We start from the raw sequence: 128,376 nt of genomic DNA on the forward strand, positions 1-128,376 counted from the left end.
TCTTTAGTAAGTTTGTTATTTTTTAAAAAAAAAATCTTCAGTTTGATTAGGGAAAGGAGTTTGATTTTTTTTCTGCTGTGCCATGGGGTCCTCCTCACGGGAGACACTTCTTTGTGAACTTTTCTAGTGTAGTTTCAACTTTCACAAGTAGCAGCCCTGCCCAACCTGCAGCAATGTGAGTTCCTCCCACAGGCAAATAGTTCTTCCAACTGTTTTTCGTGGGTCATTAATTCATGGGGCGTAGTTTTTTGAGGATGAGCTGCTCTACTTTGGAAGCAAAGGTCCTTTCTCTATCTCTGGAAGCAAGGGTCTTCTCTCTTTGCTCGAGTTTCCCACTAGATTACAGTCTTTCAGCATCTACTTGCTCCAGCATGAGCACCTTTTCCCATGGGCTGCAAATGGACCTCTACATCCCTCCCTGCACCTAATGAATTACAGGGAAATTTGTTGTATTATAGTCCTCACCACAGCTTGTAGAAAAATCTCAGCTCCGATGTCCGGAGCACCTCCTCCTCCCACTCCCTCCTTTCACAGCCCTTAGTGTCTCCATTGTGTTCTCTTCACACGTCTTCACCTATTCCTTTTCTCTGACTCAGGAGAGAATTGTCATTTGTAGGTTCGTTTGCTCTCAAGTTCTATCAATTGAAAAGTTCTTATAGGGTTTTGTAGCGCTGAAAGGTTGATCCCATCTGGGCTCTGCATCAGAGAATTGCTCATCGTGCCCCTCGCTGTCAGCCATGGCCCCTCCAGCACTGCACGGGCAGCACCGCCGCGGGCTCCATTCAGCGCCTCTTTTCATGGCGAAAGAGGCGCCAAAAAGGAGAAGCTGCTGCCACCGCCCCTGCCCTTCTGCCTGCGGCACAGCTGGTCAAAAGCTCTCCGCAGACCACGCTGAGATAGCCCCGGCTGCACAGGGGCTCACCCTGGCTGCGTGGCCACTGGTGGTGCCGGGATGGCCCCTGGCAGCAGGGCCCCAGCAGCTGCCCCGCATGGTTTTTCCTTTACTTAAATATATCATCACAGAGGTGTTACCAACTTCTCTAATTAGGCCAGCCAATATGTCCATCATCAGATCCTTCAGGGACTGGCTCTGCTGGACACAGTAGAGGTTTCAAGGAACTTCTCTCTCAGAAGCAGCCTCTGCGGCTTCCTTTGCCCCCACTAAAAGCCAGGCTGCATTAAACCAACAAGGTTGGTTGGGTTTTTTTTTTTGCAGCTCCCAACAGAGAAAAACTACTTGTTGGATGTGGTGTGGGGCACTTACAGATCATGTGCATTCAACCTTTGAGAGCCCTTCCAAGGCATCGCCCTCATCACGCCTTTGGTGCTCCACTAGAGCCAGATGCAGAGCTGACAAACCTTTCAAACAGAGCTGGAGAGAGCAGAGCTGCAGCTTCAGCGAACAGAAAGGTAGAGGGACACTCACCTTCCACCTAGAGCCCTCTCTTGGCTACTTCATGACCGTAGCTATGTTGCTACATGAGAGAATCAATTGGTTCAGGGTATCAAAATTAAGCAACTTTCTTGCAAATTGTGTCCCTATCCTCACCAGAGGGGTGAAAAGAGATTAAACAAGTAGGGAAGATACAATATCAGCGCACACACACCCTCTCCAACCAAGCTCACTGCTTTTCAGGGCAAGGCGGACTAGTACACACGATGTCAAGATGAAACAAAATGTGTCTACACTGCCGAAAAGTGAGGAACTACCCCTTGTTTTGAAGCGCTCGAAAGCACGTGCGCTTAGATATCTCTGGCACTGATGAGTACAGAGGATGCTTAACACTGCATCTCCAACCTGTAATTTAAAAAAAGGCAGAAAAACTGGACAATGTCAAGATTTATAAAATCTACTTTTCAGCATTAAAGGATTTGGCAGATTTACCATAACCATTTAAAAATTCCTTCAGAAAAATTGATAACAGTGTTTGACAGCACTGACTATTCAGTCAGTTTAGCCATCACGAGGAATTGTTCTGCATGTCTTTTATAGGTATTAATCGGAAAGACAATTTTTGTCCCTCGCCTTAGACTGTTGGCAAAGAAAATCTGAACACTGAACAGAAAGCCAGGCTTCAAGAATTTTGCTGTAGCTATGTCAAGTCATTCCTGCAAACTTACCAACCATGGTTTTTTCACCCCTATTAATATAAAATATGTTTAAATACATAATTATTTGAAAGACAAATTACCTTTTAATTACTATATAAAGCAAACTTAAGTAACTTAAAGTTTTTGCACAGGTTTTTTTAGTACTCAGGACAGTGGAAGACTGAGAAGTCTCTGCAAAGAAACCCTGTAACAGGATAAAACCAAAAACCAACAGACATATGTGAAGTGAGAAGAGCAATCATGTACAATGCACAGAACTGTCTGCAAGTTTTATAGAACCAGGGGCTAGAAGCCATGCAACAACTGCACCAAACTACAGCCAGTTGAGAGCACAGAGAAACTCTTTATCATCTAGATGTTTGCAAAGCAATAGCTGGCTAACTGGAGAATAAGATAAAACTTGCAACTGCCTGTTGGGTCAAACTCAACCATCTTCACACACGCAACAAACTCAACCTTCACATGTGATGGAGAGCCATAAAATCATGGCCAAAAGACTCACCATGCAACTTTGGGAAGGTGTTTCCAAAGACAACCCAAATAAGAAGTAAAAACTACTCAACCCAGGATTACTGCTATTCAGGAAGGTCAGAAAAAACATTCTCTTCCATGACCATTTGGAAGACAGAGATTTCCTCACACAGACACAGAGTCACCCACTCTGCTCATTCCAAAGCAGACTTTAAGGTCAGTGAAACATGAAAAAAAAGGACATATTTTATATTTGTGTAATTTGTCATTCTGAAAGTTGACACATCAGCAAATGTACACTGCTGAAAAGAAAGCTTAAAAAGATGTAATATTCTGACTAAAAGCCTAAACAGCCTCCCCACCTCCAATATGTCTCATCTTATCTCAGGAAATCACAAAATCAAACACTGTATTCCTAGAAATGTTAAAGGAAACACTTGATAAAGTACTTGGGATCATTTCCAAGTGTTTTCCATGCCACTGAAGAGAATGCTATCCATTTTCTTTTAATACTGTGAGTTCCTAAATACAGCTTTTCCAGTTAAAAAAGAAGAGACATGGATTATCACACATAATCAACCAAATAACAGCAAATCTTTTGTCCCTCTACCATTTCATTTAAGAAGCCTACTAGTAATTTCTGCTAAGAGCAAATGAAATCATGACAAAATGACTCTCTGATGTGTAAGAAGCTGAACACCTACATAGTAAAATTTAAGTCAGATTATACTTAAAACTATGAGCCACTGCAAAGAAAATCAAAAGCCCCCAACACATCAGCAATCTACAGACTTAACACTGGATACTCAGTTAGCTAAATTTCCCTTTAAGGTTACCGAAGCTATAAAATTCTAAACTTAAAATAGCTGTTCAATAATCACTGCCATTCCAATCCATCATATAATAATTACTTAGATGGGCACAGCCTTAACTGTCTCCTGACATTTTAAGCAAATGACTCTTTGCCAACAGCACCTAGTTACTGATACTAAACACATGGTAACTACCCGGCCTTTCTCTCTGTTATCTCGTTGTCCCTCAGAATTTAAAATTAATTAGTAGTCTAAGAGCAAAACATCGTGAGAGGGCGGGGACAAATTTTAGTCCTAACAATACTGCTTTGTTTTGAACTTACAAACGTGGACATAGACTGTCAAAGATGAGTTACCCGATTTTGGCCTCAGGCTAATAATATTCTTTAATACTCACCAAAGGGGGAAAAAAAAAGAAACTAGGACACCATGTACTATAAAACACAAGAACTGGAGATTATCTCACTGGCTCGGTAAATTGCTTCCAGGCTCCAGCGCTCCCCCTGCACAACTTTGCTGATGCCCGAGTCGCGATCCCAGAGCAGCACAAAAGCAGAGCGAGGCTTTCAGCTGAGCCTCTCCGTGCAACTTCCTCCACAACTCCAAGGTCCCAGGAGCCGCTCCTGCAGCAGAAGCCGCCGGTGTCCGCAGCTCCAGGCGCCCGCTCGTGCTCCCGCCCCGCCGGGAGAGGGGGACGGCGGAGCTCCGCGGGCCGTATCTTTGTTCAGCCCCGCTCACGGCTCAGCGGGCACGGCTGCTGCTGCTCCCGGTGCGGCTTCTCAAAGCTTTCGGCACGGAGGGGGCCGGCGGACGGCCCCGGCGGCCGCGCTTTGTTTCCCCTCTCGCCCGGGGGGTTCGGCGGGCACGGGAGCCGGACCCGCGTCTCGCCGCGGCGACCGAGCGTCAGCCCCGGCCCGGGCCGGCTCCCGCTCGGCGCCACGACGCGGGCGGCGAGGAGGGGAGGGAGGGGAGGGGAGGGGAGGGGAGGGAAGGGGGAAACGCGGCCGGAGCCGGCAGCAAACTCCGCCCCAGCCCGACGGAGCGGCGGGAGCGCCCCAGCCCGGCGGGCTCCGCGCGGGGGCGAAGGCCCCGGCCGGAGCGGGACTGCAACGCCTCCAGCCTGCCCTCCCCGCCCGGCCCGGCCCGCGGCCCTCAGCACTTCCCCCGGCCGCGCGGAAACTCCCGAGGGAGGCGGCGGGCACCGACCGCCGGAGCTCACCTGGCGCCGCGACGCTCCCTGGCGCGCTCTGTGCCCCGCAGGGAGCGGCGAGTCCGGGTGTCCGCGCCCTCTGCGCCGCCTCGGGGCCGCCGGGGCTCGCGGGGCTCAGCGCCCGCCGCGCCGCCACATGTCCGCGCGTGGCCGGGGCAGCCGGGGCAGCGGCGGCAGCGCCGGCGGGGCCCGGGCGGGGGCGCTGCTCCGCGCCGGCAGAGGCGGCGCCCTGGCGGCACAGAGAGACGCCTCCGGCCCGCCCCGCGCCGCCCCCGCGGAGCATTGTGGGATAGGTCCTCCAGCACCGCCCGGCGGGGAGGGCGGGAGCGGGAGGGCACGTGACCCGGCGGCCCCGCCCCGGCCGCGCTCCAATGAGGCGGGGGGCGGGGCCGAGGCGGGGGGCGGGGCCGAGGCGGGGCGGGGCCGCGCGCCGCGGGCGGGGCGCCCTCTGGTGGCGGCACGGCGGCCGGGCGCGGCAGAAGCATGGTGGGGGGGGGAGCGGGTGATGACGTCATCTATCCGCGACGCGGGGCGCCCCGAGCGCCGAGCCTTTTTTAACTGTATCTCTTTTATTCGTAGCAGTAATAGCAGCGCTCTAACTCGGATGGGCACGCTGGACGGAGCTCTGCGGCCACAAGGGGCAGCGGGGTCCGGCCCTGCGCGGAGAGGAGGCGGGGCCTGCGGGGCCATGGCCCGGCTGCGGGCACGGGCCGTGTGAGCCCGGGGCGCCGCCTCACGCAGCTGTTTTACGGGCGGCGTGCCGGGGCCGCTCGGCCGGTTCCGCAGGCAGGAGAGCCGTGCGGTGCGGCTGTCCTTCTGTGCGCTGGCCCCTCCAGGGCTGCCTCGCACAGCGGCGGGCTCTGCGTCTGCCCAGGCTCCGCGGCAGCGCCGCTCGGGCTCGCAGGCCCGGAGAGCCCTCGGCTGAACCGCCGGCCATAGCAACAAGCGGGAAGGGGAGGCGGCTCCCCAAGTCCGCAGGCTCGGGTTTGTGTCTCCTTGCCTTCACAATGAAGTCACGGCCTGAACAGAGAAAAATGTGTCAGCGTCTGTTTATCAAGAATTATGATACCTTGTTAGTTGTCATGATTACTGAGAGAGTATTAAGTAATTGTAATTACTTAAATTAAGTAAGAGCAGGCTGTGGGACAGAACGTAAAAAGTGACAGGAAGGAAGGAAAAAGCTATGTTCATTGGAAAGCTTCAGGGAAATGTAACGAGTAAGACTACTCCCATAGTTGGAAAATATTGGAAAACATAGATTTAGGAATGGAGATTAAATGTTTAAGGTAAATCTGACCTTAATGTGATTAAGGTTAATAAATTCCTCAAATTCTTCAATGGGATTATATAAACAAAGGAATAAGGTGTTAGTAAAATTTGCATTAAAGAAAGCTTTGTTATAAACACAAGTGTTTTGACTACACAGACCTTGAATGAACTAGACCTAGACACTGAAGCAATTAGGAAGGGGGACCTGCAGCAGCAAACCCACAGTGTGCTTGCCTAGCCAGTCACAGGGGTCAGGTTTTGTTGCAAGGAGGGCATACTATACACAGCTGGTGTATTAAGGAATGTAGATATGTGCAAATGGCATAAAAAAGGTGGACTCTGAGTTTGTCCAGAGCTCGCTCACCCTCTCTGCCCCATGCAGGGTCAGCCATGTATATGATGCTCCTTCGCTCAGTCTGTTCTTCAAGATCTCCTGTCATGGACTCTCTTTCCAAAGTCCCCTTCCTCAAGCAGGCCATTTCTCTAGTTTAAAATTTGTGCTTTTGAAAAGCTGTGCTGATTGATATCTATGATCCTTCCTACTGCATCAGAAGCCCATTCATTTGTCACTGTCCACCATAAGCCCTGGTATCAGATTGTTCCCTTTCTCTTTGCAACAGATTTTTACTTGCTTTTACAATTTTTAATTAATTTTCAATCTCTTTTGGGTTAAACAACATTGAAAGGTCTACCAAAATCAAATATATGGTAAGTTCTTTGTCTGCCCTACCCAAGGGGCTTCATATTTTCCTATAAAAGGAAACCAGAGTGATTTGGCAGCAGTTGTTCTTGAAAAATTAGTGTTGGACGTTGTCTTCTTCTTAACTTTGAAATAATTAAAAATTGTTAGCTTGATAATATTTTTCAGAGAGGTTTTTTTGGTCTCTGTCTGTCCCTCTTTCCAACAATAAATTTTTGTTACTGTTTGAAATTCAACTTTGTCTTGTGTTTATATAGTATGCAAAAACCCCAATTAACTGAAAATAAACTAAGTAGATTAGCTCATTGTTCCAGTAATGTGGTGTTCTGAAGTCTCTGTCTTTGGTACTGGCATTCTCATTTCTTTTTAGGGAATTCTTAATTTTGAAATTCTGCTATATATTTTTATATATATATATTTCCAAGTAAGTCAATTGTATGTTTTCTTTGTTAAGATGCCTCAAATACTTGGCTGCACAGAGAACATTATTTAAGTGATGGAGCTTTTAATTTTTTCTTGTTTTAAAAACTTGGATTGAGAGACTCGTTTACTCGTTTTTTATTTATATGCAGTATGTCTTTGCTTGCAAATTTCATTGTTTAGAAATACAGGCTGATAATCTATAAATAAAAGTAAGTTGGATAAGTTAACACAGACTGGTGAGGAATTTCAGAGTTCTTTTTAGCCAAAGGTAATATAAAAGTATGGTCTACCTGAAAAAAAATATTTTTTGAGAGTATAGTCAGTCACAGTATGGAGAACTGTTCTGTTTCCTTTTTTCTTCTATTTGTTTTAATAAATCACAGAATCACAGAATATTCTGAGTTGGAAGAGATCCACAAGTATCATGAAAGTCCAACTCCTGGCCTTAGGACAAACCCAAGAATCACAAATGCTAGCCACCATGTTGGAAACAAAGTTGTCAAGCCTCTCCTTTGATATTTTGGTTGGTTGGTTGTTTGATTGGTTTGGTTTTGGTTGGTTTTTTGGTCTTCTAATTCATTCAAAGATACTGGTCAGTTGCTACCAGTTCTGCTGTATACATTAGAACTGGCCACGTTTGCCATTTAGTAAAGTATATACAGTTGTCCCTGTTGGCCTAATCTTTGACAAAACTGAGTTTCAAAAGATGGACAGGATCAGATCACAGAAAATTTGACAGCACACATTTCAGATTCACAGTATTTCTATGTTCAATACCCACGTGTCAGTTCCCAGGAGTTTCCTGTTCAAATAAAGTATGTTCTAGCTCTGAAGCTGAAGATCTTGGACAAAACCTTGGCATGTCAGACTTTCTCAGTTCTTTGTGGGTAGCAGCAACCCTTTTGTATAGGTTCAGAGGAATTTTGTAATGGTCTTGGCTGGAATTTTTCTCTTGTTATGCCAGGTTGTTCGCCACACTTTGACTGTGCTCCATGGAGATAGACTGGAATTCTCTGGAATGCATCCCACTGTAGAAATGAAAGATGCTATTAACTGCAATATTGAATATCTGGAAGCAGAAAAGGCTTCCTGTGTTGGGCTCTGAGGAAACAGGATGTGAGATAATTAGCCATAATTTATAAAATATAGCCATATTGTTTCCTCAGCAAGAAATGGGATGGGTGTTATCCTGTCAACTTTAATTATTCCAAGAGCTCCCAAGAGCATTTTGCATCCTAGTACTGTGCTGTGGCCAACCACATTTATTCAGTTTTAAGACAAAAAATCCTCTGAGCTTTTAACACTACTATGTGCATACCTAACTATTTTTAACAAAAATCCAACAGAGCACTCCTTAGCAAAAATAGCCACCATTCTTTCCTTTTTCCAAATTATTTGTTCTAATTTGTGGGATGATGACCTGTCTAACCAATTTAGTCCATTGAACTTAAGCTGAGCTATATTATATAATGTTTCTCTTCACCATTCTGAACAGGCTTACTGGTTTCACTCAAATTTGGTGTAACAACAGGTTGACATAAATATCGTTTAAAGTGTTGTCTGTAAGTACCAGCCTTCATCATAGCAGAACTGTAGGAGATAGCTACATAAAAGCAAAGTTTAACTCAAATTAAAGCCACACATGAGCTTGAACTCATTGGATGAAAAGATTTTGCCCTGGGACTGTGTATGACAGAGTGAGAGGAGGATGAGAGGGAATGAAGTTAACTGGTGTCATGGTTTAACCCCAGCCAGCAGCCAAGCCCCAGGCAGCTGCACTCCACAGACAGAGGAACTGCTTTTTATTGTGTCCCAACACTCACAGACATCAACAAACTTAGAAAATAGTGTTCCTTCCCTATTTTTCCATTTGTTTGTTTACCTCAAGGGATGAAAACATTTTATTTATCTAGAGTTTACGCAATCTGAACCATACTGGAGAACATTATAATACTGCAATCTAATAGCCTTGTTTCATGCGAATCAATATTTTTGTACTCACATGAATATCTAAAAGATTTTTATTTTTTAAACAGATGGAAAAAGGTTCATTAGTTGATTTTTTTACATGACAGATATGGACAGATTAATTTTTCTGAAATCCCTTATTTAACCTTGAGAGATTAAGAACATTCTTTGGCCTTTGGTTGTTCTAATGTAGAAGAGCTCCTTATATTTAATTTAAAATGCTGAATCTTTAGCACAGATTTACTTTCTCCAAAGTATTGATTAACTACTACAGTTCAAAGGTGCTTTGAAATCTTCATCTTCCTTAGTTGTCCAGCATGTTGAATCCTGCAGTGTGCTTTGCCCTTCCTTGAGATTTTGCATACAGCAGCCTTCTCAAAGTTTCTTGCACTTGCCACTCCTCCTGTTTAGGAAATCTGTATCCATAACTTTTTGGTTTAGCAGTGGTAGTAGCAGGATGAACAGGACTCACTGAAATCCAACCTACCATGCCATCAAGTTGTGGTGTAAGAGAAGTTAACAAACATGGTGCAGAGCAGTGTCTCCAGAAAATGTGTGTCTTTTCATACCAAGAGACATTACTTTCCCCTCCTGCCTAATCTGTCCCTTTCCCAACAGTTTCCATTTTGGAAAAAATGACCACACACAATACAAATAAATCACAAACTGATGGTTCTTTACAATAATCTGTAATGCAGTTTGAAACATTGTTTCTGCTCTCTTTTGCGAGATGGTAACCATGAGCAAAATGGAACAGCAGATAACCAGAGATGGAAATATCCTCTTTGATTGCTCCACATCAGTCAATAAAGCTTGTCATGAAGTATCCAGAGAGGGCAGAATACAATTCACGTTCACTTTAGGTAATGTTTTGGGAGGCGGTGATGAGAAAAAATTATTTTACTTAATTTACTTGTTTTGATTTTGAGATAGTTAATTTCATCTTTTCAGCAAGTCTGAGTCAGCCAAGTTGATTCTCTGTGATGATTGCATGGCTCTTCTTCACAGAAGGCAAAAACCAGAAATGTAATTCAGTGTCTATCAGGTGGAAAAAGGAATTGCTCTGAGGCAGCAGATCTCAGGGGCTGGGAAGCTTCCTGGAGAACTTTCAGGCCATTTTTTCTACTAACTACTTTTAGAACTGTGTATGTTTCTTTAAATGCATTCAAAATGTCACGTCCTAAGCATAACAGGCAATAATCCAAGTGACTAAAATAAGAACAAAACTTCGCCATAACTTTTTAAATAATCATTTCAGGCTTCAGATTACTTGCTGTATAGCTCATATGAATTACATCAGTTGCCAACGCCACCACCATCAGCTTTTCCAAACAATCATTTAGTTTTGCATTATTATCAAATACTTTATCTTGACAGCATAATTAGTGATTTACTTCACCCAAACTGACTATTATTACAGTCCCTAGACAGTAATCCCCAGCTGATCACCCAGTGAAGTCAGCCGAGAGGTTGCTAGCTGATGGTCCAATGCAAACTGAAGTGCTATTTGCTATCAAATAAACACATTTGTTCATAGCACACTTGCTAGTAAGGGCACCACTAAAAAGAACATCTCTTAATCATGAATAATACCACTGGAGTATTTTTAGTACATACTAAACAATCTTTTTACTCAAAAGAACTAAGGATCCACTCTACTAAAAGTATACCCCACTTAATACACTCTGAGAACAGTATGTTCAAAACTGTGTTGAAATTAATTATTTCTGACATTTACCCCAAAATAACACTTTAACAAGCCTCTGCTTGTCTGCAGCTGCTCAGGATGACATTATGGAAGAAGGCAGCTAGGTGGAGGAGTTGTTAATGTTATGGTGCTCACATTCATGCAGCCACCATCAAGGCTGGACTAGAGGCGGTGTTAGTTTTATGCTCTAGGAAGAGTTTTGTTGAATTGCTGAGATTACCCACAGGTTATAAAATTAAAGAGAAATATGATTATTTCTTAGGTCCATCATCCCATGCTCTGGGTTTTTTTCTGGACTGTTTTGGTTTATTTTGTTCTATGGTTACATTAAAAATATTCTTGTCACTTCAGCCACAATTTTTTGCAGTGAAGCTTTTTCCATCTGAAGTTTGCTTGTCCTTTGTATTTAAAATGCTGAAAGAAAAATTTAGCCGAAACTCTAAGTACTTTCACACCTGTAAATATTAACTAAAAATAGGAAAGTAGCCTTCCCAATAATAATTCTGTGACTTGAGCACCTTCTGATACCCACTCTGCTGCAGTCTTTGGCATCAGAGCTGTGTGGCACACTGCATGCTGTGGGTCCCTGTCCCTGCTGCTCTCAGCTCTGCCTGGCAGAACAACGAGGTTGCCATGGTATGGACCCATCACCCAAGCAAGGCTTATGGGGCACAGAAATGGAAGAGAAAATTTGGAGCGGTGTATGAAAGGAAAAGCCATAATCTCTCCAATAGACCCAGCAGATAAAAAGAGGGACTGGGTTGTAACTATCATAAAATGTCAGAAATCAGAAGGGATTTCAGCCATCAAACCCAATTAGCCAGCTGTTGAAGGAAAGAACATCTTAATTATGTTCTTCCCCCCACACCTTGCTGCTACCATAGATCTGTTTCGGTGGAGTGACTGCAGGTAAATGGTCTCATTTCCCACAGCTCCTTAGTGGGATGTTGTCCTTCGTTGTCTGTGTCTTCTTTTTACATTAGCTATATCCTTGTGATATGTCTACATAGAATGGTTATGTATCCATTTGTTTATCAAACAAAATTCACAGAATCACAGCGTTCTTGTGGTTGGGAGGGACCTCTAGAGGTCATCTGGTTCAACCTCACCTTGCTCAGGAAGAGGCACTTAAAGCAGGTTGCCCAGGACCATGTCCAGATGGCTTTTGAGTATTCCAGAGATGGAGACCACAGCCTCCATGGGCAATCTGAGCCCTGATGTTCAGTTATATCTGAATATATATATATATATATATATATATATATATATACAAATATATCAGATATGCCCTGATGTATCTGTGCCCTAACATTCAGAGGGAACCAGCGGTGTTTCAGGTTGTGTCTGTTGTAATGGATTCTGTCTCTGAGCACCATTGAAATGAGCCTAGTTCCATCCTCATCTTCCCTGCAGGTGTTTTTACACACTGATGAGATCCCCTTGAGCTTTCTCTTCTCCAGGCTGGACAGTCCTAGATCCCTTGGCCTTGCCTCCTATGTGAGGTTCTCCAGTCCCTTCATTGTCTGGGTGGTCCTTTGCTAGACTCCCTCAAATAACTCAATATCACTCATGTAGTGGGGAGCCCAGAACTGGGCACAGTGCTCCAAGTGTAACCTCCCCATTGAAGGATCACATCCCTCAACCTGCTGGCAATATTTTGCCTAACACTTGCCTTCTTTGCAGCTCGGCCGCATTGCTGGCTCATGTTCAACTGGGTGTCCATCAGGACCCTCACGGGCTTTTCTATCAAACTGCTTTTCAGCAGGTGTGCAAAAACAAAAAAAAACCAAAAAAAAACAAAACAAAACAACAAAAACCCTATCAAATGAAATAGTTAGAATAGTTCTATAAACCTATAAAATTCCAAATTTCCAAAAGAGCTAAGTAGATCCTATTAAGGCCATTTTCCCAGGTTAGTCAAAAAGAAGCATTATGAAGCATGAATAAAATAGCCACATTTCTGCTGATGGAGCACATTATATATTTTGTAGCTATTAATAGCACTGAACTGTTAGGGGGTGTCAGTAATGACCTGCTCAATTCAGCATTAAAATTGTGGCTGAGCTGTGGCAAACTTTGTGTTTTCAAGTATTGAGGTACACTGCCCACTAACATTTTAAGTACATAGTATAAGAGTATTTCTTTGTGCCTAACAACTTCTTTCAAACTGCTTTAAAGTCTATAATACAAGTGGTAAAGATACTTCAAATAAAATTTTGTACTTTTTTAACAAAATTGAGATCCAGCACTGAGACTGCCCCTCTCCAGCAGAGTTCAGCCAGCCCCTCCAGAATGTTACATGTGTTGAACATTCTTTAGCCCTGTAAACTCAGTGTTCCCTTGATGCCATTTTCCCTATCACTGCATCGTGTGGGAGGCTGGTGTTGTGGTGGCCTGGACAGCACTGCTGGCCTTCCATGTGGTGACAAGAAAACTCCTGTCAGCCAGCTTGTACATACTCCCTCTCCCTTTCTTCCCCCCAGCTCTTGGGAACACTTTCTGTGGCAGTAGTTTGTGGGAATTTCTGTGCTAATTTTTGTAAAGCATATTTCTAATGTTTAGAGGGGAAATGTGAATTTTCATTTGATTCTGAACTAATAATTTGTGAAAATTTTAAATGGAAATAAAAACTGCATATGCTAGCTACAATTGTTTTCTCAAACTATAGTTACCTAGATAATCGTGGGAAATGATGCACAGTCCTTTCTGAAGAGGACCTCTTCCCCAGCTGAGCATCAGGATGAGCATTTGGAAATCCCCATCAGAGAAGTTTCGTGGGGCAGCTCCTGAAAAGCTATTGAAGCAAGCAGCTATTGTACGCCTGCGGATGCAGAAGATGCCCATTAACACAACCAGCCGCATGGTGGAGCTAGGTTTGAGGAGACGGAGGCCAAAGCATCCCAGGAGATGCTCCTTCTGGCTTGGGAGGAGAGGTGCTGCCTCCCAGAGTGCTGGCAGGTTTCCTGTTTGTTGTCTTCCAGACATATATGATCAGTAGGCTTTCAAAGAGAGAGCAAACACACAGAGAAAAAGGAATTGTCAACAGGGAAGAGGTTTAGCAAGCCTTTCAGCAAAACTAACTAGTGAGATGGAGTGCCAGCAAGCCCAGGACCCCAGCTACACACCTAACTGCTGCAATGGAAACATAAAATTAGGGGAAGAATTTAATTTTCTAGATGTTGAATATCATGATTAATTTCCCCCAAGAAGCCATATTTAATCAGGATCTAAACCACAGCCTATGACTCGGAATGAGGCTGCAGTTGTTTCTGTGGACACTGCTGCTATGACTGGGAGTTTCAACTGTGCAGTAGCATCCTGCATTTCCAGGAAAAAAAAAAAAAGAAAAAAAAATAAGAGGATTACTGCAGCAACTCCTTTCAGACAACGTTTCTGTTCACCGCAACGAAATCAGTTCAAAATTAATTGTCATGTTAAGTCTCAGTTAACCACACCATTTGAAGGAGATATGGAGTTGCTCTCTTCTGATGGATTTTCCCAGCAGCCAGGAGAAGAAGCTGTAGGGGGCACCATGGCACTCTGCAGGAGGGCAGCCTGGTGCTGGGCAGTTCTGACTCATAACTGTGCTGGTGAAAAGAAACCACAGACTCAGTGGAGACACCATTTTTATGTCACGTTGCAATCTCCCTCCCTACAGCAGCCCTCCTGGCCTCTATACATTACCCATCCCTGGCTTTCCCTGCTGGATAACCACTTATTCAGCCTCTTCCTTCCACCCATCACAAACAATTCATTGCACAGCACTCATACCACTGAGTTTTGCTGGAGTTTTATTCTGCTTATCCTTAGAGAGGGCTAAAATCTGTGATTGAGGACAATAACTCACTTAGGGAAAGGGATAACTAAAAATATTATTAGTTACTATTAAGTGGCAATGCCAAAACTTCACAGGATCAGGTTTTATATGACCGGATATATCTAGCAATTCAGCAGTACTGTAAGTGAGGATGTGCATCATTTCCTAGGATTGTCAAGCCTTTGATGGAACTCTTGGAATGCAATGAATAATATTATTACACTACTGTACTTTCTTAGACATAGTGGGCATAATTAAAGTACCACCCACAGAGGTCAGATCCATCTGACTCACTATTGTTAAGAGTTAAGAGACTTCCATTTATGTTAACAATGGTTTGTTTAGAATATGAAGTCAGTGGATTTCTTGCCTTTGTAGAAGGTGTCATTTTGATATGTGAGGGACAATGTGGAATTCTGGAGTAAACCTATAAATAGAGTACAGATACTATTGGATCTAGTTGTTACTTAACAAAAGTTAAATCTGGTTTGATTAAATCAATGAAATAATTATTTCCATCAGGGTATTATCTGGTCTAGTATATTTAGAATGGGTCTATACCTTTAAAGGTAGGATTGCTAAACCAATAACAGTGTATGAAACAATAACACCTTAAAAATTCAGGTTTCTCAGGTATTTTGCTTACTCCTTTCATTACAGTGAACTAGGTTAGAGAAAAAATTATATTTCTCATTTTTATGTCAGTTTTACCATCTGGAGCTTTTGCAGAAGCACAGAACTGATACACTGTGTTTGTATCAAGCATGGCATTGGGATTTTTAAGGGGATCCTATCAGTAGAAAAAGAGTTTAAACTATTATTACCAATAACAGCAGAATAATTATTAATGAAAGCCATTAGCAAAAAGCAATCTCTATATTTTAGCTGATTAGTCTATGGATTTGATAGCTGTCTGTGTAAAATTAGTTTCATAGGTTTGCTGATATGGCCACTTAAATTCAGATCTTCAGAGGTATTTCATTTGGGTAATCCAGGGCAAGCCTTGTGTTTGTGTTTATTATTAGGAGCCTAAATAACTTTGTGGAGTCAGAGGTCCTGCTAATGGAAATACATTAATGTGCACCTTGCTCTGTTGCTGTGAACGGTCTGGTTGTCAAGCTTAGAAAGAAAAACAGTGAAAACCAAAACTTCTTTTTTGCTCTTAAAATAAGGAAAGAGGGCGAAAATGTTCCATCCAGCTATACAGAAGATAACAGTAGGCAAATGGCTTTCCACTTAGAAGCTCATGCTCCTGCAGATGCTTTTGCAGGGTAACCTACCCACGGTGCAGGACAGTCAGCAGCTGCAGTGGGGATATGGGTGGGCAGCCCTCCCCACCCTCTCACTGCAAGAACCACAAACGGGCAAAAAAAGCAGCAATTCCAGGCAATGCATCTTCTAGCTTTCTTAAGGCAAAGAATTGAAGCACCACAGAGACCTGACATCTCTGAAGGAGGTGTTCTGTAACACTGCAAACCCAGTCTGCCCACCACATGCCATCCCCGTCGTTTCACCTGAGGAAGCTTAGGGCTGGCAGTTCTTGTCCCCATGGTCACCACGTTCTTGGTGGGCAAACCATCACCTTACTCCTGACCATATTTACTGACAACTGAATGAGCAGCAGATTTAATCAGCTGGGGCTGCAAGTATATGTTATATTACTTTTCTTTCACACTTGCTTGAGAGAAATAAATCAGCACATATTACTGCATGTGGTACTGGTGAATGTGCTGGGTAACCAAGGCAGAAGATGCTGGCAGCATCTGGCACTGTGAACAGCCAAGATGCAAAGGAGTAGAAGGGACAGTGCTTCAGAGCCACTTCTCAAATCATTGTACAGATCTCTGCAATTTTTCTCCTCAAGCTGAAGGCAAGAAGGCAGGGTTCAACAGAACGCTGGAATGAGTCTAGATTTCATTCATGATTGATTTTGTTGTCTTGCTTACATAACCCACCTAATCCTGCCTCATAGCTTGGTAAATCACAGCTTGCAGTGCTCTTCTTAGGCATCAGCCTCGAGGATCATGATGAAAAGCAAATCTCATTAGCCATCGCAGTGTAAGACATAGACAAAGGAAAGTAAAGAGAATTATAATGCTGCCACCTCAGTGGAATCTGTTTTATCTTCATTTTTATCAGATCTTAGTTCTCAGATACACAAATGCACTGTGCCAGGGGCGTGGTAAATGAGGTAGGAATCAGAGTACAGGATTTTCTATTTTAGAGGAGCCCAGATTTCAGGCTGAAGGTGTGGGATTAGTGGGTCAGGGGCCATGCTTATTCCAGTGTCCCCAGTTAAGCTTTCAAGTAAATAGGCAGGATTTACAGAGATATTGAGCCTTCCAGAATAGCACTCTCACTCACATATCTTGGCCAATAATATCAATGTGAGTCACTTAAAAATATGCTCTTATTTATTGATCTAAGCAGGAGATGAACTCTTCTTACAATTTTTTCCCAGTGGGAAGAAAAAATATCTGAGACATCTGACCTTGTACACCCTGCCTTGGTACTGGGGAGGTGCAGGTTTTTCTTTCGTTCTTTTGTGCAAAAACAAGGAGAGTGCTGAAAATATGGGGCAGGAGAGGAGGGTGAGGCAAGGCTGCCCCTAATTCAGTCACCTCAGTCACCAAGTTATATGGGTAACTTTGGTCTTGTTTCTTCAGACAGTTGGGCTTTTTTCTTAGAGTAATTTGCTGAGATTGAAGAAGGATATGGCCAAACAGGCCCACAGGGAGGAAGGGGAAGGGTGAACAGAAGAAGCACTAGGGTGGCAGTCATTCACAGGAGCCTCTAATCCTCAGTGGCTGAGGAAGTAGTGCTAGCTAAATATTGGCTGTCCAACAATCTGCATCTGGAATACTATCCTGCTGGGGAAGGGCTGAACCAGGTGTTCAAAGCAGCCCTGCAGGCCTCAAAGATGAAGTAAAGTAGGGTCTCCTAGAGACACAGCACCATATTTCCTAGGCCCTCTTTCACTGAAAGCTGAATCCAGCCCTTGACAAAGCAGGGACACAGGACCATCGCTCCAGCCTGCGAATGACGGACAGAAGCAATGCTGTCAGAGCGCACATGACCCATCTCTCTTCGACCAGTTCTGATTGGGAACCTTGTGTTTTGCAGCAGTAGCAGAACAAATGCAATCAGGAAGGCCATGTGAAATCAATTTTATTGAATTATTCATTGCATATTTCTATGCTGTACTGAGAAAATAATTCCAAACCTATAGTACCCAGCTACTTTCAGCTGCTTTTCTGAAGGCAAGCATGTGACTCTGGTTTCAATTGCTACTGTAAATATACAATTATTGAAACTACCTCAGAGGGACCATATGGTCCCCTTTTGAATAAAAATGCACAGACGGAGCTGAAAAAAAATCAGTGAAAGAGAGGCATAGTAAATTGATATGTAGGAAACCATCTGCTTCCATGTGCGAGTGATGTTATAACAAACTGCAGGAGGCCCAGTTAAGACAACTGTAGAGAGCCAACTCCTTCTTGATGTTTGCAAATCTGCTGGTCTTCTACCTAGCATCACTTTTGTGTTGTCATTTGCTCCAGTAATATACCAGGAAAGCTATATTGGTTATCTTCTACATGCTTGGGACTAACAACCCTCTGCGGTTTCTCTTGCATATGCCTACCCAGTGAACACACTCGATTTAAATTGCTCTGATTTTTGCTAAATCTGTGAAACACACTGGGTATCACTAATTGACTCTACTAAAATTAAAGTGTTTTGAACAAGGTTATTTCTGTAAAACCATAAGAAAACTGATGCAGACCTAATCTATTAAAATATTTTCCATAAAGGTCCAAAACTTACTGTGACTTTGCTTGGATGATGTCATAGTAATATTTGTGTTAGGTCTCAGTTATTACTGTGAAAGCTGCAGAGATCTGGTTTATGTCATTGCCATCATAATGTTGGGATACCATAAGTACAGGTGCCAAGTGGGAGCATTGTTGATGTCACTTGGGTTGTGGTGCAGCAATGTGAACCCTTGAATGGGTTGCTGGCTCCGCAGGGAGAGGGTGGCTCAGTACCTGCACAAGAGCGGCGTAGTTGGTTGTGGGGGTGAGCACGTTGTCCCATGCTTTGCCCCATTCAGTGTTACAGGAGCTAGGCTGCTGGCAGTCCCTTGAAAGCACAAGGGCAGTGACCAAAAGCTAAGGGTTGTTATGGCAAGAAAAGAATGACAGGCAGGACAGCAGTCCTAGCACCCACCCCATGAGTTGGGAACAGTTCAGTGAGCCGGTCTGGCACATGCAGTGAGTTACTTTTGCTCTCCCATGGTTTGTGAACTCATCTAGGGGCCAAGAAGCTGTCTCTGCCCTTCCTACCCAGCCTCTGAGAGCAGGCAGGCAGAGATCGAGGATCACCTCTGTGCAGGAGGAAAGGAAGTCTCAGGTCTCAACTGGCCCCATGAAAATCCAACTGTGGCTACGCTGCCTGGGCAAGGGGGAGAGGGAAGACACCTGAAAGTAGTCAGGATCTTTATAAAAATGCAAGAAAAATATAATTTTTTTAAAAAAGCAAATGGAATGAACATTTAAAAATATAAACAATGTGCACTTTCTGAATTATTATAGTTATCTTAATAATGTAACAATATTATGAATAATATACGGATCAATATTACTAAAATTCACTCAAATGGTTTGTGGTTTTTTGACATGGGAATTCCATCTATGGGGCAGAGACTGAGTCAGACAGAAAAGGACAGAAGCATTAAAAAGGGAATTATTTATAAAGTGTTTTGCCTTGTTCTCTTTCCCAGTCCTTCTCAAGGCTGTCAAACACAGGACCACAGTCAAAAAAATCTTCAGGCCAACATCTCCTTGCCTGGCCAACTCTGACGAGATGTTGAGTCTCTTGGAGGCACTTTCTTCCATTGCAGTGTGTTTTCTGCCTCTCTTCAGAGTACATTGAACCGAATTCTTTACAGAGTTAACCAAACTTCTTGTAAGTTTAGTTAACTCTGTAAACTGGCTGTAAGTCAGTTTTTCTAAAAAAGATAGTCCTTCTAAAATTGCTATCTTCTGACTTGAAACAGAAAAAGCAGTAGGCATACAGCATCTTGCAGAGAAGTTAAGGCTGTCACAAGCAATGTCAACTGGGCTGCTAAATGACATGCACATATTAATGCAGTGATATGGCTATTTCTTTTTCCAGCTGTTGAAGCAAAACATGTGACTGTCTTATCCCAGCCCTAATGGTTTGAAAAATTATTCCCAGTGAGGCTTGTGTTTGCTCTTCATTAACTTGGTTGCGTGAGGTGGATTTGTTTCATGGGTCATCAGAAGCTTGAGCACTGGAGTTTACACACACACTTCAGTTTCTGTGTGTTCAGATGTAAAACAATGGTGAAGGAGGAAATACTTTTGATGACCCAGTTTCCCTGGAGCTGAGAACAGATAGATGTATTTTCTACAGCAAGCAGTATTGCTGCAAAGTGGTGAAATGCTAAACTGCTGGTGTCTGTGCTTATTTGCCTCCTGACTTGGATAAGAATGACAAATTTGTGTTAGGGATTAGTCTTCATGTGTAGCCTGCAATGACAAATCCTATAGGCAGTGATGGTTTTGCTCTGCTGACTGTGGAGATGAGAAAAAATAGCATCAATAGCTAAGGACAGATTTATAAATATAAGTGTATATGCAAAATAATGTTTGCCACAAGAACAGAGAGGATTTTGGTGCCTAGTTGTGCAATTCTCAGTAGCCATCACTAGCCATTAGTGTTGATTATCTCCTCATAGCTTGGGCCTTGTGTATTAGATGGTGTTTCACTGAGCTCTATTACCATGCTTGCACTTAACTTTGATTTTTTTTTTTTTTATTCTCAGTAGAGATTTGAAGTAATATTGTCCTGAGAGACCTGGAGTTCATGCAACTCCAGTGAATTTTCATTCCTAAAGATATTTTCCTCAGTAGTACTGTCTGTTTTCCTGGGTTTTTGTTGACCCTCTGCATTGTTTAGAGTCAGTTTAGATACTTTTTCATTTCTTACCAAGGTTGAAACAAATAAAATATAAAGCCTTTATCAGCACTAAAAGATACAAAGGCTTGAAGTCTATTTAGCATTTCTCCTATCCACTTCAACTCCTCAAAGCAATTAATATATAACTTAGTAGGAATCCATTAAGGCAGTTCTTCAGAAGTGTAAGACATTTTATCAGGTTATATAAATCTAAAGCTGATTCCATTGATTGCAGTGGACCTCAACCATTTCACAGCAGGGTGTGAACCTTGGAAAGTCTGTGGAAATAGTGCCTGGAAATAGCTGTCTATCTAATTAGCAAATTAGCCTGGTGTGCCTACCACTTAGTAGTGCTTGCTAGTACCTTTTGTGAAATAAGCTCTGTACCAACTCAAGAAGTTTGTGGCCAGATTTCTTTGCTCATAAAACTTGGCACTTGAAATTCTTGTGAGGCATTAACTAATTCTTTAAAAAATGCACAGCATTGGTATATGGGTGCTATATAGCTAATCTGGCCTTTTGTAACTAGGCTGTGGGCATTCTGTCTTGGACTCATCCAGATTTTCCTGAAAGGCCTCTGGGATTGAAAATTTGCTGAGGTGACCCATAGGAAGGATACGTGAAATCTCTTTTGTGGCTTTGAGCTATGGAACATCCCAAAGTTGGTACTTCCCCAGCAAGGCAGCAGAGGTGTTACCAGCTGTGTTGGAACAATGCTGCCTTTGCTGGGGGTCCGCTGATGCAGCACCTATAAAGGCATGGAAAGGGGCTGGAAACACTGCCTGTTCGTGTAGGTAAATGCTCTCTTCCTGTCTGTTCCATTATGAAAAGTACCTCTCAGAGCTTTGATGAATCCTGCTCTTTTTGGGTGTTTTTTCCTGTCTCAACTGTGCTAACCACGTTGTTTCCTCAAGGGTAAGTAGGTAGGTAAAGAGCGTGTTGCAAGACTTCTTCTCTAGCTATTAGTTTTGACCTATTTTGTTTATTGTATCTGGACTGTTTGTCCAGATGTAAAATAAAAAATACCCCAAAAAAGATGCTTTCCAATTTTAGACAACTGTTTTGAGCCCTCAGAGTAGTATTCAGTTGCCTGAGAGGAAGTATTGCTTATTTCTGCAGTAAACAGAGCTAGTGGTCTCTTGTGCTTGACAGAGGTTATAATGTAAATATAGAAATGTTCTTGCTTGAATGAACTGATTTATTACTGTGCTCTCTTTTAGGATAGTGAAATTGTCCCCAGAGAGGTTAAGGTGTTGGTGATGTGCTTGCCTGAAGTGCTGAGATGGAGACTCACTTCCTCAGTGCTTTAGCTGCTTGTGTGGGGTTTGCAGACTGCACGGGGTACATCTGCTCTGGTACGCCTACTCATCATGGTTTGTCTAAACTCATACTCTGGTCATCCACAGGGACAAGCTTTCTCCTCCCAGTTGTCTAGAGCATGAGTCCTACCAAGAGCCGAACTTGCCCTGGTGTAATTTGTAGCAGGCAGGGACATGCCAGAACACTACATGAAGGACGATAATTAGGTGGCATACATTTATCTGAGCACATTTCCCACTCCTTAGAGAGCACTCTGTATCTTGGTGGGCACTGGCAGCTTTTTACAAACAATTTCAGGCCAATTTTTATTCTTTGGCCCAGAGCAGGGGTGAGAATATCATCCTCTCTCTGGGTGAGACTGGTCTGAATGATACAGCCAGTAATCACATGCTGCTTTAGAACATCAGCATCAGAGGATGACACATCTGCTTTTGTAGTGATAATGAATGTGTTTTGAAGCCATCAACACAGCTAAGACTCATTTGTCTTTTTTTGTCAACTGAGTTTAATTGTTTGATAACCAGAGCTCTTTGAGAAAAAAATTTCTGCATCTCCCAGTACCCACATTCCTAGGGTTTATTCCATTAACTACAGGGAATGTAGATTCTGGTTAAAATAATCTGCCTCTGGAAATGGAGAAGTTGACCCTGCTTGTTCTGCACAGAAAGATGCCAATTAGTTCTCTACTAAAGTAAAAATTCAACAAAGACTTGAATGTTCCTGTGCCTGTCGCTTTACAAGGTTGTTTATCAGTTTACAGGGAGGCCACGCTGCCTTTTCAAAGTGCTGCTGGAGGGCTGCCAGCAATAGTAACAGAAACTGTGCTCATTGTTTAAGTGCCACTGGATGCAGGAACGGCAGACTGATGCCTGCTTTCCTTTCATTTTGTGATGATCTAATTGCAAGAGATATATAATTCCTTGTTATGTCAGGGAAGTTGTTTCTCCAGCGTCTGGTACTTCTCTGATTATCTACAGACGGTATCTGAAAATTAATAGGAAATCCAGCTATTATGTAAGAAGTGCTACAGGGAACTGCTGCCTGCACTAAGCCCAAGAAGACTTCAGCAAGAACTGGCTGTGTCAGTGAACATATAATTTTCTTTTTCTTTTTTTTCCTTTTTTTTTTTTTCATCATCCTAGTAAATTACAGGCTTTGGTTATGGTTTGAAGAAATGTGTTCTACAAATGTTGTAGCATCTGTATGCTGCTGTTTTTACTGCAGCCATTGTACAGGTCATTAATCTGATCCCACATCATAAAAATTTCTCCACCCTCTTCATGCATTTCTTTGTTATCCCAACACTTTCCAATACCTTGACGCCTGACTCTGCTATGTTCCCTTATAATTACCTGGGGTAGAACAACAGTTTTTTTATCCTCAATGCACTTGGCTCCTGCAGTGGTACTCCTGAGCACCACGCTCACCCCATCTCTGTAACAGACTGCACATCCAGCTCCAATGGGCTGGAACCAGTGGCCAGGGAGACATCTGGGCAACAGACCCTCCTCTCTCATCCCGTCAGCTGCTTACCAGGATGAGCTCATGACATGAGCCTGAAGAGGAGAAATGGCAGCTGCAGATACTCCCACGTCTGATACTTGGTTTTCAACCCTGTAATCACTGCCAAACAACTCTGTGCAAGGGTTGTTGCCACCCAGTGCTGTGCAAGGGGAATGGTTAAGCAAACCCCTCCTAAGAAAGGTGAGGGGAGCTGGCATGTGTGCTGGGACTGTGGGGCAGGTCTGTAGCAGGCAGTAACAAGGATGGTCCAGCTGTTGCAAAGCTTAAAATGAGCACTGCTGGGAGAATAGTGGGGTTTGGAAAGAATAATTTTTGGGAACTTACCTGAGCATGAGTCCCAAAACGTGTCCAGGAAGGAAGACCACATGGGAGCATGTCAAGGGCATGGTCAGTACTCAGTATGTTTAAGGAGTTTAGTCTGAAGGGATGATCTCCATCAAAAACTAGGTGAATTTCACCAGCTTTTCATAACTGGCAAGGGGACAGTACTTCAGGTTTGCTGCTCAATGGGCAAACATTCTCCTGAGGGTACACGTGTCCTAGGTAACCCAAAATGCTATTGTATTCTGTATCCATCTGTGTCCAAAACATCAGTACTGTCTGTTTACAGCCCAGCAGCACTGCCAGAACTGCAACTGCGGGATGGTCAGGGGCATGAATCCCTTTAAAAGGCTCAGGTCTGACACTGTTTTCTCTCTGTCTCCCTATTTGCAGTTGGCAGTGGGGGCTGCTATCTTGGAAGGGGGTGGTACCCTGCCAGTTTGGGTGTCTCTTTGCTCCTATGGAGTTTGTGCGATTCAGCAATTTTGTATTTAGTTATTATTCACTGCTATTTTTTGCCTGTTGCTGTTTCACTTGTTAGTAACTCATTTTTTCCACTCGTATCTATTGGTATTAGCTCTTTATTGGTGGAAATGGATTGATTTCAACTAAGGGGACATTCATTTTAGAGTGTCCACTTCTTTAAATTGTCTTAAACAAAAAAAATGTTGCAGGCAGGAGGAGGGGAATCTGGTTACCTCTGGGAAAAGGACCTGACATTTTAAGCCAGATAGCATTTTTAAGGAGGCACGTGGTTCTTGTCTGCGGGGTCTGTTCTGACTCATGCTGATGATACACATTCCTCCATTTTTCCACAACAGCAGCTTCCATGGGCCCATAGCTCAGGGAATTCCCAGTGTGGCTTTATCTGCAGATTTTTTCTCAGGGCTGGCCTCTGCCACCCCAGCCTTCATGGTTTACTTTCCCAGCCATATTGTCTAAGCCTCAGCTGATCAACACCAATAACACCACATTTTTCAGGCAGTGGCCCATGACAAGGTTGAGGCACACTAAGCCAGCAGCACCATCCCTTGCCAGTACCATGATATTTAGTAACACTGACAGCTTTAAGTCTCCATTTTCCATAAATGTAAGCTGAAAGAGAAATTCATAGCACTTATAATTTGCAAAATGCAGATGATGCTGGGTTTCTTGAAAATTCTGTCTAACCACACTGGGATTTGTGTTAGGAAGTCAGTATTTCAACCAGAGATCCTTAACACAACTGACTGCAAAAAAAAAAAAAAGTGCTGCTCTCCTGCATGGGGCTGAGAACAGGGAAGGAAGCTTCCTCACAGGAAACAAAACCCATATTAATTCTGTGGTCAGAAAGTCTTAGAAATGGACTTCTCATTTGTGCCTGTTCCTACCATCTCCACTTTCTCCACACTCCCTCAAGTTGGCATGAGTTTTACTCCCAGCTCTTAAGTGTAGTGGAGAATGAGACGTCTTAACAGTGGCTTGAATTTGGGCTTCAGCTTGAAGACTAAATGCAATTTTACATGAATTTTAGTCAAACAAAGACCCCAGTTGAACCATATGGAAGAATGTCTTCCTTCAGATAAAAGCATTGTTTGCCTTAGGAAGTAGTAATTATTCTTTTTTTTTTCTCCCCACTCACAAACAGAGACTGGTCAGATGTACCCAAGAGATCTGGCTGACTTTGGGGATACAAGCCAAAAGTAGAAGCATGTGGCTGGAAAGGAGATTGGTGTTTTTAACTTTGGCTGTGTGGTTTTAGGTGAACTTCAGGTGAAGCTGTCAGACTGCACTGCAGAAGGCAACAGATATTTGTGGTAGTCTCTGCAACCAAGGAATAAAAAGAACTATAGTTTCTCTTTTTTGCTTTGCTCCATAAATTATGTTCCTATGTCTTAAGATATGGCTATGAGAGGATTAAGTTTGGCTGGGTAGAGAAGTGTGTGCAAATGTATGCCAAACAAAGAGACTATTAGACCAGGCCAGTGCAGAAGCTTGTTCCTCTGTGCTCCCAGGTTTATGGCTTTAAGATACATCCCTGGGCTTGGGGACCAGACAATGGCTTCCAAGGATCCTCTGATACACAAATGGTCTCATTGCTCCTCCTGCAGAGGAGCCTGGGGAGCTGTACTCATCCCGTGCAGTCAGGTATGCTCTTCGGTTGTTTGGATTCTAGCCAAGAAGCCTTTTTATAGGTGGTCACTCTAATCTGAACACTAGTAAAATTAATGGTCAAAGGCAAAAAAGGTAGCACTTTCCAAACCCTTTGAAGGTTTGACAAAGGTACATTGGCAGAAACCAGCTGCCTAAGACATTGCTGTTTTTAGGTATGCTCCTCATACATCTGCTAATGGCTTCTGCTTCCACAGCTGAGAAAAGTCTGGCAGGGGTTTAGTCACTTCAGGCACCAGTTGACATCTTAAACCCAACTTAACAGCAACCCTTTAAGTTAAATTGCCTGATTTGACTTTGAAACAGACTGGCAAGCACTCAGACAATCTTCTAGAAGCAGGCAGAAACAAGTACTGGCCTTGAGGAATGCTGTCATCTTCAGCAACCGCAGGCTGTAGCAACCATCTGTCCCAGCTTCAGGTCCCTCTAAAACTGTTTCAGAAACTTAATGTTCCATAGCTGTTTGCTGATGCTTTGTTCTATATACTGCACCAAATCTCATGTAGTTTGCTTTGAAAGAGCTGCATGCCCTAAATTCTGTGAAAATGCTTGGATAAAGAGTAAGAGAGCATGTGCTGTTCAAGCCATTAAAATGATACATCTTCATCCCTTTGGAAGAATGAGTATGGTCCCAACATTAATTTAGATACCAATTTTAATGTTTAAAAACTAAGAGGTAACAAAGAGATCATAGAACTTGGCAGATTTTATTTACACATAGAAACTGAAAAATTGTGTTGTTTATTTGGATATGAGCAGCACAAAGTTAACAGGTGATGTTAAAAGGAGCAAAATATTACCAATGACTCACTTCAACAATCTATTAGACATGAGCTTGTATGAAGCATACATCATTCAAACAACATTGTTTATACTGGATCTGTGTGAGCCTTAGCATATGTTGGGACACTAAAACCATGTTTCTATAAACAATGTAAAGTTCAAGTCTAGTGGAAAAATACCTTTTCAGTTTATATTTTGTTGGCTATAACACTGAAAACAAAACATACATTGGTATTAATTTGAAAAGCTCTGTAGAACTGACTGTATATAGGATTTTCCCCTCAAATTTGTGCTCATGATAAAAGCAAATGTTATTTCAAGTTTCATTTTCATCCAAGCCCATAAAGTAAACATGGAAAAAAAACACAATTATTTTTAGATGCATTTCTTAACCTCCATTTTTCAGCAGTCCCGAAAAAAACGTTTCCATGCTTTACCAGTGAGAAAGTCTATGCAAGGCCTCTGATGGATGCACTCTCAGGACACACCCAGCCCTCACCCCTGGACACAGCTATCCAACGACCTCTGCCTGTTCACAGAGTGGGATGTGCAAGCAGTCCCTGGCCAGGGAAGCTCCTGGCAGCCTCGGGTGCCAGCATTTTGGTTGTATGAGAGCAGCAGGGTCTGAGGCAGAGCAGCCACACGACTCTGCAGGAAGGGAGGGGGCTGGAAATGGCACCAATTGCTCTTGGCTGCTGCTGACCCCTGACTTGTCATACTTTTTCTTTCTGAACTACTGGCATTTCTGATGGCTGAAAATGGACATGCAGAAGCTCCTCTCTGACTTCTGTTTGTACAAGTTGGGTAAATACACGCCTGGATACAACACGGCATAATGCCAGGTCAAATTGCTGGCTGCAGTTTGCCATGGTTTCTTCCATAAAGCCTTCTCAGCACTTCACTCCCAACTGACCCCAGCTGAGAAGGTGAGAGGTATCTGGGTACCAAAGGGGCCCTTCAACAAGGGAGATATTTTACCCAACAGGAAGACTGGCAGACTTGCTGTTGAGAAAACAGGGAGTCATGCACTGGAATTAATCCTAGCAATTTAACTGGACCTTTTATTTCTCTTTTTACTTTAGGGATGTAATTATAATTTCAAGTTTAGGATTTAACTTGGGAACTCTTGGGAGAAAGAAAAGGATATACATTTTGCTAAGAAGCTAAAGTATTTGTATTTCTATTAAAATTATTCTTAATATGCAGAACCTATCTCAACACTTCTATTCATAGGGGATAACCACCTGCAAAAATATACAGCATCCTATTTATTTACAATATATATGTACATAAAAATGAAATTTCCTACAATACAACACAACTGCATAGATTTGTCTTCAGAAACATAGGTATGTGTACAATTTGTGAATTCTAGACTTTCCAGCCCTGTACCTTTTATTAATTCATTATCTTTTTTTTTCACAGTTTGTTACAGAAATCCTTGCATTAGATACAAATAAAACATTCTTTGCTGTACGTTACAGGAAATAAGGATTTTCTGACGCCAAGGGCTCTGGGGATTTGTTAATGAAAGCACCGTGGCGCCAGCTGATAAAGCCATCTCATGGAGCTGCTGATGGAGCTGAGTACATTCTGTGGTGCCTTTCTCCTACAGGCACTGGGGTGGGGCAGTAGGACTGGAGGTGGGACACCACCACATGAAAAGTTTTGTTTTGACCAAGGTGCTCTTTAGCCTTAATGTAAGGTTCAAGCAAAGAAATGTATAAATTTAAAGATAAACTAGACATACCATTAATTGTTACTGTTCAAAACTCAGTATCAGAGAGCTGTGTTGCGCTTATGTATTGTAAGGCAGATGTACAGACAAAACCACACACCATCCAACCCACACTTGCATATGTGACCTACTACAGGTGGAGCACAGGCTTTGGGTTCATATGTGGCTCAGAGGAGCAGCCCTCGGAGTGGATGAGCATCCCCATCCCTGACCTCACAGGATGACACCAGTTCTTGTGCCCTAGGCTTGCACAAGTGCCAGGCACCCCTTGGTCTGTGCTGGTGCACAGATTTGGCATTGGCCTTCTGACCAGGAGCACTCATCACCCAGAGAGGTCACTGCCCCGAGATACTGTTCCCAAACAACAATTTACTGTGTTTTACTGCCTAGGCATGCTTGCCATTGGACAGAGAAGGGCAGCTGTATCACGGTTGCTGTAAGCCCATAACTATTTTCTTTGCAATGTACTGTGGACTAGGAGAGGAAGCAAGGCTGTCTTTTAAGTGTAGGATTAACTCTTACAATCTTATTAGTAATCCCTGCTTCTAATTAGTCCTTCCTTGTCCCTCACCACTCAATTGTTGCTACTACAAAAATGAGAATTTAAAAGTTTTTTGTTGCAGTTATTAGGAGCAATTTTGCATCCAGTCTATGACACTTGCAGTGCTCACAATAGTGATAAACTCTCTATGAAAAGAAAGCATGCTACCACCTACTAAGTAGATATGGTACTCTGGATCCTATTAATTTTACAACAGAGAAACTCCTACAGCATTTCACTGTGCTCTTAAAATCCTAACTAAAATGTGGGACTTATACAGTCGTGACTACAGGTTCACTATTCCAAATGAACTGAATAACAGCAGTACATTTTACAGATAACCTCATACAAATATTGTCATCCATCACTGATGTTGACAGTTACAGCAGGGTCTATTGCATTCTGTTAAGAATGTATAAACCTGATGAGAAAACAAAAAGCACGTTATTTCACGTTCATTACCACAGACATCAAAAAACACATGATTCCTTTCCATAAATATCTATAAATATGATGCCAGTAAATCAATCTAAGCAAAATTCCCTCTTTCTTTTTTTTTTCTTTTTTTTTATTTTTATGAGACCCAGAAACAAAGTCTGTTTAAAGACTTAATCTTTTGGGTATCTATTTTTCAGTATATAAGACATGCTTTGGTGGTTCAGTACCTTGGGTAATTTCACTTCTATGCACACTCAGCTCATTCTCCCTATTTATTCAGTAAAACTCCAGTATACAAATAAACTGGGGAAAAGGAGAAGGCAGAACAGCAAAGAGGAGAGAGAGGAATAGTGATGGAGGAGATTTAGGAAGATGAACAACCAGTGACCCAACAGCCCTTCAAGTTGAAGGAAGTTGGGTGCCAAAACTCAATGGTTCATATTTCAAACAGCAGACTACAGACTGTTTGGGAGGGAGGGGGAGGAAGGAGGAGGGAGACGTCACATATGTGACCTTGCTGGAATCCTGTGCAGCAGATCAGACCTCTAGCTCATACCTGGATACTTGAGAATCTTTCCCAGGATCTTGTCTCTCACAACCCCCCAGTGCACAGCGCTGTGCTGCTCATTAATCAGTAGTAGAAGAAAGATAAAGGGGGAGGAAAGAAGGAGAGCCTGGTAGCATCTTAAGGATAACACTGCACAGCATTCTCAGGTCTGAGTTAGGTTTTTAAGATAAGATCCAGAGAGATTATAAGGCACCTCAAAACCTGAAATGCAACCTCAGCAAGCTGAGTCAGAGAATGGAGTGAGATGCTGGGCTTCTGCTGCAGTGACCACTGAGGGTTGGGTGCCTGCAAAAGGAAAACCACAAATTTACATCCCAAGCTGAAAAGATGCGTGGAATGAGGTGCAAAGAGATAGGAACAAAGCACAAGCTCTTCTCCCCAGAGCTTGCCTAACATCTGGTCTTGTAGGCTATGGTATGGACTTCTCTGTGAATAAGGGCAGGGATCAGTCCCATAAGGGGACGGCGCAGAAGGAACGGGTGACCTGCACCATCACAGATAAGGGTCTGAGACCACCCACGGGAAAGTACAAGGGACCTTAGTGCAGGGGTCCCAGGTAGCTCAGCAGTTTGTATGTTAAAGACTGGGCTAGGGGGTGCTTGGGAGAAAGGACATGCACCAGAGACCTTGCTGGGAGGTTTCCAGTTTTGTTTGTGCTGCTGGGCTACTCCAAGTACTTTGAATCCACTCTGCCTTATTTCTGGATCACAGTGAAGTAGCATCAGAGGCAAGCACCTCACTGTCAATGCTAAGGTACAGATCTGGCAGTCTGGGCTTAGTAGGCTTAGTTTCTGCAGCATGAACAATCTGCATCTCCATGCCCAAATTTCTAGGAAGGCCTCAGACTAACCTCTCTGGATGTTATCTTTAGAAACCAACTTTCAGGGTCCTGAGATGTGTTCTATGATCTCAACTCTCAGTGACTTCAAGCAATGGTAAGGTGTTACATTACAAGGTAATGGCAACTGAGGCAATTCGATAGCTCACAGAAATCCCAAGATCCCAAATACTCTATCCCTAACCTTAAAAAGAGTAAGTTGCAATGACAGGTTCCTCAGAGCTGATGACGGTCTGCTTCCACAGTTAGAAAGGGAGCTGTCAATGAGAGGGTCACTGCATACTGACAGGTGTGGCTCGAGCATACCAAAGGCATCACAGCCCTTGGGCATGAAGCAGGGCTCCCTCTAGCCATCAGTTCTTTCAGTGGGAGCCATGTTCACATTCTGAGACGCTCTTTAGCTCACATGGTGAATGACATAAAGTGAACACGTTTATGCTCCTGGCAGTGCACTAACAGAAGATCCCTGCTCAGGACGGTGAGTGATCACCTGCCTAGCTTTTGAGTCTCTAAATGTGGTTCTCTACACCAGCTATAAGGCATTAGGCAAATGCTTATTCTGTGGACAACTGTTGCAAGTTACAGTGTTTCTGCTAGTAGAATATCTTGTAATTGTTATGCAGAACAAATGAAAAATGTAAATGAAATCTTTTAAATATACAAAGTATTTCTGTTCATTTAAAGAAATGTGGCAGATTTCAATTTCCATTAGAAATCTAGTAGTTTTGGCAGAGTGAGTCAAATCCTGCTCCCACTGCTGTCAAAGACCCCACTGACTTCAGTGGGAGGAGGATAAGACACAAGAGAGGAGCCAGTCCCTACAAGGTATGGAAAAGGCACGAGGTATGATTAAATGCGTAGGTTTTGATAAAACTGGAGCTTGGTATTTTTTTTTTCTGAGACCAATGGGGCATTACTAAACAGTTTAATGCTGAAGAAAATGCAGACTTCTTATGGAAATCTCCAAATGTCTGCTTCTCTTCAGACTCAAGTACTCATGGTTTGGGGTCAAGTTCTGGTCAACCTCCAACTCAAGTGTGCCAGAGGAATAGTGGCTGGTGGTGGAGGCTGTCCTTCTCCTGCTCCCTGCTCTGCATCACAAAGACACACACACAGACACACACAGTCTGTTCCCCAGAGCCATGAATGGGCCAAGCCCTGGGCCTGGTTTGCCCCCCAAAACATCAGAGAGAAGCACCGGATTTAGAACCTACGCTTACACAGCACTCAGCTACGCTCTCGTGGTGCTTTTCATGCCTGTATCCAGAATGCTACATTTAACCCAGTGAGGCAAATGGTGCCTGGAACAGCAACAGAACAAACAAACAAACCAACAAACCAGATGCATACAATTAGAGAGCAGAGTTTTGGCTAAAAGAGAGGGGAAGGATGTGAACGGACAACACTCCAGTTGGAATTGACAGCAACAGGCACTGCTGCCTTAAAGGAGCAGAGCTTGTGGCTGGAGGGCTAAGGAAAATAATGGAACAATGCAATTCATGGGTGGAAGAGGAGAAACTAATTGTGATGAATTTCTATAAGTGATATTCTATATAACCTCATGGACAATAAACACAGACTTTTTGCTGATCAGAGACTGATACACCTGCTGGAAGAATGGGTTTGTTTTCTGCAAGAAAATACATGACAGTATTTTCAGTACTGGATAATCATTATTTGGATTTGATTGAGTAAACTCACAAAAGGTGGAATAGACAACAGAACGGATGGTTGCGATTTTGGTGTGTAGCAAACAGGGGTATCTTCTTTTGAGAAGAAGGTGAACTTCAGTGGCCTTCGGCACTGCCTCCTGATTGTACCCAGTCATAGATGACCAAGGGAATGCTCACTAGGGAAAATAATATCCCCAGTGCCAAAAAAAGAGAAGCCTGAAACAAAAAAAAGGGAGAGAAAATTAACAAATAAAAAGAAAAGACAATTATTTCAAGTATGTTAACTTCTCTTAAGGAGCTGTACAAGGTGATGCATTAAAGTTATCAGCTAAAATGAGCTGCTAGCACTTCTGGTAAAGACAAGACCAACAGATAATTAAACAGATTAGTGTCATTAATAATTACTTGCTGAACACCAAACTATTTTTTTTCCTTTCAATTCACTTCTTAAACCCTGATCTTCTCTAAAGATGATTAAGCGAGTCTGTTTTTAGGACTGATCAGCTCTGCTCTTTCCAAAGCCTCACAGAAATCAGTATATTCTTCCCATTAGTTATGTGTCATCTAAGTTCAGCCCTTTCACCATGGGACCTGTGGATGCAACCAACGTGAAACATGTTTTCTATCTTTCTGCTCAGAGAAGAAAGGTCTAACTGTACAATGCTTCCAGTGCATGCCCCATTAGACAGGGAATACACAGGAGTGTTGCATCTTTTCAGCTGCAGCACTCTCTGGGGCTCAAAGGAAATCTTTCTAAGGCCCATTCCTATTTGCTCATGCATGCCAAATGGCTAACATAACACTTCAGCTGGCTGCTTCGTGTGGAACCACCCCAAGTCTGACTCAGGTCCATTAAAACCATAAGGAATACTGCAAACGGAGCACTTTGTGTGCTTTCTGGATCAACACACAGAAGCAGAGAGAGCTTGCTGTGCTGAAAGGCGTGTTGAAGTGGGCTGGAGGAGCTCCTGCACCCTGCTGACAACTTCCCTGCTGCTTGCCAGTCAGGGAAGTACCTCATCCCACAGAGAAGGGCCTCCCCAGAACACAAGATGCTGTGCATGGCTTGGCCCCTCCACCAGGGGACTCCCAGGGTAAGCAAAGGAGAAGGGCAAGCACAGCTGCCAGCTGACTGAAGTACAGAGGGAATATAATGTAAAGGAGCTCACACATAAGTTTAGATTAGGTCTGCTTTGCACCCAGCACATTAAAGAGAATGACAAGATGGAGGAGTTGCATTGATGGGAATGGAATGCATACCCAAATCCTCTGAGTCAACTTTGATCCATCCTGCTGCGTAATTTTTAAATACAACGATGAAGGAAGAATGAAGATCAGCATATTGGCAGAAGTGACCCCTGCAAAATTCAAATGAAAGAGTTTTGTTAACTGACAGCAACAGCTAATTTTTGCATTGCTGATTAGAAACTGTTCCTTTATTAGTAGTACAAAACCAGGATACTCTACCTACAACTCCAAAAATATCCTTCATGGATGGGATAAAAATGACTAACAGGTTGATGATAACCAAAAGAACAAAAGTAACCACAACATGACGGCATAAGTCAAATTTCGTTTTTCTGGCCATCTCGAATAATGATGAACGCACCTGTAGGGGGAGAGAGAGAGAGGCAGTTTTCTGTCAAGAAAGTCTGTGAGCCAATTCAAAGCTTCCCATGTTTATTTTAATTGGTTCTTCATTTGACAAGTGCTGCATAGATCTGTCAGAAATTCTGGGTTGCCTGAAGTAATGTTCTTTGAAATACTCCTTAAAATGAATTTGTTATTTCAGAACTGTAGGTACATATGCATGTGCAGTAGGATATTCCTCTCTTTTCAACATGATTTTTTGAATCCTTCTGCACTTTAAAAGGAATTTCACCTCTGAGCCTGCTCCAGTAAAGTGATATGATGTAAGAGAGGACCCTTGTGGATTCAATTTAAAACAGATTTAAGATCAAAAGTGTTTTATTTATTTATTTACTGTATAGAGAACTTCTCCAGAAGTTAGTAGGCACCTGGCATTAGAAAAGACTAATCCAAGCTCAAGCTCCATTTGAAGCTACAACGCTGTAGTCTCAGCCACCACTGGACTGTGGTTTGAAGAAATGTGCTGTGCACAGCTGTTATCAACTTCCAAACCACGCAGACCTTTTTACTTACAGTGAAAAAGAGCACTGGCACGGTGAGAATCACCGCCACGATCACAGCCAAGCGCACGGTCAGGATCAGGATGTCATCTTTGCTCTGGTATTTGTGAAGCAGATCTGACTGCACATTCTCTATGGGAAAGACAGTAAGGTAAGTGTTCTGGCAAAAAGGCAATTAGTCCACAAAAATCATTGCTTAACAACAGCCTTCTTGAACAACAAGTGATTTATCTGTAAACAAAAGAGTATGGAATGAAACATCCTTGAGTTAAAACAGCACTTTGAACAAAATCCCAATGATCCCATTATTCCAGATTAATCCTTTGGAGGCCTGATTTAGGAATGCATCTTAATTCATGACAGCACATGCCTAAGTCTAAGGTAATTTTCACTGTAGAAAAGACAACAGTGAGACATACACAAAAGCTTGCTTACATGTATACATTTATACAAAAATAGGTAAAATGAAATCAGCTATTTTTAATTGGTTCTGTGGACTTTTTTTGAATTTCCAAATGATATAAAAATAAACACAATGCACTGCAATGGCTGAACTTAATATAAACTGCAAGGTCTTGAGTTAAATTCATCTAAACAGCAAATAAACTTCTAGCAAAAAGCAGTGCCCCCGTTCTCAACTGAGAACAAAGCCTATCTTGGGTCAGCTCTCAGCAGGACGCTCTGACATTTACACTCAAATCCTTCAGCAGCTCCTCTGAGGGCTGCCAGCAGAGCCTGCAGCTCAGCTCCACGCTGGCCAGCAGCCCCAGCAGCCAAGACAAATCACAGGGGTGCTTAACAGGGAGGTGCTGGCAATATTTTAATACAACCTCCTGCCAAAATGTTTCCTTGAAGCTGTGATAAATACTGCAGAGCAGGTCTGCGTGTACTAACCAGCACGAAAACCAAGTTGCTGAGGGACCTACATGTTTGCTTTGTAATTTTTAAATATCCAGGAGCAATAACCTAAAGGGGTGGCTGTTAAGCATGCCACCAAACACACTTGCTGCCCCTTTTTAGGCCCATGCTTTGTTTCTGCCTGCTAATCTCAGAAAGCTGGTGGTAAAACATAACAGCTCTTACAGGGAACTCAGTGGCCACATCTAATTTACCGTCTTTGGCACTTGGGAGAACCTCATGTATTCCTGGAGGCAGAGGGATCTGTCCTGTGGCAAAATGCCTATACTCCCCCCAGGGTGCCCTTCTGGGTAGAGACCACAGGTCAACACCACCTACACAGTGTCTGAATCCCCACCAGGAGAAAGAAAACACTCTCCCACCTCCCTGCAGATCAGGAGTGGGGTTTTCAAGCCGGGCACATGCACAGCTTCTGCAACACAGAGCTTACTCTGCTCCTGCAAGCACAGACTGCAACTTCTGTACCGCTCACGGGCTGCAGCCAGGTAGGAAGTGAAGGGCAAGGCTTACAGTTGAAGGTCTGTTTTCCTTTCAGCTAGATACACCACAGAGCCCAACCACACTGTGACCTTTTAGGGGAAGAAAAACACCTCTTTTCTGTAATTCTGCAATGTAAATATAGTCATCACTGCAACACTTTTGAGAACACAGCAAACAGACAAGTACTATTGGTGTAAAGAAGAAATGGTCACAATAAAAATACTGTTCTTACCCAGGTAAGGGTAGACAAGAGGGTTAGAACACTGTAAGTGAACATATGAAACGTAAGGTCTTTTCGGTCTCAAGGGGAAGAATGAAGGAATTTTATGGAGGAATTCTATATTCCCTCAGTGTCTTTTTTGCAGCCTGTCACTGCACTGACACTGCAGAAGCCCCAGCAGAGCTCTCCACAGCTCCCACCTGTGGGCTGTCAGTGCTGGAGAGCAGGGATGCCTAATGTGGGGAGAGGCACACAAGACACCCCAGGGATTCCTCCGCCATTCCCCCTCAGGAGGGCCAGAAGGACGCAGCCCCTACCTCCTCCATGGACTCCAGACCCTCGTCCTTGAGGGATGTGGGAGATTCCCAGAGAGGAGCGCCACAGATCTGCCTCCTCAGATCCCTGGGGCAATCACATCAGAATCTCCTCCCTGCCAAAGCGAAGGGGTCCATGCTGATTTACACCCACTTGCTCCCTGGGGCTGCTAATTTGATGCATCTCTACGAAAATGTGTTAGATGGGAGCAGCTGGATGAGAACGGCTGATGCTGTTGTCACTTGCAGCCTATTTGTGGGTTTATTGGGAAAATTAGAACAGATGACCTCAAGTTACTTCAACACATGTATACTCAAGGCCTCATAATTAGAATGAGAATTTGAGAAAGCAAATATGAGATAGGTACACCTTTGGGGAAAAAAAAGCCACATTTCATATTTACTTTTTTTTTTTCTCTCTTGCATTTGGTGGCTCACAAGGGACATTATCATGAATGAGGAGGTTGTAACAAAAATGTCACTTAGAATAGGGTGGTGAAGACTGATGGTGACCCTGAGGTAAAAGGCAAACATCAGCTTTGTCACCTGTTTTGTAACCCCTTAACAGTCCATGGAAAAAGACACTACTTTTCAACATGATACTGGAATATGGGAGTTCCATGAGCAACATTCCCAGGAGTTCCTGGGCAACATTCATATTTTATCCTACTTTACTTAACAATTGTGCCTTTAGGGCATACATATTGCATCCTTTAGTGATACAACACCATTTGTTTGTTAACTGAATTGATGTGCATGGAAAGAGACAGGGTGGGAGTCTCAAACACTGAGATAATCATTCTTTGGTGTCTGAGCTGGCACAACACTCAAAGCTTCCCCATCTTCACTGCCAGTTGTTTAACCAAGACCTAAAGAGGTCAGCTCTAGGGACACAGGGAAAACATTTGGTCTGTTGCCACTATGATGAAAGTGTTACTAAGAAAGTGAAAAAGCTGTGATGGCCAATTTGTTACTCATTTCCTAGGACCTACTCTCAAATCTGTCTCAATTTTTGCAAATATGCATGCTTCAGCCACTACCAATGCAAACATCATTCAGGTGAGGACCTTGAAATAAAATCTTAGTGGGGCCCAGCTAACCCCAATTCTGTAAAACAAATCTCTCCCTCATATTTTGAAAATGCCTTTTGCAAATAATACTTTCTTTCTGTGCTTTTCATCCACAGGGGAAAAGGAGGAAAGGATTTATACCTTCAATATGAGAACTACAAGGAAAATTATTTGGAAAAGTATTTTAATATAAGTGGATGGGACCTTCCTTTCCAGCTGGGATACACTATTGATTTTGCATGTATCCCCTTTCTACTCCAATCAGTAAAGAACTGCATACTTACCGTAGAAAGTCAAATAGCCAAATATGGCAGTCATAAAGTACATCAGAAACATGGCAAAAAATGAGATATTTGAAACCAACTGCATTTTTTTCTGTGAACGGCTGGAGAAAGAACAAGAAAAGAACACATAAGAATGGTTGGGCTAGATTTTTCCATAGCTGTTTCAAAATGTATTAGGTGTTTGCATAAGCACAGTAATTCTGGGGAGACTCATGAATACATTTTCCTTTAAAACAGAACCTCACTGACAGCTGCACAAGGAAGAAAAGGACTGGGGAAAAGGACCCTTCTTGGGGCTTGAGTGAAAAAATAGTGAGTGTGACCTGTGGGTCTGATCCATGTCTGTACCTGCTTAAACAGTAAAGCCATGTGGAGAGAGGATGACCCTGAAACACCTTGATAATTAAATTAAATTAAAAGGTCAAAATGAAGGAAGCATAAAATTATACAGAGAGAAAAAAACCCCAACACGTTCTAAATGACTGCAGGGAAATATATGTGTCTCCATGGGTAGAAAATACTGGATTTATGCTAACCTGTAAAATAGGTTAAGTGTAAACATTTAATGTTTAGATATTTATTCTGAAATATTCACACTCCAATACCTAAACTCGGACTTTTAAATCCACACAAGGTTGCCCTAACAGGTACCTGGGAACCTGCTCAAGTCACTTGAAATTTAAAGCACCCAGCAAGTGTCTGAAGGCAGTCATGGGTCTGACTGACCCTGACCTCTCCCCTGGGGCTTCCCCATGGCCCAGGACCCCATTGTAGCTGCCCAGGGCTGTCAGCAGTGTCAGAGCAGAGCTCGTCTCCAGCTCCCCACAGCCCATCCCAGCTGGCGGTGTCGGTGAGACAGCAGTACCAACAAAGGTCTTTTAGTATCAGTAAGGCTGAAAGCACTTCTACTTTCCTGGTACTGCAACAGACTTTTAGTTGCACTAATGCTGTGGAACAAACACTGCTAGCGGAACACACACCTCTCCTGTGCCAAATATCATCCGGCAGAACTTGGCTCTCCCCAGGCTGCTGTGTACTTCCAGGGAAAGCTCCCAACTATTGCATTATTCTCCACCTCCCTCGCCCCTGCTCCAGGGGCACAGCACGCCTGGGAGGCCAGATTTCCTAGCTGAGAGCCACGCTTGATGAGTGGCCCACCTCTGAATGGTACAAATGACTCAGAGCACCTCTGAGCTAACACTTTCCACCTAAAACGGTTCAAAACAATAAACTACTCAAAAAAAAAAGAAGGGCTTACTCTTTAAGTTCGCTGTAGATCGGGAGGACTGATGGGTGGCACACAAATGCAAAAGCAATGGTGGGCAAAGCGTACACGGTCTGTTCAGAGAGAATTTCAGAAAATAAGTTAAGAAGTATTTTCCCCAGTGGTCTGAAGAAATGTTCCATGTTCAACTACTTCAGCTCCAAGCTCGCTGGACTCTTCAACCAACTACTGAGAGCCTTTCTGAGAAGGCAGAAGACCTGTCAATTAGCATGTGTTTAACAAAATGTGGAAAGCAGCGCGCTTTCAAGAGAAGGACAAAGTCTTGCGCTGGTGGCGTGAGCGCAGCGCTGACTGTGCTCGCAGAGCACAGAGCTGGAGCCACGCTGCTGCTGGCTTTGCCCCCTGGGATGGGATGCCTGCCAGCTACTGCCACTGTTACTAGCACAGTGTCACGCGTGAAAGGGACGTGTGGCGGGTCACCGCTACGCTACCCTGCCTTGGCATGGAGAGGGGTGCGCACCCATGGTGCTAAGGCTGAGGTCCTGAAGAGGAAGCCCGTATCCAGACTGTAAGAAAAGAGAACAGGAATGCAGAACTTACAAAGAAATGGATATTTCAAGGTACCAGACTGAATCCCTTAATTTCCCAGGCCAACAAAAGGACTAGGAGGGCTGTGGAGGGAGCATGCTTTTTCTTGGGGAAAGAGAAAGACCATTATGTCACCAGAAAGGGCAGGAGGCCTCCAAGTGGGACCTCAGCCCCTGAACTTGGGTGGGTTTCAGTTCTCAGACAAACTTCAAAAATGGTATCAGTGCTCAGGCACTTCCATTCTCCTGAGGGAACAGCTATGAGCAGAGGTCACATACCTGAAATGATAGGTAATTATAGGTCCTCCTCTAAGGACAACATGAGTCTATTCTACATGCAGCTCTGTCCTGCCCTCTTGAGATCTGCTTGTGCTGGTCACAGGCATCCCCTTCCCACACAAGACATCCTGGTGCACCCCAGGCCTGACAGATTCAGTAAATGTGCTGGGTGCTCTCCGGAGGTCATTCCTTGCCCAGGCCTTTGCCACCCCTCCCTCACTCACAGCACAGTACTGCTGTGGTGTCTCCATCTTTAGGGATATTCAGAAGTTGCCTGGACACAGTGCTGGGGGGCCTTGCCTCAGCACAGAGGTTTGACCAGGTGGTCTCCAGGTCTCTGCCAACCTCAGATATCCTTCTGTTCTGTGAAATTGTCCTGTCTCTCCTCTCACACACTGAAGTTGCTAAAATGACGGGCAAACTGTTGGCCCTTAGGGCAAGCCTCTGGAGTTCAGCTCCCGTTTGCCTAATTCAGAGGGACTGACCCTTCCTAGGTGCCTCTATTGGCTCTGAGGCAAATGTTGATATTCACTGCAGAAGAAGACTACTCTTCAATACTTTATGAAATATACCTACACCTAAGCTGCCATGGCACAAGTTAACATATTCTTGGTCCATTATGATGGATCTGGGGTGATGGTTACACCCAACCAAAGAAAAGTGCTTCACTTTGCTTCTTCAACTGAAGCTGGTGGGTTAAACATTTTTTAAAAATACTTTTTGCACACCTCTGCTATAAATGTGCATTCCCTATGAAAGTGAATTAAGGCCCTGAGGACCACACCCTGATGGAAAAGGTGCTGTTTCACTGGGAGCACTGCATCCCAGCACAGCTGACAGGAGCCATTCTCCTGCTCCTACAGTTAGAGACAGCTGCCCTCTCACATTCTCTTCGACCAATGTTTTCTGCAGCTGTGTGGTGATGGAGGGAAGCATCCAGCTGAAAGGCAGCCAAATTTTTGCTGGATTATCTTTCAGTCATATCCTTTTCACAATCCAGCTCACCGCATGGCTACAGAAACATGTATCCTGTTAGGCAGAAGTGGTTTGTGTGCAGGAGGACAGAGGTCATGGGCTTCGGATGCAGATGTGGCCAACTCAGCCTCTACTGAGCAACAGCCCAAAGGCACAGCAAGCAGCAGTGGAAAGGAAAAATCTCCTGAAGAGAGCAGTCCTTGTCCAGTGGTAGCTTGGGCTCATAGCCTTCACATATCCACTGCCAGGGCAGGACAAGACTGCAAGGAGACACATGCACCACAGCATCTCTGTAAGACTGGGCAGGGACACAGTGCATTAAGCACTGGATCACGAGTGGAACCATGGAGAATCAGGCCCTTTGTGGTGCTGATCACAATAAGAATATGTGGTGTAGGTGCATATAATATGTGAATTAAAAGGAAGTATTATAAAAAGAAACATACCTTGGAATTAAAGATAACATACTTTGGCTTACACGTATGTTCTGAGCTATTTGATAGGATAGATGATGTTGCATTTAGCCCTTGTCCATCACAGGGAATTTGAAACTTCTTGTAAATAACCTAGAATAAGAGGAGAAGATAGCTAATTGCTAAAATAATAATGAAAAGCAAATTAGAATTAAAATATCAGTGGAATTATGGGCATCCTGGCCTGTATCAGCACTAGTGTGGCCAGCAGGACTAGGGAAATGATCATTACCCTGTACTCAGCACTGCTGAGGCTTTCCCTCAAGTGCTGCTTCCAGTTCTGGGCCTCTCACAACAAGGACATTGAGGTGCTGCAGCATATCCAGAGAAGGGGAACACAGATGGTAAAGGGCCTAGAGTGAGCCATAAGAGGAGCTGCTGAGGAAGCTGGGGATGTTTAGCCTGGAAAAAGAGGCTAAGCAGGGACTTTATTACTCCCTACAACTGCCTGATAGGAGGCTGTAGCCAGGTGGAGCTCAGCCTCTTCTTCCAGGTAACAAGTGACAGGACGAGAGGAAATGACCTTAAGTTGCACCAAGAGGCATTCAAACTCAACATTAAGAATTTTTTTTTTTAATGGAAATAGTTGCGAAGCATTGGAAAGACTGCCCAGGGAATTGGTGGAGCCACTATCCCTAAAAGTGTTCAAAAACACACAAGAGGATGTTCCACGTGAGGACAGAGTTTACTGGTGAACAAGGTGCTCGGTTGACAGTTGGACTTTTCCAGTCTCTTCATTGCTGACACCTTAACAATTCTGATTCCAAGTGATTCATCCAACAAAGAAAGCAAGCTGAACTTACCACTACCAGGAAAAATACCATGCAGCTTAATGAAAACCCACTGGTATAACCAAGGTATCCTGAAAGAAATTAAGAGGAAGTCTCATACAGAATAATTTTATTAGTCTTATCTTGCTTTTTATTGCTTTTTGCTCCTTCACGAAAAGTTCAAATGTATTAAACATTTAATATGTATTGTGAACTTCTGGGCAGGACAAAAGCATGTTCTGCTGGTGTGGGAGTCTCCCAAAGTCTTTCAAGTCTCCTAGCTTTTGGGCAAGCCTAAGCCTTGCTCTGACCTGTTGTGACTTCCTCAGAGTCACCTTTACAACAGTTTTACTAACTTTACTTTTAAAAGAGGCTGTGATAATTGAAAAAAACCTGCAAGTGTGCAATTGAAATCTGAATGTGACCCAGGTTCCTTGAGTCATGTCAGATGAGTTTGGGTTTTTGTCTCAAAAAGGAAAGATCCCAAACAGACTTTGATGCCAAATGTTGTTACCAGCATGGTTTAAAAAAAATACACTGTGTACCTACTGGCATTGCAGTTGGATTCAAACACATCTGAAAATGCAATTCTCTGTACATATCTTACTTCAAAGTCCAATTCTTCCAATTAACCTCACTAGTAAAACTTTTCATGCAGATAGAAAAGTAACATTTTTTGTAATGTCACCATTTGTGAACTTGTTTTTATGGGCCACACATAAACTTGAATTACCTTATGAAATGAAGACCCTCTTAATTGTAATTTGTAAAATAAATTTTCACAATTGTTTGGATAAAACTGGTTAATACTGAGCTCAATCACTGTGATAATTTAGGCCTACTTTTCTTAAAATGCATTATTTCTGGATCAGGGAAGCTGCTTAAAATGAGAGCATATTTTTCTTATTATAGTTGAATTGTCAGTTTGGCTATCAGTGGCACAATATCTGGGTTCCTCTTTTTGATTTTTGTGATGGCATTTTCATCTTACCTAAGTTCTTCAGGAGACACAAAGGGAGGATTATACAAAACGTCACGGTGACAACAAGAATCCGCCCATCCACGTACCATTCCCTGCATAAAACATTAGAAAAACCATACCATGAGCACATCCTAAACATTTTCTGGCTTTCCTCACTCAGTCATCCTCTTTGATTGCTATACTTACAGAACTATCTTTGGTCTCCTTACCCTAAAAGTTCCTACAAAAGGAGAGAAAGGATCATATCTTGGCTTTGTAGACTCATTAGGTATCTGTGGCCCTGCTCTGACTCAGGTAGGGCAGATTTCCAGAGTCACCAAAGTGTTACCCTACCATGGAGATCAGTGCATGGGTCTGAGAGACAGAACCACCACCTCTGCAACCCGACACAAGCCACCCTGCCACAACGATGAAAGATCACACAATGGGCCACAGAGCACAGTGGGGCTGGGGGGCCACCACGAGTCATTTGCCAAACCACCCATGCACGTGACTGGAGCAGCAAACAGGCTCCAGCAGGCTGGCATGCACTAGCTAGCCCAAGTCTGCATCTCCTCTACCAAAGCATTTTGCATCCTACTGTAAAGAAAGAAAGAGGAGAAGGGGCAGTGTTGGTGATGTTCTGTGTGACCTATTTCCATTGCTTGGCCCAGTATAGCAGGAAATGCTAAGAATGGAATGTCTATGACCTTCTCCTACACTGCAGCACACCATATAATCCAGTGCAAGGCGTATTTACTGGTATAAAAAAATGCCACCCCTCTACTAAAGGTAAATGCCAAAGAGAGATAAGGGGCATAAATCTTATTTATATAAATATTCTGCAGTGGTCATATGCTAGTAGCAAAGAATTTCACTCTGTGGACATTGTTTCGGGGGCAAAATCATGTAAGAGGCTGAGAACTCAGGGAAACACATAGTATCTTTAACTTGCATTGTTCCCAATATTTCAAGTGTTGCCTAACACTGCAAAATATTGGATTCTATGATAAAAGTTTTGTATATAACAAAATTCTTCATGAGAAGCTGGTGTGCAAAAAGGGCAACTAAAGTTTCTTTTCCTACCCATCTTCTCCTTCCCAAATTTGTCTTGTCTTTTATTAACCTCCTGAGATATTCCTGTGAAAATCTACTTTGACAAACCTAAAGGGTATCCAATACTTCAGAGCTTTTGTAAACATATTAAAAAAAGCTTAAATTCAAGCTTAAACTTTACTATACAATGTTAAATTCTACAGTCTAAGTACCAGAACTAATTCAACTTACGAAAAAGTTTCTTCTTTTCCCATTAGAAACTTTATGGCAGAAGGCAGCTCATTTTTCACTATGAAGAGATAGCTCAACATTGCTGGAAGAAGAAGAAGAAGATAATTTTAGAAAATGGTTGAAGTAGTTTGTGGAACTTAACCTTTTCCCATATCAGTGTGTGATGATAGAAGACCCTACACTATGGCTGACTATAAATTACTGATCACTCAGTAATGCAGTATTTTTAAAGGGCTGCATGCAAAGTGATAGCCACATATATTGAGGCCACTGTATTGAGGAGAATGAAGGTCCCTGGATGTCATGGAGAGAAGGAACCTGACTTATTTGCAGCTGTAAAATTATTGAGATATTCCTGGGCTATGTTTTTCAATATTCCTTATTTCCTTTACCTCCAACATTCTGAAGAGATGTAGATCCAAAGACAATCATTTTCCCTGGGGTACCAAAGATCTGCTCACCAAGCTTTTCATACACCATGCAGCCTGCATGGGAAGAAGAGGAGAAAGGTAACAAACACACTACTGAAAGCTGTTGAGTCAAAACATTTACAATTCCTTTTCAGCCAAGCGCCTATCAATGCAGCCAAACCTGCCATTTCCAAGTAAATAGGGAGCTCTCTTGTAATTTCTAGGGCTGAAAACTATGTATGTATATTTTCCTGACTTCCAGAATGTTATTGTTGGCTACCAGTCACTTCTGAAATGGGAGCTCTTAATGAGAGTATGACACGCCTTTAATGAGTCTGTCTATAGTGACATGTGAAGTTCTGGTATCCTCATCACAGCATATTAAGTTTTGCACCTGCAATGAGAGTAATGCAGAAAGGCTCCTCTCCAGGAGAAACCCAGCACAGCAGGATCCACAAGTCAGCTCTGGCAGCCTGGACACACACTACTGCCATTCTGCAGTTCTGCATGCCTTGACTGAATGATCAAGTGAGGACAGCCACTGGTTTAGAGGATCATTTATGGCTTCCAATGACAAAGCCTCAACTTGTGAATTCTCAGTACAGTATGTTTTTGGTAAAGCAGGCAAAGGTGTAAAAGATAACTAAAATTTATTTTCAAATATCTGCCAAACTTGTGAAACTCCTCTATTAATTGGTTTGTTTTTATGTTACTTTTTTTTTTCCACTTTGCTGTGATGTAGGCTGATAAAAAGAGTGGGCATTGTGAGATACACAGGAACAGAAAGAGAAATACTGCAGATCTTGTACTGGGCAAATTATTTTTAAAATGTATCCCATTATCTGGTTTTCTCTGTATTACCTTACAGAAGACATTTCTGCTTTAAAGTTTGTGTAAAAAGTAAGTTTGAGCTTAAATGTACCAGCAACAAAGAAAACAGGATTTAGATTTTGAGAGTAATGTGGCTCAAATTCCTCCTCACATTGAGGAAGCTGTACCTAGTTGAAAGAGGCGGTTGCTGACATTATACATACTATAACAGTAATCACGTGTGTCCAAATTGGATATTTAAATATTACAGTATTCTTAGGCACAGATTATTTTTTTAACATGGCTTTAGACATTGTTAACAAGGAAAGAGGCTCTTGGACTTCAGAACACAGTGTAATTTGACATAATACTGTAGGCAATTTCTAATTTTTTTTTAGATAGTGTATCTGTGTTACAGTTACACTTCTCTCTGTGAAGGAACTGTTCCCTTTTATTTTATTCTAAGAAAACTCCACCACAAAGATTATCAGGAGTTTCACACTAACCACTAAGGACAAACTGTATTTCCAGGTAAGCTTCACCATAGGCAAAGATTCATTATATTTCATTTGCAATTTGATTTGTAATGCAAAGAAACTATATTATATGTTCGTTCTAGCTCACTGAAGATAACATTTCTGGGCAGCAGAATTAATTCTTTGTCATAAATATTTCTCTTTACAGTGATGTTGTTCTCCATTGCCATACCATAAATTCTTGTTAGTTCCAGGCTTCAGACCCAAAGTGTGTCAGGCCTTCCTATTGTGTTAGCAAAATGATAGAAACTCCCATCTTACACAAAGCACCTGGCCTCATTTGAACGCTTGTCACCTCTTGATTTTTACATTCCACTGAATGGTGTAGCATCTTAAATTACCTGTTTCCTTTGAACACACCAACAGGAGATGTATTGAATAAATAGACAGCAGTGTGACCGAAACCAAAAGCAGCCTAAAAAAGAATGGAAAATAAAGTTTACCGTATAAGATGAGGGCTGACATTGCAATATTTCATGTCAGGTCATGTTCCTATGTTCCTATTGACTCTGAGAAAATTTTTTATTCTCCTGACAATGCAATAAGCCCTAAAATACATGTGATTCACATCCTGCTTGCAGTTCTACCATGGAGGTAGAAAATTGTGCATGTAGAGGGATACAACCAAATAAGACTTAGCAGAGCTGCAGAGTTACATCTCCTCATATTGAAAAAAGCAAGAATAAAGATGTTTTATCAGATAGGAATGAAGATTTATCAGAGCACAGACAAGCCAGATATGTCACTCAAAATCCATTTTAAGGCACTTTTTTTTTTCTGGACACAGAGTGAAAATTTAAAGCAAAGTCCTTTATTTAAGGACTTCAATACCAAATGGAAACATCTTTTCCAAACATGCTACCAAAGGGGTGCTCAAATGGCTTTTTCTGTACCTCACATTGCCCAAGGAGGAGGAAGATGGGGGGAGTTAAGGCTAGACTGGCTTCCCTGGGGAATAAAGGCTGCAACCAAAGGCTTGTACTTTGTCCAGGTAGAGATTCATGTTCCCTCATTTATGTCAGTCCTGGTCAGACATGATCCATAATTTAACTTCACACAGAAGAATTGCAGGAAGTAATGACCAAACTGTTTGTGTAGGGAACTTGCTGGCACAGATGATAATTAGTCAGTGCCGGGGGCCAAGTGCATAAAAGCACATTTTCTCATTGCTCAATGTCTTTAATCCAAGCACCATGTGTGCCTTCCCCTCCAACACTCTGACACACAAAGACCTGATGATGTTTTCATGATGTGTGCGAAGAGCATTCAGACAATCTGTTGGCAATTCCTCCCTTCATTATGACAACTACCCTCCGGACACCGAGAAAAACAAGGCTAAAATTCAAGAGAAAACAAACTGCTGCCATAGATAGGCAGCAACATATCTTTTTCATAGGAATACATAGAAAGAACAGAATGAGAAGCCTCCTCCCCCCACTTTTTTATTAGTTTAGACTGGAAATATTTTCGTGCCAAATGATGACCGACTAGTTTCTTGGGGCCAGAGGAACAGGGAGAAACATGAAGAGGTGATAGGAGGAACTGTCCTTTTGCCAGCAAAGAAAGATGGTTGACAGTAACAACACACTCTTTGTACAGCCCTAAGGGTGTTTCTCCTTGAGAAGGTGGAGAAGGAAAGGAAGACTGAACTAGCTGAGGTCACTCTGGTCCATTTTTTATGGATTTGCTAAGCCCGTGTTCCCTGCCGAGCCGTTCCGCCCCTGTCTGCCTGCAGACACGGCGCTCAGCCCCAGTGCTCAGCTGCCCGGGCTGACTCACGCCCAGCCCCAAATGGCTACAGCTCTGCATGCCAGCATCCAGTCTGTCTTAATATTAAAAGCTTCTGTTTTTCAGGCACTGAGCTCATGGAGCCTTTGCAGTGGTAAAAATAACACTCCCAAGCAGCCAGGTATTTATCTGATCTGTTGTCCTTAGCTCCCCATAGAGTTCCTACAGACACTTGGCATTTTCATTAGCACTGTATGAAAAACTTGTTTGTGCTAGGACTGTGGTATGGACAGGAATATTTGTGCCAGAACCACCCCTTGGAAAGGAATGAAAATGTCCATGCCACTTGCTCTGCACAAATTCAAAACAGAAGCAGGGGAGCTTGCACTGCAGTCCCAAAAGCACTCCTCTACTTTTTATTTTGTCTGCTTTCAAAGAAGTGCTGGTAGCTACGGAAGCCAACAGCAGATACAAAAGTTACGTTCCCCAAAAAGAATAAACAGTTTAGGCTAGGGGACTGATACACTGTTGGGAAGAACAAAGTGCTTCTGCTATGCCTTCTGCTGTCTTCCCCCAGATGTCACATTTACCAGATAAACTGAAACCTGTGCTGTCCCTCCCCTCTGTCAAGTCCTGGGCTTTGGGGCCAGGAGACCTGTGAGGCTTATGGAGTCACAAGAATTATTTCACTGAGTAGTTCTGAACCCTCAAAAGGTGCAGAGGATGGAAGAGCACAGGGTTTGCTCTCGTACAGCCTCCCTGCAGGTCTGCCAGCCTGCCCTAAAACACTGCAGGAGTGACACTGCAGCTTCCTGGCCCCTTCCAGACACACCCAGCAGAAGTGGCTGCAGTGTGAAACTTCAGCTGCAGTCTCGTACTATTCCCGACCTAACAAGCCCCTCTGCCTCATCAGGGTGTTTCAGGTCACGTGCAGTGCTGTGTTAAATAGAGGTTGAGAACACCTTGTGCTTGGCTAGCCCTTATTTCTCTGCAACATGATCCATCACTGGCTCCCCAGGATGAAACCACAAGCAACAACTGTTCCTGCCATCCCCAGGTAGTCCAGCTCATCTCTAGCTCTCCAAACTTATTCTGTTATCTTTCCACAACAAAGTTTTCTCTCCTTTTGCATACTGGAAATGATGCTCTTTTTTGGTCTAGGCAGTAGTTGTCAATAACACTGGGATTAAGTTCCTCTGAGTTCCCACCCTCAGTAATTTTGCCTAGAAAGTACAATGCTTTGTTATGGCACTGTTAGGCAAAGAAGATGTGTAATTGCCATGTTTATTTTGCGCATCTTTTGCTTAGGATATCGGATCTGAGTTGATCCACATGTTCATGGCAGTACACACTTTACACTGCAAGAGCCCAAAAGTTGTGAGAGTGGACATCAGGCTGGGTCTGCTTTGTTAGTGCTGAAAATGCTCCCTTAATTTTTCTGCATCTGCAGAATTTTCAGCGATGGTGCATGCCAATACTGGGTAAAGCAACCTAGAAACTTTTCAGAACTGTGCTACTCAAAAGTAGTGAATTTAAGATCTTTCTCATGTGCAAAAAGCAGTGAAAGTATTGCTAGGATGCTAATCACCTGCAAAGCAGAAATTATCTACCTGTGACAATGACAGCAGAACTATACACTTATGGGAAAAATGAAATTATTTAGTGTGTAAGAAAAAAATCTATGACTAATGGACTAGGTTTAATGCTGAGATTATGGCATGGGAGCAGAACATTTAAAGCAGTTCAACTTTCAAGCCTAACTACAGACACCATGTTAGGATCCTGCATCTCCAGGCTTCAAAGAGGGAAGCTCTAACAGCCTGCTCAGGTGGGTCCTGCTAACTTACTTCCTTTGATCTCAGCTGGCTGCTCTAGCTCAAGGCCAACAGATGTAAAGGCATCATAAAGCTAACAAAAACTATTAACCACTTTTAAACACACATAGTTAATTCTATAGAGAACAATGCTGTCATTTACTGAATGAGATCTCCACATTCATGTTTGGAAGGTTTTTGTACAATGTGTTGGTACAGATCTACATGCTTGCTACTCGAGTCACCAACACACCTTGCTAGATGTTTCTCTGGTGTTCAGGTCACCTGTCTGATCTATGTCACTTAAAAGAAACTGCATTTTTACATCCTTTAGAAAAAACACGTCACTTAACTCTCATAAAAAACTGCTCAAAGAATGAGAAGAGGACGGGATTATAAAAAACTAAAGCAGTAAGGACAAATTGAGGCTGCTGGTGAGAGCCTGTTAATCAGCCTGCATCAGGTGACATGCCTGAAAAGATGCAACTTCTTTTTCTCTCCTTACAGTGATGTCTTTTCAGGACTACCTAAAAGCAGAGGCCTAAGTCATCAACAGCAGTTATTGCAACCACCAGTTTGTACTCTCAGAGATGGAGCATGGGTGGCATATTACCTACATTTTAGAACACTGGGCAAAAATAAAATAAACTCTGTCACTCTGCTAATGAATGATGTAAATTACAGTCCAGCCTAGCTTAGCGACAACACAATAGCGGAATGTTCTACACTCTTAAAGTAAATGGATTAACTCCTTTGATTTCTCCTAGATTTTACACACAAACTCTAACAAACTCTAAGCTAGCAGCAGGGATCTGGCTATCCTGGCACAAAACTCCAGAGCAGATGGCTATATGTACCACTTTGGCCATCTACTCTGCTTTATACAAGGCTCAAATTAAGTATTTTCCAAAATCCTAAGAAATGACAAAAGTTCTATATTTTTAGATTTGACATTCAAGAAATGACATCTCTTTAGAGCAATCTGTAAACTCAATAACTATGTTGAATTGTTCTCAAATACTGTAAATTATTGTATTTCTTCCCTCAACAAACATTTATCATTGAAATCTGCACACAATCCCCAACTGATTTCTTAAGAATCACTTTTCAAAATGAAACGTCTCATACTGAGATCCAGAATAACACTGTCTTAGTCATTCAATGGCACTGCTTCATTTTTAAACTATGAAATTCTCCTTTATAAAAAGCCTTTTTTTTTTTTTTTTTTTGCTGGAGTTAGATAGTAGTCTACCTCAGTTCTTTTCTATACTAAAATCTTGGCTATATTTATGTTGGCTTTCAAGGACTCTCACTGAAGAAACTGTGAGAGTGTGATGAAAATATTACATGTAACATATAAAGGAAATAAATATTCTTAGTTTAAAAAACATGTTCTCTGCACCATGCTTTGAAGAAAGCTCTGGAGATCTTGTGACACAAGTAAGAAAAGGTACTAACTCATTGCAACTATTACTACTGAATATTTTTGATGTCTATGTAGCTTGCAGAACACAGGAAAAATCCCTGTCTAGGACTGCGGTAAATAACTTGGACCTAATTTTCTCTAGCACTACCAGTAGTGTTTTTTTCCAAAAAACATTTGACTGAAAAAAAGATGTCTTAAACTTGTAGCTAATATTTTCAGGCTTGAATGCTATACTTGATTACCCGTTGACTATAAATCCCTCCACTTGCTGGCAGTGCATGCATTCTTTAAACACAGTGAAATTCCATAGAGATCAGCTACTCACCACATGAATACTTACAGAAAAAGGAGAATTCCTGTGTTGGCCAAGGCAAAAGCAAGACCCAAAATCCCACTGCCCATAATTGCATTGCTAAGGTTGAAGACAGACATTCCCAGTGAAGTAGTTCCTGGGATCTGGAGAAATAAAGACAGATGTGTCAGTGACAGCTTGGAACAGAGCAGGGAAATGCACCTCTGCTTCAAACCCCATGTGTTGTGATGTATCAGATGTAAGCAACTACTGCTATGAAAACAATTTAATAAAAATTGTTTGAAAGAGGAGAAAGTGTCACTGAACTCTGTCACAGCTACGCTGCTTGCTGCCCAATAGGTTTTGTAAGCTGAGCTAAATGATACAGGCAACAGCTCATACTGCACTTTCAGTTTTAAACCCCATCTTCCACTACACCTGAGAAACATCCTGGATGTGCAATTTATATATGGTAAAGCCATAAAGAACCACCACAACTTCCTGCCCAACAGAGGCCAGAGGGATTCCCTTGCCTCAACTCAACCAATATGCTTGGGGGTTTTGCTTTGGGTTTTATTTAAGTGCTGATCCCAGGCAGTTCCTATGGGAAATTGAATTCGGTTACAGTTGTGTGTGCCCAGCACTTTAGAAGACAACGTCTAAAGGCCTTTTGTATATACAACATGCAGTTCTTTTTGACAGAGAACAGAGCAGTGAGAGAGACTTACATATTCATCACATTTCTTCTTCTCGAGGTGGCTGTTTGTGAGACTTCTTCTGCTTTCTCGATCCGAAATAAACTTGCTGAAAGAAGTCAGAGGATTTATTTCCAGCAAGTGCTTAGAAAATATGAACACAAGGTCCTGTGAAGCAAGTACAACAAGAAACCAAACAGACTTCTTCTTCCCCTCCCTATCAACCTCAAGACTCCTGGGTACCAGCTCAATTACTTCCTGCCTTGCCAGGCTGGAAGGTCCCAGGCACACGGCCCAGCAGGCAGTGGTGATGACCCCTCCACAGAAGAGGAAAGCATAACAGCATCCTGGGCACTGAGTATAAAATCAAGCAGTTACAAGTCCTAAGTGGGGAACTTGGGACTACAGCTGCCACTGGCCAGAGACAACCCCCTGTCCTTTGCTTCCTCCATGGATTTTGGGAGAGGCTTATATTCTTCTACGTGATTTTTGAGTCGAGATTATGACTGTGTACTGATACAACAAACCATAGATTAAGATCAGACCCTATCTGCTGAGGATCCAGTTGATTAGAAACTGTAAGTCAAATTATGTTACTAATAGATTGCACTTCATTGATTTTGCTTGTTGAAATCCTGTGCCACTCTAATAATAAATTCTGTACTACACTAATCGCAACACCCTGCTAAAAAAGAAACTTTTAATCATAACTATGAATTACTGCCATCATCATTCTGCCAAGGATCCCTAAAAGATTTCACCTGTTCCCTCACTTTGAGGTGGCACTGCAAAACCCTACACTGCCACTGAAACCTTAAGCTGCCTGTCCTGGTTTAGGGCAAATTTGGGAGAAAACCTCCAAAGGGGTGCCTCTAGAAAGCAAATTCATGTGGGCCCTCCCCTAACTGGTTCAGGAAAAGACTTTCTTGGAGGAAAGTGAAAAAACTGTTTATTTAACAGGCAAAGCATTCATCAGCACAGAAAATTAACATTATTAAACAATAAAACCTCTTGCCAATCTGAAGAGATTACAAACTCAGAAAGTCCTTTTCATGGGCTGTAGCTCAGCTCACCCAGTCTGTTACAATCCCTCTGGTGCTGGAAATGCCGTGGCCCAGGCCCAGCCTGGAGCTGCCAGTGCTCTGCTGGGTGTTCAGTCCAGAGCAGGTTTAAACAGGTCCAAGAAAAAGAAAAATCACAGTCCAGGGAACTTCTCTGCCTCAGCTACCTAAAAACTAACTAAAAGCAAAGGAGAGCTCTGTCATGCTGTCTGTCCATCTGCAGACAACACAGTCCAGGAGAAGGATGCAGAGGAGCAAGTGCAGTTTTTGATAACAAACTCCGCACTTCTTCTCTCTCCTGCCCTTTGCTCTCAGAACTAGCCTTAAAGATGCAAAACTTATTTCTGGGCTAAACAGACAAATGGGGATACAAGCATCATAAAGACACCCCAGGACACTGCCACGCAGGGCTGGTATGGCTAGAGTTAAGAGGAGGAAGACGTGACACACATGGCACTGCTGGCTGGACAATCCTGAAGCAGGCAACCTGCTCTGTTGGTACACTGATCTGGGCCACTGGATTTTCATGCAAGCGCCTTTCAAAACTCAATGCTGAGTTCATTATACTGCAAAATTAAACACTTCTGTGCAGGGAAACATAGAATAAACAGCTTTTCTTTCTCTTTACCCTTTACTTGTTCTGTGTCCTTGATGTAGCCACATTTAGGAACTTACTGTCCCCTGTGGCAGTGTTGGCATCCTTGAGATTTGCGACACTTCTGATTTGGATGTGCTGTTATTTTCTCACAGATCTTCTCTTCAGCAAACATGTTAGTTTGTATAAAGCATTCTTTCAGCTTTTCATCTTTTGAAGGTTTATGCACAATTAAGTCCCTGGCATCTTTGCTAATCCACAGATGGTTCTTAGTCTGCACTGGCTAATGCCTCAGCCATAGTACACGTCACATACCTAACCAGGGGCTGTCACCAAGTGTCAGAGCCCATTTTAGCTGTAGCTACATTAAGCTGGGTCTTCTTAAATTGAAGCAGACAAACAACACTGAACACAAACAGCAGCACTGCTGGTGCATTCCCACAGTGGGAAATATCTACTGGCTAGGGATGTATAGTTCAAACTGTGACTCAAAACTTTGCACCATCTCAGTACATCCAGCAGTATCCAGGCTGGTTATAAATCCATGAACTTGTAAAGACGGAGCTTGAGCAAACTTCCCTACTGCCCCAGTTGTGGCCTAATTACTAGTGATATGTATGCTAGCACAGCTTCTAAGGCTATGCAAAAATCATGCAGCTATAATGCTGCCTTGGCTTCCACAGCTGATACACTGGGGCCTTGTGTCATTTACATTCTGTGTTTATGCCTTAAATCCAGGCATAGATGGCAAAATGTAAGTACTATTTTAACTGGGTTTTTTGCAATTTTGACTCCTGCCCATTCGTCTGCTTTGATTTCCTCTAAATCAATAAAAAAGAACTATAGGCTTCTCCTGCATTTTCTAAATACTAACTTCAGCAACTAATTTGCTGCAAAATATAGACATAATGTCAGATTTAGCAGGTCTAACACAGTTGGAATAGATGTCTGAACCTCCCCCACCATTTTATGAAGTGAAAAGCAACCACTTCTAAGATAGACTGATCTGAAATTAACTTTCCAAAGCTCACCTTGCAGGTATTTCATCCTTGTGGAATAAAATCTCAACCTGATTCAGAGCATGTGCTTTCTCTTTCATGTCTGTTTAAAGCCCATCTCTTGAACACAGGCAGCAGAGTGTGAACGGCTTGAAAAAGAAATTCCAGCTCTCTCTCGAAACACCCTGCAGGCAATTTGTACAGGCAGGAGCACAGAGAAAAGTTTTGTCTCTTTTGGATTTGTAACTGCTGCTGGGAACATCTGCGGACTTTGCCTTCTTCTGTCATTTATGGAGACCATGTGTCATTTTAGATTTTGTCAAGAGCTATGATAGAAGTCACTAGTCTGCTCCCCCCAGTTCTGCTCATCCCCCTGCAGCCAGTTCCCCCTTAATAATTACAAAAATAACAGATTTGTGCACACTATTATTGTTCCCTTCTGGCATTAAACTTCCATGAAAATTATTGTTAAAAAACTAATACGGGATAAAGACAACACTTGAGTAACATTGCTTGAATACAAAAGTGACCACGGGACTTTCCATTAGAATACTTCTGACAGAACAAAAAGCTTTTGCAAAGCTGGTATCTTCCACAGCAACAAACATGTTATTTCCTTCTGAATGCGACTTTGAGAGAACTAGTCTGATTTGATGAATTGATCCAAACTACTTTCTTCTGAGTTAGTTTTAGAGTAAGAATGGAGTTGGCTTGCTGCCCAGCTGGGCTCCTCATCCAACCCACGTTCCCCACGTCACACTGCACTTTTTTCCATTTATGCTGTGTGATGTGTACAGGAGAGCAGTCAGACATGGGAATGAGGGTACTGGCACCCAAACCATGAGGTAACATAGCACTGAGCCCAGCTTTCTTATGGGGGACTCCCCAGCCCCTGCCCCAGGATGGCTTGCCCAGACAGCCCAGCAATGAAGCAGTTCAGGAGGTTGGGGGCTCTGCCTGTGCTGTATTTGCTGTTGCAGGCAACTTAACCTGCAAGTCCAGAGCAGAGGTCTGCCTTGGGACAACGCTTGGTGCAGCCATACCATACGCCAGACACGTTTTCCACAAAGGAAAAATATTACTGATCTTAAATGAAATAAAAAGGAAAGAAAAAAAAAAGTAGGGTGGAAGGTAATCCAATGAATTCAGCAGAAACAAATTTTATCAAGTTATTGCTTTTTATAAACTTTTTTTTTAATTTCAGGGTGGTTTTTCTCCCTTAGAGCATATGAAAGGAAACATATGCTAGAGTACCAGAATTTCTAGTTAAACGGTGCCATGCATCCGCTCTGCTTAATAGGCGTGCTTAGAAAACAAGCCATTCATTGTCACAGAATGTTGTATTTTTGACCTTTACGAATATGACACAAATTAAGTGAAATGCCTGTTTAGGCCAGCCTCTCCCAGCCCTCCCAAGGATCAGAGGCCAGCTGTGAGAGGTGCTGTGGCAATGCTCTGTAGGACTGTCTGTGCCATCAAAGCCTAGAGACTCCTGACAAGCATGAAATCCATTTGCATCCTTTTGCTGTCTTCATTTCAAATGCTCTACCCACCACTGAAAGACATAACTTGTTCTTACATATTTCTGCTTTCCTGTTGTGTTTCCTGTATCATAGGTGAGAATGAACAGACTATGCAAAACTTTTCTGATACATTAATGAAATATCCTGGCCAAGATATAATGAGCTTCTCCTTGTGATGCATGAAGCCTCACAGCTGGCCTGGAAAGAATATCTTAATCTAATTATTTTCCTGGTTTGATTTAGTGCAAAGTAGAAACGCCTTATTGATAACGTGGTTTAAAAAGGATGATGTTTAACTACGGTTTCCAAATTTAATTTATTTAAGGACTTCAATGAGAAATGTTTGATTAAGGTGATACCCCCAAGCTAACCACTTTGGCTAAGCAGAGTTAGCCAAAAACCATTTAGCCATCTCAGATACGTTTAAACATAATTAAATTAAAATGGTATTTTACAATGCCTTAAACATTTGTTAGGGAAAGCTAGTTTTGCCAAGATGACAGAACTTTATCCTTAGGCAGCTTCTTAAACTGCTAACTGCTAACTTGAGCAGTGGCAAAGATTTCCAGGGCAGGCATGAACAAGAAACGCAGAGGAAAGTTTGATCTGACTTACACTATGAAACTTGGACCAGGTCTTAGCATACCTACCAACAACCTTAACAACTGGACAAGGGGTGCTGATGACTTACTAGCAGCTGTAAACCAAGACAGGCATTCAGACATCAGCTTCCTGAGAGCATTGTCATAGTTACAGTTAAGGAGTAAGTTATCGAAATGCTTTTTTTTTTTATTTACAATTACTTTTTTTTAAAATTTACAATTATATGCAGAGATGGCAGAGTTCTATAGCCAGCAGACAGTTAAAAGTCACAAAATCCATGTCTGGGTTTCATGCAAATCTCTGAACTGACATTTTCAGAAGACATTCCCATTCAACATCTGCATACAAAGAAAAACCCCTCTTAGTACAGCCTCTTCAAATCAACATCCCCTCTCTAGATGTTTTTAGGCCCAGAAAAGGCTGGAAAGCCAAAGGAACATAGAGGATTCTTTTCCAAGATCAAGAAATATTTGGAGTTTACAGCCAGCTTTGGAATCAGCTTGTGCCTGGTGTACCATCTCCAAAAGACCCTTAAAATTTGCTCTACATTGAGCTTGACAAAACTACATCGTGAGAGAAAAATAAAATTAAATTAAATACAGAGTGCAAAATCAAACAGGTTGAAACAACAAAAAAATAAGTTGGTTGAAAATTACAGATCTAATCTAAAGCTCAAGTGAAATCAACAGAAAAAGTCCCACAGATTTTGATGGACTTGGGCATTTTACAAGGCCTCACATCACATGCCAGGCAGCACAAAATGTGTTGTTCCCTATGCCTGTTAACCTCTTACTCCATGGAAAAAAAGGTGTTTGCCAAAATAGTTATAGGAAGGGACTAACCACATCCTTTCAGGATGCACGGGTGCAGAGCAGGATATCCCTGCCTGCTCGTCAGAGGGGATGACATGGTGGTGCTTGCACAGGGCAGCATCTGTGGGTGGCTCAGTGACAGCCTCAGCCCCAGGGCATGCTGGCAGGGCTGCGCTGGAAGCTCTGGTCAGTGCAAGCTGCTTTGAAACCCTTGGTTTGGACATGGAGGGGGACATGAACAAACTGGGATATACAGGGCAAAATAGTCATGCATGGGATGCAAGTAGCTGTCCCATGGGCAAAGGGCTAAGAGAACCATAATAGGCTATATCCTACAGCCAAATGATAAATCTTACTTCGGCAGAGGAAGCAAGCTCTCCAGAAAGGAATAGAAAATTGTGAAATATGTTAACCTCCCCTAAGAGCCAGAACAGTAATCAGAAATTCTGCCTCTGAGTTTCTGACTCTCTTTCCTCACTCAGCTTTTCTTCCTCCTTTTGCAGGCAGTCTGGATCCAGCCCAGATCTTGCCACACTTACTATGCCCTAACTCCACAGAGCACGTTGTGACCACAGAGGACCAGGCACATACAGCACGCTCCCTCCCCACCCTCCATAAACATCCACTGACAATGAAGCGCCAGCAGGGTTTTTCCCCATAACAGTTACTGATGGCATCAGCCAAAGTGCTGGGGAGGCACAGCCAGCCCGGTATAGCCACTCCTTGTCTCAAGGATATAAATCCTCAACAGCCTCCAGGGAGTGAATTTACCACTGTCAGCCCCTAAGCTCCTCTCCTTACAACATGAACCAGCAGGAAAGCAGGCAGGTTCATACTGGAACTGTTTTGTTTTGGCACACTTGGGAGGGTTTTTTGTCTTTCTCTTGCCTTTCTTTCTTTTTTTTTTTCTTTTTTTTTTTTTTGTAACAGAAGTGGTTTGTGTTTCGTTTTGGCACTTTCCATCAAAGCAGTTGCATCAGAAAATTCCTGACCAGCTCTAATCTTCATCAGCGCAGCTGCGCTGCGGGTCACGGCACCTCCCGCCCTGCTGGTGACGGCCCCAGGACTTCCCCAGGGCTGGTGGCAGGGACGGGCTGGCACCCTCCTGCCCCCACCCCCGCCACCAGCCGGGCCCCTGCTCTGTCCCACGGTACGGCTGGCTGCTTTTGCTACCTGAATGGTGTGGGCAATGCTGGGTGCTTGTTCCCACACTTATCACCAAGATCCTTGTCCACCCATGCAGTTGCGAGTCTCACAACTGACTCTAACCTCACCTGGGAAAAAACAGCTCTGAATTTCATTTTAACACTAGAAAGTGAATTTCTCACGTAGCTGGAGAGGATGCTGCCAACAGGAAGAAAAGGCAAGAGAAGAAGATTTTAAGGATCATAAAATAGGTGGTGGCAGCCCCGCAGAAGGGATCACAAGATGTGCTGGCACAGGCTTCCCAGCAGGGCTGGATCCCTATGCAGGCACTGACTGGCCCTGTGCTCCACCTTGGTTTGCAATATTTGAACAGGAAGTTTGATCAAAACAGCTTCCTATTTTACAGCTCACAAAATACAAACAGGGTCTGTCAGCAGGTCTTTGCTGTAAACTGGATGGCTCAGCACCTGTCGGAGGCTGGCAGGAAGGGCTGGAGAAGGGCTGCTCTCTGGAGAAAAGGCAGCCCTTCAGAAATGACTGTAAGCTTATAGAAAAACCCAACAGCCTAACAATTGTATTGATAATAATTGTAACTAATAATTTCCACAATATTGATGCATTTTTTTAACCTTGATCTGAGTTAGGTGTAAGACACTGTTTTACCATCTTCTTGCCATCTCTGCCTCAAGGGAGCAAACCGCTGCCCAGTTTATCTTGTCAAATTGCAAATACAGACTGGAACTACAACTGCTGCCAACCACGCCAGCTGTAACTCCCCAGAACTTTGGATACATGGAGGTGGCCAGACAAGCTAAAATTGTCATACCAGAGATTAAAAGTCAACTAAGAGACTTCCCCAAAATTATGCCATTGTATTGTTATTACTTCTTTGCTGTGTGGAAGCAGACTTCTAAAAATTTTGGCTTTTTGCTGCATTATATGTTTATGGATTTCATTAGACTAATTTGAAAGATTCAAAATGATGACTAAATTGCTACTCCGTTTGCTTTATCTGCTACTGCAGCCTATGCCCAACAGATGTAATGTATGAAATTCAAATTACATCTTCAAATGGAGCATGACTTGGTAATGAATAATTCAAGATACATACTGAAAATTAGAATGCTGTTTTTAAACAGTGTGTTTCTTAGCAGAGGCAACGTCAGTGGAAAAATACTCACCTATTTATCTGGCCATTTTCCACCTCTGTGAAATCATTTGAATCATTGCTGATGTTATCATCTTCAGGGACAGTCATATTTTGCAATTCGGTCAGTTCTAATCCAGCTTTGAAAGGCATGCTGGGTGAGGAGCTGTGCCTATCCAAGGGGTTCTTCAAATACTAGTGTTTGGTTGGTATCTTGTGAGTAAACTGCAGCCACAGTGCCTAAATAAAACAAAAGGAAAAAATCCAAGATGTATACCACCAACAGCAGGCAACATCACCAGGAGAAACCAGAGAAACCTGTACAGCAGGGACATCCATACCAACCAATTTTGTACTGTTAGATGGACCTCAGGTTATTATCTAAATATAAATACACTGCAGAACAGTAGTAACCTTGTATGTCGTATTGAGATCAACCTCACTAACCTTATAAATTTACCCTGTCCTGCAATCTATTGCTGAAGACAGTAATTTTTTTTAAACTTGTGAGCAAACCCAGCCTGTTTGTTTTAGGAAAAAAGATTGACCTCAAATTAAGGAATAAAAACTATTTGCTTATCCAAGTCCTAATTCAATATCTGATGTTTGTCTTCTGTATGGTCTCCATTTTTACTTAAAAATATAAAATACATGTCCATGCTGATATAAGTGGGATACAAAGAGGGATAGTTATCCCAGTACTCTGTTCTACTAATACATATATTCCAACCTGTTAAAGATTTTTGGGAAAGCACAGGTGCAGTGGATACTTTGTTTAAATTTTTGGATGGTTAAACTTGTTATAAACCAGGAAAGAAACAGAACAAACCAAAATCCCTAAGCTCATGCATCACAGAAAGAAAGAGCCACCTATACCTTGTGTCAAGCAGTTACTATCTGGAGACCAGGTGATCTCTCTTCTGATAGATGTGTTCCATAAAAGCTCAGAGAGGAACACCAAAGGCAGATCAGAGAAGTCTGCTACAGTGCCATACTTCCTCATCAGCAATGCAAATCAACTGAAACACCAATATTTTCCGGAGTCCGACCACTCCCGGCTGAGCTACAACTCCAGCGTGGTAGTGAGGCAACAGTATGTTACTCACAAACAAGCCCCTGCACCACAGCTCTCTCAATTCCCATTTTGTGAATGAATTTCCTGCAGTATTGCCAAATAACTATTCAGCCTGGGGTACGTGGTGAATCCTCAGACACCAGATTAATTTGGGGATGTTTTAAAATTATCAGGGCTACCTCAAAGCCACCAAACTGCATGCAACCAAAGAGGCACGAGCATCCCCAGGCTCTTGTAGGGCGAGACAGGAGGATGTAGTTCACTTGTTCAGTTATGACATCTGCCTGTTTCAAATTAAGTTTACAGAAGCCAGTACTTCTGTTTTATACCACATCCCCACCACACAGAAGATAGCTTTGCAAATGAGCAGTTTTTTCCCTGTAAATACTTTCTCAGAAATGCCATTTTCAATTCCTCAAGAGCCCACCCTGTCCAAAGTTCAGGTGCCAAGTTTAAAAGCTACCCCCGAGGCTAACAGCAGGATCCCTTCTCTTCAACTGAAGCAGCAGCTAAGCATGTGATTATAGTGGTAAACACTGCCTGGTGCAAGGGTAGAATTTGGGGTGTGTGAGCTGGGTACTTTTCAACTCCTCTGCAAAAGAGATTTCCACTACAGATACCAGGAGAAAACTGCTCAGGTATTAAAATGTTGGCACAATAAAATATAAAAAAAAAAAAAAAAATTGATTTAGGCTGCTGATAAATAAATGCAGACTGGCAAGCAGAGGGTGGTTTTAGCATTCTGGAACAGTCTTCCCGGAGGCTGCAGGGATAAAACAGTCTACCTATTTTGGAAGAGAAGCACAATCTTTTTATAAAAGGATAAAGCCACAGGAGACAGCGACTGCTGAGGTAGCAAGGACCAAGCCCACTGAATTCTGAAGTTTCTTGTGACCATGAGTTCCTAAAATAAACAATTTCTTAAGAGACCTGGCAACCTCTGTATCAGGATCTGGGTCCCCTGGCATTTCAAAGCATGTGTAAAGGTTCAGCTGAGATTCAAGCAGAAAAGCTTTTCCTTTGGGCACTGTTTTGCATCATGATGCCCAGGAGGATTTTCAGAACTGCCTTGACATTGTGCTTAAAAAATTCCCCACTAAGTGTTTCAAAAGCAGGTGCTGAAATTAGCAGCAGTGTGAGGTAAGCAGCGCGCTGGAGAGTCGCTGCACAGCTCACTGACAGCTCCCTGACGTGTGGCTCCAGCTTCACCCTCTGCCCCTCTGTCACTGAAACGCTACAGCTCCAGACTGGCAGGAACACAGCTCCCTGCTCATTCCCAAGGAATCTGCAGCACAAAAGTGACAAGCTTTGTCTGTTCCAACCAAAACCCTGCTTCTACAGAAAACTAATTCAATAAAGACTCTTCACAAGGGCATGTAGCGACAGGACAAGGGGGAATGGCTTTAAACTGAAAGAAGACAGGTTTAAGTTAGATATTAGGAAGCAAGTCTTCATTGTGAGGGTAGTGAGGCGCTGGAACAGGTTGCCCAGAGAAACTGTGGATGCCCCATCTCTGGAGCTGTTCAAGGTCAGGTTGGATAGGGCTATGTACAACCCAGTGTAGTGGAAGGTGTCCTTGCCCATGGCAGAGGGGTTGGAACAAGATGATCTTGAAGGTCTTTTCCAACCCAAGCCCTTCTATGATTCTTTAGGACAGAGCAAAATCTTAGGGCAAGCTGAAGCACCAGCAATCATTTCAGCAGACTCCATGTTTCAGACAGATAGGTGGCTCCTGAAGCATCATGACAGTGGGCACGCCTCTGAATATGGGTCAGGCTCTTGCTAGGGGAAGTGATTTATTAAAAAAACACCAAAACAAAATCCTGAAACAAACAAACAAAAAAAATTTTGAATGACATAATGCATAGCACTTCCAAAACCTGATCTCAGCATCAAAACATGAGGTGGGTGAGGAGAGAGTGATGGGGCTGGGAACTGAAGTTTTCATTGTCATGGCATGAACTCATCACAGATCTTTGGCAAAGTAAAACCAACATGACCTCTGCATCTCCACCTATAAAATTAAGGTGATAATAGGGACACTAACACTCAGTTTGTGAAGTACTTGAAGATTCAGAGACAAAGGGTAGTACAAGTGTGATACCTGGAATAAAAAAAACACTATGCAAATCACAAAATTTTTGCAATGATAACATTATCTCAGAGATATATAGAGAAAACCTTTTGTCACTGCTAATTACTCTGGGCACTCTCCACAGTCAATGGAGTATAGGTGGTCACATGAATTTCACCCCCAAATCACCTACTATACTTCAAGTTCACCCATGTGACAAATCACAGAGTCTAAATAAAATCTAAAATCCCACAAGGTTAGGGTTCATGTCAAATAGCTTAATTCCCTACAAATCAAGTGTCCACTCCAGACCTGTCACTTGGCCTCTACAGCAGAGCCTGGTGCTGCTGGAGGACATCCCCTGACCCATGGGAAGGGTCTGCAGTCACACTGAGCTGTTCCCTGCAATTGCAATAGCCTTGCTCCCAAAAGGAGAATCAATGCTGGGATAGCTGAGCAAGTTGCCATCTCAGGTGTATGTGCCACTAGTGCTGTGAGAAAAAAACTCCCAAATTGCTTTAACTAATAAAAATTCACCATATGTTGATACTGAGCTATATTGGAAGCAGCAGGGTAATATTTGTACTTTTACGGCCTTTTCATTCAAGAAATGTCTTAAAAGATGAGCAAATAGAAATGCTATGTTGGCGAGAGTTCTTAGGCCAAGCTTTACTCCTAATTCACATTGAAAGACAGTAAATAATCACGTGAATAGTCACTGTAAAAATTCCAATCACCTCAGTCACTGTGCCTGCTACTCTGTCCTACTACTCAGCCTTAAACCTCTCAAAAGGAAAACTTCCAGAGATGTGCCATCAAACCTCTCCTTCCAGACACACTTAGTAAATCATAAAGGACAAATCAGAATTTTGTTCTTGCTTCAAATTTTTCTATTCAGATGGGCAAGCACTCCTTCTTAAAGAAGGCATCACCCCAAGAGAAAACCAGCAAAGACTCTTCAAAACAAATCTCAAGGATCTGTGTTTGGTAGCTGACCCAGCTCCTCTGCTTAGTAGAAAAAGCATTGCTCTGGCCTAGCAGCTTAACTTTCTCCTTAAATATCCCATTACATGTCTTGTAAAAGCCATTACAGATAATCTGTTCGTTTTGTGCTCCTTGAAGAATATGGGAAAGATTACAACTGGTCACAACTTGAGGAGGACTATGAGATGACACAAGAAGATAAAATGAGTTTATTATTTTCAAGGACACTGAGACCTTCACAAGCCATTCAAACATATTCCAAGAACTGTAGTAATTTTTTCTGTTGACTTATGAAACATAAAAAAAAATAAATCCCTGCAATTCCAGTTTACTGAACAGTTAAAATTCCACAAGAGCAGTAATGGGATCAAAAACTTTATGTTTGAAAAAAAATATAGTAACACAGAAAATCTATTTCTTCTGGCTCATGCATGAATCCTTTCTAGGCCGTACATGGAAGATGTATAATCTCAGAAAACATTTTGCCAGAAGCTGTGTTTCTAAAAAGAACACCATCACTCCTGATAGTAATCACAACGGCTTAATTCATGTGCCATATTTTTTTCATATCCTATAAATGACACAGTTCCAAAAGTGTCATCTTAAGGCACATGGCTGCTCAAGAGCTGACTCAGTATGCGAGAGGCATTTGGGCAAGTGGTCAATCTGGACAACACCTAGTGAACCTCTGGGTATTTTTTTTTGCAATATGCCCTTTCACTGGGCACTTCATTCACTGCGCACTTCCCGCAGTCAAACGGTCTTGGGGCTGGTAAATATCCAAGACACACTAAGCACTTTTAACTATGGAAATTAAGATAACTTGCTCACAAGACAAAATGTGACTCAACTTTCTTCTCAAAGAGAGTTTTGCCAAGAAAAACTTGGTTGGTTATAAGTCATTAGAACTCTGCACTTGAGTTTCATACAAGCTGTTTTTATTCCTGCAAAGCCTGAGATAGGATACATCTTTCTTTGCTCATACTTTTGAAAGCTCTTTCAAAGAAGAGCAATGTGACCAGTAAGACACCATGGATATAAATAATGAAACACGGAGACTGAAACTCTGTGTACAGACTATTCACATAAATGACAGAAAGCAAGAATAGGCTTTATACGTAACAGTATCACACTGGGAGGCAGGGAAGAAACTATCACCTTTTTGTTCTGCATTGGTGACACCTGACAGGAGGAACATAAAGCCCCAGACTTGCTCCTCATCTACAGAAAGGACAAAATGGAGAGATTAGAGAAGAGCCACTGAGATAACAAAGAGCTTGGAAATTAGACTGACTCACATCCACTGAGCAAACATCTGCAGTGCTTGAAATGTCATTGCCTCCAGCTCCTCAGCTCTGCCCCTCTGCAGCAGGCTGCAGCCACAGGAGCAGTGGAAGGAAGCGGATTCATCCCAGCCCCAGTGGTGTCCCAGCTGGGCTCAGGTGCCACAGAGAACCATCAGGATGCTGGCACACGCCTGTCCTGCCCATTGGGGCGGTGCCAGGATGAGGGCAGCGTGGTGCCCAGAAGGCCTTGGCGCTGCTGCAGCCATTTGCTTGGTGTCTGCAAGCCACCACCTCTCATCCCCAGGCTCCTCTCTCTCACAGCCCCACGGCATGCAGGATGGAAACAGTTACAAGATAAGATGGGGGGTGGGAAAACAAGTGGCAGAAGTCTTGGGAAGGAAGCTCAGAAAAGCTTCCTATGGAAGCTCTGCCATAAAACAGAAGAGATGAGAACAAATGTGGATCATCAGCCTTTCTCTTGGTAGTGCATGACCTTGTGCTGCAACAGGAAAATGTTCCTGCTCTGCCCCATCACTCTCCACACTGCCCTTCCATGCTGCCATGAAGAAAGGGAAGACAGTCCCAAATTAAGTCTCGACAGGCTACTCAGCTGATCAAAGGCAGGCAAATAAGAAACCATAAAATCCCAGTCTGATTCACCAAGTGATTCATTACTTTAGGCAAAACACTTAAAGATGAGCCATAAAGGAAAATGGTTTTAAGTACATTTTTGTTTTGAGCCCTTCCCAGTCAAATTAGGAAAGGCATTTGGCAGAGGAATATAGTCACATTTTTTCCTAATTATATTTCTTTGTGAAATCCTCTCGACAGTCTTGGTTTTCAGAAGAGATCCCACAACACACCGCCACAAATAAATGCGCTCTTGTCTTCCACAGAAAGTGGAAATGCTGTATGAGTGGGGCTTTATGGGTCACTGCAACAAAACACACTATCCAGATGTATTTCTAAGAGTTAAACAGCAGCTCTAAAATTCCCATTTAAATAAACTTTTGTACTACAGAAGGAAGAATCCTTTGTATAAATTAATGTGTAACTCACTTTTCCTCTGCCCCAGTTTACAAGTAATTTCTCTGCCTCAGTTTTCTTGACTATAAGACTCAAAGCAACAACCTGATAAGCTTGGGCAAATAATGTAAGAGCTAACTGCAAAACATGTAAAAGCTGCCATTTTTCCCAAGAGCAGCTGCTGAAACTTCTTGGATTGTTTTAAGGTCACAGCAGTGAAAGAAAAAAGAAAACTGAATTCAGGCTATTTAAATATTTCCACAACATCCACTTGTCTTCACAATACAAACTTGTAAGTGATGGTTATTATCATGTTACTTGCTATGCAGATCCCAACAGAAATGAGCAAGATGCTAAAAAGGGAGAGAAGAGCACAGGAGAGAGTCCCATTTCTGCTCGGTCACCACTCTTACACTGCTAAGAACAAGCTCCCAAAACAGCAAACACAGACAAAATGTAGGGCAGAGACCCAGAATGAGCAGTCTCCAAGCAGGAAGGCCGAAAAAGCACTGCCTCCCCTAAAACCCTTGTAAAAAGCAGGATTTGGGCACGAAGGACAATTGATCCTCCACGTTTTACAGCAGTCTGCAGAAAGCCTCAAGCTCAGGGGATAAGCCTCTTCACATGGGTATGTGCAGCTTGGCGCTCACTGCCAACAACCGTCTCCCATCCTCACCCAGCCTGGAGAGCCCAGTTGGTCCAGCTACAGCATAAATAGTCTCAAGTGACAAGACAGAGGATGCTGCAGTGTGCTTCAGTGAAGTGCTCTCTCTGTGGTGCCTCTTGAAAAGAAAAAACCCGACCTTCCGAAAAGGCAAAGTCAAATAGGAGTCACTGTGCATGACAGTGGAGCAGATCCCATTTTAGTCAGTGAATTTCCACCGAGCCTCAGCAGAAGGCCTCTGCTCACCAGCAATATGGCAGTTCAGAGATTTCACGCAGCTTTTGCAAAGCGGATTTCAGCGCCATTTCGGCAGGGACTCCTAGCCTGGAAAGGACAGTTATTGATACCTATAGCTTTCAACAACAGATGGTATTTCCTTTCAGAGGCATTTTTAACAAAGTTGGTGTTTTGGTAGCAAATAAAGTAAAATTTAAATGGAGGATGCTGTTTCTTTCTCCCCCTGCAGCTGTTTTTACTTCTGATCTATGAAGGCTAGTCTCAGAATGTAGGGGATTTTTGCTTTCTTTTGTTTTTTTATTCCTGAAATATATTTTATTAACTAACACACATCTTTTGTTACACTTTGCTTCTAGGACAATGTCTGTTCTATGTTATTTTGCCTTTCAAGCACAAGTAAAATCCAAACAAACCTGAAGGTGAACGAAGAACAGCACAGGTTCCTATTTATAATTTGGACTAGAGGTTGGCAGAAATGCCCCACAGCAGTCTGGGACTGAATAGCCTACGGACACGAGGCGAGTTCAGCTGGTGGCACAAGGAAAACTATAGCTTCTCCTTCCATAAAACCAGCTGCCAGGTCCAGGGTTTATTTCAGTTCTCGCAATGTCACATAAACAAAGCACGGCTTTACACACCTCACCGTCTCCCCCCTCACAAGGAAACAGACACATCCTAGCTACAGGTTGCATTACGAACTCTGCAAAACAATGGAACAAGCCCCCTGCCACAGCAGCGAGCTGGACGTGGACACACGTGAGCCAGTGCAGCCCCGGGCATTCTCGGGCCTCTTTTTGTTCTCGCCTTTGCTCAGGAAAAGCGACCACCTCAGCTGTTACTATGCATTTACGGGCACCACGCACACGCGTGCGCGCCGCGGGCCCAGCCTGCATTTTCCGAATACCGTCAAACTTGCACTGACCCCATGGCAGTGCTGGGCTTAAGGGAGAGGCAGGAACGCTCCCCGGGCACGGCTACAGCGCGGCCGCGCACCCCGCGGGGGCTGCGGCACCGCGACCCGGCCGTCACCAGGGGCAAACTCATTTATTATTGCTACATTTTTTTCGCTGCCAGCGGAAGCCCGTAGCCGCAGACTGCCACGTTTTTGTTTTATTTCTGCGGGTTTTGTTAGTTTGTGGGTTTTTTCCATGCCCGGCTCGGCAGCCGGCGATGCTCGCCTCCCGCCTCCGGCGCGGCAGCGCGCCCCAGCCGCGGGAGATGCCGCATGGCCGCCCCGTCCCCACGGCCCCGCCGGGTCCCCAGCCCCGCCCGGCTCGCTGCTAGCATTTTTAGGGTTTGCGCTGGGCAGCACCGGGGGGAGCAGACACGTTTTGCGGGGGATGGGGGGAGGGCTGCGCAGACGGCGGGGACAAAGCGCGGGCGGCGGCGGCGGCGGGCTCCGGGCTCCGGCCCGCGCCGCGCCGAGACAAAGGGTGCGCGGGGAGCCGCGGCCCCATCCCTCCGCCTGCGTTAGCTGCTGCTGCTGCCTACCTTCCCCAGGAGCCGCGGGAGCCCTCCGCGAAGCGATCCACCTTTTCCGCCGGGATCCGACTGGAGAACGCCGACAAATATTTACAGTGATAAAAATAAAATGTAATAAAAAAATTAGAAGAAGAAGAAGAAGAAAAAAAAAAAGGGGGCGAGAAGAGGGATAAATGAAACTGGCGAAAGGAAAACGACGAGAAAGATGTCCTTCCTGCTCCCGCCGCGGGTGTGTGCATGTGGAGGTGGGCGGGCTGGCGGGAGCGCGCCCGGCGCGCGCGCCCGGCGCCGGGGCCGCGCCACCAGGTGCTGCGGGGACTCCACGTGTCCGGGCAGGGACACACGGCCCCCGACACGCCCAGCTCCCGGCCGCATGGACGTTCAGCACCTTTCCTTTGAAAAAAAAAAACCCAACAGAACACCAAAAAAACTACCCAAAAAACCCAAGTAATTTTTTAGTCTTTTTACAACAGACAATAATTTTTTTTTACGCCACAGGAGAACCCCCCTCCTGGCAAGCAGGATGGATGTTTGTGACTTGAAATGGCTACGGAAGATCTGGCGCTATTGTGTTAGCCGATTTCCTGTTCTGTCATGCAGAGGTATATATGCTGAAAATGCTGCCATTTGCGCAAGGGGTTGGAGCATTTCCTGCTGGGGCAAGATACCTTCCTCAAAATGAACGGGGAATTCAATTGCTGTAGCTTGTTATTTCCATCCTAATATCTAGAAAGCATTGCATGAGGTTTTGGCTTGGAAAAAACTTTTCAAGAACGAACCTGATGGTATTGCAGCTGTCCTTGGCTTCCCCCCCCCCACCCCCGAACACATGACTTGCATGGGATATCACAAGGCAAAGAATGAAAGGGTGATGGAGCCTGTGGGCTTGGGTGCAGTTTTCCTGGCTACCCACGGAGGGTGATGGTTTCTGGGAAGCTTTCATGGCCACTCTTTCAGAAGCTTCTTTAGGTGCTTGCTCTAGAATTTCCACTACTGGGTCTCCTAAATGTCAAGCCAAAAAGGCAGATGACACACATGAAGAACTGTGGTTTTGAAATTACTGAGTTTGTATATATAAATTGGATTCCTGTTTTGGTGCTTTCATCACTTTTTTTTTTTTTTTTTCCGGTAGGGCAGTTCACAGAATCATAGAACAGTTTGGGTTGGAAGGACCTTTAAAAGTCATCTAGTGTAACCCCCAGCAATGAACAGGGACATCCTCAACTACATCAAGTTCTCAGAGCCCCATCGAGCCTTGGATGTTTTCAGGGATCCACCACTCCTTTGGGCAACCTCGTTCAGTGTTTCACCACTCTCATTTTCCTTATATCTAATCTAAATTGACCTTCCTTAGTTTAGACCCTTGTCCTATTGCAACAGGCCCTGCTAAAAAGGTTGTCACTCTCTTTCTTATAGACTCCCTTGAGGTACTGAAAGGCCACAATAAGGTATCCTTGGAGCCTTCTTTTCCCCAGGCTGAAAAACACCAACTCTTTCACCCTTTTCTCACAGGAGAGAGGCTCCATACCCGTGATCATCACCATGACACTACTGCTCAAACAGCCCCGTGTGTCTCCTTGCTGAGGACCCCAGGGCTCCCTGAATGTGAAGTGCTGTGCAAACAGTAATTTAATTAACACCTATGACACCCTGCTAGGACAAGAGCCATGTCATCCCAGTATTGAGAGTGAGGCCTGAGGAAGAGCTAGCTGATCTTTCAGCCTTACTCATGTAAGGCTTACCTCTTACTTACCTCTCACTTCAGAATCATATACAGTTCCAGAGAAATTTAGGATTGAAAAAACATGTGGGACTGTTTCAGAGGCTTCACTCCCCACCCAGCCCTCAGTGCAAGGTACCATGCCTGAAAGCAGAGAAGCAGGTATTTGCAATTCACTCTGACTCAAATAGACTTATATATGGTAAACTGAAAATCAATCCCTCCCCCAGATTACTGAATAAAAATGTGTATTATATAGTGGATGAGGTCAGGTGATATTACTGTAGGGAATAAGAGGAAAATACTTTGTTTCTTTAAAACAAAATATCTATCAGGCTATCAGGTGAATGATCACTGATTTGATGTGTTCTGCTGCCTCCTTTCCTTTCATAGTTACAAAGGCAAGCTATTTGATTCTTACCTTGTCATGTGCTTTCTTAGAATGGAGGTAATTATTTTTCATAGAATTTCAAAGAAAGTCTTTTTCATATATTTTTATGAGCTCCAAAAAATGGTAGTACTTCTCAGGAATGGAAACTATTTTACTTTGCATCCTTAGTATATCAAATTTCTCCAATTTCCCTCTCAATATCTCTCTATTTTTTTATCACTGTTGGTTCTGTTTGCCTTGATATACTGTGAAACTTAGATGCTTGTGGCAAGCATCTTCTAGTTCTAGTTTTATTGTTTCTTGTAAGCTTTTTTCCAACAGATTTTCATGGCAGTCACTCCTTATTGACCCTATTCACTCCTCTTGTATCTTTCTCTTTATTCTTTTCATTCATTATCTTGTCCCTATTTCTGGTTTAGAGATATACCACAAAGATTCAGGAATTTACTGTAATATTTTTCTTTATGTTGCCCATATTAAACTGCGATGAGATGGGAATCCATCTCAAATCTCTTCTTGGATGCCTTTCAATGCACTTTTATCCAGTCAAAATGGATCCTCTTTTCTTTCCTGAGCCTTTCTCTGTTTGTGGTATCACCATTCTCATCCTGCTTTTGTTCAGACTTGCAACTTCCAAATATCCTTTAGATTATATTTTGCCTGCCTAAAATGAATCAACAGCCATGTTCATTTTCAGAACTACCCTCTGAAGTGCAATGTTCTTCCAGAGTCTGGAAAATTCCCTTCTGTACTGTCCTTCAAAAATTTATGCTTATTGACTAACTTATACTTACTAAAGGAAACTGCTGGTATGCAACAAAAAAAAACATATCTACATAATAAAAGTGATCTTAAATCAAAAGACACCAAATACTTCTTTGGTTGACTAAATTATTGCATCTGTGAACATTTGGCAATTTTCTTCATGCAGTTTCAGAATGCTGTTTGATTTGGCATGCATTTCATTGAAAGTGGGCTTGTTTGGCTTATTTGTTGTCTTTTGCTTCCAAATTGCAACAAAGCCTACCAGACATTCCAGACACAATTCTTGCACCTGAAACAAAGCTGATGACAGAGCATCATTAATTTTGTATGATTATCCGTTCAACTATTTTACCCTCAGGCCAATATGTGGCTACAGCCCAGGGGAATGGAGTTGCTGGAGCTGGAGGTGGCTGTGCCTGGGGCAGAGAAATTCACGGCTGATGTGATGAGGCTGACAGGTGGAGCTGGAGGTGCTTACAGAGTTCTCTTCACCTCTATTTTAGTACATCCGTCATTGGCATGCTTGAACTCATGTGTTAGTGCTTGTGTGAAAGAGAGGAGAATAAAAGGGAACAGATCAGAAGTGTAAAGCCAGCTGAAGGAGAAAATCCTGTGTTTTTCAGAGAAGGTGCTTGCTGCCAGAAAGTGACCTTGAACCTCTTTAAAGTCTCTGACTGCAGTTCAAGAATAGTGATGAAGCAAAGGATGTAAGCAATGGCTATTTTTTGCACCTCAGTACTACATCTAAATCAAGTTGAACTAAAACGCACATAGAATTTCGTGACTTTTTTTTTCCCACTGTTTTTGGGTTTTTTGGAAAGAGGGATTTGTGTCCATTTTCTGCAGAAAGACAAGAAGCTTAGGCTTGATAACACAGCATCTTAGCCGTGGGGCTGCTCACAGGAGGGGGCAGTACTGGTCCTCTTAAAGGAAGTAATTAGAGGGAGATCCCTTTCTCACCAAGGCTTCACAGAGACTGTGTGCTCGAAAAGTCTTGGAGATGTTCTGGAAGGACAAACACAATACTGGCACCTACTTGGGCAGGGTGTGGTTCAAGCCCAAACACACCATGGAGCTTGCTGAAGTGCGTGAAGGCTTTCAAGGTGAAACAGTAAGCTATTGACTTCACAGTACAAGTTTATTCTTGGAAATAAACAAAAAGTTTCAACAAATATCTGTGGATTCTCTAGAGCTGCTGTGCCAGGATTTGCTAGCAAACAAAAATATAGGTTTTGGGGATATCTGTCACCATATTAAAAGCCTTCTGGTGCTAGCAGGGTCCTGACACTGAGTCTGTGACATTAGCAGAGGAGGATATTTTGCCTAGCAGCTGGGCAAGGCAGAGCATCATTGACTGTGATGCATAATGTACGATCTCTACATGACTGGTCTTGTGTGATACTCTGAAAAGAGCTGCCCACACTTGTCACAGATTTTGTGAACACTGATAGCATCAACTGTGTTTAAACGTGTTCAGCTGCCTCCAACTCTGCATGTTGAGACAATCAGTTTTCCAGGGCTGTGGAATCTTGCATACATGTCTGTAATGCTGTGACCGTGAGATGTTATCACTCGTTAGTTTCCTGGCCAAAGTATGGTATAGGACTGATGATGAGTAATCCTGGTTTAATAGGAGTTGTCCTCTGCTCTTCCTCTTTAGATTCAGGAATTCACACAACGAACCAGGTAGTTGTGCTTTTTTTCCTTAACTCCTGATCATCTGCTCTAACTCTTTTTTTTTGGTCAGAACAAATGTTTGACTGCAATACGAAGTTTTCAAACTTCTTGCATGAGGCTAAGGAAATAGCAGTGGCTAAAATAAAAGAGATTTACAATATGATAGATGCCTGCAGTGATAGTAGAAGTTTCATTTAAACACATTTTAAAAGTAGGTGTAACAAGATGCTCTTTTATTTATTTGCCTTTAAGGTGTTGGTTCTTGACGTCAGTTTATAGCACTATAGACCAATTTATATGGTCTGAATAGACCATAAAACTTTGATCTTTTTGAAATGAGTAAATTCAGATTTTGTGGTGACCAGGATGCTGGGTTGTGTTACAGCATAAAGATGATATTCTCTCTTCTTTTTCCCTGGAAAGAAAGGGTTTTGCCATTCCATTTGTATAGAGTAACTTCAGGGGCTTGCTTAGCATTTTGAGAGATGATACCTGGGATGTCATGTTGTCAGAAAATGTCCTGGCAAATTGCAGCATCTACAGTATAGCTATTGAGAATGGGATGTGTGTAGAAACATGAGATAATTGATAACTGTTGTGAATTAAATTATACTAAAAATACTTAGTTATGTATTGTATTAAATTATACTAAATATAATTTGTTTAATCTAGGACTGGCCTGCTAGTGCAGAGCCCAGTAATTGAATTCTTCTCTTTTAAAGAAGATAGATTAAAAGGTAGATAGATAGATAGATAGATACAGATATATGTATATATATGAAAGAAAAAATTGAAAACATAGTTGAGAATTTAGATGCCATATATTATATATATGAATCTATAACATTAATAAAAAGCTTTTGAAGTTGATGAGCAAATCTCACTGCTGCTTAAATCCGTGGGCATTGAGGGAAATCGGTTTCTTTAGAAAGCAGAGTGCTCATTTACCCGACTATGTGTGAAATTAGGTGCTGACTTGTAAGTATCCATGTTGTACGTACTGATCTTAGTGTAACCTTGCAATAATGTGATCTGCTGACCTCATGGTATCATGAAACATCATGAAATGGGAGAATTTGGAAAAAAAAGAAAGAATGTTTTGGACAATTCCTATGCAATAAAATTATGTAAGATTTTCAGGATGGTGGAAAAATGATGAATTCTTTAAATCACCACAGTAAACAAACAACAAATAAAGCTTAGATTTACACACAAGAAATTCAGACTCAGGGAGAAGAGGACTAGGCTAAAATGAAGTCCATTAAGAACACCTTGATGGCCAATATTTTTTTAAAAGAAAAAAACAAAACAAAGCTATTGACATGCCTGAGGGCATTTCAGGAAGTGTGGCTGGAATCTGGCAGAAGTAGTCAGTTTGTTTAAAATCTGATGTTGTTAACACATCTGTAAGACCAGACAGATGCCTCATGTGGTACTCAAGACCCATCCCAGACTTCTTCGGGTAATTACATTACCTTTTGCAATTCTGTAAAATACAAACAAATTCAATATTCATTAAACATAAATTAAATCAGTGAAAGCAGAATTTATCCCATCATTTACAAGGCTTTGGGTATTGCGTATTCCATGCAAGTCCTAGATTGTGACAGTGCTATAGGCCAAGGGCATGCCATGTGCATATATGTTCAGTGGTTTTTAAGTGTGTGTGTCTTTAATTACGTGTTTATGGAGGAGTAAAGTTCCATAGAAAAAGCATTAAACTAATAAAATTAAACACACTGGAATTTCATGTTATAAATATAGCAAGATTTCTTGATCTGCCCAAGACAGGGAAGTTTCAAGTCTTGCTGGTGTGGCTGCTTCCCCTGAGCCTCCCCTGCAGCAGGGCAACACTGTGGTGCCTCACAGACAGGCTATTGAGCTCGAGCTGCAGATGAGCAGAAAAGGCAAATAGCACACAAAAATGTCAAAGCATGCAGCTCTATTAGCAGTCATGCTTAAACACATTCTGAGGTACCTGTGTGGTAACCTATTCTCTGGTTTTGGGCTTCGTGTAGCAGCTGTCATTACAGTAATGAAGTGATTAGATCTGCTCTGTTGCCTAATTGCAGGACTAGAAATGGCATGCATTCCTGCAATCTAGTTAAGTACTCTATATCTGAATCCTCTGATTTCAAGGATAGTGTTTGGGAAATTATCTTTAGAGCACATAATTTTTTTTTAAAGTGCACTTGATTGAAGTGAGGAGTCTATCATATTGTAGAATTATTGATTACATTAAGTACTTTGAACTTACACAGTGTTTTTCATCTCAGCATCTCTTAATATTTTGCTACAAGGGGCAAGTATTATTAGTCCCATTGCAAATTGAAAACTTGGGGGAAAAAAGGAGAATACATGATTCATTTAGGATTCCCATCAAATGTTACAGCAAGACAAGCTAGTTCAAGATAGATACCCTTTTCCTTAATGTCCTCAAGAGCATACAAGAGACCTTTTGTTGCATTTCTTTTGGATAAAAGGATCTTCCGTACAGGTCCTGGTGCTATCAGTTTTGAGTACAAAATGAGACTGCTCACAGACTCCAGCTAGATACAGCACCAGCAACTTTTATTTCCCAGAACAGTGCCCCACTCTTCATACACTTCTATACAGTCATATTAATGATAGAAGCACAGTGTTACAAGAGAGAAGACTTCAAATGTCTGCCTTAATTACTGATATTTGCCTCTCAGAAAGGCTGCCTTCATACCAGCTCCTGACATCTTTGGGATGGAAAACTAAACCTGGTCCTTACCAGCATCTGTTTTATTGTCTTCCAGCAGCTGTATATTTGCCCACCTAAAATGTATCTCAACACTGTGGGCTTAAATCCCTCTCCTGACTGGGCTTACATCCCTCAGTGTCCTGTGTGGGACAGTTGGTGTGACCAGAAGTTGAACATTTGAGTGAAGACTACCTGCCTTGTCTACCTCATTTGTCTGAAGACTACCTGCAGCCTCTTCCAACAAATGTGTACTCGCAGAAGATGCTGTTCACTTAGCAATGCTTACAACTAAGTGTGTACCCTCTTACAGAAACAAGATGATCATTGTCAGTGGAACATACACAACTCAAGCTTTGGCAGAGGCTCTTCACACTGGAAAAGGGATTCAGTAGCTTTGATTCCCACTGCTTTCACTCATCTACAGGTCCCTCCTGTTTCACCATCTGTTTCACATTGCTTAGTCAGAAGATGAAGAAAACAGGTAGCAGTAGCATTTCAACAAGACTGTGTCAGAGGTAAAGTGCAATAAAATTTCAAAGACTCATGTAAGAGTCTAAATGTTGGTTTAAAAAAATGTGTCCTGGGGAAACTGATAGTAGAAAAAGTTGTTAGAAGGTCAGAGTGCAACAAATGCTTTGCCAGTAGATCTGGTGTATAAAGTTCTGAGTAACCAGAAGACAAAAGATATATTACAGTATGTAGGCTATATAAATTTATATTATTATTTTATAGTTAAAATTTAGAGGTATCTAATGTATAACATATATTATCTGATGCTACTATAGCTCTTATAACAAATATATTTTAAAAAAAAATCCTGAGTATGGGTTTAGAACTTGTATTTTATGTACAAGCTTGACTGTAGTTTGCTAAGTATACCTAGTTCAAAACAGCCATTTGAAAATGCTGTCTTCCTAAAGCCTTGCCTTGGCAGAAAGCCATAGCCTGATCCTGCAAATTTTGTGCATTCAGGTACTGAAGTCACATTGGAAATATTGTTATGGGCTAGTGTACAAAGCCCAATGTGTTTTTAGTATTATCGTCATGGCTTAATGCAGATATAAAAGGAAGGCATAACTGCATTTTGCAAATGTGTTCTGAAATATTCATGTTCATCACAAATGCTACCTGGTTCAGGTTGTGGATGGTTTTCTAGAAGATTGTAGTCCAAAACTGCTGTTTTCAAAAAGAGTTGTGGTGCCAGTTTTGCAGAGTCCACCACCCCTCTATGCATGGGCAGGGGGGCTGTGAGAAGTGGCCTCTTAGGCAATCTCAGTTAGGGGTAGGGCTGGCCAGAAGCTTCCTGAAGATAATGAAGGCAGGGAGATGCATAAAACAAATGCTGTGCTGAAGCACTTTCTGAAATTTGGTCCATAATGGGGAGTCCAGGATGTAATGGTGTAAATAATTTCTCGGAAATTACAAGGGCCCAGGGGCAGGGAGCAGTCTGTGCAGGAGCTTGCCTCCCTACTAGGCTGTGGTTCCAGAGCCATCTCATTTCCTTCCAGCCAGGCTGGGGCACACATCCTGGTCAGTAACAACATCATCCTGAGCCTTGAGCTCAGATCTGTTCACAGAAGAGCCATTGCAAAGGCAGAAATGGGCAGGTGGTGCACAGGCATCTTTGCTTCCCTGAAGCCTGAGCTAGCACTCATGAGAGCTGTCCACAACAACTTGTCTGTCTGGGACCTGACTTACCACTGGAAGAGTTAAAACAAGAGATTTTTAGTCCCACCTCTTCTGTCCCCTTCCCAGACTGGGTGTTTAGGAGTCCCCACTGCTCTGCTGTTTCCCTTCCCCAGAGCAGGACCCTCCCTGGGCCCCAGGCAGCCTCAGGGGGCACACCATGGCTGGGGCAGCACCAGGGTGCTTGGGATCAGAGCAGGGAAAAGTGCTGTCAGACCTGGTGAGGGCTGCCTCGTAACATGGGGGAACGGGCTGGTGATGCTAGCCTTGGGTAAGACTCAGAAAGGATGCTCTGTGTGCTGACCTGGAGGGAGCATGGTAGCTCACTGCAGCTCCCTGCAGCAGCAATCACAGCCCTACAGGAGCTACACAGCTCTCTGGGTTATACAACAGTATTTATTCCTGCATTCCAGGTAAATGGCACTGTTCTGCAATTTTCCTTGGGTTTTGCACTTTTTGGGTTTTTTTCATTAAAGTCTGTGGCTTAGTGCAAAGTCAAGAATTGGGAAAATCTGGATGCCAAGAGACAGACTTGTGACAGAGAAAGGTAGCCAAGCCCAGCCACAAACTCTTCTGTCCTTTTGGTTGAGACAGGACAAATCCAGTCCCACAACTGCCCCCCAAGCCACCTAGAGCTTGGAGCATGCCTGGCATAGGAAATGCCAAGATTTTGATTGCAATTTTAAGAGACCCAAATCAGGACCTTAAATGAAAGAGGGGTTGGACTTTGAGGCATGCCCCTGCCCCAAACACAACCAGCAGCCTGTATTACAGGGAACCAGGAAACTAAAAATATGGTATATCAGAACTTGACTCACGTGCATAATTCTGTTTGAAAATGTTTTGGGTTTAACCAGGGGAGTGACTGATTGTCAGTTGCTGAGAACCTCACCCCGTGCTCAGTAAATATTCTGCAGGCAGAGAGGCAGTGTCCGTAAATGATCAAGAAGCTCTCGAAGCTTACAGCACTATGCAGTTATTACAGTCTGAGCATTTTTTAAGCAGAGCAAATATTTGCTTTCAATTTCACGGCTAGCTGTTGCTGGCGACACACGTGGCCTCTATGGGCACAAGCACTCACTGGCTCATTGTTTGCCTTTTGGTTTTCTGTCAGAAGAAGGGTTTGGTGCCAACGTGTAGTATTAGAAATACAAAATTATTTGCTCTTCTCTGACGTTCATCTAGTTTGAAATGGCTACTGAGGCTTTTAATGTAATTTCTCACATGGATTAAACAAATATTTAATTTCTCATGTGGATTAAACAAACATGTGCCACTCACAACAAACCTTTCTTCTCATGACTCATTAAGTTGTGCTTCCTAACCAGGTAATCAATTGCTTGAAAATGTTGCGACAACAGAGTTGATGACCTGTGTAATGTGAAAACGAGGGTAACACAACCGAGGGCTGCCTTCTTCAGGCCTTTTGCACACAACAGTGCTGTGTTGGGACTTCTAAAAGTGGATGGATTTTTTCCTCATCATTTTAATCTCATGCTTGGAAAATTTTTTAGTTGAAATTTATGTTTTTCCCCCTGCCCTTTTCTTTACCCTGTCTCCCTTTATTTAGGCTAACTTGCACCATAAATAATATTATGGCATATTACATAATGAGAAAGGTGGAGAACCAATGTCATTAATTAGGGACAGACAAAACTTTCCCTATTTCAATACCTTCAGTCCATATCTTTTTGCTAACTAAAAGACCACACTTCCAGCTTACCTGAATTGCTCCATATGCTGATCCAGACCTCATCCCAGCATGTCCCATGGACACAGGGACAGTAAGCACACCCTGTACCTTCCCTCATTTTGTGATAATACGCAAAATCTAGGTGGTCTGTCTGGGGCTGTTTGAGTATGGATACTTATTGCATGCTCTCCTAAATTTTTGGAGTCCACACTGCATATTTGGATAATGAAATTAAAATTTTAAATACAATTATATATATATATATATTTATATATAACTATTTAATTATTTATTTATATAACTATTTATATATATACTTATAAATAACATCTAGTGTTGAACTGTTCTTGGAAAATATTCATCTACTAACAAAAGTGACTGCCATCTCCCTGCATTCATCTGGTCTAAAAATACTGTGTCATACAGAATTCACTCATATTTCATTCGTGAGTCTATAATTTTCTCTAAGAATTTATTTCTTGCTGTGGAAGTGTTTATTTTCTCCTATGCCAATGACGCTAGTGTTTGAAGTGTTTATGTCATCGTCATGCTGCCGCAGTAAAACTTGCCCTTGTTTTTCTTCTCATCTGGATTATTCTGTGTTAGCACATCATGAGAGATGGCAACAAACCAGGACACAATTCATGGAGATGGGGTGCACTAACACACTCTGGCAAGAGGAGGTTTGCACACTGAGTAAGGCAAACTTTTGAGTATGCATGGCCATCTCTGGTAGGACATAGAAGCAAACTTCAAAGCTTGGCAGAAGTAGAGGGAAGCAGCTCTAAGACAAATTGGGTGTATGCAAGTTTGGCCACACAGCAGAAAAGGTAGCTGGTACTTGCTCAGCAAAATGGAAAGATTTGCTGAGTTTATCCCTTGAAGTGTGGGGAAGGGTAATGTATCACCTGCCAGATGTGAGAATGGGAAAGCAGCAGTCAGTGATGTGCAGTGAAACTTTGTTTCATATCAAACTTTGGTTTGCTGCTTCTATTTCAGATCTATACAAGAGCTTGTGTTCATGCCAGCTTTTTTATTTCTAATTTTTTTTTTAATTACACCAATTCATCTAACAAAAGATATAATCCCTACTTACCAAACCTGTCTTGTTTATTTCTTATGCCTTTTGGCTACAGTGATGCTACGTCTTTTTGATACAAATATGTATTGAATACAACTTATTTTGATATATATAGCAGCATATTCTCATAATTCATTTTGCATCATTCGAAGGAGAAGTATATTCTTGTGAAAAGGTTTATGGAGGGAAGTCACAAAATTAAATTTTGATTCCTATGATTTTAAAATGGACTTTTCTGAGAATGTGTTCCTCTGCTACACTGCAGTTTTTCCACAGTCCTGTTTGCAATGTACAGAAAGATTTCAATGTTACTTCTTTGACATCTAAATTGAACAGTCTTCAGTTTACTTCTGTTTCCCCTGTATTTGGTTTTGGATATATAGATTTGTCTCTTTTCTCTTTTGCTGTTCCAGGAGATAAGTGTGCACCTTTCAGACAAGTGGGAAGTGATTTATCTTTGATAGAAATATGGTATTACATAAAATGCTCTTATTGATCTATCATGCTGTTATCCTCAGATGTGCTTTTCTTGCAGAACTGTTTTCTGTGTTAAAGAAATGAGCAGCTGAAATTCTGATAATCCCAAGCTAAATCTGAATCAAGCTCATAAACCTAAATATAAAACTAATAGCGAGATGTGATCAGAGTTTGAGTATGTCAGCTTCATTTGCAAAATCAAATTCTGACAGGAAATGGAAAACAAGAAAATCATCCTTAAGAGGATCCTAATAATCTACAAATTTGAGTATTTTTATCTTTATTCCTTTGATCCTCTTTAAGTATTGATACAATACATCAGGATGGCGCTTCCTACGCAGGAAACTTAAGAGACAGAACATAACGTTAAAAGGTCTTGTATTACATCAGAATGATAAATAAATAAATAAATAATTGTAACAAGAGGAGAATGAGAAGTGAATTTAAAGGAAATAGTTGCTTTTTCATAACTCTGCTACTTAACAGCAGCAGGCAGGAGTTTTCCTAATTTTCCCCGACGTATGGGTCCCTAAGCAGTCAGTGGGAAGGAAACACAGCAATATTGTTCTGTGTGCTCTCATATGACTCAGCCCAGCGGAAAACGGCGGCTTTGCCCGCCCGCCTGAGGGGCCGGGGGAAGCTCCGGCGTCCGCAGCATCGCCGCTGCCCTCTGCTCCAGCGCCGCTCCGGCAGCGCAGCACGGGCGGCTGCACAGCATTCCCACCGCAGCAGCACAGCATTCCCACAGCAGCCACCTTGATCCGGCTATCGTCATCTGCCTAATTCTCCTGCTGAGAAGTCTCCTTCCAAAAAGTGGCCATGGCTTCCCCGAAACACCTTCAGGTCCATTAGCTGAGAAGTTCCTTGAAACATTTACTCTGAAGGACATCTGTGAGAAATTCCTTGACTGGTGCAGCTGAAGGAATGTCTGGGAATATTTGTAAGAGCTCATTAAGCTGAAAAAAATGGTGTCTTCAAAGGCCAGATGGCTGGAAAATGCATCCCAGTAGCACAGTTTGTTGTTGCCATGCTGGGCCTTCCTGGCCATGCTGATGCAGTACCCTCTCTTAGGGGTGCCATGTCTGATGAAACACACACAGGTATTTCAGACTGGAAAATATCATGAGAACAGTTTTGGTAAGGGTTCAGCAGACTTTGTAACAGGATTAGGTATCCGCAGCAGGCCCGGGAGCTGGGGTAACTATTCCCATGCTGCAGGGATTCTCCCTGTCACCTTTCTCAGCACATGTCCCAGTTACTTCTTTGTTTCAGTGCAAAGTTTGAGCTCCAATTTCTTTCTTTAGTTTCCAAATTAATTCTGTATAGGAGGTCTTGAGAAAAAAAAAATCTTGTTTTAGGCTTGAGTCCAAACCTTCTTTAAAATAAGCATTAGTAAGTGAGACCGTTCCAGCTACTTAAAGCATATACTTAATTTGGGTCCCCAGAGCCCCAGGCACCGTGCAGGGAAGACCAACTTTGTCTTTATGTTCAGGCAAGGCTGGAGAAAGTGCTGCTTCTCTCCTCCAGCAGCACTGTTGGATGTGGAGTACAGCTGCTTGTGATCCTGCAATAAAAGCAACCTTAGGACTGTAATAATGATGCTGTCAGGTTTGAAGATGGTTTCAATAATTTCCAGTCATTCTTCTGTGTAGAAAATTTGGTTAGATGATAAGTAAAGACCTTCACTGGATTTTGGAGTGGATTTGCAGCTCTTTTTCTGCTTGTGCCTCAATTAATCCTTGTTAACTTTGTGGTTGGTTTAAAAAAAAATGAAAGTAAATGTGTCATAGCAAGTACCAACACCACATGAGATCACTGTTGTTAAAACTATAAATCTCTTCAAAGCAAAGAATTTATCCATTTTTTGTGTCTTCCAGATAAGTATACAATTTGGCAACAACAACATGATCCAAATTAATTATTAAAAATCTAAACTTCTTGCAATTTCTCTGTTGCTATGATCTTTAAAATAATTCACCGCTGTCATGTGCCTTTGATGCAGCCAGCTATAAAGAAAAATGAAAATGGCCTCACATTCCATTAACATACTTCTTCACCTTGTTATTCTTTTCAATAGGCAAAGTTATCCTTCCTCAAAACACAGGCATAGTTCAGGCCATCTGTTTTGTTCCACAAAGGCTGTTTTTAAATCCCCAAGAACAAAGATAATTTCCTATGAGTCAGGAAAGGCAAATTCCTCCCTTCAAATGTGAGTATCACCATCAATCTTTTGGCCAGAAAAAATACTTACTCTCTTTTCCTTCCTATATGGTTCCTGGAAAATTGCATCATTTCTACCATTAGAAAAAAAAAACTTCAGGAAGTGACGTTTCTAACTCAAGGCCAGAACCTTGTTTACGACTTTGCAATTTTTATGACATCCTTGTGATTCAAAATATTGTAATTGACTGTGAGTAGAAAAGCCTGCAGCATCACTGGTATGTTTTGGTACAGAGTGACAATCCTAGGATCCCTCAAATATATGGATCAGGCTCAATATTTCCCCAGGGAAAATACATTTAATGTTTCTAGCACCAAAACTCAGCAGTATAAAAGCTTTTTACAAAGCGAGAGAGCCCTTTTCTGGAGGGAGGCACACACATGGCCGTGTATTTGCACTGCAGCTGCTTAGGAGAAGGAGGAATGCTCTGCCTGCAGTTTGCCTGGAGGGCTGTTTTGGGGCTGCACCCACCAGCCGTTGCTGCCCAGCACATCTTGTCCACCCTGAGACACCTGGCTGTGCCAGGAACCAGTGCTTCTTTGTTTTCCAGGATTGGTTTCCTCATTGCCATCTTGAAAACCAGGACAGGAAAAGGTTTATGTATTATTTGTCTAACAGTTAGAAACGAGTAAAGTCTGAAAAAACTTAGTCATCAATTTTTGGCTTATTTGTGAGTTATCTACCCTAAGAATCTGTGCTTAAATGGTGATGTGGACCTCCATGCTACTCCAATAAGCTACCCCCTTGATTTCACTGAGCATATAAAATAAATACTGGTAATTGCTCACAGTCAGCAGGAAAGGTTCTGGCTTACAGTGATTTATTTTATTGCTTATGTTAATGTGCCAGTGGGATAGAAGATAGCCTTGTGGGCACAAAGTAACAACAGTTAAGTAATGATTCAGGTTGCCCTTGGAGACTGTCAACACATACAGTTTTCTCCACTATTTTTTTCACATGGTTTCGAAATAATTCCAAATTATTATGAATACTTATTAACTGAGCTGCTTTACAGGCTGGGGTGGCTGATTTTCAGTTTTTCACACTTTCTGTTATATGTACCTTTTCCAGGATTATGTCCACAAAGTCCTATTCCCCTTTCTGTTCAGGGAAGGCAAGGACACAAACAAATAACCATGAAATCTTTCTGATATTTTGCACAGGCATTCTTCTCATCTCCTTTTTCATTTATTAGTTAGTCTACTTTCTGTCTTCTTCACCATTATGAAGTCATTCTCCTTTTCTGTTTCTCTCCAGGCCTCTTTTCTCTCCTGTGTTTCTTCTGGTTTCCTGGTTTCCTCCCCTATGACTTGTGCTTCAGTGACTCCTGTTGCCAACTCCAAAAATGCAGTTGTTGTCTACATTTTCACTCCTGCTTGTGGGAGCCCTCAGTGGCACTGACCTGACTGTAAACATGCTGGGCAGGGTGAGAAGAAGACCTGAGGGACCAGCAGACCCCACTGTGATGGGCACTTGGTGAATGGTGGCAGATCTTTTGCCTGTGTGGGATAACTGGCTGCTGGCAGCTCTCGTCCCACCCTTCAACCACCATGATCAAGCAGCCCTTTCGGTAGTACACACTTGAGTTTTTTGTCTTGGACACCTTTCTCTTTTGGGCAGCAGCCAGCTCTGTGGCCTGATCACCTCTTTGCCCCTGCATCTGTCAGCTTTCCATATCTTCCAGCTCCCTGGAAGGCTGCAGGGAAAGTGAACTCATGGCTAAAAACAGCACTGGCTAATGAAAAAAAAAAAAGTACAAACTGTGCTGTGAGGATTTGCAAGCCACATCAGTGTGCAGAGCAGCAGGCAAGCATGGTCAAGCTGCAGCAGGACAATGCAGAGAAAACTTTGTTCAGTTTCATTTTCAGTTATGCTCTCCAGTGCCAAAGGCAATCCATAGTTTAGTAACATTAATGCATCAGTTGGCTTTCATAGTCAATACCATGATATTGCAATATTTCTCACTGAGTCTTTCAAATATTCCTCCTCTTTTATATTTCTATAAAACATAGCAGTCAATTTATCAATTTGGGTGGAAAGGACCTATGTACTTCCACCTGGAAATCTGTTCATCTTTACACTCTATAGCAGATATGGTGATATAGCAGACATGGTTAGAGCATGCCAAAATGTGGGAGCTACTGCTTATAACACTAATTCTCTGTAAGTGGCTTTAACCATGTGCTCCTGGGTTCTGGCACATGGGTGGGGGTTGTTTTAAATGTGGTTCAGTGGGTCATTCTAAAAGGGATTGCCCTCAACAAGGGGATGGGATAAAAATGCCATCTAAAGACTGTCCCAGGTGTGGAAGGGGAAAGCATTGGGCTGTTCAGTGCTGTATCTGATACCCTGTCAAAGGAAAGGCTACACAGCTGGGAAACTTCCAGTGGGGGCAGGTCCATGCACTCCATAGAATCAGAAAAATGCAAGACAAAGCATTTGGCAAGTCCTGGTTTAGGGTAAATTTGGGAGAAAACTTCTAAAGGGGTTTCTTCTAGAAAGTATATTTAAGTGGCCCTTCCCCCAGCTGGTTCAGGAAAATATTTTCTTGGGGAAAAGTGGAAAAAATTGTTTATTTAACAGGCAAAGCATTCACTAGCACAAGAAAGATGAACAATATTAAACAATAAAACTTCTGTCCACTTTGAAGAGATGACAAATTTAGAAAGCCCCTTTTGTGGGCTGTAGCACAGCTCACTCAGTCTCTTATCAGTCCTTCTTGTGCTGGAAATGTTGCAGCCCAGGCCCAGCCTGGTGAGCCACAGGTGCAAGCTGCTGGTGCTTTTCTTGGTGTTCGGTCTACAGCAGGCTCAAACAGTTCTAAGAAAAAGAAAAACCACAGTCCAGGGAACTTCTCTGCCTCAGCTACCTAAAAACTAACCAGAAGCAAAGGAGAGCTCTGTCTTGCTGTCTGTCCAGCTGCAGACAACACAGTCTAGGAACAGGAATGTGGAGGAGTGAGTGCAGTGTTCGAAAAAAACCTACACACTTCTTCCTCCCCTCTTTGCTCTCAGAACCAGTCTTAAAGGTGCAAAACTTATTTCTGGGCTGAATAAATGAATGGGGATACAAGCACCATAAAGTCACCTCAAGACATTCTACCCCTTATACCCATCTTGTCAGCTTACTACCGAAACTAATATATGTTTTAACTCTAGAAAACACATACATTATACACACACACACATATATATACTATGCAGTTATATATATAGACAATGACAGTAACATTTAGTGAACAGTGATAGTTTCACATAGTTCTCACTCAACAATCAGATCTTCTTGAGGTACACACTGTGTTGTTCTGTTTATCTGCACTATCTACTGTGTGCAACTTGGTCTTTGAGCAAAGACAACTCCACAAATGGGTTTGTCTGTATTTGAGGCAGAATTTATTTAAATTGTCTTCTTTAACAAACTTCTGACATGTACTACTGGGACTTTGTTTATTGCAGGCAGGGATTCAGATTACAGGCAGGGCCTGCTCGGTTGGTGGAACTTTAGGTGTTAACTAACTAGGTGGCCTTGTTAGATGTTGCTTCCCTTTTGGTGGAACTTCCTCTCTGAGTCTTGCTGTTCTTTAATTTAAGCACCCGTTGTGCCAGAGCAGCAGCAGATTTTTCGTCTCACCTCTTCACGTTTTTTCTATTAACCTGCAGGAAGAACTACAGTTCAGCTCACGGGGTGCACCTTCTCTCCCTGTCTGGAGACATCTACATTTGGTGTTAGAACCTCTGATCTCTATTGCTGAGATTTGGAGAAGGTCCTCTTTAACCTCCTTCCTGAGTTTCTTGTAATTCTCCTTTATCTTATATTCTAATTTCTGCATACATATTTCTAAAGCTGTGATTCTTGCATGTATTGTGCCATGCACAGCAGCTGCATATGCTCAGCCAATTTTAACATGCACTATAGATGGCAAAAAAATTGAAAGAGCTTGTTGATGCTAGAGCTGATGTCTCTATTATTAAAAACAATGAATGGCCTAGTAATTGGCCCACAATCAGCCCCACATCAGCCCTAATTGGGGCAGGAGAAATGCAGCACCCTAGACAAAGTGCTTATCTTCAGTTTGTCCTTGGCCCTGATGGGCAAACTGCCCAAATTGCCCTGTTCATTGCCTCTATACCATGCACATTATGGGGAAGAGATGTTCTGGGACAATTGGGGACAACCATAAAAATAAATTCAACCTCACTGGAGGGCCTTTTTCATAGGGGCTATTGATCAGCTCTTCCAAAATCAATACTGGATGTATGTAAACTCACATGGAGGACTGAAGAACTTGTGTGTGTCGAGCAATGGCTACTAAGCTTGAAACAGCTCGTGGAAGAGCAGTTGTCCTTAGGTGATATCTATCCACCTTCTAGCCCCTGGAACACCCCTAAATTCTGCATACCCAAGCAAAATGGCAAGTGGCGTTTTATTACAGGATCTATGGGCATTCCATATTTGCCCACAGGTCAAGCTATTGTTGAGTGTGCCCATAAAACCTTAAAATCCATGCTTGGAAAACAAAAAGGGGGGGAGTTGAGGAGCCCTCATGAAAGGCTAGATAAAGCTTTGTATGTTCTCAATTTTTTAAATCGCGATGAGATGGAACAAGCTGCATGTGAAAGGCAGTATCCTTTTGACACAAAGGCTCATCTAAAACCTCCTGTGATGGTGAAGGACTAACTGATTGGAGAATGGAAAGGACCGCTGGACTTGGTGACATGGGGGAGAGGCTATGCCCGTGTCTCCACAGGCACAGACCTTCCCCCATGGGGAATGGATTCCTTCAGGGTGTGTGCAGCCTTTTGTCACACCCTCCTGAATCCATGTGTGTGTGTAGTTACTGTGTTATAAACCTATGTTACAGCTTTTGAAAAGTTGTGATAGTTATTATTGTTGTCACTGTTATTAATGTCTTAGGAGCTGTTTGCCTTTTTCCTAGTAGGTTTTCATTGCTTAATAGAACGTGTGGGCACGGTGGCTGGGCCAGCCAATGGGTGCCTTCTCTCTGTTCTGTTAAGTCTTGGTTTGGTTTCAGTTATGTCAGGTTAAAACTAAAGGTATAAAGAGGGGCTGATTTCTACAATAAAGAGATCTCCTTCAGATGCATAAGGGGATCCGTGTCACTTTGTTCCGCACTGCTGCACCGAGAGTTTGTAAAATCTTGGGAAAATTAGAAAAGTGAATGGTCTTAGGTGTCTGTATTGGAGGGGGAAGGGAAAGCTACAATACATTATTGTGTAGAAGAGTGAGAGAAACGAAAGCAGGAAAAATTCTGCAGAGGAACTTCTGTAGTTTATCTCTGTGTTATTGAACTGTGTATAATAACTCATTGTGCACAGACAGGGAAAGTACCATTCCAGTAACTTCAGCTGGGAAAAGTCTGAATCACATGGGCAACTTGATTCAGATAACAGCAGAACAGACAGAAACAAAATAAGCCATAAAAGTACTTTAGATTCCATGTATTTAATTTACTCTGTATTTTTAAAAATAAGAAGACAATAAAAGTAGTTATTCTAAGTAGTTGTTGATGCTGTTTTTGGAAGGATTTTATGTTTCTTTAAGGATTCTGGATGACAGAGACTGTGTCTGATTCTTTCTAATACTTATCCATATTCAAGTAAGAAAGGAAATACTTCAGAGGTTTAGTTTTGGTGAAGCTGCTGCTAGAAAATGTAGAAGATGAAGACTGATATTCCCTGCCAAACAAAAATTTGCAGGGGAGGACAGCTGGATATTCTAGTAGTTAGCCATGCTCAGACATAATAACCGTCACAGGACTTCTCTACTGGGACTTGGAGATAAGCAGTGTGTTGATCCAAGATACTGATTGTTTAAATGTGTTGAGAAATTTAACCACAAGATGGAAACTGGCTCTGTTAAGTGCAGGAGTAGTACAGTGCTGTATTTGACCTACCACAATGGGTGAAAATCTGTGGCAGCAAGAAAACAAAAACATTTGTTTTGTGTTAAATTACAATCTTGGTTTTGAAATGCAGTGTGACCCGGATGGTGACATGGCCTGTATTTTCTTTGGTAGTTTATAGGAACTCACTGCAGTACTTAGCGCTGGGGCTTGGGGGGAAAAAGGCTGCTGCACTTAGGTCTCATAACCAATTCAGTGTTCACATTAACCATATAAGATCTGAAGGAGCCAGAATGTGAAATACAGCATCTGTGAAATGAATGCTCTCATGGAGGAAATGAAGATTAAAAGCCAGCTTGCAGTGGCTGTTACAGTGAGTACAGGCTTCCACAGTACAACGTGTGAGAGGAATTTGAGAATCATGGATCTTTCTGGCACTGAGAAAAACAATGTTAGGTGTGGAAATGAGCTTTGGCTCTTGTCCACTTTACTGGAAGAGGAACTTGCTGTATTCACTTTCCCATTTGATTTTTTATTGTGTTTCCATGTATGCGCAAACAGATTGGAATGGCCCTTGTAACTCTGTTCCCAGTGTGTCAATCAGATAAACAAAGATCATTACATTAAGCAGGACTCATAGGCTTCAAAATATTTCCGGAGCAACCCATGATTTTAATGATCTGTTTAGAAGAATGTAAGATTTGCTTGTGCCTGGAAATGTCATTTTTGCAGTAAGGTGAGAGAGAGAGACCTTTGGAATCTGATCTTTGGGAAGAAAGCAAGTGCCAAAATCTGGTACAAGTGGAAAACATGCAGCCCCTCTGAGGTGGGTGACGGCAGCAGGCTTCGGACAGTCCCCATGGGTGGTCAATCCGTGTTAGTGCAGATTTCATGATTTTCTGCTCTCAAGATATTTCAGCTTGATTTCTGCAGGCAGGCTGGAGGATGCAGCAGCCTTGCTACTCCTGCCACTGCTCCTTGGCAAGAAATACCTGCACCTAGTGGTGACCCCTGGTAACTTCATCAGCTTCTTGTTACAGCTCAGCTTCCTGCAGCTGGTGTTCTTAGGAACTTCCTCACTTATTTCCCAGAAAAACACACCCCTCATATGTAATTTTCAGTTAAGTCCAGTAATCCTCACAAAGGAACAGTTTCACAGTGGATGCCTCCCCAGTCATGTTAGAAAAGCAAGCATAGATATAAATATTTTAGGGGCAGCTATTTTCAAACCAATCTTCTGAAGGTCTCCTGGTTGCCTCTGGTTTCTGGTGGAAAAAGAGAAACTGCTCATGCTCTCTGTGGCTGCTCTTCAAATTTCCACAAAGCTGTGGACTCTGCTGTGGCCTTTTTGATCCCCATCTTAGCATTTTCCTCAGTGTTTTCCTCAGACATGTTGCTGGGGCATGCTCCCTATGCCTTGCCCACAGCAGAAACTCCTGCCAGTTTTAGTCATTGCCCAAGCCCTCAGTGGGGTTTGAGTGAGGTCTCCAGGTGACAGTGCTGCAGGCAGGGTGAGGTGCCCGGAGGGTGGTTCATGCCAGCTCTTATGACACCTGTCTGTCTGTCTGTCTGTTCTGTGTAGTCACCTGGGCTCCAGCCCCACAGTGCATTCCACCAGCACATTGAATCCTCTCACTGCAGTGAGCAGGAAGAAACAATACTGGAGGTTCAGGAACTGATATTTATTTTAACAGAAAGTAAATGTGTGATTGACTACATTAGTCCCAGCTCAGTAACTCCTGAGCATTTGGGAATACCCAGAGCACCTTACTTGGTTCCATTTAATTTTGCTGCAATCTGAGCTGTTTGGAGATGAAGTGAAAAAGACTATTAAAGATCACAAAAAAAGCTAGTTATATAAGCTGCACTTCCTTTCCAGGACCCATACTGAGTTTCTACATTATTGCTAGTACCTGTCCAACATATATCACCTGTCAGTTTATGATCTGCAATTGGAAAACATTTTTTTTATTTTTTCTGTATGTAAATATTAATGAAAACAAAATTTACCACTTATTTCTAGTTTAAATAGTGTTTTCAAACATGGCTGGTTATGCCACCTGTTACTGGGATTACCTGACTGTTCTCTTATTGGTGTATGTTTTTGTTCTTTCAAATGGTGCCTAGCTTCAGATGATTCTCCTGACATTTGCTGTCATGAGTGACTGCAGCAGGACAGTTCTTTTCTGCATCTCTGTGGAAAAACAATCAGATTAAATTACTTAGTCCATTTGAGAATAAAATCAGGGAAAAGGTCATGTTTTCCTGTAGTAAAATAATAATTCATATTTCCTGGAAAAGTTGCTCCTGCCATGCTCTACAGCAGGGTTTTGTGCTCAGCCAGAGGCTGGAGGGGCAAGGGTTGCCTGAATGGAGTGTGGAAGTGGCCTTCTCTGGGCTGATGAAGAGCTGGAGGGTGGCCAGAGAACATGAAAATATGGCCTATAGTGGTGGGCATAAGGAGACGAGGTGGGCAGAGACTAGAAATCAAAGGAATATATTTCCACCTGTGGGTAAAGAAAATGTGGATGGATTGGTGCTGGGCTGGGGCAGGCACATAGTCAGAAAGGTAGTGGATTGAAGAAGGTGGCTTGCAAGAGGAAATTCAAGAGGTAATATTCAAGGGGAGCTGGCAAACTGGGACAAAGGTGCAAGCAGGAGTGACAGAGTTGAACAAGAGTCCCCTTATGACAGCCAAAAGCAGGTGTGCAAGAAAGAAGGAAATGCATGTGAAAGCAGGTGAGATCTGGACTGTCATGCTTAAGAGATTGGAAGAAGAAAGGCCAAGAAACTGCTGCTGGGCACATCTGCACTGGAGATGGGATGGCATGTCCCCATTCCTTGAAGGAATGGAGGCTGTCTCATGGTATCTTAGTTTCTTCTGGAGCTGAAATTTGGGCATACACTGGCCATGCTCTGTTCTGTGTCTCCAGAAAGGAAACCTGGGCAACAGCCTGAATGGGAACTGAGATGACATGGAAGCAGGGGTATGAGCTAAGCCACAGGGGACCTGAGGACATAACCTGATACAATCCACCTGCTGCATGAGCACTTGGGGGTGAGATGGATAGGCATGACCTTGGGGTAGGACAGACTTGGCAAGGCCAGGGTAGAAGAAAGAAGCAAATTTCAGGGGACCTAGAAGAAAGTAAAGGTTGCCATCTCTCTCCTGGACAGACCTCAAGACATGCACAAAGCTCAGCATTGTGAATAAACTTGAAGTGACAACTTAACCCTCTTTTGGAGCAAAGACTTTGTGGCAGGTAGAGAGGCTCAAACCATGGGATTTTAGACACTGTCCCTGCATAATTTCAGTTCCTTTTTTAAAAAACATTGCATCATCTCATTCATCTCACAAGATGAACAGTGTTCCCATTCTTGTGAGAAATAAGATGTAGAAAAGACTGCTTCTCATGTTATTTAAGTTGATGGAATTGCCTGATTGTAAAGGTGAGCCTAAGGGTTCAGCTTGTCAAGCAGCATTCTGGGGGAAGGGCTTCTGCACTGCTATGAAGTTCCTGTGTGATGGCAGACACCTTATGAGAACAGGGCCCTTCCACACATGATCACTCTTTCCAAATGGCTAGCTTGATTTTTAGGGTTTGTGTTCCAAGAATGATCATCATGCAAAACCTGTTTGAAGTTATGCTTCAGATGCATGTAAGCAGATGCTGAAATACAAAATAAGCAAGCAGAGGACATTAAACTGTGGACTCAAGTACATGGCTGTGACACAGTGCTTCCCCTCCATGCTCCAGGTCCCCAGAGCAGTATACTGATTAACACCTTCTTAAAGGCCTGCAACACTGTGAAAATGAGTAATTCATGTTACACAAACATGACACTAAAATGAGAACTAGAAAGGAACAAACGCATTCGTCCCTCATCAGGATGGGAATGAGCAAACACATAAACACTGTGCACACACAGAAAGCATCTTAAAAAATAAAATAATGAACAGCTACTAAGTGAGGATTCCAGGAAAACATACCATGCAATCTTGTAATTAATGCAACCTTAATTGGGGATTTCCTAATTTCAGAATATATAGCTATCCTTAAGTATTCCTTTTGTATAGTGTTGCTCTACACATGACACTGAGTTACAACTCCAGCGTCTCTCACCCAATTCTGAAAAATTGGGACAGATTCGTATGATGTGATACAGATTTATGGAGAACCAAGAACACATATGCTACACTTGGTTTGTACCCACTTTTTAAAATGGAAGCAAACCAGGCATACCAGTTTTGTAACTTTTTGCATGAGCAGTTATTATTCTTCTGGAGATTCAAATGAAGGAAAGTGGCATAGGATTTTAGCAAGACTCACTCACTTATTACACTCATACAAGATCTAACACATTGGGTCTTGTCTCCAGCTATGCCTTTTCCACAAAATTAATTACTTAATGCAGGTTCCTTGTAGAATTGGATCTCTCATGCCCCGACTTTTTCTCTTTACCCTTGTAGTGTCCTAAGTTGTGGATATAGTTGCATGCCATCTTCCCCCCCATCTTTTCTGAAAAGCGCTCAGTAAGTTAAATATGCATGAAATTAAAGGCACACTTTTACCATCATCTCTAAAGAAAATCCTCCAAATGCCTCCCCAAGAAAAACATCACACCCTTGCTTAGGATTATCTGTTTATTTATTTCAGTTAAAACAAACATACAATGTTTCATTGAAACTGTGTTGCTGGCCACCAGTCTAGCCAGCAACCGTAGCTAGGCTGTTGGCCTCTCCCAGTAAGGCGGGTATTTACATATGTACACGGATGTACCGCGGGCTGCGCGACGGTGGCGGCCTAACCAGCGTTAGATCGCAGAGGTGGTTAACTTGCTGCATTCAGGAAATCGAAACATCCATGGTAAATTTTAGAGAGAAAGTACACATGAACCTGAACAATGCTTTCTATGGACCCAAGTGATTCCGGTGTTTATTACAACATATACACTTGTAATAAATACAGTCTTAGTGTTTTCTTACACGCCTTAGGCATAACACACTCCTTTCATCTCTGTAAGCATTACTCTTTGTTGAAAAAGGCTCTTTCCTTTGACAGCTGTTACACAGATGTACAACATGGACAACTCCTTGAAATGCTGTAACAATCAGTAATGAGAGAGGAATATATACATAAATCCTGGACTCCAAACCTACATTATATACATTATACTTACAGTATATACACACATACAATTTATGTACATAAACTATCATAAATATTGAAAAATAGTTTTAGTTTTAATGGATTAATGCTTTATAAATAACATGTTACATTTATGACTGAAATATCATGGAAGACAGTAATGTCTAACTGAGGTGACAGAACAGTGGTTTAATACTGAAGCTGCTCTTTTAGGTGGTTTGTAATGTAGGTAACTTTAAACAGACAGGTTTGGAAAAAAATAATAATAATAAAACAAAAAAAAATATCACATGTTGGAAATCGACCCAGCCAAGTGGAACTCAACTGTTGCAGGTGGAGAGTCAGTCATCAAATTATATAACACATAATGTATAATCTGGAAATTGCTACATTCAGAGAATTAGTGACATGTACAATACACTATGAGGTGTCATCACAAAAATCTTCTTCCCTTCTGGTTGCCAAGAAGGACTTTGCAGTAACTTCTCACTTATGACTCCTTCCTCTTCTATGGTTGCTATGAGAAAGGAGGATATTTCTCACTTTCTTTCCTCTTTTTAAAGGGAAGAACTTCATCCCTTATGTGCTACAAATTGCTCAAAGGTAGACAACATTTTAATCCTCTTCCACCTTTGCACATTTGTGGAGGAAGAAGAAAAGCTGCCAAAGTACTGAGGAGGCACGTGCTCAGCACTTCTGTGGAGATCAGGTAACATGGGATAGTTAGCCATGGATGTACAGTACCTGAGGCAGAGAAGTACCTACGGAGCGTTAGTCAGTGCTGACTCCAGGATCATTAATTGCCAGTTGAGTACCACCGAATTAATAATACAAATAACACATGAGGAATCTAACTTGTCATTACAGTTTTACACTATATTCTTAGTGACCAGTACTTACAGTCATGCAGAAGTATCAATACAAAATACCTGCAGTTGTTTTTCCATAGATTTTAAATGGCTGGGCAGAGCTTGACATTACCTGCCAAATGGTGACTATTGTTTAGATTTATTTCTGATTAATTCTACAAGAGCAAAAAAGTCTCAGGCACTGTTTAATCAATGGATTACAGGCCTTTACTTGGTCTCTCTGACACGATGACTGAGTGGGACTTCATAAATCAGATTTTTAAAGCATTGTGTCAGATAAAGACAGTTGACCACACTGCCATGACTATTTCATTAATAATCTCTATCTAGGCTTTTGTACCCAATATTGCTGTTTGAGAACCTCTTAGAAGCCAAGTACGCTGTTATACAAATGCTACCTCTCTTCAACCTGGGACAAGAATGAAAGAGCAAACATGCACTAGAAACAAAATAGTTCATCACAACCATACAGCACCTGTTTCATCAGCTAGGGCTCATTAGAAACGTATCTATTTCTGAAGCAAACAAGTATGAGATGACTATCCAGTCTATGAGGTTATCTTTAAGACTACTATACAGTATAAATTGGAAGAGGAATCCCAGTTGCGTATGTGAAGAGAGTTTGTACCAAGCATGAAATATTGGTGCAGTTATTTTGTGGATTTGACTCAGAAACAGAATAATCAAGTAATTCAAAATCCAATAATGGATGAGGAATTTTGAGAAATACTGTACAGTTTTTAAATATTATACAACTAGAAGACTACATTAGGACTTTTTTGTTTTCCTACAGAGTGTTTCAAGATAGATTGGATAGAAAAAAATCCCAACAAACATTGTTACAACTGACAATGGACCTTATTAATAAAAGGAACTTGAGGAGGGAGTTTTGTATTAATGGCATCATATGCTCCAGTGCCATTCAGTTTCTATCTACAATAGGAAAAAAAAACCCAAAAAGCAAAAACCCCGACCCTGTTTTACTCAATTGCACTACTGAGTACCTCAAGAAGGAAAATGTTAATGCCGTCTTTACAATTTTAGATTACCTACGCTTTTCTCAAATGTACCCTTTTATAAAGGGTGGGTTTTTTTCAAGTTTGAAAATTTGCATTTCCACACCATTTTTGGTAACTCTAGTTACTTACGTAAGTCTGAAATGATTTTCAGGATTATTTTCTCTAAGGGAGCTTCATGGGAAGCATTTAGTATCAGAACATTTTGACCTGAATTGGCTTATTTTCTGTTTTGATCATTAGAAGCATTTTTAGAAGAAAATTTCTTCTAATTATGCCTCTACAGAATGATAAAGTACGTTGAGTGGGAAAGGACCCATCAGAAACACCACATCCAACTCCTGGCCCAGCACAGTGCACTCCAAGAACTACACCATGTGCCTGAGAGCTGTACAAACACTTCTTGCACTTTGTCAGGCTTGGTGCTGTGACCACTTTCCTGGGGAGCATGTTCCAGTGCTCCACCACCCTCTGGGTAAAAAAACCTTTTCCTGATATCCAACCTAAACCCACCCTGACTCAGCTTCATACCTGTTCCTTGGGTCCTGTCACTGGTGACATGAGTGAAGAGATCAAGAAAATCAAACTAAGTTTAATTTAGGACACTAATTAAATATTTTTCTGAGCTCTTCTATGTTTTTTTTCATTCTTTTTAGAAAAATGTTTCTTAAAGTCAAAATAGTGCTTTTGAGGTCCATAAGAATTTTTGGTACAAAAAATAATAGTGTTTCTCTCTTTCTCTCGCTCTCTCATTGGTTATTTAAACACTTTGCTGTAAATTAAAGAGTTCTTTCTCACATCAAATGGTTCCATTAGGCACATTCAAGTAAAATAACAAAATATCCAAGTAACAATGACGAAAGCCAAACATGGCTTGATAAAAGTCTACAGAGAGTTCTGTCCATTCTCTGGAATGGAATAAAGTTGTCACTTCCTTCAGCCAGACACTCACGTGGTTTGATGTCAATATCCACTTCCATCATGCAGAATAGTTTCTTAAAGACAGAGTTCATATATTCTGCAATCAGAAGAACCATCAACAAAGAATCTGCCTTTTAAAGGAAGCTGAATAGCTTGTTTTCATTCCCAGTAGGTATCTGAGTGAACACTGGCATCTGAAGTGGTGCGTTAGAGATTAAACCAGGGCAGTTAATGGCCATCAGATTTAACATTCTGGATCCAGTCTAGAATAATCAGTGTCATACACCCAGTCATCACAAGTATACCACTTAGAAAGAAGAATGAAGCCTGAAAAAGAAAACATAAAAGAAGTATTTCAGATTCTGCTATGACACTGTTGGTAAGACACAACATACACCTATAAATTCACACCCATGCACAAATGCCATTGCTCACAGAGGACAAAGTAAAAAAGAGACAAGAGATCAGGTCAATGACAAGGAGCTAAGTATCTATCTTTCTTTCTCTCTTGGGGTCCTTTCTCAAATCAGAAAATACATTTATTTTCAGTATAGCAGACCTCACCCTCAACTAAGGGAAGTGAATGTAGCTGCTGATACCAGTAGGCTATGCCACTGTGCTAACTTGACTGTCTCAGTATATCTGATTGCATTATGAGTCAGTATGTCTACGATTAGTAAGGGCACCAAAAACAATCAAGATAACCCAAATAACTGGCAGAAATTAGCTTTTATGTGGAAAACTATGTAAATAAGTATTAAAAGAATATTGGAAGAATGTTAAGGTTTTTAAAATACAGTTCTTAGGGTATTCTGTTGAAATCTGGTTCTTGGCAGCAACAGAATGACCCAGCTACTGTTGAGATTTGGGGTCAGGGGCTGAGAGAAGTCACTGAAGAGAACTGAGTCTTGTGATGGCCAGTTCCTTGGTTTTGAGTTCCTACGCAGCTCCTTGCAACTATGCAAGATAACATTAAATGCCAATTCAATGACTACCTTCACCAGGACTTCAAAATAAATAAAACATGAAGAAGATACTTTATTTTTTTGTTTTGAATTAGTAAGCAAGGGTAGTTACATATTTGTCTATACATACCCCAATCTTTTGCACTGACTTCATTGGTTCCTTCTTCACTAATTTGATATAGAAGGCAGAAGGAAGTATAAAGATCAGCATGGCAGCCGCCGAAGCACCTGTAGAGAAAAAGCACGGAAATAAATATTCATAAACAGGTAAATATACTCTAATTAGACTGGAACTGCTTTTTCTGAAACGTGAAAGAATGCTTGATCTGACAAGCAAATGCTTACCAATGAATCCAAAGATGTCTCGAATAGTAGGGACAAAAATAACGAGCATGTTGGTAAATGCCAGGAGAGAGATGGTAATGGAACAGTGACGCCACCAGCTGAACTCCTTCCCTGCCCACAGCAGCTGGGTAATGGAACTGCGGATCTTGGGAAGAGAGGGGGAGAAAGGAGACAGTTTAGTCTTCATTTTGGAAGACAGCGATTTGTCACCTGAATTAGACCTTCCTTCTGAAAGTACTTTAACATCATTTCCTTGAGTGCTTCAGATTTTAATAGAAGGTGAAAGATGAAAGTAAATACTTTGGGAAAAAAAACCCCAAGGAAAAGTATCTGGTTTGAACAAAAATTGCAGGAAATTTTGTAACATCTAGGGATGCTGCTCAACAGTATAAACATAAATGGCCAGATCACCTCCACAAGGTATGCACAAAAACATGCTGGCTTTTGTAAGCTTTTTTATAGAGGGGCAATCTGTTTCATTTCCCCAATATAACTATACCAGGAAAACAATATAACTGAACATATTTCTATCTACTAATTAGTACATGTTACATATTTATTGAATTAAGAGTATAGCTAAATTTATCAGGCTTATCAGAATAAGTTTCCTTTTTCAGTTAAGCAAAAAACTCATCAGTTTTTCAATTAATAAACAGGAGTTGCCAAATCAGTAAATGACTGCAGCAGTATACAGGTGTTAAAAAAAATTACTTACAGGGAAAATAACGACAGGTACAGTGAGGGTTACAGCCATAAGTACAGCAAGACGCACAATAAGAAGGAGAACATCAGCACCCAGATAAGCAGAGTAGGTGTGAAGCAGTTCTGGTTCAACTTTTCCTATAAAGAAAACAGAATTTTAGTTAGATTTAGTTGACATACTTCTAAAACATGTGTTTCTGCTCTAAATTCCATGCAAATTTTACAGTTACATCATCAATATGAACTGAAAGCCTTGAGAGCTCCTGTAAGAATGTATCCACTTTACACAGGGATAACTTGGGAGGCACAGAATCTAGTTTAATCCAATTTTAATCCTATGTCTTGGGCCTAATTCTATTACTGATCTCCTTTAGGGTGTGCACTTCCAGAAGTACTAAAAAAAAAAAGCCCAACTAACAGCATATATTTAGAATGCATAGTAAATGCTTGCCTGTTCTATTTTTAAAATGATACTGTGAGTTTGCAGAACATAAATAATTTATAAGAAAGCAGAGAGGCAATATTCACCATAAAATGTCAAGTATCCAAAGAGAGCAGCCAACAAATACATGAGGAACATGGCAAAAAAAGACACATAGGACACATTCATCATTCTTTTACGGCTTCGGCTGTAAGAAAAAGTAACATTGTTAGTAGTGAGAACATACTGTTGCATACTATGTTTGTTCAGTGAAAGTACAGATATATATCTAACACTTACCCTTTCAGTTCTTCATAAATAGGAAGAATTGCAGGATGACAGACAAAGGAAAATGTTAGGATTGGGACAGCATAAACAGTCTGAAAAAAAAAAAAGTTTCTTAAGTATCTCAACAGACATTAGAAATTTGCTTTACAAAATCATTAGGAGATTTTTCAGTTTTGGCCTTATTAGGTGATAAAGACCAGCTATTCTTTACAATGGAAACTTCAGAAAAAGTTTAAACAACCTCATATTTTCTTAAACCCAAATCCCGAGGTACCAAACAGTCTCAAATGTCACTGAAGTCCACGGTGAGCTGAATGTATTTACATTCAAAATCACATTCAGCAACTCACAGGCTTAAGCCATTAGATCTTGAACTTGGTATTGAGTATTACATATGTGGAGATTTATCACTGTAATTGGGAACATTCACGAGTCAGGCATTTGTGATTAGGAATAAGTCAAGCATCCTATTTGCACACTTCTACAATTTTCTCCATTTTCTTTTGCAACCTACTTTTTAAAATGCTTCACTAACTTCCTTGACAAGACTTGAGAAATGCTGTACTAAAGAATGAGAGATGTGTTTTTTGCCACTCTAACTTCAGGCTCCTCTAATTTCTATTTGGCATGTGGAAAAACCCAGTCTGCACGAGGTAAACAGTGCCCAAGTCTACTGAAACAGAAAATCTCAACACATCCCAATTTGGAAACTGCTTGAAGGAAAAATTATCTAATTTATCTGCTACATACTTAGAGTCAGTTATTCTCAACAGAGTATCTGATTTTTCAGTCAGTTACCTGTGAATTGAAGATGAAGTATTTTGGCTTGCACATATCCTCACTTGTTATATTTTCAGCTACCAAAGGTGCCATTGTTGCATTAAATAATGTCACGTTCATGATGACACTGTCCGTGGGACAAGGAATCTGAAACATCTTCCAAATTACCTAGAAATAAAGCCATGCATTTATTACTTTGACTACTGCAAGATGTGAAAATTTTTTAGAAACTGCTTAATTTCACTTTGAAATGCAGTTTTACAAGCACTTGTAAAGTTTACAAGAAGTTTACAAGATTATACTTACAACAATCAGAAAGAAGACCATGCAAAGTAAGGAAAAGCCACTAGTATAGCCCAAATACCCTGTAATCAAGAAAGATAAAAAAAATCTAAGATATAATTAACAGAAACATCATTCAAGTCAAAACATAACGACAAAATACATTCTGTCAAGTGATCTCTTTAGACTGTCATTTCCTTAGCATTACACAGAACAAATTAATTATTCATTGACTTTCTGCTAATCCCGACCCAGATCTGAAGCTTCTGACAGACATATTAGGGTCTGTACATACAGCAGGTCTGTAATGTTAAACTTTTTAACTTACAAGAAAAAGAAGCAAACTAAAAAACCCCATAGCAACAACTACATAAATTGTTTATTGTATGCTAAGAACGATATACGATTAATTTTAATAGCATGCACTATCAGATAACTTAGCCTTTTTCCTTCTGTTTTTACTGATTTACTTCTAGAAAATAGTAATTTGAGAGAGTAATTGACATTGAGACTCTCAGTTATTTATGTTCCACTATAGGATTCTCTGAATAAACTGCCTGTTAACTGAATTATTCACATATATCACTGAATTACAGCCATTTCAGATAAAGCACCTGGCATGAATATTCTGTTACTCCTTAGGATCTAAAATGAGAAGATACTGTCCAGAGTTAGCAGCCCTACTCTTTGAAGGCTTTTACAGGATAGGTGATAACAATATTGTATTATTTCACCATTGACCAAAACAGGTCCAATTTTGGGATAAGAACAGAAACAGAAGGTTACTGTTAGGCTCCATTCTAAAGGCGTCCTATCTGCTGTCCTTTCATCTTCCACAAACACATCTGTAATTTAGTATACTTGTCTTGTTTTTTTTTTTTCCTCCTTTCTTCAAGGAGACTGACAGCAACTACCTAAATGCTAATTAGTCCCAAGAGACAAGTTTGGAGACAGCTGTTAATTCACACAGCATTTCAAGACTCAAACATTGCATCAACACATTTCCCCACAGTATTTCCAATGGGTTTTTATTTTGATTGCTCTCTACCACTTACCTAGATTTTTCAGTAGGGACAGCGGAAGAATGAGAATGACAGACACCAGCAGCACTAAATAGTCACCATTGAGATACCATTCTCTGTAGAAAAGAAGGTAATATTTGTAAGTAACTAAGTATTTAAAAATTGCATTTGCAGTTTAGTCTTCCCTGCTATTTTCTACAACATATGGCTCCTTAAAAAAACGCTCAACCTGATGCACAAATGACAGCATTTAATTTCCTATATGGACCTAACACCCTACAATAGCTTCTTATCTCACCCCAAACCTGCATTGTGCCTTTCCTTTAGTGTCCTTTTATAAAAATAATAACATCTGGAAGTCAGAAGACAGAAAAGTAAATGATTGGTTAGAAAAAAGTGGGATCAATCACAGAAAAAATATAATTTTCTTAAGTGCTGGTTCCCAACTCTCCAGATATGTTAGAATATTGCAGGGCCCCAGCAAGGTTTCAATTTTTAATAGAAATAAAATTCTGCTGGGTGCCCTGTGGGAATAAAAGAAAAACAGGTGAGGGCTGAAGGTAAGGCAATAGCTCAAGCCCACTGGCTGAGAAAACTCCAACAAGCACTGGGAGTCTCTTGGAGGCACATTTCGTCCCTTTCAGTAGGGAAAACATGGTAAGAACTTCAGAAGCTTTTTCCTTCAGAACATTTTTTCTGTAAGAAGCAGCAAGTATTTTTTCACAAAACATTTTTGAGCATTAGAAGAGTAACATCTTTTTTTGAAATACATAAAAACAAAGTCCTACAGGACCATCCTATACGCTTTAAGCAATTAAAGTAACACTAAGTTACACACTTATTCCCAAGTATTTATACTTTACATCCTATTATGATATCATTTAACAGTATTTATTTTAAAATAGACTGTATACTATTTAAGTAAAAAAATTAATTTGAAGTTTTTATATGCAAACTCAGTTGCTGAATTATAGCCCTTTATATGGCAATGGGAATATGGAATAATTAACAGACTTGCTCTGGATTTACATAGTAAATACAAAAATGATGTAATCATCTCTTTCCTCAGTTTTACTTGGGATAACTAGATGTAAAAAAGGAGTATTTTAAAAACTTCAGATGTATCGGGCATTAACACCATACACCTTTTGTTATCTTTTTTTTAAATACAGTAGACTTGTGGCAAATTTAAAGGAAATCACAACAAAGAAATTTCTTGCAGTTGATACAATCACAAGAACATGCACTGCTATTGTGCATACCATAGAGAGGCCATCAGGACTTTCAGATCAAGGACTTCAAAGTTTTTTCCGTCCTGAAGAGTAAAGAATGGGATTGTGCAGTTTTAAAACATAGCCAAGTACTTTAGAAGTTGCTAAACAAATTTTAATAATGGAGCTAGTATTTGCAATATTGTCTCAGAAGTCCAGAAGTTCTTTTACAGTAAGCATTATTTTGGGACACTTAAACATGTAAGTGCTTACATTTCGGGCCCCAGGCTGCCAGAGTGGAATCCATGCCAATGGTTGCCACCCAGACTCCCCTAAGCAATGCATGGAGAGAGTCAGTTAAATGGGGTTCACGATTGCCAGAGCACTGAGAAAATATTTACTTTAAATCAGTGTACAGCTACCTAGTGCCAGCCAACAAGAAAACATTGAAAATACAGATCTCAATTTCTTAATTTTTTCTGCCAGAATTGCAGAGCAGCAGCTGTATCCAGAGAAATCCACAGACTTTAACTTTCCCTCTTGAATTGCAATCAGTTTTGAATTCTTTACTGAAGATGGGACAGTTAAAAAATATTTGCCTCCGAGCCCCCTTCCAAATACTGGCTAGTCCAGGGGCTCTCTTATGATTTGAAAAATATAGACTTGAATTCAGCCAAAGGAGAGAAATTAAACTTCCCAGCAAAGAATTTGTAAACATAACACTACTAAGTACATAGGGTAGGTGCAGTATTCAAGTACATTAAAAAAAAAAAATGAAAAGAAAGAAAAAAAAAAATATGGCTAGCACTGTTATTATGACAGTATCTATCAGCAAGCTGAATGAACATCACCAAATGGCTTGAACCCCTTGGGGAACACGGCAGAAAAATGCCTACCTTCTGAACTCAGGCTTAGGTGTAAGTTGGAGTCTTGAGCTGCTCAGCCCTCTCAAGACTGGGACACTTCAGGACAAGGCACAGAAGTACAACTCTGAAGAGTGAGATTTATAGCACTTAACTCTATCCATCTGAACTCAGGCATCTTGTTTTTACACAGCCTCTCAATACAGAGTGATACGATCTACTGTTCTTTGGAGACACACAAAGGTGCGCCAAACGGATCACTACAGAGGATCACCCTTCTCCACTGATTGTACTAAGACCATCGTAGTGATGAACTCAAAATATGGTTAGATAAAATTAATCCTCTTTTTAAAGCCAACCAGGAAAGTCAGTCTGGAGTCAAAGTGTCTCCAGGGCTGGATGGCAAGGTGTCTACCACTCTAGCCTTAAGTATATAAATTCTGGTTTAGGTCAATGTTTAGTCTCTGAATCTTTTTGAGAACTTTTCCTTAACACATTCCTTGCATAACTGCACCTCAGTCTTCCATTTAATCATTTGCCACAATATTAATACTAGAAAACCAAATTAATCACACCAAACAATTCTGAATGCATTAAGAAAATAATAATAATTAAAACAAAACAAAACAAAAAAAAAACCAACCACAATCACATTTATCTTTCCTTATCAAGTGTATGTACTGACTGGTACATACATTAACACTTACCTGATGTTCTTTACAGAACAGCTTTCTGCAATATGATGCAATACCTGTATTTTTCTACCCTTTTTCCAGGTCAGGCTGGATCTAAATGAAGTGAAGCACTCAGGGGAAGGGGAAACTTACTGTATCTCTGTCTGAATAAGAAGCTACCCTACGGTGTACCGAACGTGGTCTTCATATAAAAATATATACAGTCTCCGTATTTGTTTCTCCTAATAGTTTCTCTGATGAGGAGTTCTAACACCTACCCTGTGGTCTCTTCGATGTTCATAAATGTCTTGATGACCAATGGTAACTCATATTTCACTATGAAGAGGTAGCTTGACATAGCTGTAGGTGAATAACATCATAGATCATTACAAATATAGAATATGCCACACGATGCAAGAATCACATAACATGTTTCATAACTTCACTTGAACACAAGTAGTTAATGAACACATGTTGTGTGACAAATAAGTCTCCAAGAATAAGCAGGGAACAATTACTTATGACAGTACAGACATTTTAAGATCTTGTCCTCACCTCCAATGTTCTGCATTGTAATTGATCCAGAAGCAGCAAGTTTGCCAGCCATACCAAAAGCCTTCATTCCCAACTGTTCATATAACAAAGATCCTAAAAGAAAATATGATATCCCATTGGAAGGGTGTATTTCAACAAGATACCATAAGAAACAAATACTACATATTTGTAAAATAGTAATTTGGCATACCTCCTTCATTGGCAGTCTTCAAAAGAAGATGCACTGAATACAAAGAAAATATTGAGACAAACAGCAGGAGTATCCTGGGGAGAGAAAACCACAGAAATTTGTAATAGCCATAAATGACTTCTTGTAACCCTATTAAATAAAGATGTATCAAATAGAAACATTATCCATATTAAAATATTATATGGGAAAAAAGTAGATTCTAAGGGCTGTTAAAGTGTTCTGAAATTGTAAGTCTGTATTTTAAAAGTGTTCTGAGAACCCAATTAATGCCATGTGTAGAAAGGATTTTATACTAAATTGCATTTCAGAGGAATACAAAGAAATTCTAATGTAGGCTTGAACAAGGATTCCATTCAGTCTGAAGTGGCATAAGCATCACCAAGTGTCAGGCTATTACACTTGGCTACATTTGATAATAAATAACAAAGTATCAATGGGAATGTGTGCAGGTGGGGGGGAAGGTTTGCATCCTTATAAGAAACTATTTTCCCCTGTCTTCCTGTCCCTGTTCAACATTGAGGCTAACTACAGCTGAAGTGAAGATTATCTCTTGGTCTTAAAATAAATCAGCTTTTCAGCTTAAATCTGTGTTATTTTTTTTTTTTAATGTAAGGATGAAACTGCAAAAGCCTTAAAGAATTGACTGAAAATTCAGAACTCAGTGAGAGCACCGTTTTCAAATGGAAATACACATCTATTGTCATTAAAAAAAATTCTTTCCTCGAAAGTTAACTCTTCAGATGTGCTTACATGGGAATCGCTAGTGTCTTGTTTATCTTCCCCACAGCTTTTACAGGCAATGCATACTATTTCCAGAAGCACATTTGCATCACCTAAAATTCAGGTCTCTCAACAACAAATCTCTCCCACAACAAATGCACTTCCTGGAGTGGCACGCTAGGGGGGACTTCTCGGCTGCTGGAGAACACAGTGGAAAATTACAAGGCATTAAAAAAAAAACCCCTGGTCTTTCTTATACCAATACAAGCATTTTGCTTAATAGAAAACCTGAAAATCATATTAAAAATGGCTTATAAGGGCAAACTTTGCTTCCCAGAATACATTCCCTTTTGTGTAATTTTTAATGTTGGTAAAATTAGTAAATGCAGCACAAAGAACTGGAAAGAAAAAGATCAGAGAAGTTTCACAGATCTGTATAGGAAATTTATGTTACTACACCAATTCAACACTAACACATGCACACAAATAAACCTCTCTATTTCTGACAGGTAGAGATTAACTAGGATTTGACTCAGCCATTGGGTAGAAACAGCACAGCTGAGATGTGCCAGGGTTACGCTACTTTAAAACAGCACAGATCCTGGATCTCTCAGTCCTAACATGGAATGGCTGCCTACAGTGCAGACAAGAGCAGACAGCAAACTCATCTTGAAGCTCACCCTGTTTCTGGCTTCCAAACCATTCTATTCATTTACTTAGTGCTGACACAAGTGACAAGTCACAGCACTTACACAAGTGTCTCCACAGACTTCGAAGAACTCACTGCGCTAATCAACTGCATCTGGATCTGATTCTGTAACCTAGTTATTAAGGGATGCCTGTAATGCCCTCACTGTCATCATAAATCCTCAGCATCATCTGTGATTAACTGCTTTCCTGCCTCAGAACTGTACTATCTACAAGCTTTGAAAGGTAACAAGCTAGTTTGTCTTTGAAACAGCACTAATGCAAATAGATCTGAATGCAGCATCTGGAAATAAAAAGCAACTAAATTGCCTCAGCACCCAATTGTTAAATTGACATTTTTAACATTTTTTTCCTCAGAAAAGAGGATCCCCGAAGTCTGTTCAAATAGCTAACCTTACATTCTCTTTTTTCCTCTCCTCAGAGACATTCTAATGCACATTGCATTGATTATCGTTCACGTGCTGCAGAACGTCTTTAGAGTGTGAATATCTATTTTAGATTCATGCTAAGTCATTCATTCAGCTTAGCATCATCTAAGCAGCTGAAAATCTTAGTAAAAGATTAACAAATCACCATATGTTTAAAATCCTTTAGGTCAGAACTTCACACGTAGGTAGTTTCCTCAGGAAACTTGAGCGCCACCCGATATACTGTGAAACATCTGGAAGTAAATCTGACCTACTTTCTGGAAATCTGGCAGCAGAGTCAGGGAAATTTTGAACTAAACATTGCTCTTCACATGTTCTTGAACATTCAGCACATTCATCTATTTCCAGGATAAAACCATAAAGTTCCTTTAAACATATCCATGGATACTCATTTGCAGTCAAGTCACTGATACTACATGTTGAGCTGAACTGCCTCCAATACATGAAAAATGTACTTTCCCAAGACATTTAAAAGCACTGTACATAACTGTATCCTTATGTCATTTCCAATTACATTACTGTAGCTCTGCCCCACACCTCAAAGCTTTTGCCAGTGTAGACAGGCCAATAAAGACAGGCTGGTTATTCCACATCCCTCCCTTGCAGGCAGACAGAAATTTTTATAGTGTAACTGAAACCATAACCCTGAAGAGAGTGAAAGCACAGCAACAAAACAGACTTCTTTATTGGTTAAGTACATTGTAACTCTGTAGGCACAGTGATATCAGTTGAGGAAAGTGAGACCACATCCCTGATTGGGACTTGGGTAATAGAACTTTCAGGGGAAGTCTATCAGTTATTCATGGAGAAACTACAGCTAAGTCAAGTAAAATTCACTGTAAAATGTTTTCGAAGGTTGCAGAACTTGCAATGAATTGGTTTAATTTTTGCAGGTTCTTCTGATGTATCACAATCCTTAAATTTAAAACAAGCCTAAAATGCAATTCTGCACCCATGAAAATGACTGGATGTTTTCTAGGGGTTTCATATTCTTACACCATGTATTTTTCCATTATGAATTACACACCAGAAAGATGGGGGTATTTTTTGACGAATCGAAAGATACTTACACAAAAAGAGCAATTCCAGTGTTAGCCATGGCAAAAGAAAGACCAAGGATGCCACTACCCACAATAGCATTGCTCAGATTAAATACTGACATTCCAAAGGAAGTAGTACCCGGATGCTGAGGAAAGACGGATAGGTAATAATTAACAGAAAGTCATTACTCATCTCAGAATTAAAACAAACATAAAATTGGCAGTACATTTTTGTTTGTTTGTTTGTTTATTTGGAACGTCATCGCCGGGTACTTACATACTGAGTTTCGTATTTCTTCTTTCCGAGATTGGAGTCGAGCAAGAAATTTTGGTTTTCTGGATCAATATCCGCATAGTGGCTGCAAACCAACGTTACATCATTAGTGACTCTTAGGGGCAACTCGCATATTCACTTCCCGATCAGCATTTCCAATCCACTTCAGAGGGAGAAGGAAAAACCGGTTGGAATAACCCCGAGAGAACCACCCCACCTGCGACTGTGCCAGCGCGCGGAGCGTCGCACCCGTCTCCGGCCGCAGCGATTCCCGTGTTTCCGTAGGGATTCGCCGAGACACGCGGCACCGCCGGGCGCCCGGCCGGTGCCGCCCGCCGCGGGGAGCCCCCTCACCTCTTCATGGCGGCCGGCTTGGTGGGGTAGGGGTAGCTGAAGTCGTTGCTGTTGGAGCTGTAGCTGCTGCTGTCCTCGTCGGGCGAGATGTTGAACTTGCCCATCTCGGCGCTGCTCATGCTGGCGGGGCGGGGGTCGGGGCTCGGCCGCTCTTTTGTCCTTGCCGGCGGGATCGCCGCGCCTGCCGAGGGGGCGGGAGGCGACGTCAGTGCCGCAGCGGGCGCGAGCCCGTCACGTGGCCCCGCGCCCCCGCCCGCCGCCGCCGCCGAGTGGAAAAGTACCAGGCGCGCGGGGCGGGGGGCGCGCGGACAAAGGTGAGCCCCGCGCCGGGGCGGCACCGGCACCGGCACCGGCACCGCCACCGGCACCGCCCGGCCCGGGCAGCGGCACCGCCACGCCGCACTGCCCCCCTCCCCCCCCCCCCGCCTCCCCGCCCCGATAGCGGAGAGCAGACTGATGCAACACCGATGGGCGATTGTCACATCGGCTGCCGGAGCCTCCCGCCCCGCGGCTGTCCCCCCTCTGTGTTTACCTCCCGCCTCCCCGCCGGCGACCCGACGGTCAACCCGGTTTTCAAGGGAAAAACGCAAAGCGGTGGCGGAACTGCGTCGCGCCGCAGTCGCTTTGCGGGTCTGCCAGCTTTCCGGGATGCAGCGGCGGCGCATCCCTACGCGCGTCTCGGCGGAGCCCGGCAGGGTCTTGGCCACAAGCCGAGGCGCTGCCACCGGACAAAGGCGCGAAGGACGAGCCGTGCTCCGTCCGAAAAGTCGCCCCGTTCTTCTTGGCGGCCCGGTAGCAACCAGCCCCTGCCATACCTTCTACGCACGAGCTTGAAAGCGAAGGTTTCTCCCGAAGCCTCGGAATAACGAGATTCTCCTGTCTCCGCTGATACTTCTTGCAAGGGGAAAAAAAACCCCTTAACTATAAAATGTCAGCGAAAAAAAAGCCCCTAGATAAATAAAGTTAGAAAAAAAAATCGCGTAAAAAAGTCAGAGGTATCAAAAGGAAAGAAAATATCGCGTCTGTATCGCTCCGGCGTCCCTCCCGCTCTGACGGCCCCCTCGGGGCGCCGCCGCTCTTCAGGCAGGAATGTGGGCGTGTCACGGCAGGGGCGCGCCCGCTGCCGCGCCGCCCCCCGCCCTGCCCGACTGACCCCCTGCGCCGCCCGGGCAGGGCCGGGGGCACGGGCCGGGGGCGTCCCCGACCGAGGGCTGGGGGCCGGTCAGCGGCGGGCGCCCGGCATGGGTCGGGAGCGCGGCCGCCAGCTCCAGAGCCGAGCAGCTCCCCGGTGTTTACATTGGGGCACCGCTCTGCGCGGCGCAGACAGGGCGCTGCGGTGCCTGCCAAGAGCGCTCTGCCTGACAGGCGCTTCTGCCGGGCCAGTGCAGCATCCGCAGCGTGACTGCAGCGCCCGGTGCCTACCGGTGCACCCAGGATCTGCCTCCCTCTTCCACCCCGCGCCGGGACGAGGTGCCACTGACCCTTCATAGCTCCTCGCTGCGGTCACTCGCTATTTTAACACCGGCAGCAAAGCACGTGCAAGCCCGGAGCCCGAGGGCAGCCGGCGGACTTCCCGAACGCTTCCTTCGGGAAGCGAATCGGAATAACAGACTGCCCCCAGTGATGTGATTCACGATAAACCCCATGTAGGGAAGAGAGGGGGAAACAGAACATCCTGCTTCCTTTTCCTCAGGTAACCACTCCAGATTTGGAGAGCTTTGCTGCTCGGCCCCCCTGGAAACGGGCGGCGGGGTTTCACTGAAGCAGCTCCAAAGGAAGCTTGTCGGGGGTAGCGGGGCCCACTTGGCTGCTGTCTCTAGAGGGACAGGGGGTGCAAAGCAGCCTCCCCAGCTCCTGTCCTCGCAGCAGCAGCAGCGCACTCCCACGCCAGTCTGGTGCTGCCAGCCTGGAGCGTGGGGGATGCCCTGACACCGAGTCCTTTGACGCCCTGCGTTATTGCCCTCGCTCCCTTCTTCTGCAGCACCGAGAGCCCGTGCAGGGTGCGAGGGGCGGCTGCCTGCCTGCTGTGCCGGGGCAGCGGCGGCCGCCGGGACACGAGAGCAGTTCACACCGTCGAGGGACAGCGAATCCCTCACCACATCCCCGCTCCTCGGCCCACTGCAGTGCCCGCGGCTCTAACGAGGACGCGAGCCTCCCCAGGGCTGAGACAGGGGGGAGGACGGTGGCTTTGCCCGGCAGGCGGGGGGAAGCGGGCGGGACGCGGGCGGGAAGGCGCCGGGCGGCGCGAGGCGGCGGCACCCGACCGCCAGCGCCGCCGAAGGTTCTGGACCGCCCCCGCCGAGGCCGGGGTGGGGGGCGGGAGTGGAAGCCGGGAAGGGGCGGGGACCGGCGAGGGCACGCGCAGGAGATGCAGGAGCCGAAAATTTTCCATCACTGCAGTCGTCCCCCCGCCCCCATCCGGCGCGGTACGTCACGCGCCCCCCGCAGCGCGGCGGGGCGGGAGCGGCGGCGGGAGCGGGCGGGATGCGCTGCGGGATGCGCTGCGGCGCCTTCCGCGCAGCCCCGGGGCGCGCAGGGGCGGCGGCGGCGGCGCACCTGCTTCCGCGGGAGCGGCGATTGAAATGACCCCGGAGCTCGGCTTCGGGCGTTCTGGGCTGGGACCGGCTCCTGCCCTGCGCACCTGCCGGAGCGGCGCCCGCCTGCACCCCGTGTGCGGGCGCGGCGGAGCGCCACTCGGGGTGCTGTGGGGTGACGGGTGGTGATGCCGCCCCAGGAGTGCCCGTCCACGGCGTGTTCGGTCCTCGGAAAGCCCGATTGCGCAACGGGCAATTTGCAAAGGCTTCGGCAACCTGACGTGTTAAATCCAAAGGCTGCATCGCTCGCCTTCGCAGCGCAATCACAGCGATATGTAAATAAGCACTACTGCGGGCAACGCAGGGCACGCTCTTTTTCAATGGGAATGGTGAATGCCTGGTGCCTTTTTCAGTCAATGCCGTTCTACGGTTGTCAGCAGTTCTGTGAAATTACAGTGTACATGACAGAGGTCAAGGTGACCTGTTTGTTGTGGGTTTTGCCAGTGTAGCAACAGACGTAATGACGTATTCGTAACGTTTTTAGGACTGTATCATCCATTTCAAGGCAGGCGCACAGATTCGGTGCATGGTAAAGTGTCCCACATGCGCCTGATAAATACAGCAACCATCTTGATAAATGTGATCTGGTTGTCGTGGAAGTACAACTTTTAAAGAAGTTTAAATCAGATTTTTAGCAAAATAAAAGTTTTACTCTACAAGTGCTTGATTATTTATTTTCTAGAACTGTCCTAATGTTATATGGAAAAGGTTGAAGAGGCTTTGTTGCTCATTTACAAAAGAAAGATTTGTAAAATGCACCCAGGAAGAAAAATTGCTGTATTTCTAATGGCCCCATTATTGGAACTGCAACATGTGAGTGCAATCTGTACTGCTCCAGAATATTGAGTCTTTAAAATTTTACCCATGCAGTCTGTTTGCTGGTTCAAATGATCTGCTTTTTTCAAGTGGTTTTAAGTAATGCCTCACTGATTGAATTATAATTTTCCTGACTTTGTAATTGCCAAGAATGTCCTTGGCAAAACATACATACAATGTGTTTCATCCAATTTTGAAATGTATTTTGTAATCGGAATAATAAAAGTTAATATTCATCAGTTCCTCCCACCATAGTTTCAACGATTCATTTATTTTCATTGTCGTGCTTTTCTTTCTCTCTTTTTTAAAGTGTTCTTTTGTTCTTTTCCCCCCTTTCCTTTGTTTTTTCATCCTCCTTATCCTTAACTCACCCTCATTTTCATACCTTCCATTTGTTTGCTTTTTATTTTGTTCTTTTATGTGCTTTTACACATTGGAAGGTTCTTTGCAAAGTTCGAGCATTTAGGATAGTTAAGAATAAACTTTTTAAAGTTTAATCTGGAGATGTTTTAAGGCTGTTGTAAAATAACCTGTAAGTTTGTTGTTAGTTAGGTGTTGTAAAAATTGAATTGTGTTCAGTGACAGAGGTAGAAGTTAACAAGAGTTTTCAATTGATTATACAGGAAGGTCATGGGAGTTTTGTAGCTGAACAATTATCTGCTCTGTGCTTCTAAATGTCAGTTTGCAGTGGACAGCTATCTATAGATTGACACCTCGCTGTAACATCACCTGTAATTCCTCATCCTGTGAATGGATTCCCTTAAAATTTTATTATTGGTTTTTATATGTAGAAAAAAACCTAGCTTTCAAGTCCCCCCCCCCCTTTTTTTTTTTTCCCCTCATGTTTTAGCAAATAAAAGGCCTTTATAATATGGGAGGTTTTTTCCATGCTATTGCTTCCTACATACATAAGTAAATCTTGAGAGATACCATAAAACTATCTGTAACACACACCCAGTGGAGTCATTTGTGTTTATGGTATGCATGGAAAAGTTATGTGTACAGTAATACTGTAAAAGTCAAGTTCATTCACAGGGTTTTTAGATGATACTTCCTAAATTGCCCAAAGGATATCTAATGAAATATGTAATATGTCAAAGCACTCTGTACTAGTAACTACATAACATTCATTTTGTCTGTGCCTAGTATGAATAATATAAAAATCCCAACAGAGCAGAGCTCTGCATCGGGTGAAGCCCTCAGTACTGCCAAGAGTCTGGGGAGGGATGGTACTGGAGAGCAGTAACAGAGACCTGAGAGCTGTGATGTGTCCTGAGTGGAACATCTGCATTGCTGTCTACATGACAGATGCAGTCTGTCACGAGGAAGAGCTGGAAGTATGGGTGAGGAGGGAAAACAAGGATTCATAGACACAGTGGTCCACAAAGATGCAGGCGGGGCTAATGGGTTCCACCATCCTTCCAACCAGTTTGGTTCATGATTCTTACCTCACATAGACTGCCTGTGGCGTGCAATTAATGAAATTATAGGTTCTGATTGTATGCTTTCTTAAACAAAACTTCCACTGAAGCCAAGAGGTATTACGAGTGCATAAGGAATGCAGGATTGCATATCCTGCCTCTTGGGCTTTGTGATGGTGCGTTGGAGTTACATATTAAACTTAGTTTAAGCCTTAATTTTTTCCCTCTGTGTTTATTCTAGTCTAGTTTCAGTTTTGCAATATGAAAACAACAAAATCACTATGTCAAAATATAAGCAGCAGTATTCTTTCAAAAATTAGTACATTTACTATAATTATGACTTGGATTTAAGCCAAAGACAGGGATCAATTCTGAGTTTTAAGACCATCAGATTATTCTGTTGTACTGTAATAAACTCAAAACAGTGAAAGCTCCATGTGATATGTAGTACTAATCATCTCCAAGAAATTGTCAGCCTTAAATGGACATTGCCAGCTGCTGTAAAAATAGTTGTTGCTTAATATTTTTTACTCTGTAACATTTTTAGGAGTTTTAAAAATAGTGTTTCTCTGTTAATCTTGATTCATCTTTTCCACTCAGCAAACTCTGATGTTTTTTCCTGTGTGAAATTTACATATGTTTTTGAAGGTTGTGGTGTTTGTTTTGTTTTTGCTTTTGTTTTTGTTTTATATTGTTTTTGTTTTATTTTGTTTTTGTTTTGTATAGTACAAATCTAGAAACACTTTGGAAATGGTATTTATTAATGAACTGAAACTCTTGTCATTTTGTATAAGCCATTCCACGTATTTCTTTTTAGATTCTTATGGGAATAAGAGCTACTATTTTTGTTCTTTTACCATTTGCTGGTGGCAGAGAGTATAACTTAAGATATGCATTTGAATTCCCAGAGATATTATTGCCATTACTACAGCAGCCTGTGCATCAGTATCACTTAGTGTGTCAGTAGAGCTTGGAGGACATTGCTTATCAACCATATAATGCTTCACATCTTTGGAGAGTCACTTGCATTTTTGTGGCTCCCTTAAAAATAATGTAAGTTTAAGAAATTAGATGAAGTTATCTGGGCAGGTTGCTATGCAAGAGGTGTATGCAGAAGGGAATAAAAGTGGAACAATTGTGTAGTTATGAAGAGATTTCTATGCTTTACCAGACAGGATAATTGTGTATGCGCTGATATGGCAAAGAAAAAGGCCGGTTAGGGCAGGAGTTCAACAAGCACTGTATTTTGATGCATAACAAAGCCCCAGTGAACCAAGAAAATCAGCTCCTCACTTTGTATTTCTTGTCAAAAACACCATGAAAACAGGTAGCAATAAAAACATATTACAGTTGGATTTCTATTCTGTAAATTCATGTGTGTGCACAAGAGTATTAGCCTTGTATTGGTAACACTGCTGCTATTCCTAAACATCTTGAGGACTGGATCCTACTTTGTGGTAGACAACCATTATCTACTGAACTTAAAATTCTGGTTTTTATCTCCAGTGCACAAAAACAAGAATCATTATTTACAGTATCACAATAGGTCCCTAAAAACTGATACTTTGTGTCGGGCAGTGGCCAGTAGAGGATTTTTCTATGGCAAAGATAGGAAAGAGGATAGGACCATGCAGTTGAATGTTTGAGCAATCTGATGTTTAGGTCTTGGGATTTACTGAAGCAAACGTTGTGTCCATGTGTCTGTATTTCATAGTTTCTGGTACTCATCTACATGAAATTGTTGAATCACTTTTGAGCCCATGTTTGGTATTTATCATAAGCAGTGACAAAGCTTACTTAGGCATTTACAAACAATTCTTCCATTTTTAAATCTTTTTCCCCCAGACTTCTTCCTGATCAGTTCATTTGAGATCCCCATGTTTTGCACAGTAAGAATTCGGTTTTATACACTTTGTTCTGCATTGTGTGGTTGTCTTTCTTGAAGTCAGAGTCCTAGTCAATCTGAGAAACTTCAGTTCCCTTGGATTCCTGTCATAGAGAAAATTAAGATTGTTCAAGGTACTTTCTCCTTTGTTAGAGAACAAAGAAATTTAGACCTGGAGTCTTTCATAAAATGGCAGCAAGCAGCTTTTACCTTGACTTTTTTTTTGCAATTGCTCTGTATTCATGTTGATGTGTGTTCTTCTGCATGTTCTGAGGAAGGACTTCTCCCTCCCGTTTTTAGACTGTTTGCTGTAGATCTGAGTATTCTAAGTGGGCTGGTGTCCATGTGTAGAAAATTTGTAGCCATTTATTTTTAATTTTGAAAGATGGTTTTTAGTTGTGAATAATTATGACTCAAATTCATAAACCCATTTCGTGTGGGAAGAAAAATCACTCTCCTAGCTTAGTGTGTACAGTTTTTTAGTAAATAAAATGAACAACTTTAATTTAGTCAAAGAAATCTCCAGGGATCAATTCCTGGCAAAAATTAGGAATGGTTAAATAACCTAGTTTATATACACTTCCTTATATGTGAAGAGAAGATTTGAAATAAATTAGTGAACAAAATTATTTCATAAATTCTGTATGGTGGTAAGGACATTTTTGTTTATATACATACCAGAGAATTTACGTGCTTGGAAAGACATCTCCCTGCTGTTTATCTCCTATGTGCAGAGCACTTGTGCAGACTAAGGAGCTGCTGAGTCACACTTTCACTGAATGACTGACAGCCCTGTTTCTACCAAGAACTGGTAGATTTCCTCGCCTGCGTATCAGGCGAGCAGCGCAACGCCCCTTACTTAGGAAATGAAAGTATGACACAGCATTATAACTGACCTCATTGAAAATGCTGTGAGCAGCTGAATGGAAATGTGTTTAGGCAGCCATGTAGGCCAAATCAAAATCTATCCACATTAAATTATTTACTGGCAGTGATGATTCTCCATTAAAGAAAGCAATATAGTAGTATTCATTTCAATGTGCTGAACTAGCAGTTTTGCAGTGCAGTTATTCAGAGGAAATTTTGTCTGAATATATGAGTAGTAATAGAGCTGAGAGAGACATGGAGCTCTCTATTGGCAATGTTTCCTGAGTTTCGAAAGATATGAAAGATATAGCTAGAGTAATTAAGTCTAAGCCTAAATAATCTACAATTTATAATACCAATGTACAAAATGTATTGAATAGTTTGTGAGTCCAAAATAAATTACAAGGAGCTGTAAATATTGTCTTCCTCTTTGAAAATGTAGAAAGATTTTGTTGTGGAACCATAAATATGTTCAATGCATTTATTTCTCCTTGCTATATGATGTTTTAAATTGGTTTTTCCTTGAATGTTTAAGTACATGCTTGGAGTATGACAAGCAGAATCCACTTTACATTTACAGAAATATCTGCAGTTATTACTTCCTTTAAAATCCTTTAAGTAGTTCGTTTATGTTGCTGTTAGAGCAGAGTTATTCCATAAACAGCACAGCTCTTCACATTTCATTTAGCCATTCATTTGCGTTTTTTGTTAAATGTATAGGTATAATCTTTTAACAGAGATAGAAATCTACTTTTAACCAATACCAATTTTACTGTCACTTGGCATGTAAATGCACATTTTTTTGAGGTTTTTTGTATTCCTGTGGTATTCCATAGAAAGTTTTGTCCTGGCATTAAGTAGGGAAAGAGTGACTGCTCTTATTTGCTGTGGAAATGCTTATTACATCATCCTTCTGAAGGCCTTCTTTGGATTGATTATGATGTGATTCAGGTCATTTGGATTTTATTGTAGCCCATAGGTGCCTCAGTTACCATGATACTGAGGCTCCACTGTGTGGGAAACTCACTCATCTCAATAGTCAAATAATCTTCGGGTGCCTGATTTTGTGCAGGTGCTACAGTTTTTGCACAACTAGATTTGATGGATTTCATGTTGCTGTATTTGCAATGGAGGATGTTGAAATAATGTCCCTGGAATTTGACGTAGGATTTTGACATGCCATACTAAGAGGTATTACACATTCCTTGTGGTATGACATCAAAAAGTAACTATAAATTGTGCAAACTATCTGAAGAATTGTAGAATACAGATGGTTCTATAAATAACTAGCATGTGTGGAATACATAACAATGGGGGTTTTTAGTTCAACTCATGATTGGCACATATGTGGAACAACGTATATTAGTGACACTGCATCAAATTAAGAAACACAGAAAATCTAGATCATAGAGTGTCCTTTTTATTCCACATACAGACTTGCACAGGTAAGCACATGCAGAGAAGTTTAAGGAGGTGATACTGGCTTCTGTTAATGAATAAGGAAACTACAGGAAGGAATAGAATCCCTTCATTAGAAATTTAACATAATTTAAATTGGTTAAATATTTTTAAGTAGATACACGAATTAATGTCAAAATAGGTAATATATTTAAAAAGGGAAACATGGTTTTAGTGGAACATTGGAGTCAGTTGTGGCTAGTGAATGCTATTATGATATACGATTTTTTCCTTTCTGTTCTGATTGCAAGTTATTTTTAATGTCATGTTGGTTTACAGAATTCCTCAAGGTCATGATCTAATCTGAAATGATTTTCTGGTAACAGTCTAAAATGGAAAAGTCTCACAGAGAAACAAAATTGTTGAGATAACATAAAAAATGATACAGGATGAAAGAAATGTAGGTTAATCATTATATCAGTGTACTCGACTTAATCATCATTTATACTTTTCTCCCAAACTTTACATTCTTTATTTTGATATTATTGGAATTGTATGTAACAAATACCGTTTGAGGTCAAATAGAAACTTGGTGACCCTGATTGTGACTAAAATTATCCCCGAAAGTATAAAAATTTAGATTTTTTTCCTCTTACAGATTTATAGGACAATATCAGTGTAGAGATAATAACTGACCTGTGTTTGAAATAACTCACCTATGTATAAAAATCATACAAACATGTAAAAAAATTAACTGAACTGACAGTGTTGAGAGCTTTTCTACCCCTCTCTGTCTGGTTCCCTTACATGTAGGCAAGTAACGTTTTGTTCTGTTGTTCTTTGCTGCTTCACTTTCATTCTGCATCAGGTCCAGGACCATTAGTCCTCAGATCAGATTGGCACATTGCCAAGCCTTAATGATACAGAAAAAATGCTCTGTTGCTTTTGATTTTGTGAAAAGTTTTGAAATGAACCCATAGGAAGGCTTGGAAAAAAAAAGTGAGGAGAGAGGTGGAAGAAGGCTTATTAGGAGTCACAGAGAGGTTAGAAACTCATCCAGAGACCAGATCATCACTTTGTTTACTAAATTTCCATTGAGATCTGGTCATGTACCCTGTACTGCAGTACTCCCTAGGCTGAGTTCTCTCCTGCATGTGCATAATCTTGTTGCCAATCACAGGTGCAAGATAATTGTACACCATCTTCCCAAAAACTGAGGGACCATTGAGTGTAAGACTACCGGTGACTGACACAAATCCCATTTGGGCTCATTATTCCCAATGGTCCTTAAAGCCTTTGCTGCACAGAATGGGCCATACCTCTGCATTCCCCTTGTCCTGTCAGTCCTTTGCTGTTCTAGCAAAATCCCTCCAAGGCAGAGGAGGAAAAAGCACAGGGCAGGTAGGACCTGGGTGCTGGCCATGAGCTGGTACCAGGATATCAGCCCTTTGCATGAGAGTTGGCTCCTGTAAGAAACCTCCCTCTGTAGGTAAATGAGTGGTGAAATCTGTGTTTTCTACAGGCTCTAGCTGCCCTGCCCAGCTTCCCTGGGAGTCCCACCCACACCCTGCCTGTTTAAGCTGGTGTCTGGGCATCCCACTATTGATTGTGTGTGTGGATCTGTGTCCAGCTCTGTCTCCTGCAGTGTGGATTTGCTGGCTGTCCTCCTGGCAGGTCCTTCAACTACAGCCTAGACAGCCTTGCATCCAGCCCTGTTTCCTGACTGGACCTTGAACTCACGTGATAGTCAGCCTTGGCCCTGGTGCTCTTCTGCAGGAACGCCTGCCTGCACCCCCTGGGTGGACCATGGACCGAGTTCAATACCTGTGTCTGGGTCTCTTGGTGAACTGTGACCTTGCCATCACCCTGGCCCTGCTGGGGGTGCTGGGGGTCTCTGCCTGCCTGTCTTGGGGTTCCCATAAGCTTCTAGCTCATCCTCCCTTGTGGCAAAATGTATCTATCTTGTCTCTTGATAGTGCTTAACTTCATTGACCAGCTTGGCAAAAGCTTAGCCTCAGACCCAGCTTCTGATCTTCATGATATACGAACATTTTTCACTCCTACACAGATGGTAGTTTCATGCTGTGTGTGCTGGATCTTTCATGGCAGCTTTCAGTAGGTGTAGCAAAAATAAATGTTTTTTTCCAAAATTTTGTGGCACTTCATGATACCTTTTGCTGCTGTAAGGATTTTGTATTTACATAGTAATATGTTGCTCATAGTCAAAGACCTTCACCAAGGATTTGGCCCCAAACCCTGCAGTTAATAAGAGAAAGGTGTGTGGCTCTTTGTGGAGTCACTACAAGCTTTTGCAGGTAAACAAAATATTTTCTTACTCAGTGCTACATTTGAAAGAAAAAAAATAAACAAGTCTGAAGCTCCAGCTGCTTATGATGAAGATGATATGGTAGTAGATTATGTTGCTCTATTTTTAAATGCCTCAGATAATAGGTTTCTATGTGAGCATATAAACCCCTGCATTGAGGAAACAGACTTTACATATTAAAGTATACCTGTTAGTTTTCCAAAGGATCATAAATCCACAAGTTAAAAGTATTGAAGAATAGTAAGGTGTTACATTAGTTTATAGAGTGAAAAACATGCCAGTACATTTATGGTAAAACCTTATTTCAAGTTTTTTTTCCTTATTATTGAATGAGTTAAAGATGTAGAATTCTACTCCAATGGATTAACAGTACTATGCAAACACTTTTATTTTTAAAGCACATAGGGTTGAAGAACTTTAAAATATTGTCTTATCAGGTTTCATGGTTATGTACACACAAATAGATAAACAAATAAACACTATCATATGTAGATGATCACTGCTGTATTAGATAATATAATTATTAAAAAATATTCCAGTGGTGGAAGATACTAATATACTTGTTTTTATGTGCCTATAAAATGTATGCAGCTGCAGTAACCAATCTGTGATTCTTTTAAACTTTATCAGAACTTGTATGACTAATTTAGGCTTTTATCTGTCTGTGGATAATCATGTGGAAGCTAGGCACACAGGAATGCTGAACAGATAATATAATTGGTAGTGTAAATCTGAGTGGGCAGGCAGTTGGATTTCCTTCAGTCAGTTCTTCCTAGCCACTGTCTTTGAAGCTGTGATCCTTCTGAGCCAAGCAAGGTCTCAGGTTCCAAACACACATTAATGTCATGATAAGAAACTTGCTGTGGAAAGGTTGTGCTGCACTGGGATGTTACTGCTCCCACAGCCAAACTGGCTGGAAAGTTTCCTCATTTGCTTCAGTACAAAGTCAATAGCTTTCCAGGATAATTTTGAACAACACAAGCTGTTTTGCATGAAATGCATAAAGAAAGTTCACATGTCTTTCATCAACGTCAGCTCTGGGCAGAGTATCTTTCCCTAAATTTGTGATCACAAACATCTGGTCAGTGGTAGCTGTTCTTGCAGCAAGGCTGAGTTGAGATACACGGTGTCTTCAGGGTGCAAATGACGGGAAGAGGAGAAGACACAAAGGATGATGGGATCTGCTTTACTTTTTTTATGGTTTGACTTCATTCAGTGGGGCATGTACATCCTGACAACCTGTGGAGCCAGCAGGTTCCTCACAGGCATATAGATATGAGGATCAGGACCCAGGTTCATGTTTTCTCATGCCCAGTGCTGGGTAAAACATTCTAAACTTATCTTTCTGTTTAAATACTTAAATACAAATATTACCTTCTTTAAAACTACTGAAGCTGCAAGACAGTGAAGACTAACAAAGCTCTTCATTTTCTTCTGGCAAGTGTTGCTTATGCCAGGCAAGTTTAAAAGATAGAGGGTAAGAACTCTCAAATTTTGAATTCTTTTTTTCTAATAATTTTCATTAATTTCTACAATCAGATAGTGTTAATACTGTGCCTAAATATACAGGCAAATAGTTTCCTGAGATAGGCTCAGATAGGCTTTCATAATGACATATGCATTCTTAAGTGTAGTATTTCACTGTTCTCCTGGCCTATAAATAAAAAAATATGTGAGCAGTAAGTGATATTCTTGTCTTTCTCATTTTAATTTTATAAATCTCCTATTTTGAATGGAAATTAAACATTAAATAACTAATCTTTGGTCTTCCTGTACTGCTTCTGATCTTTATGATAGTATATTATTGAAGAAGATGTTCTATATTTCAGATGTAGTAAATAGTTACAGTGAAATTTAAAATTTATTTGTGTGCTGCAAGTTACACAGGAGCTTGGTCAACCAATTAGTCTTTTTTTTCCTTTTTTTTTTTTGCACATGCAAAATCCTAAATTCTAACTCCATTAACTGCATTTTGGGGGTCCTTCCTTCCATCTTTCCACCTGACTCTCAAATGTATTTGCCACTGGGTATGTCTTACAGACTTTTGTTTTAAAGCCCAGCTTGAATGTTTATCAAAATCATGTTGTAAACTTTGTCCTGCACAGTTGCAAAGCTTGCCATACTCTTCAGGGGTGGTTCTGTCATAAGATAACAGTTGTGTAAATGGGGTGCAGATCCTGACTGACATCGAATGCTACCGTGCAAGTGGTGCAAGGCAGAATCCATGCTGAGGCTTATTTTCTGTTAATGGACTCTTATTGCCTGTAGCTGATCACAGATTTTATTCCAAGCTATCTGTGCAATCCTTCCTCTGAATTAAAAAGCCTGATTGTGACTTCCTGTGCATGAATGGTATCAGTGACAGACATATTTTTTCTGACCAGGAGAAGTGTTTGACACAAGCTTTAACTTTTCTTCTGCCAACTTTGACACTACCAGGAAATATTTTCCCATGTAAAGACATAATTAAGTTAAAATGGTTAGAATTTTCTTTAGATTAATTAAAAAAAAAAAAAAAAAAAAAAAAAAAAAAAAAAAAGGAACACTGAGTCTGGAGTCCAAAGAGCAGGTTCTGGTTAATTGAAAGCCTAAGGATCTAGAATCCTTCCTTTGGTGGGTGGTAGTAAAATAGTTATAATAATTAATTTGTTCTAACATTGTAGCTAAAATTCTTCAGAAGGAAAAAATGTTACTTTGAAGAATGAGGTAAATAGTTTGTCCTAAAATGTTTTGTCTGTGGAAGAAATAGTTACTTTTGCTAAAATTTGTTGATTCATTTTGTCTTGAGGCAAGTTCTTATAGGTCTTTACCATAGTATTCATATACAGCTGTTAGGCATTAACTGTGGTGAATGCTGTGAACAATCATCTTGTTACTGTTTCCTCTCTTCATTTTCTTTTAAGTTTTAAAAAATTTTTTTAGAAAAACATTATTCTTCCTAAGAAGTCATATGTCTATTTTCTACCTTTTCTCACAGTTGGTGTAGAGATGTTTCCCTTTCTTTTAAAATTTAGAGGTATTAATTTTCAGTTGGAGAGTATTAGGTTAACTTAAACATACACTGAACAAGAAGGTTCCAAATGTGCGTGAATGTTTGTATTTTGCTTCTGGAGCAATTAAAAGGTTTTATTGAAGGTTACATTAAAGGAGTCATAGAAAACAAAGTAGCTCTTAAAAGACATCTAGTTCACCCTCTGTTCTCAGGACATGGATGACTAAATCATTCTTGGCAGAGATTAATCTGGTTCTCCCTTTGTTGTAATTTAAGTCCACTACTCTTCGGTCTCTCTGCAGTCATCTTTTACACATCTGAGACCATTATCATGTCTCTCCACAGTCTTCTCATTTGTAGGTGGTAAAGAGCCTGGTCCTTTCAATGTTTCCCAGGCTCAGGGAGCTCTCCCTGTTTTCTTCTGTTCTCTTACCATTTAATTCCTGGCATACCTGGAAATAATGCTTCAGACTGAAGATTGCTCAGATGGAGTACTAAGTATTTCTACTGGCCCTTCCTGAGGATGATATTTACTTTTCTTGTAACCTTGTGACATTGCTGGCACATGTTCTTTTCTGACCCATTGCCATCTCTGATTCTATTTCTAGAATTGCTGTCCATTCATCCCCATCTTATATTTGTTCAGTCAGTTATTCCCAAGTGCTATGCTTTGGATTTGTCCATAGTGAAACACATTCCATTTGGTTAATGACCACATACATCTTATTTTGATAATGCATCCTCTCAAATTCTTCAGTTCATCCTTCTGAACTCCAATTCTATGGTCTGCATAGGTCTCACAGCTTTTCCAAGCACTGCATCCTTTGCAAACCTGACATGAGTGCTATTAATTCCATTGGGCAAACCACTAATGGAAACATTGAAAGTGCCATATCTGGGACAAGTAAGGTGAGATGTAATGGTATGGAATGTCCTGGTCAGTGACTCTCCACTGTTGCAGCTCACAGGACAGGTGTGGTGTGGACAGGTGGTTGTTCCACTGATGGGCTATGACTTGAGTGAGCTCAAGGGAAATTGTATCAAACCATTCCAGATCTGGGGAGGTCTGAGTCTCCTCAGCAACAGTGCTGATGATGGTGCCCATAAAGCCCAAAGCCAAAATGACAATAGCCTGAAGCATCATTGGCTCTTCCAGAGAACCAGGAGAGTTATACTCTGGTCCCTCCATCTTTATGCTTCTGGATGTAGAAATCACCTCTATATAATCATACTGGAACTTAAAAAAAATTATAAACTTATAGTTTAAACTGTTTAGTGAAAAATTAAATTGAGTTCGGCCTAGTTTCTCTAAAAAAGAAAAAAAAAAGGCATTCTTAAGTGGGGGAAAGAAAATTTTAAATGTGAGCAGAAAGTAGAAGTATGGTTGGGACAAATATTCAGAAACTAGAGCTGTTGTGCTCAGAGTAAATAATGAAGTTTAAGTTTTCTTGTTTAGGGAAAATCTTGTTAATTTTTACTTTTGAAAACATAGGTTTAATTTTCCCCCTCACTTAAATGCCATAAATGGCATGTTTCATTAGGAAATTGTATTTTTCTCAAAAAATATTGATGAGGGTTTTTTTGCTTTCATCACTGCCTCTCCATGAAAATAAGCCACCAGATATATTTCAGCTTCAGAGTAGTTTTTTCGAATTTCATGTGTTTTAAACTACATTTCTGTTACAGTTGTTTTTTCCAATAACTTCTAATAAATAGATACTATACAAGAATGGCCTTTTGACAACGTATTTTCCTGTGAAAATGGCCTTTCTTTCTTAGAGTTTCCTGTAAAGTCTTTCCTTATCCAAACTCGTGATAAAGATGAATTTGCTGTTCTTGCTAACAATTTTATTGCACTCTTTTCCAAGGCCAGTTACAAGAAAATAAATATTTTGAGCTGTATGTGCCCTTACCCTTTCTGTCATTCAGCTCAGCGTATGAAACAGTTGAGATCCACAAGGAAACATTTTAATATGTTTTGCTCTCATCAGCCTTGAAATTAGCTGCAAAAATAATGCCCACTTATACTTAACTCCTTTGTTACAGGCATGGCATGACAGGATTCCTGAGACCAAACTCAGATTTTTGCAAGGGCTCTTTAAAAGTACTTGCTCATTTAATGGAAGTAAAGTTACCAAATACCACACCTGCTACGTATTACATGGTTTCTAAAGTATAGCCCTGTATTTCCTTTGAAAGGGGGTAAGGCATGGAAAAATTTCCTTAAAAAATGATGTGTCAGCCACGTAATTTTCCCTTAAGATATAACTGATTCATAGAGGCTGATTCCTGCTGCTGTGTTACTCAGTGAACAAAAACAACACAGCCTGATATAAAACATTGTTTTGCTTTATGTTAATATTTTTCTTGACTGAGTGGCACTGCATTGTATCAGCATAATAAAACCAGAATCATCCACTAGTATCTCAAACATTAGAATAATTAATATATGATTTTGGGCATAAAAATACTGAATACTCACACAGGCACAGTTTGAATGGATTGACCTGAATTTAACTCAAGGTTTGCTCAATACAAGACTAGTTTGAAAGAGAGCAAATGTAGTTACCAAATCAATGGCATATGACCACAACAGAAGCATATTTGATGGAAAAAGGAAATTGAGAAATCCAAGACAATAAGATAAGGCAGTGGTCTCTTCATGGTTTGTTAAAGTTAGGAAATGTGTGACCTAAGAGACTAACTTGCCTCATATTTTTGCAACTCTCATTCAGAGCTGGTATTTTGCATTTCAAGCAGTATTGTTACTTGAAATGAAAAGCTGAAACTTAAATTAATATTTTCATCTTTTTTTTTTTCACTTTGTGATGTGTAAATGAAAGTTCAGACTTCTTTTTTCTGTTACTCTTCCATCTTTTACCCCAAAACCCAGATAATGTTTGGACTGGAACCTTCTTTTTTGCTTGTTCCTGAGTACCAGGTTCTGTTTACTGACTGAAAAGCATGAGTTAGTAGCAACTGAAGGGTTAGGCCTGGCTTTGTTAAACCATACGACACTAGCCCACATATTTATGGCTTCTGCTAATGGGGTGAAAGGACTAACTTACACAGGCTTTTTTTTTTTACCTGCCTGCAACTTTATTCTAGCTGTAAATATCCCCCTACCAAGCTCCAGTCTCCATCAGAACTGAATGTCTGGTTACTCACTAACATATTCTGTCAAAATGATTTGAGTGACTTTAAATACTTCCTAGTGCGAGATTAAAAAACAAAGGAAAAATAACCCCTGAATCAAACTTGACAGAACTGGGTTAGAGGAGACTGTGCACCAGTGGCACCTCACCTGGGATGGAGGCCTGAAGGAGCAGCTTGGGGAAGGCTGGACGGGGCACCACTGACTCTGAAAGTGCCACAGACAGAGAAGTTTTTCTGACAGGCTGTTTTTTTTTTTTAATCTAGCCTCACCTTCAGTGCATTTTTCAGTTAAGAAAAAAGTGTGAGGTGACAGCAGCACCAGCGAAATAGCAGCAGCAAAACATCTAAAGGAACAAACATTCCCAAGAAAAGCAGGGTTTTTTAGCTGTAATTTTTAGGCTTTGGGGTGTGGGGGGACAAATTTGTAACCCATTTTAATGCCTGTGATTAACTTGTCTTTGGAAGTCACAGCTACTGCTAGAACCATGGTGACTTCTCACCTTCACTGAAGGTTTTATACCAACTTGGAGCACTTTTGCACTCCTCTGCACAGCTGCTCCCCAGCCCCTGGAGAGTATTTCTCAGGATGTCAGCCTGTGCTAGGAAGATAATGCCAGTTCAAGGAATCCTGCCTTCTTGCACACCTGCTCATCTCTCCTTCCTGCCCCTATGCCACAATGTATTACCCTCTCCAGGCTTTCTCCTGACCTAGACCCTTTCTGCAATTCACCTCCTCGAGGAGCCTCACTAACAGCTCCCTGAGGATGGCTCTGGGGGCAGCAAACTGGCGTGGTGGGAGAGGAGAGACCCAGGGCTCTTAAACTGGTTTTGCTGTGGAAGCCAGTGACAAGTGATACTACCATTGAGACAAAAATGTCTAAAATTACTGTAGAATAAATATGTTAAAATATTCTAGAAATTGTTTGGAATGCTGAAGATGACGGTACAGGTAGGACTTTTTTATTCAACTTTTCAAAGACAAATGATCTGAAAATATGCACATTTATTATGCTTTCCAGCATGACAAAACATGAGCATCCAAATTTTGTTTTTGACTTTCAGATCCAAAGAACACTGTGTATGATGTATTAAAATGAATTATTGTGGTCCCTCGCATTTGAAATTTTCTACTTAGAAGTATAAGAAGGAAAGCATTGAATTAACATTTTAGCATCTGTAAAAAATTGCTCTTACAAAACAGCTGTTTTGACCTGGCTAAGAGCGTGGGGACCACTGCAGCTTTGTTCATTGGTGAAAGTCATGTCATTTCAGGTAAAATTTTAAAACCTGTATAATCTGGGCAACAGTGAGCTCTTTTGTACTGTCTCTTCCTGTATTTGTGAAGCTCCTGCTGCAACAGAATTCCAGTAATTTGAGAATGAGAACATTTAAGATCACCTATAATACGAACAATAATCATAGTTCAACTGGCCAAACACTGATTTCTAGCATTCTGTGTAGGAAGATTACTAACAGGCAAGAGTCCAAAATACTTTCAACCTTCTTAAAATATTTCCAAGAAAATATCTGATTTTAATAATGACTATGCAATATGTAGGAAACATGAATGCTAGAGGTTAAGAGATCAGCAAAGAGTTCTCAGCAGCACCGATTTAACACAGGAAGTATTGGGAAAGTCTAAGATTAAACTGTTCTGCTAAAGCCAGAACGGAAGCTGGGGCAAGAGAAAGAAAACATGGGTTCATAAACATGATGACATCTCTGTGCCAGGAATATGAGCCACAATAGTTGTAAAACCTAGGTACAAAACGTTCATTATGGATTCTAGAAAGTAAGTCAGAGTTGGTAATTGTGTCACCATAGATTAATCTATTTCCCCTTTTGATTAAAAAGTCAAGCGAGTGCAAATACAATCAGATAAAGCACATGGTAAATCACATACTTAGATACCCCCTTTAATGGAATATAATAATATGTCAATGAATTCTTTTCAGGTTAGAGATACTTTTCTTTAAAGTATTTAGGTACACAGGTAAAATATTGCAGAGTTTTAAGCGAAAAGAAAAGCATGTTCTAACTTGCTTAGATCTAGAATG

General features: G+C 41.8%; 3 protein-coding genes across 8 annotated transcripts in view; all 3 read right to left on the reverse strand.

Moving 5' to 3' along the window:
- Positions 1 to 4,765, reverse strand: part of SCAF11 (SR-related CTD associated factor 11) — a 50,691-nt gene extending 45,926 nt beyond the window's left edge. Inside the window, exon 1 of one of the 3 annotated variants that reach the window (XM_064422508.1) lies at positions 4,615 to 4,765. The gene's annotated coding sequence lies outside the window, so the exon portion shown is untranslated. Of the gene's footprint in view, positions 1 to 3,792; positions 4,225 to 4,614 lie in introns of those variants that run through there. The other 2 variants (XM_064422510.1, XM_064422509.1) reach the window with 2 other exon arrangements.
- A 21,660-nt stretch (positions 4,766 to 26,425) lies between these two features.
- On the reverse strand, positions 26,426 to 69,051 carry SLC38A1 (solute carrier family 38 member 1). 2 transcript variants are annotated; one of them, XR_010363660.1, is made up of 17 exons: positions 68,794 to 69,051; positions 59,991 to 60,196; positions 52,105 to 52,180; positions 51,425 to 51,540; positions 46,458 to 46,531; positions 44,753 to 44,845; positions 44,361 to 44,442; positions 43,104 to 43,186; positions 42,146 to 42,204; positions 41,316 to 41,435; positions 39,062 to 39,141; positions 37,804 to 37,904; positions 34,531 to 34,649; positions 33,835 to 33,976; positions 33,628 to 33,725; positions 32,396 to 32,583; positions 26,426 to 29,271 (listed from the first exon to the last, which is right to left on the reverse strand). XR_010363660.1 is itself a non-coding variant. In XM_064422511.1 (16 exons), the coding sequence occupies exons 2-16, from the start codon at positions 60,107 to 60,109 to the stop codon at positions 32,482 to 32,484; spliced, it is 1,464 nt and encodes a 487-aa protein (XP_064278581.1). In that variant the 5' UTR covers positions 60,110 to 60,196; positions 68,794 to 69,051; the 3' UTR covers positions 26,426 to 32,481. The 2 variants fall into 2 exon arrangements, 1 of the variants encoding a protein (XP_064278581.1); XM_064422511.1 differs by having other exon boundaries at positions 26,426 to 32,583.
- Positions 69,052 to 93,717: 24,666 nt separating this feature from the next.
- SLC38A2 (solute carrier family 38 member 2) lies at positions 93,718 to 109,823 on the reverse strand. Of its 3 annotated transcripts, XM_064422513.1 has the most exons (16): positions 109,680 to 109,823; positions 108,865 to 109,045; positions 108,514 to 108,595; positions 108,267 to 108,382; positions 105,341 to 105,414; positions 105,151 to 105,243; positions 104,874 to 104,955; positions 101,881 to 101,963; positions 100,850 to 100,908; positions 100,562 to 100,711; positions 99,776 to 99,855; positions 99,583 to 99,683; positions 99,068 to 99,192; positions 98,353 to 98,497; positions 98,138 to 98,235; positions 93,718 to 97,369 (listed from the first exon to the last, which is right to left on the reverse strand). In XM_064422513.1, the coding sequence occupies exons 2-16, from the start codon at positions 108,981 to 108,983 to the stop codon at positions 97,271 to 97,273; spliced, it is 1,506 nt and encodes a 501-aa protein (XP_064278583.1). In that variant the 5' UTR covers positions 108,984 to 109,045; positions 109,680 to 109,823; the 3' UTR covers positions 93,718 to 97,270. The 3 variants fall into 3 exon arrangements, with proteins under 3 accessions (XP_064278583.1, XP_064278582.1, XP_064278584.1); XM_064422512.1 differs by having other exon boundaries at positions 98,138 to 98,497; XM_064422514.1 differs by lacking the exons at positions 108,267 to 108,382; positions 108,514 to 108,595; positions 108,865 to 109,045; positions 109,680 to 109,823 and adding an exon at positions 106,091 to 108,204.
- Between the last annotated feature and the right edge of the window lie 18,553 nt (positions 109,824 to 128,376).

This window comes from Passer domesticus, chromosome 5 (genome assembly GCF_036417665.1).
Source record: "Passer domesticus isolate bPasDom1 chromosome 5, bPasDom1.hap1, whole genome shotgun sequence".
Taxonomy (NCBI): domain Eukaryota; kingdom Metazoa; phylum Chordata; class Aves; order Passeriformes; family Passeridae; genus Passer; species Passer domesticus.

What these genes read in the sequence shown, in the direction of transcription:
- SLC38A1 (XM_064422511.1), bottom strand. Translation starts at nt 60,109, where the DNA reads ATGCCTTTCAAAGCTGGATTAGAACTGACCGAATTGCAAAATATGACT. An exon ending in AGAAGAAATGTGATGAATAT is followed by an intron (nt 51,541 to 52,104) that starts GTAAGTCTCTCT and finishes TTATTTCTCCAG; the next exon opens with ATCCCAGGAACTACTTCACT. An exon ending in TGGCTATTTGACTTTCTACG is followed by an intron (nt 34,650 to 37,803) that starts GTAAGTATGCAG and finishes TCTTTCCCATAG; the next exon opens with AGAATGTGCAGTCAGATCTG.
- SLC38A2 (XM_064422512.1), bottom strand. Translation starts at nt 108,983, where the DNA reads ATGAGCAGCGCCGAGATGGGCAAGTTCAACATCTCGCCCGACGAGGAC. An exon ending in AAGCCGGCCGCCATGAAGAG is followed by an intron (nt 108,596 to 108,864) that starts GTGAGGGGGCTC and finishes GTTGGTTTGCAG; the next exon opens with CCACTATGCGGATATTGATC. An exon ending in TGGATACTTGACATTTTATG is followed by an intron (nt 99,193 to 99,582) that starts GTGAATATTGCC and finishes TTTTCTTTATAG; the next exon opens with GAAAAGTTGAACCAGAACTG.